General features: G+C 42.2%; 3 protein-coding genes across 3 annotated transcripts; 1 reads left to right on the top strand and 2 right to left on the bottom strand.

The window, feature by feature from the left end:
* The first annotated feature begins 5,890 nt into the window (after positions 1 to 5,890).
* Positions 5,891 to 10,334, top strand: LOC145408522 (sodium/mannose cotransporter SLC5A10-like). Its single transcript, XM_080279254.1, has 3 exons — positions 5,891 to 6,465; positions 8,693 to 9,659; positions 10,272 to 10,334. The coding sequence occupies exons 1-3, from the start codon at positions 5,891 to 5,893 to the stop codon at positions 10,332 to 10,334; spliced, it is 1,605 nt and encodes a 534-aa protein (XP_080135380.1).
* An 8,615-nt stretch (positions 10,335 to 18,949) lies between these two features.
* Positions 18,950 to 34,006, bottom strand: LOC145408521 (uncharacterized). Its single transcript, XM_080279253.1, has 7 exons — positions 33,867 to 34,006; positions 27,500 to 27,635; positions 25,691 to 25,924; positions 24,416 to 24,511; positions 23,436 to 23,575; positions 20,187 to 20,231; positions 18,950 to 19,898 (listed from the first exon to the last, which is right to left on the bottom strand). The coding sequence occupies exons 2-7, from the start codon at positions 27,632 to 27,634 to the stop codon at positions 18,950 to 18,952; spliced, it is 1,599 nt and encodes a 532-aa protein (XP_080135379.1). The 5' UTR covers position 27,635; positions 33,867 to 34,006.
* Positions 34,007 to 70,297: 36,291 nt separating this feature from the next.
* LOC145408369 (uncharacterized) lies at positions 70,298 to 116,111 on the bottom strand. The gene is made up of 12 exons (XM_080279095.1): positions 115,796 to 116,111; positions 115,244 to 115,537; positions 103,900 to 104,352; positions 98,580 to 98,827; positions 92,326 to 92,625; positions 85,685 to 86,028; positions 84,292 to 84,550; positions 80,659 to 80,829; positions 79,188 to 79,343; positions 78,774 to 78,911; positions 74,480 to 74,566; positions 70,298 to 71,390 (listed from the first exon to the last, which is right to left on the bottom strand). The coding sequence occupies exons 1-11, from the start codon at positions 116,109 to 116,111 to the stop codon at positions 74,525 to 74,527; spliced, it is 2,721 nt and encodes a 906-aa protein (XP_080135221.1). The 3' UTR covers positions 70,298 to 71,390; positions 74,480 to 74,524.
* Positions 116,112 to 144,179: the final 28,068 nt, after the last annotated feature.

Raw genomic sequence — 144,179 nt, 5'->3', positions numbered from 1 at the left:
GTTGCCCGGAGTGGTGGTGGCTGGTGGCGGCTACCCCGTGGGGTCCGTGTGGGGGTGTCGGCGCATCTGCGGGCATACTAAGCTGTTTTTGGCTTGCCCTGTCGTCGGGGGTACTATGGTATTCTTCGGGGGCACTGTTTTTCAAGCCACGCATTTTACATATAACGAAATTATGGCACCTGGTGGTTTAGTGGGTGATTAAGGCGCTCCAATCGGATTGAGCATGTGCAGGTTTATATCCAAGGGGTGGTTGATGTTTATTGCTCACGTAATGCCACTCAGGGATGAGTGAGGCTGGTCACTCTCATCTTCAATGTCAGGACCAACTTGCCTAGCCCCGGGCTCCTACGCTTCTCATGGGACAAGGTAAGATTGAATGATGGATGGATTATTAGTATTAGTAGTAGTAGTAGTAGTATTGTTATTATTATTAGTAGTAGTAGAAGTAGTACAGGGTCAAACTATTTAACATCGGAAATGGCAACTCACAGAACAATTTAGTCAAAAATATCAAGCCATGATTACATTATCTTCGCAATAAATATATAAATAAACAAATAACTTTAAATAGTCCGTCCTCGGTTTAAATTCCTGAACAATGAAACACAGCAGATAAAACGGCAAGCAGCTGTGGTTAGATTAATTCGTGTTTTTTACTACACATCACGATCCTTGCGCAACCAAGCATTGTGTGCTCAAATAACCAATGACCCTGAAGCCGCAAAGACGACAACAACCATAACAACTGTAATGTTTGGCTGTTATTTCACTAAGCAAGCAACGTTGGGTCTGGTTAGTACTTGGATGAGTGACCGCCTGGGAACACCAGATGCTGTTGGCATCCCTACGTGTCAAGTGGGGTTGGTGGAGGATTAGTGCCCCTTCCTGTAAAACAATTAACTCTAAGCCCTTGGCCACCCCGTTTGGGATACATGGCGTCTGGCAATGAATGAATGAATGAACTGCAATGAATCTCAACTGAGCACATGAAATCGATAATTAATGTTATGTGTAGACTTTGTTATACGTAGGTTTTGTGGATAATGTTCTCCGTCTGCCTTCTCTAGTTCCTCTCACCTCCCAACCAAAATGATGATGATGATGACGATGATACTTTGCCCGCAGTATTTGTGCATTCAAATCAGTAAAAACTGTATCATCACTCCCATACTACCCACTTGCGATGCGTAGGGTTCCAAGGCTAGGTTTACGTACTCCACAACCGTGCAATTGTAGAATGACTGACCTACGCTCCAGTTGGCATTGAATAAGGGGAAAAAATCGCCAGCGGGACTGGAACCGTTGCCCATGACACGACTTTCACTTCGACTATGCTCTGTTTATTTGTGATTCGTTCGTTTTATCTTGGCGGAGATTTTCGTCCTTTTGCCACTATTTCCCGAAACTCAGAGGCAGAATAAGTTAATACTACGGCTATACATCCATTCCACAAAACTTCTTCATAAGTAGCACCATACTGTAGTTGCTAATATCTCGTTACAATTCAAAATTCAAGATGGAAAGACGGTAATTTTATGCCTACTTAAAATGAACGGAGTATAGGCGAAAATTTGTCGTCTTTCCATCTTCAATGCTGAGCTGTAACAAAGAGGTTAACACTAGAAATGCCAGTCACGAATAAGTGGTATAGGATGGATGTAGTGTACAGCCATAGTATTGTCTTCATCAACTTTAGCAGTCGATTAACACTAGAATATGATGATATCCACGGAGAAGTGCAATGGGAAGTTTGCAGAGGTGAAATGCTGTTTAATTGTCACTGATCTTTGAGAAATAGCCTGCAAAAGGACGAAAATTTCCACCAAGCTAAAGTGAACGAATGAATGTGGCGGAGATTACCAGGTATGAAAAGAAATTTAATATAATCTCAATGAGGCTAGAGAGAGAGAGAGAGAGAGAGAGAGAGAGAGAGAGAGAGAGTAGTTACGCTTTTTCTACTGGTTGTCCCGCAAAATGTGAGAAACTTCCAGGGTTCACTCGTGGGCAGACATCGTGTAAATTATGTTCCAACATTGGTCCAATTTTCAGCTGTTTTGGAGCTACAATTGCTAATGACCATGGGTGAAGTATGGCACCAAATAGCTCACAAGGTCACCAGTAATTGTAGCAACGTGATGGTTGACAAATGGATCTATGCTGATATGAATTGTTACCGAATCAGCCCAGCTAACCAGAATTTCCTTGTACATTTTTAACTACAGTGGCATGGGCACAGAAGAGGAGGAGGAGGAGGTGGGGACACACAACCTCACCCTTTTCCAAGATAATAAGCCGAACGGAAAGGCAGTCGTTGTTATAAAAATGAAAATCAATTCATGTAGGCAGGCATTTATAATACACTCATTCAGATTTATGTTTTCTGCACAGTTTCCTTCACTGCCTGACAACAAATACAGTTCTTACTAATCTGAATATGACGGCTCTCCATGCTGCTTTATCTCTGGCAGCTTCCCCATTCAGTCCCTTATCCCTGTAGTCGCACTCAGTGACCTCATTCCAGGTCTTTTTCGGTCTACATCTCGCAGCCCTAAACATAACATTTACACTTCTCACTTACTGCACCCAGTTATCATCTCCCATCCTCTCTACATGCACAAACCATCTCACTCTATACCTCTCGTCATCACAACACCAATACACTCCATTCCCCTCCTACCCCTTAACTTTTCCATTGTAAACCTAGTCCCCCCAGGCCTCACACTCACGGACGCACTGCACATCCACCTAATCATTGTTATTTCTGTATGTATGAGGCTGTGAATGTCCTTTTCTTTTACTACCCAAGTCTCACTACCATACAGCATTACACTGCTAATACATGCTGCATACAAAGATCCCTTAGCAAGGAGGGGGAGCCCTCTCAATGTCAGGAGAGGTAACAGCTCCCTGAACTTCTTCCAACCACACCTCACTCTAGCCACAGAGCTAGAGATATTAAATTATGTGAATGGGAGTTTAAGTGTGAATGAACTGTGAAGTGTTGAGCCATCTGCATACGAGTGAATGGGATTATGGATGACAGATATCATTAATATGAATTAGGAACTGGATTGGAGCCAAAACCGATGCTTGTGGTACATCGGCATTAATCGAGTGGAAATTGGAATCTACATCATCTATTTCTACCCTTATCTTTCTGTCATTAAGGTGTGAGGAAATCAGAGGAACAAAAGATGATAGGCCATAGTATGGGAGTTTGGATAGCAGGGAATGCTGCCACACTCTGTCAAAAGCTTTAGAAATATCAGGGGCTACTGCCTGGGTTTCTCCATGTCGGTCAACTGACATGGATGGTATAAGTCAGGAGACTGAATACATCAACAGCGGATCTTTCGAGGCGAAAACCATACTGTCTATCGCTAAGTTGTTGGATTCAATATGTTTAACAATGTGCTTATTAATTACAGTCTCAAACACTTTACCAAGAGAAAATGTAACAGCTAGTGGTCTGTAATCAGAGGGGTCAAAGGAACATCCTTTCTTTGGAACTGGGTGGATATTGGCTTCTTTCCATGAACTGGGGAATGAAGAAGTACGTATGCATAGTCTGAATAATTTAGCTAGAAGTGCAGCAAGTTCTGGGTAATGCTTTTTCAAAACAACTGGACAAATTCCATCTGGACCTAGAGCTTTGTTGGTTGGTAAACTGTCCCAAATGCCTTTTACGTATCCACAGTAGTCTGTATCCTAAGTGGAACTATTTCTGGAGGTCAAGTTCTTGTACTGGGATGTTCTGGCTGACTTCCTCTAAGGTAGAATTTCTGGTAAATGTACTGGCTAGGATGTTCGCCTTACCACGCGGGTCATTTATAATGTTACCATCAGAAGATTTTAGTGGGGGAACGGGTGATGACTTGTTAATGTAATTACTGAAAGAACTGAGAGTTGACCAGAATATTCTATTGTCATTAGGATTATTTAATAGTCTGGACGATTGGTTGTGAAGAAAGTTTGATTTAGCGAGATTAATTACTGCTTTTGCATGGTTTCTAGCAATTTTAAAATGATTCAGTCGATTTTTGTTTTAAACAAAAATTATATGCTAAGGACTTTTGGGTCGTAGCTCTGGCACAGTTGCTGTCAAACCATTTTGGGGAGTCCAGTCTTTTAGTGAACTGTCGACTGGTTATGAATACTTCCATACCAGCTTGTATTAAATCATTAATGTGTGACTGGGTAGAACTGATGTCCGTGGAGAAGAAATCATCTGGCACCACCTGATTAAACCACCTACGACGCGATTATGAGAGCGTTAACGCGGCACCACACAGTGCACTGCTTGCAGTTTTATTTATTTATTACAGTTATTCATATTATTGTATTTTATTGTCTTTTCTTTTTTTGTATATGAACATATGGCCAGAACAAAAATTACAAATAATACAAATAAAACGAAATAATTAGTGATAAAATATGATATAAAGACTCCACTGTGCTGAAGAGGTTTAAAGCAATTATAGGCTGTCAAAGTATGTATCTAAAACCAGTTGCCTTAATCCCGGTGGAGGTGGCTACGAAATTGCCTCCATGCCACCCGATCCTCCACCATCATGTTCGCCTCCCGTCAGTTCATATTAACCCCAGCCATATACTCTTAATCCCATCCCTTCACCTCCTCCTCATTGACATACAGTCTCCTATTCAGACATTATCCATTCTCTTCACATGGCCATACCATCTCATGGTAATTTTCCTAACACTTCCCAATACATCCACATCAACACCGCAAAGCTTCTCAATTTCCTTATTTATCTGTCTGCCTCGCCACATAACTCCTTGTGCTTTTTTCAAGTAACTTATTTCGGTGGTACAGTTGGTGGTGGCGACCATCATCCACTCACTTGATGTACTGCTGCCTACTTCTTCAACTTCATTCTTTTTCTGTGTTTGCCCCTCTCTCTTCCAGTTCTCCCACCTTCCCTGTCATTTTTTTAATTTACTGTTCTTTCCTTTTCAGGTGGCTTCACACTGAGTGACAAGCCTAACTGTTTCCTGTAAGCCAGGAAACCATTTACTACACTAGGTGGTAAGCATATAACCAACCCATATGAGTTCCTTGAATGTCAGCAAGTGCACTGGTGGAGAGTTGATGCCCCTTCCCAGAACACAAATAACTCAAAGAGCCACCCCTCATAGGATTGTGGCATCTGGATATAAATACACAGATCATTTCCACTGTTGTCGCTCTTGACTTGTGTCATTCTAACAAAGTCCAAGTTTCATTTTCATACAGTAAAGTGGGAATCACAATATTCTTTGCAAAGAGTCTTTACTTTCACGCTCACTTCCGTGTTCCTTATCACAGCCGTAAATATGCTGCAACCTTTCTTCCCTCCTGTACTCTTTCTTGTACTTCATTTTCTAGTGCAATAAAATGAAAATTACAATATATTAAAATGGTTCCAGGGAAAACGACTCAATAAGGAATAAATGAGGCAAATGGTGGACAAGATGGTCAGTGCCTAGAGAGGTGGATCAGCAGTGGACAAGATGAAGCTTGGTGAACTTAGACTGGTGGCAAAGCAGTGAACATGAAAAGTGCCAACTTCAGTGATCCAGTTCTGGAGAGGTGTCGAAGTTATGAACAAGATAAACACTGCCAGTATCATTGACTCTAGACTGGAAGCTGAACAGTGAAGTCTGAACAACAGCAAATTTTAACACATTAAAAGGAAAATCATAGTGGAAGCCCAGTATGAATGAAAGGCAAACAGTAAAAGCCAAACAACTGCCTATCAATGGCAACTGTACACCGGCAACAGCACAACAGTAGGGAAAGCCATACGCTAAAAACTATACAGAGAGAATCAACCAGTGAATGCTATACAGAGAAAGCCTAACAACAGTGAATACAGTGAACCCAATAAACATGGCAAATCTCAGTTACCCTCAAGTGATGGCTGAGTTACTGATACCAGAAGAAACTGCCAGTGATGCAGGTGTGGGTGACAATGTAACATATAGTGAACCATCCAGCTTTCCTTACAATGTGTCAGATGGAAAACCAGTGGACTTTCCTTACCACATGTCATATAACGAACCAGGACTTTCTTCCAATGAGACTCTTATTAATGTCCTTTATGGTGAATCAAGTCACGAGTGGAAGCTAAGTACCCTGGACATTGCAATAGTCGTCGTGTACTTGGTCTTCTCCCTGGGGCTGGGGCTGTGGTATGGGTGCCGACGACAAACAGGCACTGAGGAATACTTCTTAGCAGGGAGGTCCTCATCGTGGCCACTGGTAGGACTATCCATCTTCGCCTCTAACATCTCCAGTTCCACCCTGGTCGGGCTGGCTGGAGATGCGTACGCCCATGGCATCGCTGTGTACAGCTACGAGTGGATGGCTGCCGTGGTGCTGGTGGTAGTAGCCGTCGTTCTCTTGCCAGGGATGATCAAAGCTCAAGTGTTCACTATACCAGAGCTCCTTCACTGCATGTACAAGTCAGTAATTTTATTCTATAGTACAGCTGTTAATGGTTGTAGATGGTGGTGACCATCATCCACTCACTTGATGTAGTGCTGCCTACTTCTTCCTTCACCTTTTTCATAGTTTTCTATGTCTGCCCTCTTCTCTTCCCATTTCTCCCATCTTTCCTGTCACTTTTTATTACACTTCCTTCCTTTTCAGGTGATTTGAGTGACAAGCCTAACGGTTTCCTGTAAGTCAGGAAACCATTTACAGTGCTGGCCGGTAACGATGTATCCAACCCCTACGTGTTCCCTACGTGTCAACAGGTGGGATGGTGGAGGATTAGTGCCCCTCCCAATAAAACAACTAACTCGAAGACAAATGGCCACCCCATATGGGATTACGGCTTCTGGCTATAGATATACAGATACAGAGACAGCCATTAAGCAACCCAGTAATCATGTACCTGTACTGTGGAGACAGGTCAGCCAGCTTCACCAGTGTCAACCCAGCATCATTTTCTGCTTCACATAATCCATTATGTGTTTAGAATGTCAGCTCTTTTTAACATCCTTTGATTATATGGCTGATTACTAATTTCATACAACAACCTAATTGTTTTTGCTCCTTCCAAAAGCAGTGCAAGCCATTCAGGAAAATGATTCCCTCATTCTTGCCTGACTCCTACACCTTCCCCTAAGTTTGGTTCAGATCAGATCAAAACTGTCTCAGTTGACCTTGTCCTGCGATCTTGACGTCTGGCATTTTCTTCTCAAAACTAATAGGTTTATGTCGCGGCTGGTCCTCAAAACTTCCATCAAGTTTGGTCAAAATTGGATTAAAAATTAGTTATTATGTTACTAAACACATACATGAGCCAAACTTGGACCTTGTTCGTGACCTTGACCTCTGACTGTTCTCAAAACTGGAAAACTTTTTCATGCCTTACCAACAACCCAAACCCCAAATTTAGTCTAAATTGGACAGCTGATTAAGCTGATTTTGCCAGGTGAAACGTTGCCTAGCTCAGTGACCCCAACCTACTCACTGGCTGGCCATCAACCCTTCTACATAGGATATAAATTGCTTGAGTAATTTTGCTAACTACACACACACACACACACACACACACTAATAAAACACAACACTCACTCTCGCTTTGCAAGAGTGGGGGTAATTAATAGACAATGCAATTCTCAGGTACAGTATTGCAGGGATGGCTCAGTCAGCTTTACTGGTGTCCACCCTGCATCATTTCATATAATCTTCTGTGTGCGCAAAATGTCCCCTTTTATATATCCTTTGATGGAACAGCTGATTACCAATTCGATGCAGCAACCAATATGTTCTCGCTCTTCACACAAGAAGGCTGAGCTGTCCCCACAATACACAAAATTACTGTAGAAAGTGCAATATACAGATAACCCTGTATTTCAGTAACACAAAGTCTGAATTACTAAATGATCTGGTCAACTGAAGGTCTGAAATCTTACTCAGTGCATGACCATGAACATTTTTCTTGTGTTACAATAATCTAATCTCCCCAAGTGTTAATAGCGCTTCCATCTCGTAACGATAGCAGTACTACAGTGCCACGACACATAATCACCTGATTAAACAAGTAGTCTGTATTAAAGCACATTTATAACACGATACCAAAACTTCCAACAGGCAAGTATCTGGCTTTCATTTATTTTCATATGACTGTTATCTTACTGTAGATCAAAATCATCCTTTCAGACACTGCAAAAATAATTCAACGTTCCACTGACGCAGATGAGATAGCTTCTACCTTAGCATGGAGAATGATGTGATCTCATTTACAGTCAACTAAATTGGCACTATCATCAAAATCTGCCATGATGCTGATTGTATATTGTGGTTTGGCTTGTGATTCTGAGGGTTATATTCTCATCAACTGAAGAGGCTTTGTAACCTCTTTCTTTAACTATCTTATTATATAACACATTATTCTGTTATATGTTATTTATATCTCTTTTATATCTTCACAAACTCCGTAAATACTTTAAAAGGAAACATAACATCCCATATGCAAAAATAAACTGATGAAAAAGAGGTGTTACTAAGCTTCCTTAAACAACGAGAATACAGGCCTGAGCTAACAAAAACTGACTGAAGTAAGATTATACTGGAATTCGTAACATATAAAAAATAATACAGATATACAGACTGAAATAGGCCATACAGCACAATACAGATCAGCTATTACTAATGTTTGTATGGTGGGTGTGTTTTCAGTCCCTGTGCACGGTACTACTACTCAGCGCTGACGTTGCTGTTAAATGTGATGGCTGAGAATGCCAGCACACTCTATGCTGGTGCACTGCTGCTGCAGATCCTGGTGCCAGGGTGGGAGCTGTGGCACATCATGGCGGCACTGGCAGGTTTGGCGGGACTCTACACCGTGACGGGGGGCCTGGGTGCTGTTATGGTCACTGATGCCATACAGGCTGTGCTGCTGCTGGGGGGATCCATCATCATCACTGTGGCTGCAGTGAACCGGGCAGGAGGATGGCACGTCATGATGGCTGCACAACCTCAAGGCTCTATGTCGATCGTCAGACCCCTTAGTGATCACATCATGCCCTGGCCTGGTTTACTGGGAGTCTTCATACTTGGCCTCTTCTTCTTTGCTACAAACCAGTTCATGGCACAGCGTATGCTCAGTGCCGGGAGTGTGAGGGAGGGTCAGTGGGGTGCGCTGTTTGCTGGAGCACTAAAGTTACCTGTTTTGTTTGTCATGGTGGTCCCCGGTCTGGCTGCACGACTATTATACCCTGACCTGGCCCATCCTGACCTGGTCTATCCTACACTCATGTTTGACCTTCTGCCACCTGGTCTCCTTGGATTAGTATTGGCTGGGTTCCTAGCAGCCCTCATGTCTGCTCTGGACTCCACTCTCAATGCAGCAGCCACATTAGTCACCATGGACTGGGTTCGACGAATGAGGCCAAACCTCAGCTCAGCACAACTCAAGTTGGTGGGTCAAGGAGTCACAGTGGTAACTATGGTGCTGGCTGTGGCATGGGCTCCTCAAATACAACGCTTTCCTTCACTCTTTCAATACTTCCAGAAAGTTTTCTCGTACACGGTGCCGCCAGTCCTGGCTTGCTATATTACTGGGTTCCTCTGGCCTGGTGCCAAGCCACATGCTGCTTTACTTGGTCTACTTCTTGGGACACTGACAGGGGCTGCTCTTTTCCTGGTAAATGAGATCTTCCACTCTATCCACATCCATTTTCTCTACATACCACCAATCCTCGTAGGTTTCACTACCCTGGTCTTAATAGTAGGGAGTCTTGTAGTGCCAGGAGGTGCACGGGAAGACAGGATAATATTATGGTCACTGGAGCAATACAGGGCAGAGACAAAGATACTAAGGAGCAACCCCCTCTGGCAAAACTACCGTCTCCATTCTGTCCTTCTGCTTATTGCCACTGCCACTATTGTTGGTATCTTCTGGTGAGGAGCAACAAACTATACATTACTGTTATTCTTTTCTTCATCTGTGGACATTCTTTCGCAAAACACTCTTGGATTTCCTCACCATCACCATGCTTTCTGGACTTGTATTTGACACCCAAAGGCAAATGGTACTGAATTTTGGTGGGAAGAGGCAGACACAAGTATCACAAAACTTTTAAAGTTGCATAAAAAAAAAACTGGCCATGATAAAAACCAATCATCGTTTATTCTGAAAGGAAGAGAATCATGGAAATCCAGTAAGCTAACCCAGATGACATACCTGTTCAGTACCTACTCATATACTGAGGATCTACTAATTCAGCTTATATTTTTATATTGCCCAAATTCGCAGAGACTATTTGTTAGCATCACACACTCCCTGGCAGATGATGTCAACCAGCATTCACGCAATTGATGTTATGCTGACTACCGTACTTCTTCCTACGGTGACTCGACAGTGAGTGACAAGCCTAATAGTTACCCGTAACCCAGTAAATAATTTACAGCACTGGGTGGTAACCATAAAACCATATACAGGAGCCTACTGTGGTGCTCCTGTTAACTGGGTGGAGAGATGCACATATGGCATCCATTCAGGAACCATACCTCCACACTCTTCCCAACCCCTTGCTTTGGTGAGGCACTGTCCACTGCAAGGAAACAGGTTCCTTGTAATGGATGGCCCTGCCGTTGATAAGACTGTTCAGCCATACAGACCAAGGTTACTCTACTACAATTACACCCTTTCTGATGCCATCTTCATTCAAGGAAGGTAGAGTAAGGTAGTTCTCTCTATCTGTAGCAATATATTTCAGGTTCATTTCAGGTTCTAGATCTCTCCACTGAGGTAGGGGGGGAACCAGAACTAATCTTTCTTCATGCTGGCCAGTATGAATCAGAAAGGGCTGATTGTAGTGAGTGCACTGCTCTGTTAAATTTTAAAAGCTGGTGCTGCAAAGGCTATGTCTAGGTTTTAAAAGCTGTCACTATGTCATCAGTAGAAATAACCTGGTACAAACTTCTGCTCCCACGTGAAAGACTGTATTGTACTGCCTGAACCTAAATTAAATGGTTATATACTGTTGTGGACATAAATATCCATTCATAAAAATAACAAGACAGTGAACACTAATTTTTCAATACCGGCACCTACCAGTGAAGTCTTTGGAAACCAGCAAACTTTACAGAATATTAAGGAAGAGAAAAAATGGAATGATACTGGTGTCTGCAATTCTACAAATGATTATCAGTGATGGCGTTTGCAATGCCATCTAATATTGATCAACCCAGCGACTTGAAATACATATACATAAAGCATTACAAGGCAGTATCTTTAGGGGCATTTGTATCACCCTCAACTTGTTGGTATTAAAGCTGTCATTTCCACATTATTGATGGTGGATTATAATGGGAGTGACAACTACAATAATTATTACATATATAACTATGCATATATATACATGTGTGTGGTGTGTCGGGGAGAGCAGGTGGAGATTGTCAGGTGTGAAAGGACTGAAGTTGCTGGAGAGTCTCTTGAGTGTGTGAAAGCGTTTTGTTATCTGGGAGACATGTTTGTGCTGGAGGTGGGACTGGAGCTAGCTCTGTGGCTAGCGTGAGGAGTGGTTGGAAGAAGTTCAGACAGTTGTTGCCTCTCCTGACATTGAGAGGGCTCTCCCTTTGTGCTAAGCGATCTTTGTATGCAGCATGTGTTAGAAGTGTAATGCTGTATGGTAGTCGGACTTGGGCAGTAAAGGAAGAGGATATTTGCAGGCTCAAACGTACAGAAATGACAATAGTTAGGTGGATGTGCAGTGTGTCCCTGGGTGTGAGGCCTGGGAGGTCTAGGTTTTCGATGGAAGAGTTGAGGGGTAGGATGGGACTGGAGGGTACTGGTGCTGTGATGAGGAGAGGTAGATTGAGATGGTTTGGGCATGTGGAGAGGATAGGGAATGATAACCGGCCGCAGAAAGTGAGAAGTGCTATTGTTAGGGGTAGGGTTGCAAGAGGTAGACCGAAAAAGACCTTGGACGAGGTCACTGAGTGTGACTCAGGGATAAGGGACTGAATAGGGAAGCTGTCAGATCGCGCAGCATGGAAAGCCGCCATTAGGTGAACAAGGCCGACGCATGCAAGCATGTTGGAGACTTCAAAAACGAACAAAATTAACGATATACTGGTTCAGTGAATAGATTTTGGTGTGGTTGGTGGAGGCACCCACAATCCACTCACTCAGTGTAGAACTACCTTCAGATGACTGCACTAAGTAACAAGCCAAGTGGTTTCTTCTTACAGTTCAGATACAGTAATTCAGTACGTAGGGTTGTAGCCTCATAACTACTGGTAAGTACTCGTAGACACTTAAGCAGGTCATGCATGCTTCTCTTCATCACCCCGTATAGCTCACAGTAACAATGTACTTGAGTCTCTACACCTTATTTCACCTTGTTGCTGCTTGTTGGGTTCAGGCCTCAGTCTACCAAAGTCAAATGTCCCGCTAATCTTGGATATGAACTCCAGAGGTTTTGAGTGTGAAAGCGTGCTTAGCTCCACGCTCCTTCTCCTGCACTTGCCTGGTCCACCACTGCTGCCTCTCCGGATTGATCAGGGCCATCAGTGTTGAGCTCCCCAGAATGTCATACGACAAAGACTGGTGTTAAATAATGCGATTCGTATAAGTGAATTTTCAGATGCTGGTCATTTGGATAAAAGATAACCCGCATTTTGTTTCTTATAACTGTAGCGCTAAAAAATCAGGCATATTCTGTTCATATAACTATAGCATCCATAAGATAAGGTATTTTTGCTTCCTGTAAATGTTGCCCTCACAAAGTCAGGTACAGTACTGCATCTTGTTTCTTAAGACTGTAAAGCACTCATAAAATGTATTTTTGTTTCCTATACCTGTATCAGTAATTAAATAAACTGCACCATGCACAGCCACATCAGATAATTCTGTTCCCTAATACTGTATTATCATGTAATCAAGTAAACTTCAGTTCACATGCCATTCATCCACATTTTTTTAAATGTAACCCATTAGAAGACACGCCTTTCACGCAGGTATTATATTCTGGTTGCCATTACATTGTTTTAGACAGTTAAGGCAAACCTCTGCCTTCTCATTTAGGTCAGTGTGCTTCACAAACACCAGAAGAATATTCACATAAATACCTCCTGTAATATTACCTATACACTACACAAAATGGAAACTACAGTATATACACAACTCTATGGCAAAAATAATGTTGGTAAGATACAAGTATTCTTTCAGAAACCATATACAGTACTGTAATAAAGCTCGTAACTCATTTAAGGGTGTGAGTTATTCACAATAAATTACTACAGCTTATTGTATCACTACTTGAAATGCAAACCACAGACAGAACATGATTCCAAGACAAAAATAACTAACAAAGCAAGTGGTACACACAGCTTACAAAATTGCTTGCTCATAGAAGACCATAGGATGTTCAAAAATAAAATACTTAATAAATTACCACAACAAAATGCAATATTATACTAACAGGTCTCCATACCTGCGAGGCCACGATAGCACTGATATCAGAAGTACAGCAGTATTCTTATATGTACTTACAGTTTACTGGGAAAAATGTGTTATGGACTTTTAAAGATCCTAAAAGCCATTCCAATATTACCCATTTCAAAATGTAGGGGCGTGAGTCTAGGCTATGGTATTTTTGCTCAGTTACAGGTAAGGTACCAACCTAAACCTTTGGACTCTGCTGGCATACAAAAAAATAAACAAACAAATGAATAAAACTGGTGAATCCTAGGCTATTTGGAAAACTGCATGTAAGGCGAGGCAATCAGTCCCACTAGTGTACTCTACCACTTGATTAGGTGCGTCTGATGATTACGTGGTTAGAACACAAGAGGTCCAACATAAACACAGCTCTAGGGTTGGACTTGGGGCAGTGGAAGGTGTGAGGTGTAGGAAGCAACACAGCCACCACAGTTATCCAACACCTCGAGGGAAACAACCTCCTTCATGAAACACAGACATCCATCCCTTAAAAACTACCCTACACAGAATGACATGAGTATATCTAACCAGATTATGATGCAGTCATCACCATTCCACATTTTGGTACTAACACAAAATACAACTGCCAAACAATCCACTATGCCCATACTGCAATGCAACCTCCCACACCACAACACACTCACTCACCTCATGCACCTCACAATCACAACACAGGCAATCCTTCAACATAACCTCAATTAAAAATCTCTGGGAGTACCTGGGTGAAGTGGCTACTTTCCTATCATCCAATGGGTACATGTCCAGATCATCCTTGGGTTGCAACAACAAAAACAACACGAGCAATAACCCTTTAGCTACAGAATACTTACTTAGCATTTGATTCCGAATAATATCAGATGACTTTACTATGCCTGAGACATCAAGGGCACTAAACATGTTAAAGTTACTACAATAATTAATGTTTGGCTGTTAATAGAGAACTGTGTATCTTATTCTAGTTTTTGATGGCCAAGTTTATCACTGCAACCACGGGGTTAATTCCTCAACAGTGATGCACAGGTTCATCTGAATGGAAACCTAGTGGACCGCAGGCTGAAGCTGCCCCACTCCTGCAGCCCATATCCTCCTTCAGGGGGAGAGGGAAGGAGTTGAGGGACATTTGCAGGACCAGAAAGTTCCACCACCTGACTATACTGGTGCCACCACGTGAAAGCATACCTCTCCACCACAAATCCTCAGTAAATTAAAGAAACACTGTCAAATGAAGTTTCACTGATGCTATGTAGCTGACCGGCCAGTTCCCTCAACTGACTCTACCAACTGTATGGAAAAAAGTTGTCATACTGTGCATTACTGGACTGTAGGAGATAATAAACAGGTGCAAACATTTTACAATGATAAATAACCTGACAGCGACCATTGAATCTCGAAACCCAGTGATGTGATGTTCAGGGCCCCAACTAACATTTTAGGTTACATAAAAACTGTATAAATGACTGAAAAGAAAGTGGAAAGGTATTCTTGTCCATAAGGTGCAGCATTGAAGTTAATTTCTCTACCCCAGCCCACAAAATATATGGTACAGTAAATTCGTGTAATAAGTTGCTTTTTTGACATTCCCTTTGCTATCAACCCCTTCAACCCGGAGACATCACCTTCAACCGTACTTGTGCTCTTTGAGGCAATTCTGTTAAGCTTGGGAGAGACCATTTGCAATGATGGGGTTAGGAACAACCTCCAATTACCCGTACACAACATCATCTAAAGGTATCATGAAAACAATGCTGCTGTTGCCTCAGGCATATGTGAAATGTGAACCCTTTGGAATGCGGTCTTAAGCTGCCCTTCTCGCGCAATCTTGCATCGTTCTTCCTTTTGCGGGATAGAAAAGTTGCTGAGGGACATCTGTGTAACCAAACAGTGGAGTCATCTAAGTACAGTGCTCTCATAATGTACAGGAAAACAGTAAATGTACCGTACTGTACATTAGAAGACTGGATGTAGTAAGACTACTGTACTTCATATAAAAGACTTTTCTGTTTTACTGCTGCTTGCTGCTACATCCTGCGAGGGATTTTTTAAAAAATCATCGCGAATACCATTCTGATCATACATTAAGTCCTCAGTGCTGTGTAAGATACTGTTTTAATGTTCAGTTTGTCAAGAAATACACACAGACCCACTCGCAAACACAACCACTCCAAAATTATTTCATAGGCACTTTAGGTGGGAGCACCCACCATCCACTCACTCGATGTAATGCTGCTCTCGGATGACTGACTTTTCTTCTCTTCCATCCTTCTTTCCCCTTCTGTCTTTCCATCTTTCTTTCCTCTTCCTTCTGTCTACGGGTGACTCTGCACTGAGTGACATGCCAAATGGTTTCCTGTACACCAGGAGACCATTTACTACACTGTGTGGTAACCATATAACCAAACTATGGCGCCTGGTGGTTTAGTGGATAATTAAGGCGCTCCAGTCGGATTGAGCCTGTGTAGTTTTCTATCCAAGGGATGGTTGGGGTTTACTGTTCACGTAATGCCACTCAGGGATGAGTGAGGCTGGTCAATCTCATTTTAAACGTCAGGACCAACCTGCCTAACCCCTAGCTCCAGCATTCCTCATGGGGCAACACAGAATTAGATGACGATGATGATGCCCTCCTCACTCTACAGTCCACAATTCTTCCACACCTACACCCATGCATGAAGCAATGGATGGGGGTAAGTTGCTTCTGTGATAGAAAGCAGTGTTCCTCAGCTTTACAAATCTGTTTCCCTACAAAACTTGTAATAAGAGTCTGGAATATATACAGTCCAGGAAAGTTACCCACCAATGTCACATGTATATAAGCTGGCTGCTTCAGTAATATATACACCTATTCCACAGTAAATAACAGAATGACTGCCTATTAAACTTGCTATGGTACCCACACATCTGATTTGTCAATTGCCCCAAATTCACATTAGCTACCAAGCGTTTGGGAAAAGTTATTATAATGTACAGTACTACAGCTTGGAATATATCCCCAGCTTATAACATGGAGTTATGATAGGGTCACTTCACAATTTTTCATGGTTTCATCACTTTTCCGTCTTTCACAATACTGTTTTAGGGATGAAAGTTATGAAGCAACAATATAGGCACTTACCTCAGCCTTCTGCCCTGGGATTGTTATTTGCTGTAGACCTTGAAAACTTGCTTCTCAATGTTTTAGTTTCTGCTACTCTAGCTACTGCAAGAAAATATACAGAAATACTTGTAACTGGTATGTATAAAAAAAAACTATAAATGTATGCATATACAGTACTGTTTATATATATATATATATATATATAGTTACGAGATGGGAGTAGGCAACACAAGATAACAATCTGACTGCGTAAAAACTGAGAAAACCAAAGTAAAAGGGAACTAAACAGTTAAGTGATGAAAAAAAATAATAATAATAATAACTCCAATCTCGCAACGCAGGTCCGAAAGTAGATAAAATCTACTGACGTTAGCTAGAGCAAAATAAACACAATGAAAAATATACCAAATATAGCTAATAATATTTACAATTATTTACAATGATATAATGAAAAACACAAAAGAATGAGAAAAAAGTAACCTGATAATACCCTGAATAATCACACTAAAGTCTGGGAACAAACATGCCAAACAAAAGACAGAAAATCATACAAAAAGATAACTAAACTGCATTCATTTGCCACAAATAATAATAATAACACAGTAATACTTGCGACTGGATGCTAATACGAAGTGAAAAAGATGTTCAGAAATATATACAATACACAAAACACTGCTACTCCTCCCTCTCTGGTCCCCACTCAAAACCCTCTCCCGATGCCAACCCACAAAAAACTATCACCATCCAAAATCCTCCAGCTTATATATCCCGGCGGTGGTGTGCATACACCAACAGGCTGCTAGGTCAGACAAGAAACATACAAAAAAGCGTTAAGCAGTTTAGTCTCTCCCCTGCACTGCGAACGTTATAAATATCGCTGGTGAATACAAATCTTTGTCACCAGATTAAGCTCCACAGCAAGTCACTGATATTAAAAACGATTTTAGTCACACCCGCATCGAGAGAGCAAACAAAATTAACTAAGCCTTTATGAATGTGTTAAGTAATGAACAAGCAAGAACACAAGCGAGTGCATGTGCGTGGATGTGGCATACATGGCATCGACGTACATACACACACACCCAGCGACACCCACACACCATACATAATAAACACACACACACACAAAATATATATATATATATATATATATATATATATATATATATATATATATATTCTCACACATGTAGAAACATATATATATATATATATATATATATATATATACAGTAATCCCTCCAAGATCCGACGTAATAGAGCCAATGGCATGTCTGGGACTTGGGTCTTGCCCGGAACTTGGCAAAAATGCCCCTGGACGTCTGAGGAAGTACGCGCCAAAACGCTGTTCATCACCGCCTGACAAATTCAAAGTAGGGTTGAAAACATTTTTTTTTTTTTTGTCCAAGGACCTGAGCCCAAAATGTCCGGGACTTGGGGTGTCCAGGACTTGGGCGTCCGGGTCTTACAGGGATATATATATATATATATATATATATATATATATATATATATATATATATATATATGTATATACAGGTATATACATACAGTAACCGCTCTTAGACCTGGACATCCAAGACCTGGTCACCCCAAGTCCTGGACATTTTGGGCTTGGGTTGTTGACTTTGCTAAACTGATAAACAACCATAAGCATTCCATACTATCAAAAAAAAAAGAAAAAAAAAAATCCTCGCCGTTAAATCCTACCAGCCCGATGACGTATTCCATATTTCGTTCTTGCTCTCTCCAGACGAGTATATTCACCTTGGCACAGACTTTTTAAACGTGGGGGGTTATAATTACATAGGCTTCAGTGACTCTCTCACTGAGCCGTTTTTAATTCATTCACTCTACCCTCAGTTTTACTCAACTTGGGAGAGATGTCCCGAGCTTAAGTGGATGGATTAGACTTTAACCTATTCGCAAATATCCTTCCTAGGTTGTGCAGAATCCTCTGTGGACAACGAGAATGAAATCTTAAAATACGCCATCGAAGTAAAGAGGATAATTCTTAAATCTTTCCATTATGCAAGATGTGTTTCCTATGCTAAATAATATCGTTCACTAGTATAAAATAAATTATAGAAAGCATACGTTCTCGGAGTGGGGAGAAAGTTTAAGTAGGCTATATGAATGTTCTTCTGTTGGTTGAACATACATACAACCACCACCGTTCTCATTCTACCCTAACTTGGCCTAAAACTGCGATCTTCTCGACTTTAAGCAGTAGGTTAGCACTCGTGTGTGATGCTAGTCACGAAGAAGGGCTATGGAATGAATGTAGTGCTGTAGTAACATCTTTTTCTGTCAATGAGATACGTGAAATAAGCAACAAAAACAAGAAAATCTGAGCCAACTTAAGGTGAAAAGAGTCTACATAGTACGAGTATTAGTTCAGTTGTGGCCGCCAGAACTCAAGGAAGACTGGTGTGTAAGCTAAAGCCTTTCCACAGAAGAGAACTTCATTGAGGCTTTTATAAGAGTCACAACCACAACCCTCACATGATCCGTACGCCTTGCTGACCACCATCTTGTAACACTCCTGACATTCCAGTCTGACGGGAGAATCGAACCTGCACCCGACTCCCCGCCATGTTCCCCTACCGACCAATCCCCCAGACTCATCTTTAACACAGAAATCAGCGTCGTCTAGGGCCACTACCCCCGGAGCTGTTACTTGAGTCAGGAACACGGTATGAGACACTCTAAAGTCACGAAGAATCTCTTGGTCTTGAGGCGTGGAGTGAATCTGGCAGTGAACTAAACTAACAGACTGCACTTCCATCCTTGGTTTCCTCTGTTTGGACGTGACAGACTGGGGTAGCGCGAAGTTTGGAATGTTTTTGATGTTCATGAGGATTGCCATGGCCTCTTCGCTTGTAAATACACCCACAGGCATCACGTGCTCCACAAATTGCTCTGACGTCATGCTCAGAAAGCGAACATGAGGTAGGAATTCGCTGAGCACCTCCCGTAAAGGTTTATTAAAAGGTAGGTCAGCTTGGGAATTCTTCAGAGTACGAGGTTCCCCAGCAGCCTGATGCCTGGTGGACTGTTTCTCTCTGCCAAAGTCTTCATCCCTCTTGTCAACAAACCAGACGGCAGCCACGGTATCCTGGACATGTTGCAGGCAGTCTACTTGTTTTTGATCCACGTAAATATCTTCTGTGGCTTTGTTCCTGCCACTCTTCTTCTGAATTTCGCTGTGTCTTGGCTGAATGTCCCCTGCTCCTCCCGCTATTGCTGCCGATACCGCTGCCACCTCCTGCCTGACACACCCCTCCTCGTGGATGCTGCCCGAACCAATATCTTTCTTTTCTGCCAGTCGCTGTTCACCCCTGCAATGTTGGCACCAAGTTACCAAAAAAAAAAAAAAAAAAAAAATCTGTTCTTATGGTGTATAAACAGAAAAAGTAATATGACTCCCCAGTATTAATTTTATTTCGGCTAAATTTGGAGTTTAGTGACACACACACACACACACACACACACACACACACACACACACACACACACACACACACACACACACACAGTTACAGAACAATTATAGAGGTGAGGAAAATGACATTGACCTGCATACTGTGGAGAAGATTTTGATGTGTTCGTGTCAAGGAGAGCAGGGCCTTGATGCGTTAGTTTGAGCGGCGTTGACTGGATGGCGATATTCCCTGTGGTGATGACAGTCCCATGAACCTTATTTATCCTTGGCCACCAGTGCAAGATGAATGAAACTGTATAATGAATTCCCAGCACCAGGCATCTAAGACCATATGACACTAATTCAAGGCAAAGATATACAGTATGACGAGTAATGGATTAGCAAATGAGGGAAGAGATTATGTGGCTTTGGCATAGTGGTTTTGACGCAGTGATTTTGGCGTTGAAGTGGTTTTGGTGTTGAGGTGGTTTTGGCGTTGAGGTGGCCTTGATGTTGAAGTGGTCCTGGTGTTGCAGTGGTCTTGATGTTGGTCTTGGCGTTGAAGTGATCTTGGTGTTGAAGTGGTCTTGGTGTTGAAGTGGTCTTGGTGTTGAAGTGGTCTTGGTGTTGAAGTGGTCTTGAAGTGGTCTTGGTGTTGAAGTGGTCTTGGTGTTGAAGTAGTCTTGGTGTTAAAGTGGTCTTGGCGTTGAAGTGGTCTTGATGTTGATGTGGTTTTGGCGTTGAAGTGGTCTTGATGTTAAAGTGGTCTTGGCGTTGAAGTGGTCTTGATGTTGAAGTGGTCTTGGCGTTAAAATGGCTTGGTGTTAAAGTAGTTTGAATGGTCAGCTGACTAAAAGGCTTGTTTCAGGAAGGGAGGATGGGTCGACATCAGTGTGGAGCCTTACATTAAACTATTCATGCCATTAACTCAACATGTCTAACCTGATAGGAGAAGAGGGAAAATAAAGGGCAAAAGAAAAATGAAAATATCAAGAAAAGAGGTGGGACACAAGCGAAGAGGACAGTAAGTAAAAAAAAAAAAATCTGAGACAAAAAGACTCCTTTTAGTCGCCTCTTACGAAAAGCAGGGATACTGAGGAAGCATTCTTTCGCCCCCCGCCTCCCCAAGGGGTCCAATACAAAATGAGGAAGCGGAAATGACTGTATGTTGAGGTGGTGGGTGTTATGGGGCGGGGAGGCTGTGCTGATGGCACTTGACATGCTGTTTCAAGGGTTGCACGATGAATCAGAAAAAGACAGCAAGCCTAATATGACCAGTGGATGCCCTGACGTCCAATGACTGAATAAGACGAACCATACTGTGACTTCAAATGAATCACAAGAGTGTATTCTGCCCGTGTGGAGCCTCACGGACTAGTGGAGAAAGATTCTGGGGGTCTGAATGGAACGGGCTAACAGCTTAGACCTCAAAGTGCGAAAAGCTGAGAGAAGCATTCGTCTTTCATTGGACTGGCCTAGGCTAACGGTGACGATGACGAAGGACTTCTCTGAGATGAGCTTGACTAAGGTGGATGGGAAAAACGATTTCCATTCATCTGAAGTCCTAAGGTGAATGTCAGTTACTCGGCCAATCATTCGTGATTTTTTATACACGCTTCTCCTGTATGCCCCACCAACGCCGTGCCGTTTCCTTGGGCTACAAACTTGGCCCGGTCATGGTTACTTTATCAGTCTTGACCCATTTTGACCTTCACGATAATTTGATTGTTGTTGTTTACCGTATGAATAAGGTTTAAGATGGCAAACCGATTATAACAAGTTTGTTTGTTAGGGTTTTACTTATTATTCATATTCTGACGGCATCCTGTGTGGATTCACTTTCCATCATCCAGTGGTGAGACAAGGAAAGAAGGAGGGGGTGAGCAGTATCTAGGTAGTGGAGAGATACCTCCCGTAGGAAAACTGATTCACCAATGTTCATACGTATGTGTTTGTACGTGGATATGATTTAAAGCAGTTCTGTAATAATTTTACATACCTTCTGAAACACTGTTATGTTTATTTAAGCGTTAAGGTTAGATATCTTATTATATTTCAAAAAAAAAAAAAAAAAAAGCGTGTTCAGTTAAATTCACAAGGGAAGAGTTGTATAAAGCTACATTGTAATAAAAACTATTATATTTTGTAATTAAAAGTGCCGATTCCGGAAATTCGTGCGCCGATCGTCTGGAGGCAGCACAAATATAATACACCGCTCCTGATGTCCTCGGGATGAAGGGGTTATGGCATCACACGCTCTAGTTTCAGCTGGGCCTCAAAGATCTGGGACCCGGATTCATAAACAAATATCCGATCAATTCAGTCTTTTAACTCACATTCGTTTTTGCGGGAGAGATAAGAAGTGAAATGTACAGAACCTTCCCATGTCTCTAGTTCTTCCTTCAGAAATGAGTCTAAGGGTCGTATCCTTAAACCTTAAATCACAAAGTGGAATTCAAGTCCCCATATAATTTTGACGGTGATTTAGGGAACGCCTGTGGTTATTAGGTACGGTTAACCTGCATCCCACAATACAAGATGCGGTCAGCAAGTATATAGGAAGACCAGATATGTTCAATTTTCCTCAAGTGCATAGAAAATTATGGTAAAAATTGGGGTTTGCATTGCCCTTTGCTACAATATATGGGGTTCCAGCTTACAACCCCAAACTCCTAAAAAGCACTGACTGTGGAAATGTTTACGTCGCCTGTGCACTGTAAACACACGAATGGTTGGAATATAAAGACAACTGTATCGAAAGCTGCCCATTAATCTTGCCTTCATCTCGACTGTTCGTTTCATCAGAGAATTACTTTGCACAATGTACCTTAATATCCGCTCTGTTGCTGATATAGACTAAATCGATGTTCAAGAGACGTCAAGTACGATACAAAACATTATGGTGTGATAAGTAAAATAAATCGCCAAGGAAGATGTACTAAGAAAGCCTCCCGTGACACTAGGGATACCGCTCAGTGTCCTACTAGGTTAGTGGCTTTGGACATTCGTAACATCTTTATTTAGCAATTTATTCTGCACAATGCACCTCTCGTAACACCATTTCCTTGGCTGTTTATTCTACACATGTTATCTAAATATACTCTTGCATGTTATTAATGTATGCTGCGTTATTATTAAATCATGAATAACACAAGAAATCGTCATGGGGAATTATGCAAACTAAGTCGATAAGGAAGAGGTGCTACGGCATCAATAACATACAAGAAAACGTCAAGGTACAATAAGCAAGGTAATTCGATAAGGAAGATATATTACAAGAAAACGTTATATGGCAATAAGCAAAAGAAATCGATAAGGAAGAGGTGTTACGACATTTAAAAACACGAGAAAATGTTAAAGTGCAATAGGCAAAATAAATCGGTTGGGAAAAGGTGTTACGAAATCTACAAAATGGTTTAAATTACAACCCTCATTATCAGTGGAAGTAGCTCACCATTTCAGCAGGGCGCGGAAGATGACGACCTCGGAGGATGGGACGAGGGGGAGGTGAGTGAGGAGGTGCAGCAGGGTGGAGGCGCCGAGGCTGGGAAAATATGGTGACAACAACACTTCGTCTGAGCACGTCTCCAGGGTCTGCAGAAGAGAAGGACAGTCTCAGCCTCTTTACTAGGCGAGAAATCTATATTATCTTGGTCATAAAAAGCATGGTGACAACAGTCTTTCGTGACGTCTCTAGGATCTGCTGTGGGGAAGGGCAGTTCAACCTCTTTGCCATGCGAGAAATCCATTATCTTTGTCGCAGAAAACATGGAAGAAAGGGTAGTTCTCGTCTGAGCACGTCTCTGGGATCTGCTGGGTTGGAAGGGTAATATCTTAGCCTCTTTGCTGTGGGAATGTTTTGCCTGTGTCGAAAGTAAAGCTTAGTGATGACAAAACCATCTGAGCACGTCAGGAAGAACTGTCTTCGTGTCATCGTTGTGAGAAAGTGTTTTATCTATGTTGTAAAAATCTGGTGAACACAACACTTATTCTGAGTGCGTCTCTACGATTTGATGGGGGGGGGGAGGACAGTCAGTCTCTTCACTCCGAGGACGTCTTTTCACTATAATCATATAAATATATATATATATATATATATATATATATATATATATATATATATATATATATATTTCATTCATTCATTCATTGCCAGACGCCATGTATCCCAAACGGGGTGGCCAAGGGCTTAGAGTTAATTGTTTCACAGGGAGGGGCACTAATCCTCCACCAACCCCACTTGACACGTAGGGAGAACGTTATGCCAACAGCATCTGGTGTTCCCAGGCGGTCACCCATCCAAGTACTAACCAGACCCAACGTTGCTTATATATATATATATATATATATATATATATATATATATATATATATATATATATATATATATATATATATATATATATATATATATGTATGTATCCTGTGCCTCACCTGAACCACCTGAGCCAGGAGTTCATCATCCTGCAGCATCAGGGCCACCTCACACACCACTGCAGCTGTGTCCGCATTCACATGCTGCCTCAGGAACTGCCACAGAAAAGAAGATATAAATTAATGTCTACAGCCTTAACACGTTAATAATACTCTCATTTGTCTTTTGGGCCAAACACTATTTATTTATTTAACTATTTATAGTTCGTAAAGGTTTAATACATAATTAGGAGGTAGATGTGATACGATGTCACCAAGAAAACAGAGATGAACAATAGTATCTGATGAGAGTGGTGTTTTGAAAAGAAACAAAACTTCATTCAATTGTACACCTCAGATTTTATGAAGGAAGCGCTGGGTTAGGGACGAACTTTAATCGCCTGTGTCATACGCAATCCATCCATCATTCCTGGGGTGGAACCAGAAACAGAACAAGTATAAAAGTATTGGATGCTGGAGCTTCAGGGTCCATATGTTAATGTCCTTGGTGCGGTGTACTTATTTACTGAGGGTATTGATTTCTGGCTTAAAAAAAAAAATGGTGCTTATGTCAGCGGCAAAATGCTAATTCATGCATTTTACAGTTTGCTATATAAACAGGTGGTGTAAAGTATTTGTGCAATTACCTTTTACTAAGTTAAATTAGGTTTAATTATGCTTTATGAATGAGTTCTGAGGTTTTTCGAGTCTGGACATATTATAATACCGTCTGGGGTTAGGCCTTATTATGAAATGTCTGACATACTTTAGCCTGTAACATTGTATATATGTTATAGTGTTACCTTTGACTGGTGATGAGGCAGGGTATACACATCTGGTACTTTACTACTTTATTTAGGGTTGCTTTTTGAAAGAGACGCCTTCACGTGGTGGCACCAATATAGCCGGGCAGCGGAAGTACCCAGTTACACCCCATCCCTGCTTGTCCCCCGAATGGGATGGTGGGCCGCAGGAAAAAGGCAGTTTCAACCTGCAGTCCACTGGGTTGATGTCCAGACGAGTCTAAGACCACAAGAACAATAGTAACACTTGTATAGTTAAAGGGACGCCAGTGGGAGTGATGTCATCCATAAAATGCACAGGAAAACTGTTACAGACTAGTATATCAACAGCAATGAGTATCCTCGTATATTCCCTCTGATCAGCGTCGAAAGAGTGTGTCCATCTGGTACTTTGCCACTAAAGGGCATCGGTAAGAGTACTGCCCTACATAAATTGCTAAGGAAAAAGTGTTACGAAGGCTCATGTTATCGAGAATGCAGGTGTGTGTGTCACCTTAGAGCAGTGTCGAGAGAGTGTATCCATCTGGTACTTTGTCGCCAGGTAGTACACTTGTATGGCTAAGGGTACATTGGTAAGAGTGGCGTCGTCCCGGTACATGTAATCCAGGAGCCAGGTGAAGGCGGCAGGGGGGTCCTCAGGCAGGCTCAGTGTGTCGCCCTCAGCCAGTGGACCGTACAGCATCGCCTCGAACACCGGTGAGCTCATGGCCAGGATCAGACGGTGGGCCTGACAGGTGACAGACGACGATCAGTACAGCAATCAGTCAAATGCCTAAGTCACAAGGAAAGAGCAAAGTTCAAGAACAACTCACTATTGATCTCATTTGAACCAAGCTTGGTGGAAGGATTAAGGGTTAGGCAAGACCGAAGAAATTTAATACTGAGAACAATGAGTCAAAGGCCAAGGTTGCCGACACATTTGTATGTGTGAACAAAATGCAGTTCTTATCTAATTTGAATCAAACTTGGTAGATGAGCCGAGGATCACTCTACGGGTTGTCCTACTGTTTTTAAGAACTATTGGTTAAAGGTCAAAGTCAAATTAATCAGTGTGCATCCGAAGTAAATTAAGTTTTATAGGAGGGTTCAGGTGAAAACAAAGGTAGATAGATTAGCTTTCGTGAGCGACTAGTTAAGGATCGAGGTAGCAGGAAAATGTCAATGGTCAAGGTCGCAGGGCAGTCAAGTCAAGCAGTTTAAATCTTTGAATTAAACTTGGGGGTAATGTTAAGGTTAGGTAGTAATAGAGTAATTCGATTTTGAGGGTAATCTGTCTAAGGTCCAGGTCACAAAGCAAAGTCAGTTATTCGGCCCTTGGACCTGTTGTTGCTCTTTCTTCCTTTTCTATCCTTGTCTGTAACTCAATTTTTGTTTGTTAGGTATAATCTGCCCTCAACACAGCCTCGAAAGGACTAATAGGTACGTTGATTTTCTTCGTACTCCTTTTATAATAACAATAATATTTCCGTTATAATAATTATCATCATCATGATCATAATAATGATGATGATAATAATAATAATGATAATAATAATAATAATAATAATAATAATAATAATAATAATAATAATAATAATAATGACTAGAAAGCACTCAGAGAGCGCATGCTTCCACCACTGCTGGATCCGGATCCGGATCCAGCCCAAAATTTAATTATTCTTTCTTGGCCCACGGACCACCCGTCCACAAAATTTCCTTGATAGCCTAAAGCCTATGTCCCAGTGCCAGGAACTTTCCCACGACACGCCACGATCTTCCTGTCTTCGTGTGTTGCGGCATGTCATCATGAGGAATGAGGCGTGACTTAGGTGTGTCCTAGCATTAACGTGACTGTGTCGTGAAACAACGTAGCGCTGAGGTGGAGAACTTGGTTATTCTTCGCGGTTCTTGGCGCGCTGCGACAATTTTTGGAATGTTCAAAAATTGTCAGTGTGGGCGCCGACAGGAGAAAGTGACATGTCGTGACGGTAACGTCATTTGTCTTAGCTGTGACTTAGCGTGTCTTAGCATGTCTTAGCTTGTTGTAGGTTGTCGTAGGTGTGTCTTAGCATTACAGTGACTGTGTCGTGAAATGGCCGTTTAGACCTACCGTTTGAGGTATGATCATGGCATTTCACCAAGCTCATATCTTGAGGGTAAGATCGTGGTGATTGGGGCCGTTCTCGAAGATGAATATGGGACACGGGCTTCATCATCGAGAACTTTTGGAGATATTGTGTGGACAAACAAACAGACTAACATAGTTGAATACATAGCCTCCTCCAACTTGGTTGGCGGAGGTAATAACAATAAGACAGCGTACCTTAATAACTTGCGGGTGTGCAGGGAAGGTGATGGTGATGTCTGAGAGCGGACCAGCATTCCTGAGGTAGGCTATGCGATCCTTGGTTGACGGCAGGAAACTTTGCCACCTAGACTCATCCTTTTTGTGACTCATCCTGGACGGGGAAGGAATGGCGGTATTCTTAAAAGTGATTGGGAAAAGGTGCCTACATCCCTCCCTCGTCCCATTCTATCCTTCCTTAACAGCACAGGGCACCAGGGCAGGATTATTTAGAACGAACAGTTAAGTCAAAGTAGCTCTGCCTTTTTACTCTAACTTGGTCTAATATTCCCATCTCTCCATCATGAACGCGGAGTTGGCGCAATAGATTTACACTAGAATAGGATGCTAGTCATGAGGAAGTGCAATGGAAAGGATGTAAAGCAGTATACTCTGTTCATTCTGACTTGGTGTTAAATTGCCATCTCTGCATCATGAAAGCCAGAGTGTAACAAGAGATTAATATTAGAATAGGATGCTAGTCACGAAGAAGCGCAATGGGAAGGATGCAGAGCCGTACCACTGTCTTGTCTGCCACTGAACGACCTGCAATAAGCTGCATTAGGACAAAAAATCTGCGCCAAGTTAATGTGAAAGAATTACAGTCACTCGCCAATGAACGACAATTTGTGAGCGATAAAGTCTTCTCTTGAACCCTTATTCTTATCATTTAAAGAGGTGCCCTAGCAACTTTTCTTTACCACTTTATTTTTGCATATAGCTCGTTATTAATTCCTTATGTGTTATTTTTTACTTCCAGATTGGTGTTAGAAAGACGTAGACAATATACAAGAAGGCAGCGAAGTGTGATATGGAAAATAAATCCCTAAGGAAAAGGTGTTAGGGAGCTTCCTTAACTGTAAAGAATACGTGCCTTGTACTTGAACCCTTATGTGCATGACCAGGTTAGGTATGAGCACAGGGCGTCCATTACCTGGTTACATTGTCACTACGAAATGAGGTATATTATGTCGTGGGGAGAGTCTGGCATGCATCTCAGTGTAGAGTCACCTGTAAATAGCACCAAGTGAGTGGATAGTTCACCCCTCCACCTGTCTGTTTGCTGTTTATCTATCAATCTATTGCCAGACGCCTTAATCCCGTAAGGGGTGGCCACAAACAAATCGCCTCCATGTCGCCCCGTCCCCAGCCATTTCACTGCCCTGCTCCCAGCTCACACACCCCTCTCTCATATACCTCTCCACTCCATCCCTCCATCTCATCCTTGGCCCTTGTCTGTAGGCAAGTTCCCTAATTCTGACTGCAGTATGACTCATTTTCATGGATATATTTAGCCTGCATACCACCTTACGGATGGCATTACACGGGTGAGGGAGGGGGGGATGCATGCTTCACTCTCACACTGGTTTTTACAAATGACTGTCAGCGTTTAGGTCTTGTACAGCAAAAAATACACAAATAAATAAATAAATAACTTCCCAATTCCGTCTGAAGAAAATTTACAACTGGCGAAAAACAGAGAAAAACACTACATGTATTAGTGTGTTTCAGGTGGTTCAATTTTCCCGCTGTGTATTCGTCAGGCTTTGGAAAGATACGTGTGTCTCTGTACCTACATTTGTGACTTGTGATAAAAGAATGCTGCAGTGCCCTTGGCCTGTAGACTCCCTGGCCGTATTCTTGTCGGTAAAGGAAGCTCCCTAACACCTCTCCCTTTGCGATTCATTTTTGGATATAGCTGGTTTATATACTAATTTGTACGTTGTTTATGAGGATGATGGCTATGTTACGAAGATTCACATAACACGGGATAGGACAGAGTGGTGCATTAAGGAAAATAAATCGCCTAGGAATAGGTGTTAGGGAGCTTCCTTACCCGACGAGAATACAGGACCCTGACTGCCCTCCCTGGCCAATTTATTTCTAACAATGGCATAGTAACCCCTTCAGTCCGATGACATGCTTTCTTATTCTCAAGTTAATATCAAACAAATGTGTTCAGTTTAAAAGACCTTATAGAAGTGGAGGGGTTAATAAAGTCTGTAAATATTCCCCCCTGTTTGACAAATATATTCAGTCTATTTATTTATCTATAATCAGACGCCTTAATCCCGTAAGAGGTGGCCATAAACAAATCGCCTTCATGTTTCCCTGTCCCCTGGCATTTCATTGCCCTACCGCCGACTTACACCCATCTCTCTCATAGACCTCTCCACCCCAGCTCTCCATCTCCTCCACGGTCTCCTCCTCCCTCTTCCCTCCTCAACCTCACTCATATATTCTCCTCGTTAGTCTCACACTCACCACCCTCTCCACATGGCCAAACCACTCAATCAACTCTAGAGAAAATAATACGAATAAAGCACAAACAAAAATACGAGACACGTTATCGAATTAAAGGCGCCAATGTCCTCTTGAATGAGATTAGGTAAGATATAGACAAATAAAACAGACACAAATTAAATGGGAATATTATCTTGATGTAATGTAATCAAATTGCCCCTGTAGTCCGTTTATTCTCGCCTGACAAAGATCCCTAACCTCTTTCAGCTCAGTTAATGGTCAAACGTTGTCAGATTGGAGGATAAATTTGACTAGTAACCAAGGAGACTCTTTCCTACCTCATACCTAAGACTCATCAAATTTCACCCAACCATGACTAAGTACACAAGGAGAAACCGACTATACTGCTTTTGCTTTAACTTGGCCCAGATTTTCGTCCTTTTGAAGCGTAGTTCATGTGGCTCCGTGTCAGAAGAAGGCGTTACGGTTATACATTCTTCCCATTGCGCTTCTTCGTGACTAGCATAATGTTATAAGGTTAATTTTTTGTTGCAACCCAGCATTCAAGATGGAGAGAGGCCTATTTTAGGCCAAGACAGAGTAAAAAGGGCTTGAGAGTATGTGTGGCAGAGAGGGAAACAGGAAGAGGGACGTCCGTATTGTACTTCTGAGATTGAGGACTGGAATGGAGACGTAGGGTATGAATGAGGTGAGAGTGAGTTGGAGAAATGACAGCCTGATGGCGGAGGAAAGGATGACATGAAGGCGATTCGTGAGTGCCTAACCTCTTACAGGATTATGGCATCTAGCTATAAACAGATGGACAGAAATTACAAACGCTAAAATTGCCGTGTACTGTAATTATGAAAACTTAATCGCAAAGGAAAAGGTGTTTGGGAGTGTCCAGAACTCACAAGAAAACAGAGCCTGAATTAACAAGCAAATTTACAATCAACTTCTCTTAGCTTTTTTTTTTTTTTAATGCAGGAAGAGAAAAGACACTGGAAATTTCTTCGTTCTTATAACTATGTCTTTAGGGTGGTAGTCCGTACGGTTAGGAAGCTTGCTAACACCTCTTCCTTACCGATTTATTTCTAATTCTGCTCCATTGCTATATTCTTGTGTGTTATTCACGTAATTTAGGTCGATACTGAAAGGACATACGAAGCAAACCAGGGGATATTAATGAGCAGTTTGGAAAATAAGTCGCTTAAGGAGGAGGTGTTAGGGAGCCTTCTTACCCGACGAGAATACAGGCCTTGTTCTCCCTGCAATAAAAAATAGCAGCTCTTCATGGTTCTCTGGTAACTAAGATTATACGTAGACCCAGAGACCTTCCCTGCAAAACAAATCTAAGTTACAGCGGAGAATCAGTCACAAAATTGGTTGTAAATCCATACCAGGAAAACTCAGACCCGTATTCTTAGGCATTTTGACTCGTATTCCCCCTAACACCTCTTCCTCAGCGATTTATTTTTTGGATATGGCTGGTTAATACCCTTAGCACGATATTCATGCAATGTATATGGCTATATTATAATGATTTATGTAACACGGAGAAGAGCAGTAAGATCTAATACTCAAAATAAGTCACTTAGGAAAAGGTGTTAGGGAACTTCCTTAACCGACGAGAGTAAGAGCACAGAAGTCACAGAAGGATTCGTATCACCTTCACCTTAGCGACGTATTTTGCATATTACACCTTCACATTCTACCGTATGATATTTTTACAGATTTAACATGGAGGTAATTGGTGTCCATAACATACAAGAGGACATGGAAGTGTAGTGTATAAAATAAATCGCAAGGAAATATCTGTTACGAAACCTCTAGAGCCACTGAGAATGAGACACTTTACTGATGAAGGCTGTGATGTGAGAGGGACCACCACGGCACCGCTACTGACACAGCACTTGGCATCTATTCCTAGCCTGGCACCCCAATCTCCGCCCCCTCCTTCCCCCTCCCACTCTATTCACCTCCCCCTCCTTCCCCCTCTCACTCTATTTACCCCCCTCCTCCAATCCCACTCTCCTAATTTCCCCCTCCAACTCATTCATCTCCCCCTCCTTCCCCCTCCCATTTTACTTACCCCCCTCCTCCAATTCCACTCTCCGAACTTCCCCCTCCCACTCTACGTACTCCCTCCTTCTCCTTCCCACTCTGTTCACCTCCCCTTTCCCCTTCACACTTGCTCTCCCTCCCTCTCACTTGCACTCTCCTTACTTCCCCACTCCCGCTCAAATCACCTGCCCCTCCTACACTACTCATTACCCCCCTGCTCTACTTCTTACCCCCCTACTCTGCTCATTACCCCCTCCCACTCGACTCACCTTCCCCCCCCCTCACTCTACTTAGTCCCCCTCCCATTCACCTCCCCCCCCTCCCCGTCCCACCCTACCAGTCACCTAGCACCACCTCCTCACCACAAAAGCTGGTTTGACATTCTCTTGCATTTCATTGGTACAAATTGTTTCGATATTTATGTCATAGTTGCAGCCCTAGACTCATTTCAATGTGAACCCGGTGGACTGGTGGCTGAAGTTGCCCCTTCCACCACCAGGCCACCATCTTCCTTCGAGGGGAATAGGAAGAGACCTGAGGAACGTTTCTGTGGGAAGTGAATCTCCTTCAGTTCTATCAGTGCCACCACAAGAAGGAGCCCCTTCCCAGCACTGTTTCTGCATTATAAAAGATGTAAATAAAATACTCAGTACAATCGTATTTTCTTTACCTGAAATTTAATTTCAATTTTTTTAAAGTAAATAACAGAACGGAGGAAGGAAAAACAAATGAGTTAAAAAAAAATAATCCATACACCAGATTACTGGTGTCCTCTGTTCATAAAATATCTGTAACAGTTAGACTTGAACAGTTGTGGGTTGAAATTTGGAGGGAAACAACTCTGGGGAAGCGAGTTCCAGAGAGATGCAGTTCGGGGAATGAAAGAAATCTGATAGGCAGAAGTTCTGCAATATGGCTGAGTGACATTCCAGTCATGAGCGCTACCAGATGCCCGTGTAGCACGAGGGAAGGCATGGAGAGGCGGCACCATGGACGCAACTTCGTCTGAGCATTTCCCAAAAAAATATCTGTAAAATAATGCAAGGGAGGCAACATTCCTTCTTACTTGCAGGGGAGGTAGTTTATTTGTAATGGCAGGGTTGTTAATGATTCTAACAGCTTTGTTCTGAATTTTGTCTAGTTGTTTTAATGCAACCTCTCCACAACCATTCCACAAGGGTGAACAATATTCAAGCTGAGAGCGCACATGACTTATAAATTATAGCTAATTGCTCATCGGCGAAGAAGTTACGGACTCTGTACAATAATCCAAGTTTCTTTGAGGCGGTTTTAGCAAGTGATCTGACATGAGAGGTCCAGCTGAGGGCACTGTTAGGTGAGACGCCAAGAATTTCAATACTTTTGGAGATGGGAATATTAGTAGCACTGAAGGTAATGTACGAATCTGGCAGTATCTGTCTATTAGTAAACTGTATATATTTAGTTTAACTAGCATTGAGACAAGGTTGTTTTGTCCCCATTCACTGATTGTACATAGACAGATCCATACCCAGCCATGTAAAACCTGTATCATTTTCAAATCCGATGGTGAAGCTCAACCTATTGTGGCGTATTATTATTTACTCCCAACGCTACAACTTCCACAAGACGACTTCCTTCTGTTTTGGGGACACTTTAAACTGGAAAAGTTAAATATAGCCTCAGTTTACCTCCGCAGTACTAAGGTATTATCCTAACATTTAAAAAATAAAGGCTGGATATATAAAAAAAAAAACAAAGAACCAGAAAAAACATTTTATCGAATTCAAAGTGCCAAGTATGGGTTAGAGTGGAGGATGAGTCAAAACTCAGTACACGGTAATACGATTCATGCCATATTATATATTTATATATATATATATATATATATATATATATATATATATATATATATATATATATATATATATATATAGCCAAATTTCCTCCTCAGTTATTATATGCCCATTTATCTCCTCTCTACCATGACCTGCTGGCTTGGTTTGTTCTAGTTTTTCCTTACAATGACCTGCTAGCTTTGTTTATTGCTGCTACTTACAGTCACTCCTTACCACACCCGGCCACCAGGCAGCAGTGTGACCTACGCCCCTTGCTGCTGCGGCGGTTACTGTCGCTCTGGCTTTGGTCGTACTAGTGGAAGCAGACACGCCCGATGGAGTTGGGGTCCGGCCACGTCAGCGATCTGGGGAAGAGAAGAACCTGACGAGGAAAACACCCAACAAATATAATCCCAGATTTAAGAGGGATTACAAGGAAAATACTCAAATATTTCCCCAGACCAATGAACAATAACAAGGAAAACACTCAAATATTCTCCAAGACCGAAGCAGTAACAAAGGAAACACTCAACCCAGACCAAACAGCAATTCGTCAGTCTGGGGAAACGAAAGTGGTACTATTGTGGACAGGAGAATCATTATAATTCCTAGCATAACAGTTCTGTCGCTCTTAACACAGTATTGTGAAAAGTGTGTTGGCTTCCTAACATCGCATCACTGGGTTTCAAAAGTTATTGGTCACTGTTCTTTATTTATCGTAAGGAAGTGGATCGGTTTGAATGTCCGCAATAGTACCTGGCATGGAGAGCAGTAAAAAAATATTCCCCAAGACCGTACAACAGTTTATCAGTCTGAGAAAACGAATAATGAGAAAGGAAAGGAAAGCAATGGCCAGGTATTCCTCCAGACCAAAGAGTAATTCGTCACCTAAGAAAGAGTAACTGACAAGGAAAGCACTCAATACACCCCCCCACCAGACCGAAGCGCAATTCATAGATCACAGAATGAGTGTTAGTGTGATCCTGTGTGTTTGGAGTCTTGGCATCACATATTATTTCTGTTTATTCTGCACGTTACACCTCCATATCTCCTCATATATTACTGATGCATATCGGTATCAAAACGTTATAAATAACAAGTGAGTACGAGTGTGTAATATGTATAATAACTCCCTAAGAAAAAGGTGCTACGAAGCCTCCCATGTCACTTACAATACAGCAAAGCAATCAACAAAGACTGCATTCCCCTAAGCCGAAGAAGTTGGTTGGGGCACTTCAGCAGCAATCTGAGGAAAGGACATTAACCGTCGAAGGAAACCACCCAACAAACATTCTCCCAGACCGAATGAGCTGTGGTCTGGGTAACTGCAATCATATGAAAAAGAGCAGACCGTAACTGACAGGCAAATCACCCAACACTGTCCCAGACCAAAGGGCATTTCACCGATCTGGGAAAGGAAAAGTTTAGCTGACAATGATAACAAAAACATTTCCCCACTGCAGTGCGATGGACTCAGGGCAAGGCAACGACCTAAGAGAAATATTAACTGTTACAGGAAGGAATATATACTGTAGTGTTCTGGCTATGGATCTTTCTTTTACTAATAAGGGAAACTAAGCATGGCATGGAGGGATGGAGTGGAGAGATATGTGAGAGAGAGGACTGTGAGCCGGAGGTACGGCAGCCAAATGGCAGAGGACAGGGCTATTGGAGGCGATTTGCGTGTGGCCATCCCTTGACGGATTAAGGCATCTGGGTGCAGGTAGATAGAAATTTGGGTATTTCTGAAGTAAAATCCAAACACCAAGTAATTTCGTTACTAACAGACGAAATATATCCAAGTCACCTAGGTACCCTTGTAATATATGCTATAGTTGCGCTCAGGTTAGCTGTGAGTTGAAGCTTACAAAAGTTTCATTTATAAACTAGTTGCGCTCAGGTAAGTAATTTATCTGTTTAAGTTTACAAATTCAATTTAGCTAATTCATCTCTGACTGGAATAGTGAGAAGAGTAGGCTGATAGTCTGTTGATTAACTAGACTATTTTTACAATAATGTGGTCCAGATTTCATATTTCTGTAGCTTATTTCGCGTAGGTCAGTAGCTGAAAAAGACAATACCATGTCTCTGCATCCATTCCATAAAACTTCTTCGTGACTAACATATTCCAGTCTTAAAATATAGTTACAACACAGCATTCAAGACGAAGACAGCATTTTTAGGCCATGAGAATAAAGAATATAGTTCACTACGATCCCGTACTTTGTATTCTCTTATTGCCATCACCAGAGAGATTTTTCGAACTGGAGGAGTTAGAAATGATGCTCATACACCCTTTCACAGCTGAGACCTTTCATAAAGCTATATAACCACTGAAAATAGGCTTGATAAGGTCATTTTTCTCTTGCCATGTTGCATCTCTCAAAGCCAGTCCGTCGGCATTCCTTTTAGCAAGTGCTGAAGGCAACACGAACTTTTTAAATCTCTGTCTATATAATTTGAAGCCCAGAGTGATCGATGGTTAAAACGGTAATATTCCTACAACATGTGGTTAAGGAGACAGCAAGTGGTCGAGTAAGTCATATCCAACCTCTCCCTCTTGGTTGAACAAGGGCGGGTCCAAACTCCCCCTCCTAGTAAGAAAACATCGTGAAGTGATTGACCCCATACCGTCAGATTCACTACTAAACCTACCATTACCAGAGTGGGAGTCACATTACAGAAACCCTCTTGCAAATGATATGGGTTTCGTCTTCCAGTTACAAAATACGTTCTGAACCAGAGATCAGTGGGTTGTAAAAAGAATTAGGAAATCAGAGGGCTTGCTGTGAGAAACGGGCCAGCATAGCAAATCAGAGAGAAGTAAGGAGGTGTCTCGTCCAAGTCATCTGGCGGTCTGACCAGAAGCTACTCACTGATACAACAACGCATGTGCTAACTGCTGCTTCACACTTGGCTCCGTTCAATCCTCCTCCTCGCGAACAAACCCCTTACGGAACACCTTTAGCACAATCACTAACACTTCAGTTTGGTAATGTATTTTTTGTTTTATGGCTGCTGTATTCAGATCTACTAAGGAGAGATTTTTCGAATATATGAGGGTTAAATTTAGAAAATGAGAGGTCTTTCCTAAGCTGAATAAAACAGTCTTAATAAACATCACAATTAGGTCACCGTAGGGATGGGATTCTTAACCAAGGATTTGAAATGGCATTTAAGATATATCCTTCATAAAGCCATTCAGTACAAGACATCTCTCACTAAGATCTTCAGGATTAAAAAAGAAAAGAACGACGTAGTACACCCCCACAACGTGTCGCGCCACTTTAAGTACTTAGCATTTTGAAACGTACACGAATACAGTGATAGATCAAATGTTTTTTCCTTTATATTTATTTGTACCCTAAGCGTTCATAAAGCAACACAATGCAGGATGTTATATAGGCAGAGATACAGCCATAAGCAAAACTTGACCTATTTTTCTATAACACAAGTACCATATGACGCGAACCATAAAAGACTGCGAAAAGAAAATAGTCTCTGTCGCCTGGGAAGGAAGGAGAAAATAATAATGACGACAGTACACACTGCTGGTAAAGGATCACTGGCAAACTTTTGCTCATGGCTGTAGCGACGTATTTGATCCAGTTGAAGGAATGTCTTCACCTCCATAACCATCCATCCCCAGTGGCGCGTTTTTTTTTTCTTTGTCGTGGGGTTTAGAGTATCTCTCTCTCTCTCTCTCTCTCTCTCTCTCTCTCTCTCTGTTAATTCCCCTCTCGTCGGTCGTAGGCAAATCCAAAGTCCTGGGCGTTACTGCGGATATGTATTTACACAAGTACAGCACAGGGCTGGTGTATTGGTAGTAGTGGGAGTGTTTTTACTTGTCGGTGGGACTTACGGTAGATCTGTCAAGTATGTTTTAACAAATATCAATTAACTAAACTGTTCCCTGCCTCAGCCGGGAATCGAAGTCGCGGTCACCAGGACAGCTGACCACCACCGACGGAGTTAATATCAACACAGTCTACATAAACAAACATACAAGATAATATTACACCCCTGAATCAGATGGCATAGTGTACCGATTTATTCTTGCTCTCCAGATGATTTTATTCAACTTTGGATACACTTTTCGACCTGAGGGAATAGATTAAATCCTTCATTGCCCCTTCCAGTGCGAGGTGTGTTTCTCAGGCTGAATAAAATCGTCTGAAGGTAGCAAGAATAATGTGGAAAATGCTGTAAGTGGCCTCGGTGAAGGAGTCAAGGTGTGTCATAAACGGAAAATGCACTAGTAAGAAAGAACTGTTTGGAAATCTTTTGGAGTTACGAGAACAAAAGCCTGGGTGTATCATTGCCACCTCCCCCTGCCACTTCCCTTCTCCTTTCCTCCCCCTTCCCTTTTCTCCCTCTGTATCATGCCCCCTTCCCTCTTCCACTCTCTCCATCTTCCTCCTCAACCCTTTCTCCTGTTTCCCTGTTTTTAACTTCCCCTAAGCTCCCCATCCCTTTCCTTCCTCCTCTGCTTCCTCTTCCCCCCCTTCCCACTGTTTTCCTCTCCCTACCCCTTTATCCCACTCTTCCCTCCCCTTCCCACTCCATCCACAACTCTCCCTTCCCCTTCCCCCTCTGTCTATTTATCCCCTTCATTATTTTTACTTCCCCTTCCCTCACTTACCCTCGAGGCCACTTCCACCCCACCTTTACAAATCCCCCTCTGTCACTCCCTATACATCCTAGTTTCCTCTCCCTCCCTCCCTCACTTTACAGTTCTAGGCCTCCACTTCCCTCCCTCCCCTCATCTCCATCCTCTCGAAGCGGGAATTCTTATAACTTTTCTTACTCCTATCCACCCCCCCCCTCTCTCTCGAAAAGGGTGCCAAATCTCTGGTTATGCGCCTCTCCGCACAAAATTCATCCAGCCAGCTCTGTCTCTTGTCAGTCACTCAGCCTCACCAACTTCCATACCTCCCTTCCTCACACACTCATCCACCATATCCCTCCACCTTCTTCTTGGCCTACCTCGCCTCTTCCCTCCTTCAAATTCACTCAGAAATACCCTTTTCACTGCTCTATTGTCATCCATTCTCTCCGCATGACCAAACCATCTCAGTACACTCTCTCTCGTTCTGATGTCCACTGTCTTCCTCACTCCGCGTCTTTCACGAATCACATTATTCCGTATCCTATCCACTCCCTGTACTCCACATACATTCCTCAGCAGTCCCATCTCCACTGCCCTTACTCTTGACTTTTCATTTTCATGCCACACCATAGTCTCACATCCGTATGTTAAAGATGGCACTAACACTCCTTCATGTAAGTCTCGCGTATATCTCGCATGACTAGAGAGGAAACCACAATATTCTGTACAAAAGTCGAGGCCTCGCCGTACGAAAGAATGCGAAACACACAGCCTTTCGCTCAACGGTTGCAAGGTTTAAATGAGGATAAAATTCCGTACTGCTTGTTGAACAATAATGAGGGAAGAATATCGCATAAAATAAAGTCTTCAGTTAAAAGTAATGTCCAAATCATGAGTGTCATTAAATCGCAAAAATAAACATCTAAAAGTACATTTTTCTCCACATACAAAATACGGTCTGAGTGAAGTGTACAACCAGTAGGAGTGAGGAGTACAACCAGTAGGAGTGAGGAGTACAAATGGTAGGAGTGAGGAGTACAACCTGTATAAGTAAAGAGTACAACTGGTAGGAATGAGGAGTATAACTGTTAAGAGTGAAAAGTACAACCGGTACCAATGGGAAGTACAACCGGTATAAGTAAGGAGTACAATGGGTAGGCGTGAGGAGTCCAATGGCTAGGAGTGAGGCGTACAAGGGGTAGGTGTGAGGAGTACAACAGGAAGGAGTGAGGAGTACAACTGGAGGGACGTATTTCAAATTTAGCCAGTAATTAACAAGACATGAAACAAGAAGGAGAAATTTAAATCCACCAATTAACTGTTTTCGTTTGGTAACTGTGATGATGAGAGAAAATGGTAGGGAAATACAGTACAGTGCGAAAGTTGCGAAACATGGCACCGAACCAGGTATGGAATTATCCCAGAAGCAGTTTACAAGTTTACGGGTCAGGTGATGCAGGTCCTCAGCGACACTGGTGCTGTGGCTATTGTTCAAGGTGATGTGAAAAGCTGTTTAAAAACATTAATACGACAAAAACTCAGCAAAGTGAATTAGAGAACAAACAGTGTGCAATGTGGAAAGAAAATGCAAGGAAAGAGAATTCAGACGAACTAGGTTTAACAAGAGACGAAGTATTCTTGAGGCACAGATTATAGAAACAAGTTCAGCCGTGTGGTCCAGGTGTACAGAGTCAGGAAAAAGCCAGCGAGACGTCAAAAGTGTAACAGCATAAGGAACATAGTTACCAGGGAATTGTCAGTAGAAAAAAAAAATCTGAGCATACGTCCGATCTAAAACAAAAACAGGCCATAACTAATCTGACAACTGAAGAAGGAAGGAGACGGCATAAGCCATGAACAAATCCTTCAACAGTGTATTTATTAGTGAGGACAATACTCAGCCAACCACTGTCCAGGGAGCACACACAAGAACAGTAAATGTTAAGAGACATTGTGATGAAAAGACTAGAGGAGCTCGTAACAAACCAGGCACCTGGACCAGATGGAGTATCCCCAGTACCAGTAGTTCTTATAACATGTTCAGGTATGCCATGTGATCCGCTACTGGACATATTTCGCTCTTCCATAGCGATAAGTAAACATCCCAGTCACTGAGAGACTGTCGACTACCAACCACTACTTGATGCAGTGCTGCCAACTTCTTCACCACCATCATACTTTTCTGCATGTGCCGTCTTCTCTTGTTTTTTCTCCATCCTTCCTGGCAGTTTCTATTTACTTTCTCCACTTCCGATGGTTTTACACTGTGATGAGCCTAATTATTTCCTGTAACCCAGGAAACCATATTCAACATGACCAGATGACCAGATAACGAGATGATGTGCGGCCTAGTATGGTGCCCCTGTTAACTGGGTGGAGAGATGCTGGCGTTCATCCGGGAACGAAACTTCCACAGTTCCCCGTGCCTAGCTGTGGCGAGGCACTGTCTCAATAATGAAAGAGTTATGGTGATAAAATTAAATCTCACAGACTGCTACATTTCATCTTGATTGAATAACATGGTCTGCGGTTAGCTGGAATACAATGCTAGAGCTGCCCCGACCATGAGTGGGTTTATGCTGACAGCACTAATGCCCTCAGGCTAATCCTTACTTCTTTTTTCTGTCACTGTTTCAATGGTCACTGCTCCTCTGAACTGTCTGCTTGCATCCCTCCACCTCTACGACGGGCACGTAACACCCGTCTAGCAACAAACTCTCATTCCTTTACTGTCCTTCATTTATGCAATAGGTCAACTCTGGTACTGTCTCCTTTTGTCTGCATTTCCTACTTTCTATGGTCTACAGTCTTTCAAACGCCGCAGTGTGTCCACGCATCTCGAAATGAACGGATTTTGAATTTGGCTCTTTTTTTTTTTTTTTTTTTTTTTTTTAAGGAACGGTTTGCGGGCTCGTTGCCTTTGGTTCCTTCTTCCTTGCTTAAAAAAAAAAAAAAAAAAAAAAAAAAAGGAATATACTCGCGCTCTACTGGATGAAATCTTGCGCTGTTCCAACTATGACAGAACCCTCAGTGGGAAACAAATGCACAATATGCCACGAAGGTTGGTGAGTCCCACTTAGTATTACGCTCCTAAAGCTAGTATTGTTGCCACAAATTACTGAGTAAAACTGACCACGCTAGTTCAAATTCAAAGTGGCTACGGAACAGAAAATAGGCAAAATACTACGCACTCTTACAACAGTCCGAGATTATCAACTTATGCTGATCCAATGTTATCCCATAGGGTTTGTTGACACGTAGAGCACGACGCACTGACAAGCCAAAATGTTAATCAAAGGCAGCTCAACACTGCAGGGTTTTTTCCTTCCAGGGAAGGTACTGTACACCAGCAACACGTATTCACTCACTGTCCTCTCACTGACTTGCTCACAACTGACTGAGCTGACTTGAAGGCGAGACGGCCCTTTTAAATACTCCTCGACATTGCCATCAGCACAGTACAGAATATTCTAAAGCCTAGGAGAGAATTCACATTTTCCCGTGCAATAATGCACCTAAACAATACACAGCAATAATGACAAGAACTGATTCCTATGGTAAGAAATAGAGAAAAGCAGGTATGTCGAACTTTCTGTACTGTTCCTCACATCTCCAGACGCAATGCACTAACCCAATCCCACCGGCATAACAATAAGGACTGGTTTCGCAGCACGTATAATGAAATACATACCATAACACTACCCTTGCTCAACAGTTCTGATAACCACGAACAAATGCACAAAACATTGGTCATAATAATGGTAATAATAGCCGGGATACCCATTGTTTATCTTGATGCTGTAATATACAATGGTTTGGTGGCCATGTAAAGCGAAACTATACACTAACCACAACGCCATCCGTACTCAATAAATGCAGCAACCATACGAATCCCAAAATTATGTTATATTGCTTATCCCGATATATTATTAGATAAGGAATGGCATTCTCGTCTAAACTAACCCCATTCCACAAGACTTACCTTCCCCAACAAAACAAATGACGTGGGAACAAAAACCAAAGACGTCATGAAGTCTTAAAATAGCCCCCTCTTGGCACCTCCCCACGTTGATAACAATGTAAGGAATCTCTAGGGTACACAGGTGAGAAAACTAAACACTTGCCACAACCGCCGCCTCCCTCATCACACTCGATATGACTGGGCACTAAACGCACAAAATACTACGCACTCTTAAAATACTCAGTCTTGGCATCTTCTTCCCAGCTGGCTCATTTATACCCTGAGACTTGGCGGTGAGACGTTACTCTGTTTTGCCTCCGTCATCTTCCATTATCTTCTTTCCCGCCTTCGTCCTCAGCGTCATTCCTGCTATCTTGGGAAGGTAAGGGAAGAATAATGACGTGATTGTATGACGTTCGTTCCGCCAGCTAGTCTATTTCTGGCGCCACTTACGAAATGTTTGGCTCCCACTCGCCCCATCGCATAAACACCATTCCTTTCGCCTTACCTCTTAGCACAGTGGCATATTTTTCTTACCCACATATGTTGGTGATCGGAGAGACAAGAGTTTCTGTTCTCTGGACCATAGAACAGGTTATGCGCACTCTTATTTTTTTTCTCCTAACCAAATGGACGTGTGATGCAGCTTAGGGGAGGCCGCTTGTAACATCGAATCCCTCCAGCTCAAGTCTCTCGCAAGTTGAGTGAAATGGTCTAGTAACCAAAAATTGACTATAAAGGACGTCATAGCGGTGAAATGGTTAAGTTAGGGTGGTAAAGGAGTGGGCGTCGGCCATCGCCTGAGTGTTACGGGACCGTGTTGTAACCAACGAGTGTTCCCGCCAATTTCACGGGAGTTCATTCACTATTTGCGATCAGTATTCCCGTCTCTTATCCTACCCGCAAAAGTGAATCATAATTACGACTTAGGAGGAAAGTTATCGATCGTTGTATTATTTTCTGTATATCAGCCGTGAATTCTGTTTGCATTTTGTTTTCAAGAACACTGAGAACGGACATTATTATAAGAGTGAATATTGCAGAGAATGTTGAATGTAGAACGGTGAATAAGTGATTCGGAGAGAAGAATGAGGGCACGAAGAATGAGACCTGAAGCCTACTCAAGCCTTTACTGAAGTAACTACAGACGTTTTTCCCCCTACTTTTTGTTTACTTTGTTTTTGCCTCTGAATTTCCCGTAAAACTCGTGGCCTGTGTTTTTAGTGTACTGATATCGAAGTTTTTATAATCCCTCCCCCCTTCTAGTTTCTTTACATCACAATAATTATATGCTACCAGCTTCCTATTTCTGTGGAGATGATTTTCACAGCACTTCGGCATTACCTTTATCATCATTCGCCTCTCTGCGCAGCCAACAAATGAAGCCTAGTTGGCAACACATTCTGGATAAACTCCAAGCCGTATTTTCTTCCTATGTTTTGTGGTGACTTACGCCTATTATAGATCACCAACACTTTTGAGCTCGAATGACGGCCAGGTAGATTGGAAGATCGGTCTGAGAAGTAACCAAGGAGACACATTACTGCCTCAGCCGACGCTTATCAAACCACATGCATCCACAACACAGAATTTTGCCGTGGGGGTGGCCTAGTTACGTCAGATGAAAACAGACAGGCTATAGAATATTGTATGGAACTGTTGAAAGTAGGACAGTGTTCTTGAGTCCGTACTCTCGTCGGGTGAGGAAGCTCCCTAACACCTTTTCCTAGGCGATTTATTTTGCTTATTACACCTTCCTATTATCCTCTTCAGTCTTACATGAAGGCTTCCAATATCGCCACATTCTGCATACACAACGTACAAAAGCCATATCTGAAAATAAATCGCTATGGAAGAGGTATTAGGGAACTTCCTTAACCGATAAGAACATTAGGCTAGGTGGCATAGAAGGTTTCGTAGCAACTCGTTACTAGCGATTTATTCCGCACACTGCAACTCATTATCTTCGGGCGTTATACATGCAAACTAAGCCGATACTGAAGCGATATAAATAGCGAAAGTTGGGGTGTATTGTGCATAATGAATCGCTGAGGAAGAGGCGCTACGAAGCCTTCTATGCCACTGTATGCAACCCCAGAAGCATACTAAGTTTTTAATGGTTTGTTTTAGAGGGATAAAGAGCTTTAGAGGAATTAGGAACTTCTTTTTCGCTGTTAGAAGTGTAGGTGGTGGCTTTATTTCACCCAACTGTTCATCAAAGTATGTGTCAGTACAGTAATTAAAAAAAAAAAAAAAAAGACTAGCCTACAGAGCACATATAATAAAAAGTGAACATGTAGTAAGTTCTCGTGGCAGGTTCAGTGACCAAATCAATCGTGCATTTGTACCGGTTGTGTTGCCGAATTAATTTTGGTGACAAGCCCTGCATAAATTAGTTTCCTATAAGCTGATATACAGTACTAACATTATTATCTCTGTATTTCTGTCGTTGAATGGAAGAGCACTGTTCCCCCCAAACTCTGAAGTAAACTGTATGATAAATTGCGTAAAGTACGGGTTCATAATAGATGCTGGAAACAGGATCAAGGAAATGAAACTGTAGGCACGTGCCCTCCGTGGAACGTCTGCAAAGTTTGAAAAGGTGCAGGATAGTGAACGAGCCAGTTCTTGTGAAAGGACAAGAAAGAGTGTCCCAGAGGGTTCCCCATGTCAATACTGTCTACCTGCTGGTATCTGAAAAATGAATCATGATAACTAAAGACAACATTCCAAGAAAAAGTTGTTTTGCAAAACCATGACCGTGTGAAGTATCCTCAAACATCTCGTCACTGTCAGGCGCTACTGTTTGCCTCACCGAAAACGTTCATTTTGAGACTTTTTTACATTTCGTTTCCTGCCACACCCTCTTAACCCTCCTTTCATGGTCCTACCCACCCTCTGCACAAATCATTAGTGTGCGACACTGCATGGCGTTAGAAAGTAGTCCGCATGAATGCACTTCATATCTTAATATTTTAAAATTACAATACGCATTTTACATGTATGAATGCCCCGAATGGGCTTTTTTTTTTTCTTTTTTTTTTCTTTTTTTTTTACACCCGTAAATTTCGTATAAAAGCCTGAGACAGTCAATTGTCTCATGAGAGTGTATGCTAATAAAAAGGAAAGCAGAATAGGGTAAATGAACCTGGCTGAAACTGTTACACGCATTCTGGTTTTAGTAGATCAGTGACAAATGCATAAAGACATGGTGCTGAATGCGTCACTTTCTCCGCCAGTCTTGTAGTTTGTGGTACTCACGATGAACACAAGTGAAGAACAGACATGCTGGGCATGGAGGAGGAAGCGATATTGTGAAAGACTCGACTACATCACTTACTTCGTTGTTCTTGCAGAATGGGATGGACAGCCGAAGAGATGTTTTCTGTGCAGGAGGCGGTGGAGTATTACTTCAATGATCCTACTGTATATTGTAACTCGTTATCTTGCCTACATCACCGCCATCCGTACTCTTGCAGGTTGCGTCAGACACGTATGGTGAGAGCAAGTGGAGATGATGCTGGGTGTGTAAAGCAGGCAGCGAGTGGTAATCTGTGAGAGATTCAACTACTGTATATCTCTTCCTTCGCTGGTCTTGCAGGCTGAGGCACACAAATGGAGAGGAGTTCAGTACGCAACAGATGGTGGGATATTACATGAGTGAGCCTGCGTTTAACTGTCTTGACTGCCTTCGTTACTCTTGCAGGTTGCGGCAGACACGTATGGAGACAGCAAGTGGAGATGATGATGGGTGTGCAGGAGGTGGTGGGACATTACCTCGGTGAGACCGTGTTGGTGTGTTGCCCTATCACCACCACCAGCATCACCAACACCTACCCCACCACCACCACCACCACCCTGGCCGCCATTACAGGCTATGGTGGCACCGCTGTTGTACCGCCGGGGGAAAGGTTCATGATATACTGGTGTCTGTTGGTTCTCTCTGCTCAGCTCCATGTGATATTTGTCCTTGTCCACACCCTCGCCAATAATACCGATTAATGTACAGCAGAGTACGAAGGCAGAGTTCTAAACACTTAACGTTCTCTGGAAGTGCATAGTTCCCCAGCCGCACTTCCTATACGCTGCTCATTTAACTTGACTTGCAAAAAAAGTAGGTAATTCTGACCATTTTAGACCACGACCTTTCACGAGTTCTCACTATCCACATCCCCTGACACTCGATAAGACCGGTAACACTGCACCCACACCCCGGCAAGTACGCGGATTCTCTATGGATTAAGTGGCTTTCAAACGTATCCTTAGCGATTTATTCTCCATGTTAAACCTTGGTACCTTACTATACTCATGTCTGTGGTTTGCAGCTCTTAATATCGAAATGGTTTATATAACACTGATGAGAATACTGACGATTTATGTGCAAAATAGTGTGATAAGCAAGAGGGGAAATACAGGTCTGGGAACAAGGGAAGCCAAGAAGTCATTTGGTTAACACCTTATGTTAGCGCGAGGGGAAAAAGAGTCGGAGGGGGAGAGCTTTGGACAGTATTTTTACAGTATATTACGATTGCTATCTTACTCAGGAATTAAATCAGTTCTCCCCTCGTCTTCTATTGGAATTTCACACACACACACACACACACACACACACACACACACACACACACACACTAAGCTAGGCAGCCACCTTGAAGTACACATGCGTGTAGATGCCACAATTAAGGGAGAAAATACTTAAAACACTGCTTATCCATGGACTTAAACTGAGGTCCTTTTATTTCCTTACCTGCTGCTCCACTTGGGTCCGTGTGGCTGACAAAGTGTGTGAGAAACTGTCTTCCGGTAAAGCCTCCATCCGGAACCCACAAAACTTTCCCTCATGCAGTTGACGGAGAAATTTAACTTCTCTTCTTCTCTCAGTTATTCTCTTGTCCTTGTTCAAGCAGCAATGCAGTTGGTGACCTTGATGTATGCCAACTAATGCGGGTCTTGGTGTGGCGGGTGACTGCTGCTTGGCAAAATTAATACTGTCTGCCTTGACCCTTTGTGCCACTTGGTCATGTATACAGAATGGTGACGGGCATTTTTAAGTTAACTCAGGGGGAAATTTAAAGTTTTGAGCCTACGAGTTTAGTGACTATGAACCACTGAGCTCTACAGTATGGAAAGGTTATCTCTGCCGGGAGCGTATGATTCTGGCCGTTTATAATACAAAAACATGTATGGATTGTGACTTTTTGTTCTTCGGCCTAGTTCAACGATTTATTTGGGGTACATTTAGCCAATGAGTATAACACAACGCCATAGGTTGCTGCAGTGCAGAATTTACCCTTTACGGCACTAAGGCAGAGAAAGGCAATGGCAGAAAGGGAAAAGATGGTGTGGTATTAGCACCGAAATGATAGTATGATAGTGATGTTGAAGCTGTTGTACGTCGAAATAATGGTGTTGAAATGGTGTGGGAAGTCCTTAGACTATCCATGTCATGAAACCAAATGTCCAGATTAGGCCGGAAGAAACATGGAATATCGACAAGAGAGTGTGAACAGAAAAGAAGAGGACATAGAAAGACTGGAGATAAATGGGCCCCTTTTACTGTCCTCATTCATGCAGGGAATCGGGAAGAATCTTCCCGCCCCTTCCCAGGGAGAAGTAATGTTACAGAATAAGCAACAAGACATATATCTTACTTGTGAAATGTAATGTCATCTCTCTTCGATGAATGTCTGTGCCCATTTTTGTTTCCGTAAGCTGCACAGGGGACCATGGCACTATATTTTCCGGAATCATCAGCTGCTTTCAAAAACCCACAAAGCAGCTCAGTACAAAAACGCGGGCATCAGGCGTAGTGTAACATGGCTGCCGCTACACCAGCGCCGACCTGGCGGCGGCTACATAAATTACGCAGTGCTACCCTATCCGTAGGCGAAGCGTAGTATGCTAAGTACTGTCCGGGCAACATACCATTTCCCTCGAGCAATCCATAGACGTCAATATACTCGTATGCCTTCTTTTTCTTACCTCAGAGAAATTGCATGAACTGAACCAGAAAGCACTGTGTGTGTGTGTGTGTGTGTGTGTGTGTGTGTGTACGAGAAAGGGTACAAGACCACCGGTGGTCTCGACAAGACAGGGTGGATTTGTACAGTAAGTTTTCACGGTACAACTAGGCTAATTCATTTAAGTCGATGACCATTTTGTATGTTTGTTTTTTTCACCAAAACAATTACACTTAGCTTTGGAGAGACCCCTTAGAGTGAAGGTGCTAACAGAGAGGGTGTGTAAATCACATGGTCGTGGTGGCGAGACGACTGTGCTATTAACCCTTCAGTGCCATGACGCTTTTTTATATTCTCGCTACTACCAGCTTATTTCAGCTGTGTTTATTTATTTAGTTATCTATTCTTACCGGAAGGGTTAGATGCAGCCTCCATTAACCATTTCACAACCACACGTCTACCATGAACTTAAAAAAAGTGGTTATAAATAGCAACCAATGGGAAAATAGGTCATCGAAATGAAGGCGTGAAGTTCACTATTTAGCTACTGTCAGATGCCTAATCAAAGAGTTCAGTGACCCTTCAATGTACTGTACCTGTATTTTATCTGATATCTCCAGACGATTTTATACAGCTTTGGATAGACTTTTCGAGCTGGGAGCTTTCGATACAGCCTTCATTAACTATTTTACTGCTAGGGTACTCCGCTTTGCTGAATAAAATCGTCTGGATATAGCATGAATATAATAAATACTGTACGTTATCGGAATGAAGGGAGCAGCCTCTTCACAGAAACTAGGGTGCTCTACAATGTTTAACAGACTGGTGAAAGCAGAAATAAGATAAAAACACATCATCGGATAAAAGGAACTGAGTAATGTGAAACTTTTAACCAGATTTCATTATATATTTTTTGTGTCAGATGATTGTCGTTTTAGTTTTGCTGGGTCAGGAAATGTTATATACTTTTCCTCAATAAATTATATTATATATGTTTGTACTCACTGTTTACCCATCAATGGATATTATAACTACGGTCGATCATTCCAATTGCTAGGGGTGGGGTAATAGATGTGATATACTTGGACTATGCCAAATTCTTTGATGTCCCCCACCGTCGCCTGCTGTCTAAGCTTGAGAGTTACGGCATTTGAGGGAGGGTTCTTACCTGGATCAATATTTTTCTAACCGCAAGGCACCAATCAGTCACTGTCAATGGTGTAAGGTCATCCAGAGCTCCTGTTCCGAGTGGATTTCCCAGGGGAGTGTCCTGGGACACACCTTCTCAATTATATACCGGCACTGTATATATCAATGACCTCCCTGAGGCTATAAAATTCAACTCGTACATGTCTGCGGATGATAAAAAAATTTTCCGACAAATCACCAGCCGTCAGGACTCTTATGAGCTGAATGTGACCTCAAGATGCAAAGTTGGTCCATGAAGTCGCTGCTAAATTTTAACCCATCCTAATGTAGCCTATAGTACTTTCCCCTGGGAGCTTTTGAGAATATTATATATGCCCAACGTTACACAATCTGTGGATATGAGCTGGAGCATGTGGAATCAGAAAAAGACTTTGGTGTAACTGTGGACTCAGCCTTGAAATTTGAAGTGCACATTCTAGGAAAGATTAAGCTGGCCAACTCAGTGATGGATCTTATTCGAGAGGTATTCTCCCACCTCGGTCCTAGCATGGTCAGACCTCTATACACAGCCTTTGTTCGAAGCCACCTGGAATATGCACAAGCCGTTTGGTCACCCATCAGCAAGAGCCTAGAAAACAAGATAGAACATGTACAAATAAGGGCTACCAAGTTGGTGGATGGACTTGAACATCTTGACTATCCAGAAAGACTCAAGTACCTAAATTTACCAACACTGAGATATAGAAGGCATCTGTGAAAGAGAAATACTCCCAGCATCCTTCAAGCCTCTGAACAGACCAAGCCGTCAGCACAACAGGCAGTTAAATCAGCATCGTCCTATTGATGAGGTATTCGGTGTACAACGCAATGGCTTCTACTATCGGACAGTCAGTGTGTGGAATGGACTCCCATCAGAAGCTGCCGAAGCTGGGTCGGTCAGCTTGTTCAAGACCCGTCTGTATGACCACTGGGAGAATGCAGGATTTAAGTCTGACCCATCCGCACCACCGACACGGCCATTATTATACAGTAGTCTATTATCTTAGAGCGCAGCATAGAGTCGTTATCTCGACTGGTCTGCGAAATGTACGTGAGTTTTTGTGGAGATTCACGATTCTGGTATTTCTTTGCGTTCTAAATAACTCATTTTCTCGCCACTCAAGCCTAGAAAAACAAACCTAACCTACTCTCGAGATCACATCTTTTGGCTCTGACCAGAACATCTTTACTGAAGTGGTTTGAATTCCATGAGATATACAGACACCACTCAAGCGAAAATTGCTGTCACTCGTGCCTGATCGTATAATAATACTTCGCGAACGACAGACGCCATAGAAGTGACGACCATGCAGGGCCCCGTGTACTGTATATCTACTAAAACATGCCTAAGCACAGCGGGTTTCCGTACCTGTACTCTTAGCACTGAACAGTACGAGAAACGCCACAAAGGAGTATATTATATATTTACTGGATCTATTGGCTGGCAAGAACAAAATACTAAACAATCAAGGCAAGGTATAAGTCACCAGCGGGTCACTACTAAAGTAACACTGACCTGTAGGCTACAGCAAGCGTTCCCACTTTCACCGCGCGGACTGCATTGAAGGCAACGACCGCCCGTACCCGTAGCAAGAAGCTGCAGGACTGAGGTGTACGCTTTCCAAACTCGAGTTGTGGTCGTAGCAGGGCACAAACACATGTGGTTTACATCAAGTTTACGTAAAGGTTAACAAGGAATGGACTGTTATGCTTTTCATCCACTTTAAAAGTACTTTATCTTATGCATGTAATAAATAATTGTGTTAGTCTTCGCATATTAAATTGTAATTGTAAATTTTTCATCTTCAAAGGAATGTGGCATCTTCAAATTTGTATAAGCGTATGAATGAAATGGATGAATTGTAACCATATTTTGCAGTAAATTTGTGAGTTTCATGAACTTAATATCACGCTTTTGCCAGTATAATACGTTTGTAAAGTTGACAGAGCCCGCATTATATGGCTCCTGAACTCAAGCCCATTTCCCGCCGCGAACATTGCATTACCTTCACAACACTCCAAAACTGAACAAACAGCGGACCAGCTCAACAGTACCTATACTCACTAGCACCCTGGCTTAGACAAAATAGTGGTCTCCTTACCTAGACAAATCAACCACCATCCTCTTCACTCCAGACAGACACGACTCTCAAACACACCCTCAACTCCAACTGAAAAAGACTCCCATATTCTAGAACTGTGGATTCACACGTCCTTTACGCAACGTACAAGTAACATATTGTTTACATGATGCACTGAAAACACTCACAGACACTACCTTCTGACAGTAAATGAATCTCTGATCCCCAGTCTACATACTGCTCCAAGCTGGACCACTCGCCCCACGCATACACATAACAAAACGCTAATGATAACAGGTTGCACATTGACCAAAAATATATATCACTTGCTTTAAGACAAAATTCTCTTAGAAACGATCATATCAGTTTTATCTGTCTATCTACAGCCAGACGCCAAAATCCCGTTTAGAGCTGGCAGCTTGACATTGAGTTAGTTGTTTTTCCAGAGGGGAACTATAGGCTAACCCTCTGCCAACCCACTTGCTGACACGTAGGGAACACGTGTGGGTTGGTTATATGGTTACCAGCAAGCGTTGTAAATGGTTTCTTGGCTTACAGAAAACCGCTGGGCTTGTCATTCATGTAAAGCCACCTGAAAAGGAAAGAAGGGTAAGAAAATGTGACAGGAAAGATGAAAGAAGGAATAGAGGAGGGCAGACAGAGGACAAGAATGATAAAGGTAAAGGAAAAAGTAGGCAGCACTACATCAAGTGAGTGGTCTCAACCACCTAACGATGAACATTGCTTCAACACAAGATCCGTCCCATCCATTTCCCATACACCACTCCCACAACAAAGATTCAATAAACACAGCCTCCCAACACTACACAAAATGCCTCAACAAGCTCATTTGTCGACACGTGACATGTTTTACATCATCAAACTGTCCTATGATAGTAAAGAAATGAGCGTGGCGAGCAAGGATATCGATGTGATGGTTTGGAATGCTGCTGGTGAGTGGGGCTGGAACAAGAAAGAATACCCTGTGAATGTGACTGTTGTAGGATTAGTAGGCTAGTTTGAATGCAGTGAAGGTCTATTCTAAAATATATTCTGTTAAAGAAGTACTAGGAATAACAGCAATTGACGGTATGAGCTGGAACTGTGGTGGGGAGTGGGTAAGGGCCACGAGAACAGTGCCTGTGAAAAATGGGTGTTGTAGTATTAATAGTTAGAGTGCTATTTGTATTTTTTTTTTTTCAACAAAATAAGCTCGGCACTCTATATCCCAGGTTTGTGACGCAGAAAATAACATATCTCCTTCTCCTCCACCCAACAAGTGCATTTCTCAGGCACATACATAAACACCCAGCCATCACACTATCCAATACCTCAGCTTTCATGAACCACCTCCAGGCATCCATCCCCAAGAAACTACCCCGACCAGAGACACGGGCGCACTTATCTACTCTGTGATTCCTCGATTCAATACCAATAGAAAATGCAACTCACTGACAATCCGCTATGCCCACACTACAATGCAGTCCCCAAAGCACAATACACTTACTTCCATCATACACCGCACTGTCACAACGCAGACAATCCTTCAATATAACTTCAGCAGAGATCTGTGTGAGTGCCCAGCTGAAATGAATAGTTTCCTGTAAACTTGGGATTACAGCAAAAACAACCTTGTATTTTTTTTTTAGTGTCCAATTGGCGGACACAAGCTTAACAGCCCATTCCCCAAGGCTGAAAGTGCTCTTACATACTACACACCTCAAGTCACCACTTCAGCCCTAATGCCCTACATATATAATAAACACTGAATATGCAAGGTCTGTCTTATTCAGGAATAGCATAATGGTAATAGTGGGTGCATTTTTATGACATGTCAGTGTGCCTAGTAATGGAAGATCAGTAAATTCTATTTTAGCCAGATTCATTTCATCAGACTGTTCCGTCTCAGCATGGTATTAAACTTGTGTCATTTGTCAGAAACTCTCTTAATTTGGTGTTCGATGGTTGTGACCAACCTCCCCTCACTTAATGTAGTGCTGTGTACTTCTCCGCTCACTTTTATCATTCTTTTCCTGTGCCTGCCCTCCTCTCTCCTAATTTCTCCCATTCCTCCTTTCACTTTTTATTATTGTTCTTTCCAGTCCAAGTGGCTCTGCACTGAGTGACAAGCCTAATGGTTTCTTGTAACCCAGGAAACCATTTACAATGCCGGGTGTAACCATATAACCAAATAATGGAGTTATATGGAGCCTACTATGGTGCCCCTGTTAACTGGGTGGGAAGATGCAAATGTGGCATGCATCAGGAAACCAAACCTCCACACTCCTCCCTGTGCCTCACTATGGTGAAGTGCTGTCCTCCGTAAGGATGCATTAGCTCACTGCACCAGATGACCCTGCAGGGGTGGTTGCTCGTCTACAGTTGATGGGTCTGCTCGGCCTGACAGATCAGGGTTAACAACAACAATTGTTCAAATAATGGCAGCTATATAACTGGGCAGCTTTGTTGCCCGGTTATACAAACATTACTCAATTCCCTCCCTTACTCCTAAAAGGAGAGTGGGATAATTTGGCCTGAGGCCTACTGGGTTTGCATCCAGAGGAGCCTGGGATCACAAAAACCGAATCAAATACAAGTACAGTATCTGCATCATTTGAATATGCAAAATACAAGAGAATATTAACATTCTCTTGAATGGGGTTATGTTGGTAGTCTGTTCCAGTTAATAAAAAATGTGATTTAGCTAGTGAACCATAGGAGCCATTAATTTCTCATGGTCAGAACTCTAGTACAGTACAGTATTCTATTTTTACTAATTCCAGACAATTTACCATAATTCTGTTGAGTCGTTGGAGCTTGGGTTAATGTGTAATAGGCAAAATATATCACTGTCGATGAGATAACATGAAAAGCTCCAAACTCAACAAGAATCCGGTCAGAAAGGTGCTGGTACCAACGACAACAGCTGGGCACTAAGAGCTGTTTGTACTGAAAATGCCATGGATACACACAGTTAAATTGGTAACAGCCAATCCCACTTTACCTCCTCTGGGTTGTAGGGGAGCGCAGTAACTCAGCTGTAGGTTGTCGGGCTCGAGACTGAGGTCGAGAGTTTGCACCCCACCCTGGTGGCTGCCGTGCTGGGAGGGGTAGCGCTCTTCCATCACCCCAACAGGGCTATGTGATCTAATAAGGTCTAGCTTGGGGGATTGTTCCTCTTCCTCTTCCTCTGGATTGTAAGTGTCCAAGGCAAAACTACCGTAGATGGCCAGCCTCCTTCCCCTGGTGGCATTATGTGATTCAAAAACTTTAGGTCACCTTACAGTAGGTTGTCAGTCATACTGGTGCAGTAACCTAGACCACCAAGCACCATGAAAATGTACACAGGGTCCATAGTCTCATTTGCTCAGGAGACTTACCAGCATTTCTTTCTTGGTGATTTATCTTGAATACCACAGCTCTATTTTCTTTTTTATGCTGTTAATACAGTTTGATTTCTTAAATACAAAGTACTTGAGTCCAAAGGCTTTATGGAAATAGAATATTTTAGAAACAAAATTATAATGATAACAATGCAAACAGCAGTAAAAAATTACCCTGCAGTATCATGCAATGACGCACTGTGCCTTGAATTAATAATATACAGTATCATCTCTTGTTATTCTTGTACATAAATAAACTTTGTCTTCAAATATGCACTGATTGTGTGAGGACACATGAAATCAACACTCCTATTGCATTTTTCAAATATTTTGGAAAGTGGAGGTTTTTGGAAACTGGATTTTTGGATTAGGAAGGTTGTACTGTATCTTATAAATGCCATCATGGATTGCATTAATAAAGTATGCTATATGAGAGGGAGCCTGCTTAACTGACAAAAATATGGTCTGAGCAACATTACTCCTACTTGCTGATTACCCCCAGCAACCAGCAGATACCATCTCTGGTGCTGTAATTACAGTCCTGTATATTTAAGTTTTTTACAATTACTGCAGTATTTTTCACATCAGTTAATACCAGTAATGTATTATCGGTACTGCACATAGGAGGTAACAATAGGTTTCATCCTAATACACTGTATGTACATAGTTTATACTGAACAGCCAGTCTTACACTGTATAGCCTACACCAGTGTTAAAAGGAAGCAGACTATAATATATATTCATTCTCTTAATAGTGTCTATGGTTCTGTACAAACCTGTAAGGCTGTCAAATATATAACTGTCATATATGGATACTTCTTTGTCCGATACATACTAAATTACAACAGCCTTTTAACGCTGATAATGCCGATTTTAACATCAGATACTTTTAACAGGAAAATGTAATTCAAGATGACAGAGCATATGCAAATATTCTGTACAATACACTACTGGAGAAATCAGAATATCTATTAACACTATTCCATTAATATTTATAGACATACACACACACACACACACACACACACACACACACACACATTAATTCTGAGTGAGCACTGTAGGGACTAAAAGAAAAGGTAAATGGGTTTCACCATATTTATTAAAAATGGGTTTGGTTGAATATAAACAGCTAATATTAATAGTAATGATAAAAAAAAAAAAAAAAACAACCAGGCACACACACTTTTATAAGCAGGGGGTGGGGGTAAATTAAGAGCCATTTGGGGACATTATGTAAAAATATGTAAAAAAAAAAAAAAATCAGAAGTCATAAACACCTATGGAATGAAAGAAAGTTGTAGGAAGGAAAGAAAGAAGAAGAAAAAAAAGGATATCTTTGATTTACATGGTAACATAACTAGTATTAAAAGCATTTTTGATTCTGAATGTACCATAAGGAACAATACAGAGTGCAAGGTTAGCATTACAATTTGGACAGAGAGTTTATACAGTAATGGAAACTTCAAAAAATGCAAGGGACAGCTTATAATTAAGTCCTCATTCTGGCAATCTCACACATACCATCTGGAAAACGCTGACTATCCGAGAGAAGAAAATGAGAAATCGCATTAGTAAGACTCATTGCTATCCTACCAAAACACTTCCTATTTGGGATAAAAATAACTTACACATTGGGGGAGGGGGGAAAAACTGCTAGCAAACGGCATGATGGACAAAGAAAAAATTAATACTTGTTTGAACATAGATACATCAGTGGCTCCTTATGCACACAAAAAACAGACATAAAAACATCAAATGCTTACTTACTCCATACGTTTAGTTTGTTTTTAAACTCTGCAGTACATATCTCAGGATCTCAAGCCCACTTCCCACGGTTGGAGACGAAAGGCCAGATTTTTTATTTTGTTTACTACTTCGTGGCAGTGACAGCTGGTTATGACGGGTCAGATCTGGGTCTGCGCCGCGCAATTAAACTTTATTTTTTTTTTTTAGATTTTTTAACGTACTCTTCGGGTAAGAAATTTTTTATAACAAACCTTAGATAAATCTCCAGGTACTCAGTTTCCCGTTCTAAACCTATCACAATGGGTGTGGCCAAGGAAGGAAATGGATAGGGACAGATAGCTTGATTGAATACCACAGTAGGTTTGATTCACACTTTCTATGATGCCTCCAAATATCTGCAACAAATCACAGCATTTCTTACAACAGATTTATTCTACCAATTTTAATAATGACTTGACTTTCCTAAGGACATTTATGAACTACTAAGCAAAAGTAAATGACTGTGCTAAACAAGCTAACACAATTTCCATACTGCTGACATCACAGAGAGTGGGATCTATCGCGATAACATTTGGAATAAAGTACACGAAGTCCAATTTTTCATAGAGTTGAAGAAATATTTATACAGTATCTTAACTGACTCTGTAGAGGTACAAAGTGACAATAACCCTTGTATACATTTTGCACTACAGAAATTTAGATAAAGGCAAAACCCTTATGATATCTTAATATCCCATCTGAACTGAAACTGAATACTGTAGAACCAAATACTGTACAAACATGATTCTTACTTTTTCATAAAGATAAAAAAAAAAAAAAAAAAAAAAGGTCTTTATAACAAAAATGAACAATACTATTTGTGTCTGAAACCCTGATTCGATTAGAGAGTATTTGTCACATGCCCTTCATACAGATTTTAAATTATTGAACAATGTCATCACCTTAATAAATACATCATTGTAGAAAGTCTATCATATTTTCCTTCCTTGGTCATCAGATAAATAAATGCTACCCAGTTTGGTCACCAACTCACATGATAATGTTACATTCAGCAAGAAATTTTGCCAAGGACTTACATGTTGGCTACCTTCATTAACAGTTCATATGATTTTGTCACCCACTCACTGGGTCCAACAAATACCATGACAAATTTTATCCTACTACGTACGCTGCAAGAGACCGATGACCAACTGAACAACATCCTCCAATTGCAATGCAGCTAACAATTTTGTTCTTCATAATTTTCACTGGGATTGATTTTCCATTCTTTCCAAATAACGAAGAAAACAAATCTCAATGATAATCATCTAAAGAAATTAAAATTGTTTGTCACATTACACATCGTGAAATGTACATCTCATGGCAAAAGCCAATACAGTTCAACAGGTTGCACATATGACTGTCTAAATCATTCTCATGCAGGACACAGCACACACTGCTCATATGTGCACTATCCTGATGAGTTATGATTTAAACAAACTTCCATGTCAACCTAAAACATTGTTCCTTATACTGTGAGAAAAAAAATAAAACACTAAGACAATGTTCCTCTGAGTTCGGTATTGTTATTTTCTGTACGTCTGACTGATTGCGTTGGTTTTTATTGGAGTCTCCGTTTTCACAACTGTACACTGTCAATCCAGTTGAAGCTCGGCGCTCAATCTCCCTTTCTATATGGTCAAAGAATATGTACAACTTAAAGGTTATACCTGAAGCCTTATTCATACAGGCTTGATTTCCTCTTTAACCCTTTGACGAGCGGATCACATAAGAAATCAAATGCAGCTGACGGTGATCATTCACTAACATACATAATACAGTCCTGTAGCTGCTTGAGGCATAAAATTATCAAATTAGTTAAACAACCAATACATTTCATTCAAAGCCTGGACTGAACACAAAATGCAAACTTAGAGAACAGTTTACCAGAAATATTTGCAACATATCAGGAAATACATTCACATTTAGAAATATTATATAGTGTTCATATGACATCATAAGAATATTTTTAGCATGTTAAGGAGAACCATGCAGTTTTACAGCCATGTCGTCAAAGGGCTAAAGTTTCATTGAGGGCTTAAAATGGCTTGAACCCCTATTTAAACTCAATCAGTCATACGCTGGTACTCAAAACTTGCACCGGCACCGAATATTCTCTTTAAAAAAAAAAATGGCATTGGGTGCAGTGGTTTACGGCGGAAAGGTTTATCGGAAAGCGGTGAACTTCTCACTAAATACATGTACAGTACAGAAATATATATATATCATTCAGGGAGAAAGCTGCATTCACTCCAGATATACATATATATTTTCCACTTTGATTCTGCCGTTGCTAAAGAGGCTAATGGGCCAAGAGATGAAAATGTAAACAGTAATATATTTATTATTCCTGAGGCTTTGTTATATTTTGAACAAAATATTTTTCAAATATTCTTTGCTTGGGGATTAATGTCAACAGTCACTGCTTGAAACAAAACTATAATTTTCTGCTAATGAATGCCATACTGTATCTATATACATCTAACAATCAGCAGGTTACATATTGTGGTGGTGAAAGTATTGTACAATTGCAAGTTGAGCATTAAGCTTCAATTCCTATTGTATTTTTTTTTTTTTTTACATAGTATAGCATGTACAGTATATATATACTTTTTATCAACTATACTCCTTGGACACTAAGCGACCCTAGCAAGGGTGTAATTAAACTTACATACAGTATATTAACATTACAATAAATAACTTCCTCCATGCACTTCTTATCAAATATAGGTACAAATCAGGGCTGAGATTATTTGCCCAGTCACTAACCATGACACCATTCAGAAAGCCATTGTTATGAACTGTTGTGTATTACATTCCGATATGTTATATTAGGCTGGTGACTACAGGCTGAGCTGCTGTGAATCAATCACGTAATATACCTGGTGCCCTATTCTCTCTACCCCTTTAAATCAGTGATGTCATCTGACTGTTTATTCCTGCTACTGCCAGACAATTTTACTCAGTGTAGAATACCCCCTAATAGAGACGTAAGTAATGAAGGCTACATCTAATCCCTCCCATCCCCAGCTCTTACGGTGAATAAAACTGCATATAGCAAAAATAATAATAATAATAATAATAACAACTGAATGTAAAGGGTTAACTGCTTCAGTACAATGACATTTTTTACATTATATACTTCCTACCATCAGGAAACTTTATTCATTTCACACCTTCAATCCAATGACCTTTAGGCAATTTTTCTTCAGCTTAGAAGAGACTTTATCAACTGCAGGTTCTAGCTATAGTCTTCACTTACCCTTTCACTGCAAAAGGTCTCCTCAAATCTGAATGAGGCAATCTGGAGGTAACACAAGCAAATTACTATATGCATCAACGGATTCAAGGGGTTAGGGAAACATCTCTAGTCGTCATGGAGCAGAAATGCACTCTATTAATTCTTTCAATATCTGGATGTCCTTTCTATCTTTCTGCTGCTAATGCTGGATGGTTTTATTCACCTCAGCAATCACCTCATGTCAGGAATGGGTTGAGGAAGATGCAGGCAGTCACAGTCCTCATTATGTCTGGGATGCATTGAAAACTATCAAAAACTTTCCCATACATATAGCATTTTAAATTGGGAGAATTTGGAAATCAGCTTTTGAAGTGATAATGGAACTTCAATGTGCATTCTTTCTGTAATTTACTGTGGAGTTAATTGCAATACAGGACATGAATGTAAGGTTGTCTGATGGTAATAAGAACAGTTTGAAACTGTCATTGGTTTAAACTGGCTAATAATCTTTTGTAATATAAAACTATAAGGTGCAGTATCCACCTTACTGGATTTAGAATTTATTGCAGAAATAAAAGTTACCTGTACTGCCATAAATAAGCAAATGACAATAAATAAATAAAATACTGCAAGATAATTAAAATGATACTGAGTGTTGAAGTCATAAACTGACGACACAGCCCAGTACGGGCAATCCTCATTAAAAGCCTGGGATGTGTCCTATATTATCTCAACTCCCTTAATATTATTAGCACAGTACTGGGAAGTGGGGGGACTCTGGCATATCAGTTAAGGTGTATAACTAGCAATGTAACTTTACTAGCAAATTTTTATGTAATTTACTGAGGACTTATGGAAAAAAAAAAAAAAAAGTAATTTACAGCAAGAACTTTTGCACATATACTTAACCACTTCACTGTGATATTAATTTAACGAAGTTTTCCTACCTGCAGACAATTTTATCCAATTTATGAAATATTTCTCATAATGAACAGGCTAAGGAATGCTGCATGTAAGCCATCCAGCTTCAAAAGTCTCTCCTAAACTGAATAAAAGTGTCAGTATATAGCAGGAGTAAAATGCAAAATACTGTACAGGTACAGTATGTCATCTGAGTGAAGGGGGCAAAAACTTAATGGGCATACAACGTCTAATTTTTTCTGGATATTTATGGAATGCCCATGGTATAAAGTTTCATCAGCCTGCATCCCTTACTACAAACTTCAACCCCTCCATGGCCAACTGCGTGGAATTCATAGGGTCCCATTTTTCGAAGTTTTTTTTTTTTTTTGCCATATTGAAGAGGAAGTTCCGACGAACCTGGCAGTGCAAATTTCAGCATCCTAGGCCAATCCTGTGGCATGCAATCGAATGCAGAAGTTGCGTAAATTTAGGTAGCTGGTACCGGTCACACGTAGGTATACCAGTAATGCAATGTCGCATTTTTTTTTTAACATAAAACATTGTTAATGGTGCTGAAATGATGTGAAACAACTAGATATGTGTATTTTGAAGTTTTTCAGTACATAATATGCAAGGTTTGAATTTAAATATATATATATATACAGTATATATATATATATATATACAGTATATATATATATAAATATAATGAATTTATTTTGCATTTTTCGGTGTTCACTGTGTTTATGGTAGTATCGACTTACTGTATTTTGTAGTCTGGGTGGAGGAGTTTGTTGGAAAAGGGAGGCAAGACTTTCTATTTTCCGACCTAAATGAGATAAACATCATCCCTTGAGTGTACAAGCTGGACAGTGAGGACTGAAATGTGAGACGACCTGCCTTTTGCACCTCGCACGAACTGATAAGTGGGAAAAGAAAGGCGGCCTTTCCACACACGAAAACATCACATGAACACAGAAAAATTTCCTGTTATGCTTGTGAAAGGCAAAGAATATATAAAATGATCCAAAACAGTACAACAAACCTGAGCAAATAGGTAAAGATACCAAACAAAAATGTATTTTCTTTTACTTTCATGTCATTTTCGTTTTATGCCTGTATTTATTTATAATCATTAACAGAGTGGTTGTGTGTGTTTCACACGGAAGAAGGTGATATTTTCTGTCTGGGTTGAGATAATGGGTGTAACTGTGTGTGTGTATGCATGGCCACGAACGAAAAAATCGTACAACCACTCATCACGGCAGCAGGTGGTGAACCGACAAATGAGGTGTGAGAGCGTGAAGTGAAGGTCAGTCTCATGTCCAAGATGTTTGTTCACTTCTCCAAAGTTTTCACAGTTTTCTACAAGTCGCACTGCATCGACTGATCCAAACCAGTACAACAAACCTGAGCAAATAGGTAAAGATACCAAGACAAAAATGTATTTTTCTTTTATTACAGTATCAACCAAACCATACGTGCTCCCTACGTGTCAACAAGTGGGTTGGTGGAGGCTTAGTACCCCTCCCCGTAAAACAAATAACTCAAAGTCAAATGGCCACCCCTTACGGGATTGTGGCGTCTGGCAATAGATAGATAGATGTCTTTTTGAATATGCCTGTATTTATTCGTAATCATAAACATGGTGGATGTGTGTGTTTTGCAAGGGAGGAGAAACATATTTTCATCCGGGTCGAGATAATGGGTGTACTTGGGCGTGTTTAGGCATAGCCACAAACAAAAAAATAAAAAATCCACTCATCATAGCAGTAGGCTCTGAACTGATTGATGAGGTGTATGGGCGTGTAATGCAGGTCAGTCTCAAGACGTTTAAAATGTTTGTTCACGTCCCAAAAATTTTCGCCATTTTCTATAAGTCGCGCTCGAATGATGCCGGTGGCCACACTACAGTAAAAAGTCATTTGACACCAGCGGCCTCTGAGGGGTTAAGCAGCAGCAGCAGTAGGTAGAGGCAAAGCACACTGTGGTACATATTCTCATCAGGCATGAAGGTTCCCCAGCACCTCTTCCTTAGTTATTAATCTTTAGATATAGCTCATTAATAGCCTTTAGTATTTGTGGTAGGTGGTGGCGACCATCATTCACTCACTTGATGTAGTGCTGCCTACTTCTTCCTTAGCCTTTATCATTCTTTTTCTGTGCCTGTCCTCCTCTCTTCTTATTTCTCCCATCTTTCATGTCACTTCTTATTGCTTTTCTTTCCTTTACAGGTGGCTTTACATTGAGTGACAAGCCTAATGGTTTCCTGTAAGCCAAGAAACCATTTACAACGCTGGGTGGTAACCATATAACCAAACCATACGGGCTCTCTACGTGTCAACAATTGGGTTGGTGGAGGGTTAGTGCCCCTCCCCGTAAAACAACTAACTCAAAGACAAATGGCCACCCCTTACGGGATTATGGCATCTGGCAGTAGATAGATAGATATATGTTATTCACGTAGAGTATGGAAACATTAGAGAGATTTATGTAACACAATACTGTAGTTAGAATAATTTATATAACACAGAACAGAACATATGGTGTAATTAACAAGATAAATTGACTGAGAAAAGGTGTTAGGGAGCTTCCTTAACCAATGGGAATAGGGGGGGTGTATCTTCTACCAATACAATAAAAATCTGTGGGTCTGCCTTCCTCTTCCCTTCATTCTGGGGATCTCTCTTTTATTTTTGCTATATTCTGATGTTAATATTCAGCCTAGCAGAGACCTTTTTTGAACTGGAGGAGTTAGATATTACCTTCATTAACCCTTTCAGTATGAGCAGCCTTTCCCATGCTCAATCAAATCATCAGGAAGTAGCACAAATAAACTAAAAAAGAATGCACTGGACTGAAATGAAGTTTTAAGCACATAGCCATTACTGTACTGCATCAGCCAATCAGCAGCCTTCATGGGAATACACTGAGGCTCCAGGGCAGTATTAATAAAGGATCTTAGCCTATATCTCACTTTGTTTAGTATTACTTTTCACCTTACTAATAACTGAAGTTCAGCTGTGAAGTGTTTGGTAGCCATATGAGTGGAGAAAGAAACATAAACAGTCTTAACCACATCTTAAACTCAAGAATGTTTATGTATAAAGCCCTAGATACCTAAGCTCATTGAATACAGCATACTATACAGACATTAACAATATAGTATACTGCATTGTCTAGTCATAAATAACTTACAAACACATAATCTCAAGATAAATAGTTTCACAAGAGATTACACCGAAGGGCATTTACTTTGAAAAGCAAAAGGTATAAATACTGAAAATAAATATGTTAGCCATGATAACCTTTGTCATAACATTTCAAAATAATCCTATACAGGCATTATATGACAGCAAAAAAATTAGGATCAGTATAAAAGAACTACAATTCACTGATCATCAATTCAACAGATGACTAGATAATATGTACTGCCTTCAATACTGTGGTAGATGATATAAATCATACAGCCTACCACCGCTATTAGAGGGAATACAGTATCCATTTTTTTCATTCATACTCTTGAAGCAGAAAGATTCAACACTCTTCACTGCACATTTGTTATCACCCTGAAAGATTTACCTACACCTCACCATTGAAATTATTGAGAACTTCTTTGTACAGCTGTGAATCACCATTTCTACCCACCCTCTAAGCCAAACCCTGGCTGGAGAGAGATGCCTTCAAGTGGTGGCACTGATATGACCAGGTGGTGGAGCTGCCCAGTTATACAAACATCCTTGAGTCCCCTATCTCTCAGTAGGAGAATGGTGGACTGCAGAACAAGGGCACCTTTGGCCTGCAGTCCACTGGGTGCATATTCAGATAAGCCTCAGGTTGCTGATACCTGTACTACTGCAACATCTACTACCACCCATGGCTGGAGGAAAGTTGTACCCTAGTCGGGGTTTCAAACCAAACAAAGATCTTTTATCCACTGTAGGAGATAGTTCAAAGCCTTGTTAAACTGCATGAAGAACAAGTTTATGCTAACACCTGTGAAGTCTAGAAAAGCTTCCATCTGTCAGCAATATGACTTTGGTCAGTAAAAACCCCTGGCTACAATTGTCTGTCAGCTTGGGGTAAGGGTAGAGGGTGAGGAGACATTCTGTGACTCTGGCTCACGACTGTACATCAATCAGCTACTGTGTCAACCCATATAAGTCAGCTGAGGGGCTTGGGATTATATTGTACAAACCATCAGATGATTTTACTCAGCAGACAGATCCACCCAGCCCCTTAACCCCTTCACTGCCATTGGTTCATTTGGGTATATTCATGTTTGCACATACAGGTTTTGTTCAACCAAGAAATCCTAGCAGTCAAGGGTTTCAAAAATTATCTTGTCACCTTTTCTTTGATGCTGGTACAATAACACTTTAGATCATTTTCTTTAGTTAAGAGAAATCCTGGCTATCAAAGGTCTGAAGTTACAAAGGAATGTAGAGTACAAAATATGACTAACCAGCATGATATGGATAAAGTGTCTCATCTTGTGGCCATCATTTAAAAACTGAATTTATAATTACCTAAACTGTCTGGTTGATAATAATGCAAAACTGAATTACAAACCTTGTTTCTATAAAACAGTTCCCTTAATACAATTTGCTATCAAAATTAAATCAACAAAATACATTATCTGCTTTAAGGAGTTACAAGAAATGAATCTCATTGACCTTGTGGTCCATACCATGGAGATACTTCATATTTGCTTGAGAATGCATATCCAATATGCACTCATTTAAGTGTGAGTAACATCCCATTGAGGTTTCTTTTAAACTGCTCTACTACAGTGCTACTAACAATATCCATGGGGAGTCTGATCCAGGTGGAGCAGTCCTGTATGTGAAAAAGTTTTCACATATGGGCTACTGGTGTTAAATCCATTCAGTTCCAGCTTCCAATCGTGGTTGTGTGTTTAGACTAAACAACTTTCGATGGACGAGATGGTCAAGTCCATTCAATTATTTTAAACACTTCAATGGGCTGACCTCATAGTCTAGGAGTTTCTGATGAAAAGTCCCAAAGCCCTCAAGCGATCCTGATAACTTGGCCTCCTGATGAGTGAAATAAGTTCTGCAGCTCAAGTATGAACTCTTTCAAGTCAAACTATGTCTTCCCTAAGTGTAGGTGACCAGAGCTGCAAAGTGTACTCCAGAGGTGCCCATATTAAGAAGTTAACGTGTAGAAGCAATCTCTATTCCTATAAAAAAAACTGCCTCTGAATGTAGCCTAGCAATTTCTGGCCATTTTTTTCTACTTTGATGAACTGTTTGGAAAATTTTACATCACTAATGATCAGTATACCTAATTCCTTTTCCAAATCAGTCATCCACAGGGTTTTCTCCAAAAGTGATTAGTCTGACTTGGGATTTTTGCACCACCCAGCATTTCTCCAAGTTATATAGCATTTTCCATGTCTCAGACCATTCCCCTACCCTACACATATGTGCCTGGAGTTTTTCAGTCCCTTTAAGACTGCTCACATAAGCTCCAAGTTTGATGTCATCAGTAAACTTTGAGGATCACACTTAACAGACCAACATCTATGTCACTGATATAAATGATGGACAGATGTGAACCAAGGATTGACCATTCTGGAACTCCAGAGGTGACTGAAGCCTTATCAGAAGAAATTCTGTTAATCACTACTTGTTTCTTATCCATTAGCTCGTTTTCCATCCACGGTATAACCTCCCTATTAAGTGTTCGCACCTTTGACATCAGTCTAAGGTATGGCACCTTGTCAATATTTTGTTGAAAAATTTGAGAAAGTCGGTTGCAGGAAGTCCACAGTCAGGCTGTGATTTTCCAGGTGTTCGACAATCCTGTCTACAATTATTCCTCCTACTAGTATGACTATGATAGAGGTCAGGCTAATTGGAAAATAATTTTCAGGACCTTCTTGATCCCCTCACTTAAAGTCACAACTGCTAGATTCCAATCTTCTGGCATTTCTGCTTCCAGTGACTTGTAGATTTCTGTAAGTAAAAGAGCTACCTGGTCATGTACCTCTTGAAGAATTCTTGGAAAGATTTTATCTGGATCATGAGACTTGTAAATATTCAGCTTGTCACTTCTTCTTGCCACCTCCTCAGGTGTACAAGTGAGAATGAATGAATCTTCACTCTCATGGGTCAGTACTGGTCCTGCCATGTCACGACTACCTTCTAACACAAAGACCAAAGCAGTCATTCTAATAGCGGAGATAAAATTATATCAACAGTACTGGAGTTGGAATTTCACTTACCATGAGCTCTACATATCTAATAATCACTTTAACCCTTGCACTGGGGTTGGTGCACTTGGCTATGTTACTTAAGCCAACACCAGCAGATTTATTCAACAGAGAAATCCTAGCAGATGGGAAGAACACACCTCAAGCAACCCTGCCTCTGCTGTTGGTGCACTTGGCTATTTTACTTAGGCTAACATTGGTTTTGTTCAGCTGAGAAAAATCCCAGCAGTTTAAGAGTTAACCCAACAGGATCTTACGGCAATGGCACTTGCACGCAACAGCAGCTAAGACTATCTGAATTTCTTGTGCAATATCATCATCATCATCATCATCCGGACCTCCTTTCCCACCTCAGGGCAGGGTGAGGCGTTGCAATGTCCAGACAGCCCAAATTTGCCCAATCCAATGGGCCACGCTTCCATTCGCTCACTGTTCAAGCCCCTGGAATCCTGGCTCAATCTGATAAGCCAAAAACATTCACCACGTTCTGCAGCTTCACATAAACGTATCCGACAGAGTCAATCTGGACACCATCACATTAAATGGGGTACCAAATCCCTGATCCTGTGCTTCTCCTATGCAAAATAAGGTGAATAATTGTATACATGTCATGATACACAGTCCTGCAGTAATGTGCAGTCTCTCAATTACAACTGCATCCAGTAAGTTTAGAACTACTGTATGTTGTACACTGAAAAAGGTCTACCAAATTTCACATCAACTGCTTAGCCACAAATATCAACAACACTCACAAATTGAAGAAATGAGTTTAGTGATACAGAGACTGCATTATAAGGCATGATCAAAATGTTTCTATATTAGATGGCAAATTTAGCTACTGAATATTAGATACATACTTCTGTTATTCCCTCACAAAACTTCCCTCCTGCATCCACATACTTGGTCCAATATTCCAGTCAATGATAAAAGCATTAGCAACTGCAATTCTTTCTTGCTGGTCTTCAGGACGTTCATAATTTCAGACTGTCTTCCTTGTGGCGAAACAATGTCCTTCTATCACATGCTTCAGTCTGGGAAACAACCAGGGGATGCATGGTACGAAGTCATGTGAATATGGTGGATTTGAGGGTAATGGAATACCGTACTTTCATGGCTAAAAACTGGTAGGTAACAAGTGGCCCCTGCCATCTTACACATCATTAGTATCTCAGCCTGAGGCGGAGGTTTCAAAACTTCCAGGTACAAACCTGCATTAGCAGTACGACTGTACATCTACAGAATATTTCTTTGGATACAATTCTTTCCATGTCAAAAATTAAGAGATGCATAACCTCTGCTTGCAATCCTGACTGATGAACTTTTGAGGATCTTGTTGACACTGTTCTCCCACTGGGATCTCTGTGTGTTGGTTTTAGATCATATCTGTTAACTCAGATTTCATCTCATTATGACCTTACATAGATTGTGATGCACAACTAAGAGGGAGGAAGAAATTACACAATATTGTAATCCTTGCAGTCATCTGCAAAAATGCACTCTTCCCAAATACTGCAAAAAATCAACAGTAGGTGGTTCACATAATGCTACTCTTGTCCCTACTATGGTGCAGTGACCTGTGTTATCAAGCTGTCTGATGATATATGGCAACTTAAAGTGGCTGATGTACGACAAGCATTAACCACCCCTTAGAAAACAGTGAAACCATAATCAAAACTTTTTGATCATGTCTCCTAAATACATGCAGACTTTACTAGATAAGCACATGAAATAGGGCAAGTGTGATCAGCTGCTGCAATTACTTGACTAAGGGAATGATAAAAGAATTCATACTTTTCAAAAAACCATTACAGTATTAATGCTACTGCAGTGAAAACTGTATCCATAACAAAATACTGTGATTACTCCAATGGCATTAACTTTTGCTTTCATATGCACAAGACATTCACTGGTATTGTTGATGTCTATCCACTGAGGTCTGGACTGTTTTTAAAAATCTGGAGAGGAAATTCATTTACAGAAATATTCAGTACAACTGAAAAAAATTTATATCAGGAACTTCTAAAGTTGCAGTTAGTTACCTTCATTCTAATTTAAGCTCAACAGTATTAGTATATGGTGCATACCATACACATATTCAGTACCATCTACCGTAGTAATACACTAGCGTAGCATACAAATGGCTTCCAAAAATTATACTAAATTTTGATTACTCCTCCCAAAACAGTCCCCTGAAATTTGGCTTAGTGACTGAGCAACAAACTGTGGTAAAAAATATACTATCAGCCACTGACACTATGGGTGGTATTCTCATCGGTTGAGGACGTTCTCTACTACATCTTCCTTACTTTTTATTTCTGCATATACTGTATTAACAATATCTTGTATGTTATTTATGCAATCTATATTAGTATAAAAAAAAATACAAAGACAACATACAAGAGAGTAGTAAGGTGTAATTATGCTGAATAAATTGATAAGGAGGAGGTGTTAGAAAGTCTCCTAGGGTGACAAGAATACAACACTATATACTACCCCATACCAGTCAACTAGGGAACATTTGTGGGCATTTCTGTGCATGTTTACGTAATGGCTAGGGTTCTATCATGTACACAATATTGGGAAAAATATAATCTTGAGGTCTGGATGACCTCTTTGGACTGAGAATGCTGTTTCTATTTATTCTTGCTGCTACCAGACATTTTACTCGAGCCCCCTGGGAGAGAAGTAAATGAAGACTACACCCTCTACAAAACACCTTGATCCCATCACTCCTCTGAGACCTAAGAAAAATACAACTTAAGGTAGGCTTAACTCCAAGCATCTCCCAGGTTAATTCGGCTGTTAATGTACATCTGGCAACACCCGGGACACTCCCAGATTCACTGATGCGTGAAATTTGCCAGTGCTCACCAAGGTCTCATCAGGGGAGGATGTATGCTGTTGATGCTCTTGCTGCATAAATTCTCAGCTTCTTCCCTACGCCTTACTAGTGTTATATTTTCACCTGACATATTCCAAGATGCCTGTAAAGTCCTTGAGTGATGTAGAAAAGTCAAAAGTATTAACTCTGATAGGCAAAAATGTCACTTTAAAGTGACATTTTTGCCTATCAGAGTTATGTTGAAGTATTCAAGCTAAATATATGAGAGTATCAAGGTTTTTGTGGTGGGTGTACATTCAACCCCTCCAGTTTATATAACTTTGGCCTAAACGGAATAAAATCACCTGGAAACGGCAAGAATAGAATAGGAAATACATCATGTAACTGAAGAGGCCACTGTCTACAAGGTTTTAAATATAAATGACACATGGTGACTTGATTTCATTTTCTTATGGGTAATGACAAAAACATACAATATAGGTATGCTCTCAATGGTCACATTTCAACTGAAAACTTGTAGGTCTGGGTAGGGCTGGGAAAAAAATTGAAAAAAAAAAAAATAAATAAAGACTGAAAACTACCTAGTATGGGCACAGCCTGAATGATCCTTATAAAAAAATTCGCTCTCAGGCGCTCTATTAGGTTTCATTTTTCCCCCGGGTATACAAAAAATGCACTTAAATATCACAGTATCATTATCGAGTGAATCCACAACTTGTTTAGCCCCACACTTAAATGTAATTGCCACAAGGGTCCTTATTTTTTTTTTTTTTTTTTTTTTTTTTTTTTTACACTTACTCATATTATCAACAGAGACCATATCAAACACAGTTGAGAAAATCCATCTGACAGGAAGCTTCATGATACAAGAAACTTCCCAGTTCCCTCAAACCAAGGTTACGTACAGTCACAGTAAAATAGTTCCTTTGCACACATTTAGGTTTTGAACTGCCAATGTGACGAGTGACCCCAAAGCTAGACCATACGCCGTGGGGAAGACAGTGGGCCACCTCCACAGTGGAATTATTTCCATCTCAACAAAAAGAATCTGCAACATGGCAAGCTTCACTGAGGAGGTATGGAGCTCACTGGAGATTCCATGGTAACTGTTTCCTAATCTGCATGTTATGGGCTCATGTACTCATTGACATCACCACCAACGATGACTGTAGAAGTAGAAACAGAAAAGAAAGGGTTTAACTGGTTACCATCCTAAACAAAAAAGCAGCAATTGTGGAAGTGGCCCAGTACTTCATTCTAGGTTCCAATGGTTTAAAAAAAAATAATATTAACAAAGTAAAACGTAAAACACTGACAGCCAATTCATTAGCTCCTTTATGTCTAGACCTCCAAACTGTTCAGCCAAGGCTGTGAAATACGTAAGCCGTGTAGTGGGCTGTGGTGATATAGTCAGATGTGTTGAAGTTTTGCTGTCCACAGAGGAACTGTTTCCTGTGACTATACAACTGAAGTCAAAGATCTGCTCATGAGAAGATGTCCACTTAAGTATGAAGTTGCCTGGATTGTGTTTTGTCCCCCACTCTGCTTTGCCTGCAGAAAAGAAAGCATTACAAGCTCAGGGGGAAAAAAAAGGTACTACTTTTGGGATTACTAAATTTATAGCATCAATCAATTTGTTGTCAACTGATGGAATTGGGCTACTCCCGTAACTGATTATAATAATGTCTCATGAAATTATATAAACCATAGTTATGAGATAGGAATGAGTCTCCTTGGTTACTTGTAAAATCCACCCTTCAGTCTGACTACATGTTACCATGAACTAAGCTGAGAAGGGTTAAGAATCTTTAGTTAAAAGAACACACCACAGCAAGCAATATTTAAGAATTAGTTTAATACTGTACATGTGACTTTACACTCCCTCTTCTGTCCTTCTTTCCTTCATTCTTTCCTCTTCCTTCTGCCTGTGGGTGACTCTACACTGAGTGACAGGCCAAATGGTTTCCGGTACACCAGGAAGCCATTTAATATGCTGGGTGGTAACCATAGAACCAAATTTTGGTGCCTGGTGGCTTAGTGAGTTATTATGGTGCTCCAATCGGATTGAGCCGGTGAAGGTTTATATCCATGGGATGGTTGGGGTTTACTGTTCACATAATGCCACTCAGGGATGAGGGAGGCTGGTCACTCTCATCTTAAATGTCAGGGCCAACTTGCCTAGCACCGGGCTCCTACGGTCCTCATGAAGCAACAATGAATCAGATGATGAATGAATGAAAATGTACAGTACAACATTCGTGCTCAGTCCCTGAAAGCTTAATGGTAAATGAAAAGGTAAAGAAAAAACAAGAACTGGTTTTATATGCTACAACGAAGTACTTTTGATTCCAAACATTTGAACACAAGGAAAAGGTAATGCATAGCCTACTTATGAACATTACCACCACACTACATTTGTTTTATGATAAACCTACACCACGTATAGTTATCCCTTCTTTAATGTTGTTTCATTATCAATGGCCACCACTTCTTCACTTAAAGTTTCTTGTGATTTATTATAAAACTATTATGAAGTCTACTTTTGTGTGTGTGTGTGTGTGTGTGTGTGTGTGTGTGTGTGTGTGTGTGTGTGTGTGTGTGTGTGTGTGTGTGTGTGTGTGTGTGTGTGTGTGTGTGTGTGTGTGTGTGTGTGTGTGTGTGTGTGTGTGTGTGTGTGTGTGTGTGTGTGTGTGTGTGTGTGTGTGTGTGTGTGTGTGTGTGTGTGTGTGTGTGTGTGTGTGTGTGTGTGTGTGTGTGTGTGTGTGTGTGTGTGTGTGTGTGTGTGTGTGTGTGTGTGTGTGTGTGTGTGTGTGTGTGTGTGTGTGTGTGTGTGTGTGTGTGTGTGTGTGTGTGTGTGTGTGTGTGTGTGTGTGTGTGTGTGTGTGTGTGTGTGTGTGTGTGTGTGTGTGTGTGTGTGTGTGTGTGTGTGTGTGTGTGTGTGTGTGTGTGTGTGTGTGTGTGTGTGTGTGTGTGTGTGTGTGTGTGTGTGTGTGTGTGTGTGTGTGTGTGTGTGTGTGTGTGTGTGTGTGTGTGTGTGTGTGTGTGTGTGTGTGTGTGTGTGTGTGTGTGTGTGTGTGTGTGTGTGTGTGTGTGTGTGTGTGTGTGTGTGTGTGTGTGTGTGTGTGTGTGCTTGTAAACCTAAAACATGAAAAAAGCATTCCTTACCTTCACTTAAGGTAGCTCTTCATTGCTACACATACTAATACATTACAACTCATTTTGCTGCTGATGATAGAATATTACGTTCCAAACACAACAAAGAATTTTAAATTCTTACTTGTATGTTTCTAAGGGGGGAGGATATAGAACAAGGGCTTTGACATTTTTCAAGACCCAAACCAGTGAAAAAATTCCAATTCTGCCTCCTGCTAGTATTGTACTGTACAAACTACATGGTTCCTCAAGTAAGTGGTGACTGGTTGCCACATCCCTATGACAATACAGAAGGCAGACAGCCCTTCACCCTTCATCCCTCTTAGTCAACATCCATGATACACCCAAGTCATGCACTGGTGCCTTGTAACCCCATCCCAGCCTCTGATGGCTTCTTTATGTACCTTTCTTTTGCACTGATGTCTCAAGTCAGGTGAATGTGGTCAATATACCTCTTATCAGAATATGACCTTGTGGCTCTGTAATATAAAGATACAGTAAAACCCTTCTATTTCAGACTTGTTTATCTGGAAACCCACTTAATACAGACTGCCTAACCACTCAAGACTAAACCTGCTTTATTTGGACTTGGTTTGAATGAAAAAACTAGAGTCCAGATGCAGCTCAGCTCACCCATGTTTTTGCAGACTTATAGGATTTGGAAATCACAAACCTGAAACCAAATACTGTATTGAATATCAGTTTTCATGCACGTAACTGACATTCACAAGTCACAAGGCAAACACAGCATAGTCAAGGAAGCACACACACACACACACACACACACACACACACACACACACACAAGGAAAAGGTAATGCAATTGATCAATGGAATGCACTACCGGATGAAATAGTGTGTGCCAGAACAATTCACAAATTTAAGGATATGTACGATAAATATGGTTTAAGACACGGGACAGTACGAGCTTGACTCATTCCCGTAAAGATACAATTAGGTAAGAACACACACACACACACACACACACACACACACACACACACACACACACACACACACACACACACACACACACACATTAGCCAGGCAACTGTAAGACACAAGGGGGTCTAGTAAATAATGGCTTGAGGTAGAGCAGACACTCTACAGTAGAGTGCTTTATACTGCGTACTTAACTCATGTCTGTGCATTTACTGTTAAGTACAAAATACAAGACAGACAGTCTTAATACTGTAGTAACTGGATTTACAATACAAACAGTGGAGTAAATATCAAAACAGCAAGAAGATACACATCACAAATACCATATGAAAGGCCTGGGAAGGGAAGTTGGGTGGGTAATCTGGGACTCTACTTGCTTAATCCAAAGTAACCTGGACTGACAGAGAATTTTATTGGGCTTCCTCCATAAAACTGGTTAATATGGACTGGCTTTCCCCCAGTTAGCCTTAATTAAATTAAATGTACTGTATACAGAAGCAGTGCAGATTTAAATGGAATTAAATATGCGTTAAGTTACCACTCACCTGGAAGTTTGGTTCAGTTCACATACACACAATGCTACTGCTGCCTCAGTTGTTGCAATGTTCCGAGTGTTCCTCCCAGGCCGCTACCTGCAACACAAACTCAAGCGTAACTGACAAGGATACCACCCTACAAACATTTCCCCACAATACTGTATGATATGCAACCATCAAGTTTACTAGGCCAGTTCCCTGTTTTAGTTACAGCTGCAACCAGACCTGGGTTTTACTAACATGCCCACACAAGTTCCAACTTGGCCTGACATAGCTGAATTTCACTGGTCAAATGACTTTAATCAGCTTAGGACAGACACTTCAATGTACAAGGATTAGATACTGCCTTCATTAACCCCTTCACAACAATACCACCCTCCTGCACTACATAAAACTGACATGTAGTAGCAGAAATACTGTAGACTCTTGCTATGACAGACTAATTTGGGGGAAGACTGATCTGATAAAAGCCAATAGCCTGTTATATCCAATGGGTCCTCCCATGAGGTGAGATTTCAAGCACGTTTGAAAATACGTGAGTACAATAGAATATTCTAGTGCTAAAAATGAAAACTATACCCACTTTACACCAACTTGGCCCATAATTCCTCCCACTGCAGCTTATTTAATATTCTTGTCATGGCACTTCTTCATGACTAGTATAGTACTGTATTACCAGTCTGTTATTAAACTCAGCAATTATGATGGGGAGGGAGCAATTTCAGGCCAGGCTGGAGTAAAAATGGTAGGAAACACATGTACTGCGACCCACTGCATCCCATTTAACAGACACTGTTCGTTATAGCCGAAGGAAGTTTGATGGCCTTCATCGTGTCCAGTAAATCTGATATCTGCTCTATTGAGATCTGTTAAAGCAAGGGTCTACTGTAGATTACAAAAAATACAGTAATATGTTGAACGGTATAACCTCTGTAGGATTACAAACTGATGCTTTGGACCTGATGGACTAAGGATATCTGGTCACATCAGCAGGATATTCCCATTCATCTTCTGTAGAAGTTGCGACGAACGATTATCTTGTTAGTGAGAATGAGTGAATAAGTCAGCATATTGCCTGGGCTGTGGTGCACAAAGCAGCATGACAGTGAAAGCTAAGTGAGGTATGTAGTGCCAAACATGTTCTCCAACATAAGATCATACTGGATCAGTTTTTCACAATTAGAAAACAGATAATTATACTGTATATCAGAAAAACATGAGACTAAGCACAAGTACCATAAGTACACTACATACTCTTTATAGATGACAGTGGGTTATGTAACCAAATGCAAGTCACAAACTAGGTACTGTAACAATAATGATGCCTTTTGACTTTCCAGGTGTCATTACCATATAATATTCTCAGTTTTACACTGAATCTTAGGCCATCATCATTTCTGATGCCTTAAATTCTTTCTAAGGTTGGCCATAACAGAAACACCTCTAGGCTGCTTTGTCCTCAAACATCTCTGTCCCTTTCTAAAATATTCTTCTGCCTCTTCCTTCTCTCTCATCAATTTCCTGCATAATTCTCTTCTGCCATACCACATGTATGCCTCTTACCACACTACCCTCAGCCTTCACTGAATATGTCCATACCATTTCAGTGTATCATGTTTGATCCATTCAGCAATTACACACCTCAATTCTACTGCTCTTTTTTCTATTCTATTTACTCATAAATTGTATACTAAGTACAATATCCTCACCACCTTTGAGTATAGTAGTGGCAGGATGTAAATGACTGGCTTTCTTTCCAGAGAAACTGCCATGATCTTGTGACATGTAAAAAAAAATGGCTTTTTGGTTTGACAAAACCCTTAGACTTTATCATCATTCTCATTTAATCCTGTGTTGCCCCATGAGGAGCGTAGGAGCCCGGTGCTGGGCAAGTTGGTCCCGATATGCAAAATACAGGTAGTTGTGATGCTATTTATCCTAAAATTAACATGCTCCTATAGTACTGTATTTTGCTAAGATTAGGTATAGGTATCGTACTGCATGATGGTAGGTTACCGTATTTGCCAGTGTTCAAGACAACTCTTGAACCTCATGAAAAAAAATGCCCAAAATTGGGGGTTGTCCTAAACACCGGGTATAAAATCCTAACGTCTACATCCTGTGGTTATGGGATCCATAGGCGTGACGGGGAACATTGCCAAACACTTGCCTTAACTCTTGTTTAATTGAATATAGTATATATACTTTCAAAAACCATTGAAATTAGTAACATTATCAACAAACACAACTTGTTTTCTATATGAAGGCAAATTTTTATAACAATATCTCCATGGATACAGCCATGAAGACAGAGGAAATATGAGTAACCTGTTCAGCGCACACCATGAACACCGGCGTGTGTACTGCTCGCTCTGAGAGTGACTGGCTGGGCTGTTTGCCAACGAGTGGAGGGTTACCATACCAGATCTGAAGCAGAGTTCATTACCGAGTTCCTCAGTTTCATTACCGAGCTGATTTTTTCCTTTCTAGCTGTCACTAATTTATAAGCAGTAGCACTCCCTCTGGGTTAACATATTATTTCCATCAACCACAAACCTTATCATGGCTCCATGTGATAAACAAAAAAAATATGAGGCTTGTTTTAAGTTAAAAGTGTTAGAATATACCAAATCATCCAATAATTGTGCTGTTGCGTGAGACTGTGGTGTGACAGAGAAGATGGTACGAACATGATGATTGACAGAACACTTACTATGGGATATGCCAAGGCATAAATGTACAATGAGGAAAAAAGGTGCACAGCAGCCAATTTTGGAGAAGCAGGTAGCAACATGGTCTGCAAACAGCACCAAAATGGGTACATTGTCCCAAGAAACAAAATTTGTTTTGGGACACTCAAGTGGACCAGAGAAAACAAGGAGCATAGCAAAGCTTTCAAAGCAACGGTTTCATGGTGTTCTTGTTTCATGAAAAGACATGATCTAGTACTGAGACAGAAAACAAAACTAGCACAACAATTATCAAAAGATCTTGAATGCAAGATTACCAATTTCCAACAGTACATCACAGGCCTATGCAAGAAGCATGGATATCCATTATGCATGGATGAAACTTCAATGAATTTCAATGTGGTTGGAAATCAAACTGTTGAGGAGAAAGATGCAAAAACAGTGTTAGTGAAAACAACAGGACACGAGGAGACACGCTTTACAGCAGCATTTTGTGTATGGCACACGGAACCAAGATGAGCCCAATTATTACTTTCAAGAGAAAACGATGCCAAAAATAAAGTTCTCAGCTGGAATTTTTGTTCATGTCAATGAGAATGGGTCACTGGATGAACATGGAATGAAAGTGTGGACTGAGCATGTGTGGTGTAGGTGGCCTGGTGGCTTGCTAAAAACAACATAGCCTGACAATATGCGACATGTTCAACAGTCATTTAACAGAGGGAACAAAAACCTACATGGCAAGACACAACAGTGGCAATGCTGTTATTCCTGGTGGATTAACTTCAGTCCTACAATCACTTGATGTCTGTCTGAATAAGCCATTCAAAGACCGCATCCATGAGCAATGGAACGAGCAGATGATCGGCAGTAAAAAGTCGTATACAATGGGTGGGAATGTGAGTTCTCCAGGTCTGGATGCGGTGTGTGATTTTATGATCAAGGCATAGAATGATATTTTTGTGGAAACAGTCACCAACTCTTTTAACAAATGTGGAACATCCAATTCAATGGATGGAATGGAAGATGACATTTTGTGGGCAGATGAGGAGGAGGAAGCCGATGCTACACCTTTGAATTCAGAGAACTGCAAACTTTAACCCAGCATGAAGCTGATGAACTGATAATGTCAGATGTGGATCAGACTGATCCTGAAGGTTCTTAATCACAGACAGTTGATGTGGTGACTTCAATAAAATGTAACTTTCTTTTAACCTATTGTATAAAATTCATGGTAACATGATTTTAAGTTCTTAATACAGTACAGTATGAGCTAGTATTGGAGTAATAAATGTATAACCCATCTGGATACCGAAGGTGGCACATGCAGCCTAGATAGCCTGTAAAAATCACAGAAGCTGGTTTAAGGTAAAACCTAATAAAAGGCTGTGTTACTTAGCAAAGTGTTTATAGTATCACTTCAGTGGTCAGTGGGAAAAGTGATAATGGACTGGGGTTACTAGGGTAGGAAGCTCCCAGTGTCTAAGGAGCTGGGGCCTGTCTTATGCATAGAGTATACTTCTCAACCCACATTTTGTATGGAAATATTGGGGGTAGTCTTATACACAGGTCAGCCTTATGCACTGGCAAGTACGGTATATTGTTATCCTCACCTGACACTCTCTGGAGCAATACCACTGGTTGCCACATCCTGCACACACAAACTGTGCTCGTTGTTTGTGGCAGCCCTGGCACTTGGGGTTGCCACTGCCTGCCTCTTCCCCACCCACCTTCTTGCCCCGACCATCAAGCTATGAAGAAAGCAGCAGGAGTAATGAGTATGAACAATACATATAAACATGTATGAGTACAATAAAGCCAGTTCTTGTTATCAGACAGGGGTGTATTCCGATACATCACAATATTCTCCAAGCAACTGATACTATGTATCAAAGGAAACTGGCAAAGCAACGTTGGAGTTCCACTGCCACATAACACGGTATGAATGCAAACAGTGGCTCTGCCTACCCTTGTCAGGCATGTGCAGGATGTCCACTACGTACTGTACTCCTTTTACCTAGACTTACCTGAGAGTGAGGGTTCTTATCCTTGACAGTGGTGGTGGATGAGCCTGAGAGCAGTGCTGAGAGTGTGAGGTACTGAGAGTTGCCTGGCACTGTTGGCTCCCCAACTGCCTTCCCTAGCGCACCGCCTGACACGCTAGCCCGCGATTCAAGCAGTAGCTGAGAGGGGGAGGTGTTGGTCAAGTGATTAAACAAGTTGGCTACTCTCCGAAAGGACGCATGTTTGATCCCAGGCAGTGGCACGGAACAGTTTGATGACTGAATTTTGCTAGAATGGACTCTACTAATCTTCCACATGGGCCACCAGCATGTCATAAAAGCATCCACACTAATACCACTGAGCTTCTCCCATGAATTTCAAAATCGACAGTGGTCATTAACATTGAAACGATGACATGGGAAGATGTGGCATGTAGGAGGGCTAATAATAATAACAATAATAATAATAATAACAATAATAATAATAATAATAATAATAACAATAACAACATCAACACTGTGGTAGGTGGGGGCACTCACCATCCACTCACTCGATGTAGTGCTGCTCTTGGGTGTCTGCTCTTTCCTCTCCTCCCTCCATTTCTTCCTTTCTCTTCTGTCTTTCTTTATTTCATTCTTTCCTCGTCCTTCTGCCTACGGGTGACTTTACACTCCCTCCTTTGTCTTTCTTTCCATCATTCTTTCCTCTCCCTTCTGCCTATGGGTGACTACAATGAGTGACAAGCCGAATGGTTTCCTGTACACCAGGAAACCATTTACTATGCTGGGCAGTAACCATATAACCAAATGATGGCACCTGGTGGTTTAGTGGGTAATTACGGTGCTCCAATCGGATTGAGCCGGTGAAGGTTTATATCCAAGGAATGGTTGGTGTTACTGCTCATGTAATGCCACTCTGGGATGAGTGAGGCTGGTCAACTTGCCTAGCCCCGGGCTCCTACGCTCCTCATGGGGCAATGTAGGATTGGATGATGGATGGATGGATGGATGAACAACAACAACAACAATAATAGTAATAATATCTGGAGAGTTATCTTTCATTTCCAAGTGCTGATGACTTAATACTGCCAATTTCTTTACAGCTGGATATAAATATTTTGATTCAGAGAATATCTAATTACTTGAGAAATCTTTTCCTTATCTTGACAACATAAAATACACAGTACAGTATTACAAGTACAAGTGAAACAGATATGCTGGTACACATTCAGTCCCACAAACGTCTTGAAACAAACTTTTCTCTAATCTCAAGTACATCAACTATACTTTGTTCACTTGAAGTAGGCCTAAAATTGCCAACCCTCAATTTGGAATACTGAGTTGCAACAACAGATTAATACCGGAATATGCTTGTCATGAAGTGGAAATGGTGTAGAGCAACAGTACTCTCCTATGCAACAATGAGATATATAAATTAAGATGCAAATGGACAAAAATACCTGCCAAGTTAAGGTGAATGAATGATACTACTTACCTTGGCCAGGGCAGAGGGAGCAGACTCCATGCCTGGTTTGGACACAGGGGGTGCAGGTGAGGGGTGGGAAGGGGGAGTCTGATCCCTCACTATACTTGGGGTGCTTTCTCGACTACCCTCACCACCTCTCTTGCTAATACCCTCACTGCTGCCCACTGGGAATATTGAGATCTGAAAATGGTAATGCTTAGACAGACTTGTTTCCACAAAACATCAATTTACTGTTGCTCAACCATCATCATCATCATCATCATCATCATCATCATCATCACCACCACCACCACCACCACCACCACCACCACCACCAACACCACCACCACTATCATCATCATAAACCTTTTTTCTCAAACATGGATAGGGATGAGGTAGGTTCTAGAATACACAGAGGAGGCTCCAGGAAAAGGCTCCAGGATTTGGGCCAGTTACGCACTAACACAACATTCAAACCCCAACAATCCTGGCTCCACCTCATAAGCCTAACATCTACAAACATCATTCATTCATTCATTGCCAGATGCCATGTATCCCAATCGGGGTGGCCAAGGGCTTAGAGTTAATTGTTTTACAGGGAGGGGCACTAATCCTCCACCAACCCCACTTGACACGTAGGGATGCCAACAGCATCTGGTGTTCCCAGGCCGTCACCCATCCAAGTACTAACCAGAAACATGTTTTCAATATATTTGTATTCTGACTTGCATCACATTACCTGACAGACGGAGTCAATCCATCACCTGTCAGAATAAAACAGGGAAAACAAAGTCTTGCCATGTGTTCCCCATGCATATTTCATCCAACCAGCTCACCCCCCTGTCAGTCCACAAGCCTCATCATCTTCCATACCTAGCATCCTTACGAACGCACTTGCCGTTTCCATCCACTTTCTTTGTGGCCTACTGTCTCTTTCCACCTTGGAATTCATTCACTAATACCCTTTTCACCAACATATTTGTACCAGTTCCTTTTTTGGTAAGTAGGGCTGCTCACCATCCAGTCACCCGATGTGGTGCTACATGCTAGTGATTACACTTCAGTGACAAGCCAAATGACTCCTTGCAGACCAGAAAACCACTTACTACACTTGGTGAAAACAACACAGCTAAATGGATGCCTGGTGGTCCAATGAGTCAAGGTGCTCCAACTGGCAGTAGCCCATACGTGTTTACATCCAAAGGGGTGGTTGCATTTTTCATACATAGCCTAATGCTGGTCAGGGGAAAGCAACTGGCCTCTCCAGCCCTGAATGTCTGAGCTAAGTACCCTTGCCAGGGTTCCCTATGTACCTGATCGTGCTATATAGGACTGAATGATAAACAGACACCCTCTCTTTAAGATCATACTATAAAACACACTCTCTTTAACCCTGACACCAACACACTTCCACACTCAACACCTTTCACAAAGCACATTATATTTTAACATATACATTTCATGCACTAAAAACACATTCCTCAATAATCCTGCTTGTCCTGCTCCTACTCTTTAGTTGTCACTCTCATGCAATAATGACACACCATAATAACAACAACAACAACAACAACAATAATAATAATAATATCCAAGGGGTGGTTAGGGTTTATTGCTCACATAATGCCACTCAGGGATGAGTGAGGCTGGTCACTCTCATCTTCAATGTCAGGACCACTTTGCCTAGCCCGGGGTTCCTACATTCCTCATGGGACAACACAGAATTGGATGATGGATGGATGGATAACAATAATCCATCATCCAATCCTATGCCACCCCATGATGAGTGTAGGAGTCTGGGGCTGGGCAAGTTGGTCCTGACATTTAAGATGAGAGTGACTAGCCTCACTCATCCCTCAGTGACATTACATGAGCAATAAACCCAAACCATCTCTTGGATATAAACCTACATAGAATCAATCCAATTGGAGTGTCTTAATTACCCACTAAACCACCAGGTGCCATAATTTGGTTATATGGTTACCACACAGCATGGTAAATGGTTTCCTGCTGTACAGGAAACCATTTGGCTTGTCACACAGTATAGAGTCACCCATTCACAGAAGGAAGAAAAATGAAGGAAAGAAACAAAAAAGAGGAAGGATGAAAGAGGGGAAAGGGCAGAAACCCAAAGCAGCACTACATTAAGTGAGTGGATGGTGAGTTTCCCCACCTACCACTCATAATAATAATAACAATAATAATAATCATATTAATAATAATAATAATAATAATAATAATAACTGACTCAGACAGGTTTATGTGAAGCTACAGAACATGGTGAATGTTTGTGGCGTATCCGACAGAGCTATGATTCCGGAGGCTTGATTGATGAGTGAATGGAAGCGTGGCCCATTGGACTGGGCAAATTTGGGCTGTCTAGTCACTGCTACTCCTCACCCTGCCCTTGAGTGAGAAAGGAGGTTTGGAAGATGATGATGATGATGATGATGATAAAATTACAGTAAGTAACAGAAAACCAAAAAAGCTTATTTGCCGTCTCACTACAGAGGGTTTCTTCGACTTTTGATAAATCTGCCAGAAGGTAGTCAGAAAATGAATAAACTCTAAATGAACACTTTCATAAGGACTATCAAATCCATTCACTTCAGTTTTTCTTCTATGCAGAACATATTCTTCTGGCTGCAGAAAGTGTCACTCTACTGATGGGGTTGATCCTTTCACTGCTACATCTTAATAAGGACTTTTTGAATAAAATGCCCATATCAAGACATAGCATATTAAGATGTGTTATGTCCACGTAGTGTAATTCTGCTTAGGCACGCTGTAGCAGCCCAAAGGTTAATCGAGACAATTAAGCGCGTTCATCATCACCATCTACACTTCTTGTCCCACCAAACGACAGACTGAGACGGTGTCCAATGAGCAAGGAAAAAAGCTGACTGAGACAGACTAACCAAATTCTGTCCAAGTGAATGGGCCACAGACATACATATCCAGTCTTCAGTGCTTCATACCACCTGTCAGCTAGAGTCACTCCTAGATATCACTTCACTGGGAAAGAACACGGGTGTCAAACCCTTGTCATACACTCTTCCATATAAAATTCATCCAACCAGCTTGATCTGCTGTAAGTTTCAGAGCCTCACCATCCTCTATTCCTCACTTTCTCACACACTCATTTACCATCCACCTTCTTGGCCTACCATGCCTCCTCCCACCTTCAAACTCACTCAGATACACCCAGTTCATCAATCTGTTGACACCCATTCTCTCCAAATGACCAGACCATCCTGGTATACTTTTTTTAACTTTGATGTCCACAGACTTCCTTTCCCACATCATTTATGAACCTACTAACTACTAAAATTCTCCTCAGTTGAGCAAAATCATCTTGTGGTAGCCTAGGTAAATAACTTACTGCATCTACTGAATTAACAAGAGTTAATGCATGAAACACACTTACACAGATCCAGGCTGCTTTTAACTGAGCAATACATAAACACTGTCAATGTACCTGGGATGTATTTTCATTCAGCTTTGGAGAGACCTTTTGATATGCAGATGTTGGATACGTCTTTCAGTAACCCCTTTTCAACTAAAGTGCTTTCCAAGGCTGAGTATAACAGTGGTCTGATGGCATCATGAATTAAATTTTAAAATCTGTCACTAAACTGAAGGGGTTCTGGTACAAACCACACATACCTGAGGGGATCCAGGCTGTTTTTCAATTTGTGTGAGCTCAGCAAAACGAAGCAGGACATCTTTATAGGACACAGAGGGGTCATTCATGGGCAAGAAGCCTTTGGCGCCATGACCACTGGGTATGGATCGGGTCTCGGCCTCGGAACTGCTGCTGGAGACACTAGGGGGCCGCTCTTGCTCTCTTCCAGTCCTCTTGTCACCGTCATACCGGTTACGCCAGGCTCCTCGTGTGGCTCTCCTAGAGGTTTGGGATTTACCACTAAGGTTCAGTTTTAACACTTCTGTCCTCAAAATGTTGCAAAGCTTAAAACTCAGTGTTTGGTGATGACAGTCACAGTTCAGTACAAACATACTGGAGTGTAATCATTATGAAGTATCTCAATATTATACAGCACTCAAACCTTGCATCACATGTTTTTGACAACTGGATGATTCATGTACATTACTATTTCATGCATTTATCTGCAATAAATTCTAAACCTCATTAGCTGCAGCCAAAACCACATTCCATTTTGCTCAGGGCAGGTTAAATCAGATAACTGAAAAACAATAACCTCTGTCACATTACTATACAGTTAGGTAAGTTCCTGTGATTTCCATTTTCACTGAAGGCAAAATCACACAACTGAAATCATCACAATGGGTTACTTTGCGATGTATTCTGAGTCACTATTAAAAGCCTTTCAATACAGATGAACTGGACAAAGTCACATATGACAGTCTGTTCTTAACAATCTCATCTGCAACTTTCTGATGAAAAAGTAGCAAGAATTATCAGAGATGGAAGATTCGGTATGATGGCTTTTCAGGTAGTGTCCAATACTAAAATGTCACACTGTGCCTTTATGCAACACATCATAATAACTACAAACAGCAGATATTTATCAACTGCATCCATTGGTTTGCAGCTTTGTGCTAAAACTATGGTATATAATGGCAATAATTATTCATGAAAAGACAATTAGGCTACATGATGTAATCTGGCCCACATAAAACAATGCTAATCACTTAATACTGCAACGCTGTATCTTTTTTATATTACCTTCTTGCCATCTACAGATTACTTTATTCAGTTTGTAAAATTCTTCAAACTTGATAGAATAAATACTCTTTCCTAAATTTTTCACTGCTACAGGGTTTTTCTAAGATGAATAAAATCATGTCGGTAGCATTAATTAAACATATGGTGACCAATGTTCTATGCAAAACATGTTTCAAAATATCATACATTTTTTGAAATATCTGTTGTTGTAAACTGAGGGAAGTAGCTTTGCTGGAATCAATGAAACTTTTAAGCAAGCCAGAATCTCACAAAGGGTAATACAGCACAGTACTTTCTGTAAATGGTGTCTTGGTAATGGAGGAGTTAAAAGCAAACCTATTATCCAGTTACCTGATGGGGGGAGTGTTTGGGTTCTCCTTGCGGTAGTTGGCGATCAAATGCTGGACATTAACAGTAGGTCCCTGTGGCCCTTGACCAGTGAAGGATATAGAAGTTGGCAGACCAGGTACTCCCCCAGCTGATCCTGTGGGTTTTGGTAGAATGGGCTTCATACTCGCCATGCCGGACGTCAACTGTTTGCTCAGTTTGCTCTGTGCCTCAGATGTCAAGGAAACTTTTGGATGCTCACCGCCAGGCTTATTGGTGGTGGTGTGAATGTCAATGACGCTGATGTTACTGTTGCTCCCCATCCCACCGTCACCACTACTACTGTCTTTCGTCACCACTTGCGGCATCTGTAACAATAATAATCATGGGTCATGATACTGACGCTGAAATATCCGACAGAGTACAGAATTGCAGTATTACAAAACAGTAACATCATTTCTTGGAAGGTACATCTCTTGAGAGGTACAGGCCCCTGACTACAACTCTAAAACATTTAAATTTATGGGGTCTCTCCTGACCTGAATAAAAATATATGGTACTTGCCAGAGTGAAATATAATCTGCAGGTAATGGAAATTACTGCATGAATAGTTAAATGGCCCATGCCCCTGATGGCAATGCATTATGAAAAAATCTCCCAATTGCCACCTGGGCATTTGAACCTCAGTGTCCAATTGGGGACAAAAATTTGCCTTATCATGCTGAGAAAAGTTTGGTATATTTTCCTACACATAGGTGATGATTTTGGCTTCATATATCAGAGAGGAAAGTGATATAAATGGCCAAGTGTGAAGGAGGAGATAAAGTGGAATAACCCCTTAACTGCAAATTTCCTTCTGAAACGACCTATCAACAGACTGCAGCGTTCCTTTTAAAATCCACAATTCTCTTTCCAAAGTTGCACCTTGTATTCTAACCAGTGAACTTTGTGTATTCATCTGCTCACACTAGGGGTTGCTAGCTCATCATTTTAGCTTCCCACAACAACAACAGAAGTAGGAAAAAGAAGGCAGATTTTGTGCCTTGTCTGCATGAACACTAGCAGGTGTGAACAAGTATGATGGAAAGTGATAACATGGTGCCCAGAGAGTCAGGCTGGCTAATGTCTCAGAGACTGCTACTGTGACTTTCAAAAATTCGTCAACTTCTAGAAAAGTGACTCATAAAATGTAAATAAGTGAAAGAAACTAACTGTGTGTGTAAGTGAATAAAACACTTGGGAAATTAAGATGTCTGATGTAAGCTATGTAAACATAGTTTGCTGAGTTTAGCATTATTCACTGTAGCTGACTAGTTTTTCACTGTTTCATTTAATACTATTTTATTTAATGATGCCTGTAAAATACTAATATTCAAGTGCTAAGTGACATACACCACAGTGCAAAGTTAAGTGATGCATACAGTGGTGAATGGTGGTGAAGTGAAGGATGCTGGGCGATGGTGGGCGTGGTTGAGGACAACGGACAGCTACAGCGACACACTATCTCTATCTATCTATTGCCAGACGCCTCAATCCCGTTTGGGGTGGCCACAAACAAATTGCCTCCAAGTCGCCCTGTCCCCCACCATTTCACTCCCCTGCTCCCAACTCACACACCCCTCTCTCATATACCTCTCTACCCCATCCCTCCATCTCATCCTCGGCCTCCCCCTCCCTCTTCCTCCCTCCACCTCACTCACATACACTCTCTTCGTCAGTCTTTCACCCTCCATCCTCTCCACATGGCCAAACCACCTCAGTGTGTTCCTCATAACGCTTGCTATCACATCCACATCAACACCACAACGCTCCTTTATATCCTCATTCGTCAGCCTGTTTCTCCATGTGACTCCACAGGCTCCTCTTAAATAACTCATTTCCACTGCTCTCACTCTTGACTTGTGTTCTTCCAACAACGTCCAAGCTTCACTTCCGTACGTTGGAGTTGGTATCACAATACTGTCATGTAGTAACTTTTTCACTTCCATGCTCACTTCTCTGTTTCTTATCACTGCTTTCAAAGAACCAGCAACCTTTCTTCCCTGATGTACCCTTTCAAGCACTTCAACCTCCAAACCTCCATCCTTACTCATCACACTACCCAAGTACTTAAACGTACTCACATTTTCCAATTCCTCACCATCCAACCTCGCTGTACATTCACTGACTTCACCTCTCTCAAAGACCATCCCTTTACTCTTCCCTACATTCACCTTTAGATTCCATTTCTTACACACTCTCCCAAACTCATCCACCAAGCCTTGCAGCTCCCCTTAGTCTTCATTCAACAACACAGTATCATCTGCACACAACAGTACAGGGAGTTTCCAAACACTACCCTCTCTCACCAGGGCCACTCCACATCCACTACCCTACCTTGTACCTCTTTTATTACCCCATCCATGTACAGATTGAACAACCATGAAGACATGACACATCCCTGTTTCAACCCAACACACAAAAACACCAAAAATGACGTTGCTTCCACTAAACTCTATGGTAACACTGGAGCATCTAGACATCTAATGAAGTGCTCAGAGGCAAACAGAAAGGTTTAGCTTTCTTACACGTGTATTAATATTATTTTTTTTTTATCCTGTACTCATATATTAAAATGAAAATTACTGAATTGAAAATGGGTAACTTTTGGGTGGATTGTTGCACCAGAGACCTCACTTTCACCACCTTAGCTGCAGTCATGGGGCGAACAGGTCAATTTTTCTCCATGAATGTATCATGTGACAATCATTTAAACTGGCGCTCTTAGACCAATGCAATATATCACTGAGTGTTTACATACACTCAGTCCTTACTTAAAGTTTAGGAATGGGTTGTCCAACCTTTATTTGACTGTGCACCCCCTAACCACATGCTTCCCAGCCAATGCACCCCATCTCATACAATTTTTGATAGAAAAGAAATGACCTGATTACCATCCAAATCATACTACAGTCTATTCATTTTTTAGGATACTTCTCCTCCATCCTTCTTGCTTTCCAGTCTCTTCTGTCTTTCTTTATTTCATTCTTTCCTCATCCTTCTGCCTATGAGTGACTTCACACTCCTTCGTCTGTCTTTCTTTCCTTCATTCTTTCCTCTTCCTTCTGCCTGTGGGTGACTCTACACTGAGTGACAAGCCAAATGGTTTCCTGTACACCAGGAAACCATTTACTATGCTGGGAGGTAACCATATAACCAAATTTTTGGCGCCTGTTGGTTTAGTGGGTAATTATGGTGCTCCAATCGGATTGAGCCAGTGCAGGTTTACATCTAAGGGGTGGTTGGGGTTGATTGCTCATGTAATGCCACTCAGGGATGAGTGAGGCTGGTCACTCTCATCTTAAATATCAGGACCAACTTGCCTAGCCACGGGCTCCTACGCTCCTCATGGGGCAATGTAGGATTGGATGATGGATGGAAGGATGGATATTCATTTTTGCATACTGTATTATTAGAACCAAACACAAGTACAGATGCTTCTTAGAAAGCAATTCTGTACAGTCTGAGAAACGTGCTTTGCTTAGGGTCAAGAGCATGACAAATTATCGTCCCGTCTCTAACCTGTCTTTCTTATCCAAGATTATTGAGTGGGCCATATTTGATCAACTCTTACTACTACTGGAACATAACAGAGTTATTCCTATTGTTCAATCAGCATACAAAAAATACCATTCAACTGAAACTGCACTAACAAGGATTCATAGTGACTTGGTGGCTACCTGTAGTGGGATGTCCTCTCTCCTAATTCTGTTGGCTTTGTCTGCAGTTTTTGATACAGCAGATCATAAACTATTGTTGGATGATCTGTATTTCTATGGCATTCGTAATAGTGCTCTTTTGCTTCTTAAGTTAGACCTGTTGGACAGATCTCAGAGGGTGGTTGTTGATTATGCTATGGTCCTTTCGCAGCAAGAAGTCCGTTCAGGGTGTGGCAGAAGTTGGACTTTCCCCGACTGCGACGTTGCCAATCTGACCACCAATTATCGGATTATCACTCTGTCTCCCTACCTACCCCCATGCCACCTGTTTCTCTCTCTCTCTCTCTCTCTCTCTCTCTCTCTCTCTATATATATATATATATATATATATATATATTGTATATATTTATTATTTATTTTCAACTTTTTTCCACACCACCTATTAGGTAAAAGTCTAGGCACGTTTTATTTTTAAGAGGTTTCCCCTGTAGGCCTAATCCTCTCTCTGACCCTGGGTCCCTTGCCGACCTCGGCATGGCAACATGGGAAAAAAAGCCCTGCCACGTGTCATAGAATTCATCCAAATCGTTGTTATAATTCTAAAAAGTGATACTCAATGTACTATATAGCTTCCTTTACTATATACAGAATATAAAAAACAATTTCAAATAGCACAGATGGGAAATAAGAGAGAGAGAGGGATGTACTACGGTTGATTTGGCACATCGCTAGAGGTGATTCACCAGGTGGGCCCCACCCTGAACGGACTTCTTGCTGTGAAAGGACCATAGCTCTGATTCTGCTCCCCTTCTGTTCGGAGTCCCTCAAGGATCAGTTTAGGGTCTAATTCTATTTACTATCTACATGAGTAGTTTATCATCTTTACTTGATGCTCACAATGAGTCCTATCATTTTTATGCTGATGACAACGAGCTCTATGTTAAGATGTCGGATACTGATGATACCAAGACTAAGCTTGAATCTCTAATGTCTGATATTAAGATCTCAATGGCTAGGAGGAAATTTAAGCTGAATGATGGTAAAACTGAGATCATCATCATCAGGGGAAACAGAAGGGGTGAAGACACTTATATGCCCTGGTCTTGAACACTGGCGTGTCACAGCTTCATCCTGTCAGTTTTGTTCAATATCTGGGTGTTTATTTTAATCCATACATCCATCTATCCATCATCCAATCCTATGTTGCTCCATAAGCAGTGTAAGAGCCTGAGGCTAGGCAAATTGGTCCTGACATTTAAGATGAGGGTGACCAGTCTCACTCATCTCTGAGTGGCATTATGTAAGCAATAAACCCCAACCACCCCTTGGATATAAACCTACACAGGCTCAATCCGACTGGGGTGCCTTAATTACCCACTAAACCACTAGGCGCCATAATTTGGTTGTATGGTTACCAACCAGCATAGTAAATGGTTTCCTGGTGTACAGGAAACCATTTGGCTTGTCACTCAGTGTAGGTTCAAAGCTAAATTACAAAGAACATATTAATCAAGTTGTAAGAGGGTGCAACTTGCATTTCAGAAATCTGTACTCTGTGAGAAAATTCCTGAATAGATGTTGCCTCTTAACACTGGTCCACGCAGTGGTCTTGTCTCGTGTCAATTCACTGTGGATTGGTCTTCCAATAGTATACTGTATTAATAAAAGTTCAGTCTGTGTTGAACAGGGCAGCACGGCTTATCTCTGGTCTCCCCCTGAGAACCTCTATTACCCCGTTCCTAACTGAGCTGCATTGCTTACCAGTAAAGGCTAGAAATGAATTTAAACTGTGTCTTATTACACTCAAGGTTCTTAAGTTTGGCGAACCGAAGTATCTTGCTGAATTGTTAAAACTCCAATTGGCATGCCAAAGTGTGATGTTACGTAGAGATGATGATTCCTTACATCTTGACAAGCCTGGAGCCGTTTACCAGTCATCTTTCTCCAATTGTTCTTTTGTGTATAGAGCCCCTAGATTGTATAATAGATAGCCACTGTCCATGAGACAACTCTCTTCTGCTGAATCCTTTAAGAGACAGCTGAAAGCCTTTCTTTTTTCAAAATGCTACGACCTGGAGAGAGGTACTATGATGGATGATTATAGGGTTTAATTATCACCACTTTCATATTTTCTTTTTTACTGATGATGTTTGTATTGTATGTGAGAGATGTCATATTTCTAGTAATTGTAAAAATAATGTATATGTGTGTCGGGTGCTAGTGAATCCCCAATGGAAGAACTGGCGCTTTTGAGAAACAAAAAACCAGATTATTGTTATTATTCTATTATTATTATTATTATTAGATACTCCATTTAACAAACTAATTCAGCCAAACCCCATTTCATTATCTCAAATTTTCCGCAAAATCGAGTTCTTTAACCAAGGCTCAATATAATGGAATTTTTTCCGGAACTTCGAGCTATTTTCAACTAAATCCTTGAAGACAACCCAAAATTAGCAAACTAAGCTAACTCTCAATGCTATACACAGCAGTCTGAACCCATAATTAATACCCCCTGAAATGCATCACTGTGTATGGAATTTCCTTAACAGAATTATGTTCGATTTAATGGAAATTTTCCATTAAATAGGGCAAAAATACCAGAAAAAAATAAAAACAAGATAACAGACAGCCAAATTCAAGATCCGTTACTGAAGGTCTCCCATAATTTTTATCAAGATGTCTGGTGATCCTGTGGTCTGGGAAAGGGTTGTTAACTGTGGTGACTGGTTCAAATCTCCAAGAGGTGGCTGGAGGTTTCTGAAGAATGTAGCCTAATTTCACCATGGGTCACCTACCCTTAAATGTTCCAGACTATAAGCAGCATGGCCCATGCATAACAGACTATGCCCCACAATGCATAATATAGAACTTCTCTCCTGTTTTATTTCAACTATGGTACTGGATGGAACATTTAGAGCATAAAAAATGAGTTTTACTGTAAGCTATATCAGTGGTACTGACCTGTAGGGACTGAGGTGAGGCTGACCCAGCAATAAGTTGACTCATCATCATGAGAGGAAGCTGTGGCCCAGCCAGAGTGGAGTATCCCCCTTGTGGCAGGAACAGGAGGTTACTACTGCTGCCACCCTCCCCACCCTCCTCCTCCCCCTCCTTGCTCCCTTCTGACCCCTCTCCTCCTCCCCGCATCAGCAGCACTTGGCGTCTTCTGGCCAGTCTCACATAAAGTTCTTCTTTGCGTTTCTGCAACCGTAGTAGCGTGTTCCACTCTTCCTCCTTCTGCTTGATTAGGAACTCCACTGCCTGTTGATAATGGAAGTTGTAAATAATACTATAGAGGATATACACGACAGTGCACAGTATCTCAGGGGGAGAAGTATAAAATTGATACCATCACTCATAAGCATGCATTTGTGTACACACACAAATAGTAAGAATGCTAGATCTTGAAAATAACATAGCAGAGGTGACAGGGGTGGAAATACAAGATCAGGGTAGAAAACTGCACATAGATGCAATGTACATGCCTCGTCAAACAAGGGCGTGAAGATAGGAATATCAACATGTAATAAAAGAGTTCCTAAATGTGTTAGCAAAGTTAATTAGAAGTAACAATAGATTGATATTCATTAAAGATTTTAACTGCAAGGACATAAATTGGGAAGGAATGGATGCAGGGACAAATGAAAAGTCTTGGGGATACAAAGTAATGGACCTGATGGTGAAAAATATGTTAACTCAATGTCAAGAAAAATACAAGAATTACAGGAGACAATAAAACCTCAATATCAAACCTGAAATTTACAAAAGATCCCAATGATGTGCTTAATTTAAGATACCAATGCCCCCTGGGGAAAAGTGACCATTCAGCCAATGAAATGCAGGCGTTGATGAGAGAGATGGGAGAGAGACAAGAAACCTATAAACAGGACAGACGAAACTATGGAAAAGCAAACTTTGACCCTTGGAAATGAAGACTGGACCGGAATGACAATGACAGAAAATATTCATGAGAAAGATGGAATTATGACAAACATACAGTGATCCCTTGGTTATAGCAGTTTTTGCTATCAAAGTGAGGTGAAAATCTACACTTCTGACATTGTAACACACTTATTGGGCTCAAAAACATTGTTACTGCGCACCTGACCTGGTTTCTGACAACAATGATGATGCAGTGTCTGTGGTTTCTGATGGCTTTCAGTGATTCATAGAAGAGGCCCTACTCCAGGAGTTAATCCCTGGTAATGGAGACCACTAACTCTCCATCCCTAGCCTTGGAACCCCTCACCTTAAGCCCATTTCAGGTCTCTCTGTGTTTCTTCCTTACTATGCCCTTTTCATTACTTTCTATTAACCTAACCATGCCTGTGTGTGTTTCTGATACTTACCATAAGAGTAGGTATGTATTTAGTGAGTCTAAATTGTCATACAAGGGGAAAATTAGGCTAATACTTGGGATGCCTTTAACCAATCTGGATAAATCCCGTACATTCTGTGCTTTTGGTATTGCACAATTCCATTATCATGTGCCAAGTTTGGTACCAATTATGTGCAAAAACCAGGGGATAACTATATATGAAGAGAGACTCAGTATGTATGTCCTAAAATTTGCTACCAAATGAAAAAGAAAATGGAATGGTTTAATTACAGATGTTGGAAGGCACAGGAAAAAAGAAATAGCTACAGCATAGAATAGGTGACAAAGAAGACACAATGAAAGGGCAAGGAATAAATACAGAAATAACTATTTAATGGTACAAAGGGAAGAAATGAAATTCAATATGAGAGTGATACAGTGACCAAAAGTACCAAGGAACCAAAATTATTCTAACATTTCTAAATGGCAAAATGAAAGTACGGGACAGCATAGTGTGAGTGAGAGATGGGGAAGTGATATATGATAAGGATGAGGATGAGTGAGGTAATGAGCAACAGGCTAAATTTAGCATTTGTAAATGAAGGAGAATTTATGGAATAAGTGAGGGCTCAGCAGTAAGCTGAGCTATTTGTTGACAGAAATGAAATTTTACAACTGATGAGGGAATTACCAATATATGTGATAATGGCCACAGGAATAGATAAGACTGCTGGATGAATATTAAATGAATGAACAGATCAACTGGTGCAGCCAATTCATGATATTATTAATGGAGAGCTACCAATACATCAGAAAAGGCAAATTTGGTGCCAATTTATAAAGGTGACAGAGAAAACCCACTTAATTGATGACCAGAGTTGTTTGCAAACTGTGCAAAAATAATTATCAGAATAAGGTGGATTAAGTTCCATGAAGAAAATACGGTAATAGCAGCAAAACAGTTTCGATTCAGGGAAGGCTCATCATGTGTCACATGCCTGCTAATTTTTACAGCAGAATGGTGGATATCATAAAGGAAAATGATGGTTGAATACACTGCATCTACCTGGATTTGAAGAAGGCATTTTACAGGGTGCCACAAAAAACTGCTATGGATATTAAAAACTACTGGAGGAAAGAATGCAAAATCACTAAGATGGATGGAAAATTATTTAGTAGAATGACAAATGAGAACAGTTAAAAGAGACAAATATTCTCAATGAAAGAGTATGACTAGTCAAGTGCCACAAAGCTCAGTTTTGGCTCCTGTTATGGTTTTGTAAATTATATGCCAGATGGCTTAAGCAGTTATATGAACAAGTTTGCAGATTATGCAAAAATTATGAAGTGAATCCAGAATGGTGACAGTTGTGAGGAGGGACAAAATGATTTGGATAAGCTGTACGGTTGGAGCCAAACTTGGAAACTGGAGCTTAATTAAAAAAGAAAAAAAAAAAAAGTGCCATGTCCTAGAATGTGACAGAAGACCTATTTCCAAGTACAAAATGGGAAGAGGGAGGATCAGCAAAGCATGGGAAGAGAAAGATCACGAAGTGACCATAAAGGATAATCCATCACCAGAGAAGAAAATACTTAAGATCACTGGACGGGCATATGCTCGTATGGCCAATATGAGAGTGGCTTTCAGCTATCTGGATGAGGAAATGTTGATAGATAATTGTGTCCATGACAAGACCGAAATTAAAATATGCAGCAGTGATATGGCCACTGAATTTGAAGAAGAATGCAGGAAAACTGGAAATGGTAGAGAAGATGACAACTACGTTGCAACTAAATTTGAGAAAATTGTGTAATGAGGAGAGACAGAAGAATCTGAAGTTACCAACGGACAATGAGAGAAGAGTGAAAGGAGATTTGTTTATTATGTTTAAATGAATTAGAAAACTGGAAAAAGGAGATAATAAATATATGTCTGTGGAAGATGATGGAATGACAAGAGGACATGACATAATCTGAATGCTTAAATGACGTGAACAAATTGTCTTCTACAGACATTTGGAACAGTCTGGAAGAGGAGTTGGTGTAAGCAAAGAACATCTGTGTTTAAAATGAGATAATTTAAGATATAGAGACATAAGCCTAGCTTGAATCCTGTATACTACAAAAAGGTAAAACACACACACAATGATAATGATACTTCTCAGCTCAGAGGAGACCTCTAGTAATGTGGGGGGTTAACTACTGAACTTCATTCCATCCATCCATCCATCATCTAATCCTGTGTTGCCTTATGCAAAGTGTAGGAGCCCGGGGCTAGGCAAGTTGGTCCTGACATTTAAGATGAGAGTGACCAGCCTCACTCATCCCTGAGTTGCATTACGTGAGTAATAAACCCCAACCACTCCTTGAATATAATCCTTCACCAGCTCAATTCGACTGGGGCGTCTTAATTACCCACTAAACCACCAGGTGCCATAATTTAGTTATAGGGTTACCACCCAGTGTGGTAAATGATTTCCTGGCACACAGGAAACCATTTGGTTTGTCACTCAGTGTACAGTCACCTGTAGACAGAAGGAAGAGGAAAGAATAACAGAAAGACAGAATAGGAAGGAGGGAAAGAAGTAAGGAAGAGAGGAAAGGGCAGCCACCTGAGAGCAGCACTACTTCGAGTGGGTGGATGACAAGCGCCCCCACCTATCCGATAATGCATTTTCCATATAATTTTGCTAGCTTCTGATCATTTTATTCAGCTAAGAGATGTTTCTGTGGTTGACTGAGGCACACATCATCCATTTACTAGATGCAATGATACCTTGAGATGGCTCTACAGTAGGTGATCAATCAAACAGTTTCCTATTGCTATAATCCAGGAAACCATTAGTCAACTGGGTGTTAGCCATATCCTGTAGCCAACAAAGTGACACCAGGGGCAGTATTTTCCTGTAGTTTGGAGGCTTACTGATGTACCGTCCTTACCAATTTAATTCTGATTCATTACTATAACTATTCTTGTGTTATTCAAGCAATCTATGTCAATATTAAAAAGATGTAAATAGCAAAACTGGGGATATTAATGAGTACTTTGGAAAATAAACCATTAAGGAAGAGGTCCAAGGGTGCCTCTTTACCCAATGAGGATACTGTAGTCTCTGGTGGCCATGTGGGTTAAGGCATCCCAGACGGATGTCTCCCATGAGGGCACAAGCACAAGGGATGGTTATGATTTATTGCCTGCAAAATGCCACTGACTCTTGCATTCAATGTCTGGACTGATTTGACCAGCCCCAGGTCCTTATGCTCCTAATAGGGCAGTAAAGCATGGGATGATAGATGGTCGGATATACAAGACTTTTCAGTCAAGAGGGTAAATACAACCTTCATAAATCCATTCACAAGATACTGTATCTCCCTTAGGTTAAACAAAAATGTCAATTGGTGGCCAGATAAAAGTGAAGACTACACCATCTGCTTCAGAGGATTAACAAAGACTATAGCTAATTCCTACACTTTGAAAAGCCTCTTCTAAACTGAATGAAAACCATCAAAGAACAGGAATAAAATAAAAAATTCAGTTCTGGACTTGTCGTTGCTGTTTAGCCCTGGAATGTCTGCCTGAGCAGATCCACTGACCACAATGGGGCTATCCTATGGGCAGCTACTGGTACAGTGCCGTGCATATACTGTGCAGGGAGCCAGCACCCCTTTGTTGCAGACAGCACTTTGTCAGAGATGGGTCAGGGTTCTTCCTAAGGCAAGGTTTAAGGAAATATGTGGGGATTTGGCTCCTGGATGGACACTGCAGCTGCTCCACCCACGGTGACTGGCATCACCATGTGTAGGTTCTTTGTCAGTGCCTCATCACTGAAGTGATGTAGTTAAGTGTCTGTGACTTCAGTAGCCTACCTTCAGGCTCCTGTACAATACCTTTAATCAAATTATATATTTTATTTTCATCTTGTAACTTTCTACTGTCAATTATATTCGGCTTAGGAATGCCCCCTGGTTCTGAAGGATTTAGTGGAGGTTCTTATCTAATCCTTCCAATTTGAAAAGTCTATCCTACACTGAGTAAAACTGTCAGGAGGAAAGAAAGAAAGAAGAAAAAAAAAAACTAGCTAACTGTTGTTGTGGCCCCAGAACCTCCTGACTAAACCTGGTGGAATGCAGGAAACCAGCCACTTACACTCCCAGCTACCTTTTTGTTGAGGTCATGATGAAAGATTGTCTTTCTTTTTTTTTCTTTTTTTTTTTTTTTATGTGTTTGACTCTGGGCAAAGGCTTCAAGGCCTATTTCTCAGGGGCAGTGACCTATCCCAAGGCCCAGTTGTCCTCCTACACCTCCACATGTTACCACTTGGGTGCTAACACCCACCATCCATACTGAATACATGCCAGGGCTGTCTCGTACAGGACTGGTGTACTGGTATTAGCGTGGGTATTTTTACGACATGTCAGTGGGTCATCTGGTAGATCAGGAAAGTCTGCTTTTAGGAAATTCAAATCCTTAAACTGTTCCCTGCCCCAGCCGGGATTCGATCCTGGGTCCATTAGGACCGCAGGCTGCCTCTCTACCGATTCAGCCACCGCCTCCCCCAAAGTCAGGTGCGGTATATGAAGTGAGTGTGCTGTGGTGTGAGGAGTTACCTGTTCAGGACTAGGATGACCTAGGCCAGTAATCTTGCTGGGTTAACAAAGCTCCTTAACACCTTTTCCTATGTGATTTATTTGGCTTATAACAACTTAATGTTCTATTCTGTGTTATATAAATCTTTATGACATTTCCATGTTCTGCTCGAAAATTGTACCTGTACGAAGACATATTAACCAGCCATATCCAAATATAAATCACTAAGAAAGAGGTGCTGGGCAGTCTCCTTACCTGGTGTGAATACAGGCCCTAGATTTTTTTTTTTTTTAATAACCTACTACCCACCTCTAAATCTCTCTTTACTTGAACGAGTGACCCCTCTACTTGTGAAACAGTTGACAGGGAATCCAAACACACCAGCTCCTCCAGTGGCCTCGACCGCTTGCTGGCCTGACCCCCTGCCCCATCCAGCCCTCCAATACTCCCCTCGTCTTCCTCTGCCGGCCGTTTAGGGGTCGGGGAGCGGCTGGACGGAGCAGTGGGTGGAGCTGTAGGCGGCTTCTGAGGTACAGGCTGACTGTCTGGTGGAGTTTCTGTGGGTCCAGATCATACAAGTGAATTGCACATGATAGATTCTACAGCTATAATCTCTGTACAGGCACATTTTACAGTCTTTAATACATTTTAAGATTCTGAAAGCCTATACAAGCTTCTGATGTAGCTAATACAGACTACTGTACATGATATTCTACTGACTCTGCAGATAAATTCTACGTTCAATACAGGTGTATTTTAAACATGGTATGACATTCCACAAATTTTTTTCTGATGCTTAGCTATTATAATAACAAGTGCCTAAAAATTACACATCCTAGATTCATTTCAGAAGCACTGCTAACCCACGGAACTGACTCCCAGTATGAAACCTCACACAACAGGCACTTCTTAACAGCTATACACATCTACCAGTACACTACAAGCACAATGTACTGTATACATGAACATTTCTCTTTAGGATACTGAATATACAGTACTATACATCCTAGAATTTACACATCCGGAAGAATGTACCTCACTTTACAGTATATATCCTGAGCAAAACAACAGGCTAATGATGTATAAGGTTACTAAACAGATCTTCACGGTAGTAAGTGGAGGCTTTGAACTAATTCAGTATTTGCGACTTGACATTCCTTTCATGGGCAACATCCTGCCAGTACCAGTACTTTCGGAACTAATACAGTGCAATAAGCTATCCATCTATCTATCAATCTATATTTATGAAATGTACTGAAAGGGGTTATTGGACTGTATCTAACCCTTTCATTAAGAGGTCTTGCTAGGGGAAAATATAATATGTTGCCAGTATCTCTCTATTTATTCATCTTTTGCTCCAATTCACATACACCCCCACAGGGGATGTAGCCTAACATGACATTTTCCAAGGCTGTTTTGTCCAAACATACCTCATCTGCCTTCATGATGATGATTTCTTTTCACTCCCAATTTTCTCGCCAATAAATTATTCAATTCTTTTCTTTCAAGCAACAAAAGGTTTTCCTCTTCAAACATCACTGATAACATGGAGTTCTCATTATTAAGTTTTCAAACTGCTTCTTGCCATAGCTGGGATCACCTCCACAATTAAGACCACTCCTCTAGCCACCTATTTCATGTACTGTAGCTGACAGTATCAACAACCAGTACAAAAAGCCATCATTATATACCTATACTGTCCTTTTATATGTTCTTTTTCCTGTAATTCTTCAGTAAATTAAAGAAATATTAACACTAAGAGTTTCATTAATACCTACATAACTGAACTAACAGTTCCCCTAATGAAATGTACTGCATCAAACAAATGGAAAAGCTGTGATATTTGGGGGCACATTCCAACACATAATGATCACATGCATCGTACTGTAATATATTTCTTGTCAGCTCCCGTATTCAGAAAGCCAAGCAACCATCCCAGTGAAAACTGCACCCCCATGGGAATATATCTGGGTGCCATGTTTTTTATGACTTTTGGAAGACAATAAAAACAGAACAGTGTACAAGACATCATGAAAAGGTACGTATTATACAAAATTTAAGAAGTGGTACTCTTCTATGCCACCAAAAATATGGCTCTGTATGCTTAGCCTCAGGCAATAAATCATTCAGCAACTGGACACATACCCACAGGAAACAAGTACCGTACAGTACTGTAACTGGTAAGCTGATGCCTAATCCAGACCTACAGACTAGTAAGTTTTACAACATTGCAGTATTTGACATACACAGCATATAAAAAAAATAAGCTACCAGTGTCAATATCAACACAGTATGATATCACACAGCCATAACTTCTTCAAATGAACAACAGTAATTACACCCCATTCTATCAACAAGGTACAGTACTGTAGTTGGCTTACTACAGCTACACTTTGATCATAGTTACAGTGGCTGCATCACCTTCAGATTCTGTTACTAAACTGTATGTGGTTGTACTGAATACATTACACAACTGCAGAAAAATAAAAAACACTACTGGTTGCTTATGTTCCTAATTAGAATACCGGTAAAAAGAAAATACAGCAACGATGATAAATGAAAACAACTGTCAAATTACCATAGATAAAAGTCTGTTAATCTCTTGGTTGTTGAGGTTGAAAGGTGGAGAAATGCTTGATGCACACTTTCAAGCCATAGCTAATTCTGCCCCTGTCTGAAGGAAAGTCACAGCAAGGGTTTCACAATGAATGACAAGTTATCCTGCATTAATCTGGTAGCTCAAAGCTTTGCTACAGTACAAGAGGAACAGTTTGTAATGACACTATTAATCAAACATCAAGAAAAGCTTCCTACTACTGACAACAGGTCTTCATTTGGTGCTAAACTTTGGCTATGACTCCCATCAAGGGATGGGGGTAAAGAGTGAGCAGAAAATATGGCTCATGACTCTACTTGTTTGATTAAGTCAGCTACAATACTAGTTACTGTACAATGAACATGATTATGAGGACTGTTAGGTCTAGTTTTCGTTGCTTAACCCTGATCCATCTGGCTAAGCAGATCTGCCAACTTCTGGTATGCAACTTCAGTGAGGCCATCGTACAGATACACTACAGTTCAGTACGGTACACACCAGTACATCATACAGAGATCCATTGCTCCTTTATGGCAGTGAGTGCCTCGCCAGGGGCAAACCAGGGTATTCCCATGGCAAAGTGCAGCAATATATGGGGAGTTCTGGCTGCTGGATGAATGTCTCAGCTGCCCCACCCATGGTGCACAACACCACTACATGAAGGCTCCTCATCAGATCACTACATCTGGCTGGTTGTACGGTAGTACCTACTAGGCACAAAGCTACTGTGTAGGACTTCCCAGTACCAAAATAAAACTCTGCACAAAAATGTAACAGACTTAGGATACCAATACATTTATGGTATGGTAGCTACCAAACTCTGGTATGACACCATCTGCCTAGCATAACTTTATTTTCTTTAACCTTGTAATAAATCTCCACCACTGTATTTTATTCTTGCTAAGTTCATAAGAAGCACCCTCTCACCATTTACTGGTAGCTTGGAGAAAAAAATAAATAAATAAATAATAATAATAATAATCTTATGATAGTGATGGAAATCATTGAAATTCTATTAGTTACCATTAGATGCTTGGGTGTACCTTCTCACTACGTACAGATTAAGGAAAAATTAAATATCAGATACATCCTCATGATCATCTGGACCTCCTTTCCTACCTTAGGGCAGGATGGGGAGTAACAATGTCCAGACAGCCCAAATTTGCTCAGTCCAATGGGCCACGATTCCATTCACTCACCATTCAAGCCCCTGGAATCCTGGCTCTATCTGATATGCCAGAAACATTCACGGTTCACCACGTTCTGTAGCTTCATATAAACGTTTCCGATAGAGTCGATCAGGCCGCTGTCACATTAAAAAGGGGTGCCACATCCCTGATCATGCACTTCTCCTCACAATAATCATCCAGCTAGCTCAATCTCTTGTCAGTCCCCTAGCCTTACTGACTTCCAAACATCTCTTTCTCACACACTCATCCACCATATCTCTCCACCTTCTCCTTGGCCGAACTTGCCTCCTCCCTCCTTCAAATTCGCTCAGATATGCCTTTTTCACCACTTTATTGCTATCCATTCCCTCCACATGACCATATCATCTCAGTACACTCTCTTCATTTCTGGTGTCCACAGACTTCCTTACTCCACATCACTCACAAATCACATTATTTCGTATCCTATCCATTCTCTGTACTTCACATACCGGTACATTCCTCAGCGGTCCCATCTCCACTGCTCTCACTCCTGACTTTTCATTTTTATGCCACACTATAGTCTCACATCCATATGTTAAAGTTGGCACTAACACTCCTTCATGTAAGCCTCGTGCAGCTGCAACACTCAAGCCTCTGTTTCTTATCGAGGCCTTCATAGCACAAGCTACTTTCCTTCCTTGTGTCACTCTACTTTCCACTACTTTTGCACATTTTCCTCTCTTTTCTATCACTACCCAGGTATTTGAACTCCCTCACCAATTCCATTCTCTCTCCATTCACTGTAACATCACACTGGGAGTCACCTTCTCTCTCGATTACCATCACTTTACTCTATTCTACGTTTACCCTCAAGGCACGACGCTCACAGACATCGGCATAACTCTGTACTAGTCTAACAAGTTCTTGATTGGTACCGTATTTACAAGCAGCATTGCATTATCAGCATACAGCAAATCAGAGATATTCCATCCATCACCATTCATTGTCAATGCCATCCCTCTCTCCATTACTCATGTTTTTACTTCTCTCATCATCCCATCCCTATGTGTCAAGTGGGGTTGGTGAAGGATTAGTGCCCCTCCCTGTAAAACAATTAACTCTCAGCCGTTGGCCACCCCGTTTGGGATACATGGCGTCTGGCAATGAATGAAAAAATGAATCATCCCATCCACGTATACAGTATATTGAACAACCACGGGGACATCACACAACTTTGTCGCACGCCCACACTGATCGTGAACAATTCACTTAGATTCCCATTTGCCTTTACACATGCCTCACTGCCATCATAAAAACTCTTGACAGCACCTAGCAGCTTATCAGGCTGTGTCCCCCAAATTCCCCTACCTAAAAATCAATCATGGCAAACATTTCAGAAAGCCTTGGCAGTATATTAGCACACAAAAATTCCCTGGTTCTGTGGCTGTATGAAAGCAGACAGCAAAATATACTGGTATCAGATTTGTGTCAGTTACATGAGGATTAAATGGCTCTGTTTGTGGGCATAAATACTGGTGTTGTATCTATGACTCATGCACATACTCCCTGAACCTGTACTGTCCATCTGAACCATCTGGTGAAAGCGGGAAAAACCTGGCCCCAAATGAGTGGTGCAGCCAGAGGTGGCAATGGTCACCCCACATTTCTAGGGAATACCCTCAACATCCCCCCCAAGACAGTTCTCCTTGAACTATCCCATAATTAAGCTTGGCCATACAATTTTACAAATCCTAGTAAAGTATCTGTAAATGCATTAAATTTATGAAAAATCGCATAGCTTGCCAGCAGCAACTTCTGACCTTGGGTAAAACTGTCTTTAGACCAAAATTTCATCCATAAAGCTACTAACAAAATCACTTACCGCCTTTAGAGTTTTCGTCCATGGATTCTTCTCCTCCTTTTTCATTCCCTTCACTTATCACTAATTTGTCCTCATCGTCCTCACTCGAGTCTTTTTCATCCTCACTGCCTTCAATATCAACCATGGCCTCCTCACTTTCCTCAACCTCCATTTTCGCTTCACTCTCCTCCTCACCCTCGTCCGTCTTGCTCTCTTTTTCAGCATTTTCCGTTTCCTTATTAGTATCTTTATTTTCCGGCACTTCACCGTTCGTCATAGCACCATCCTCTTGGTTTGATTTCATGGCTTCACTTTCCTCGGAATTATTAGGTTTAGTATGGTTATCGTTAATATCCTGCTCCTCGCCGCATCCCGTTTTCTTCGGTTTCCCATTCTCCTCCAAGCACATATCCGGATCCCTGGCTGCGTCCATGGCTCCGGCCACACAGTCATCCGGGATCATACTGTGATCGCCTGCGGAGAGAAAAAGTCATACATAATAATCCACAACGGCCATCAGACAGTACATTTTTTTCACAATGAGCTAAGATTCAACATTTATAAAACAGAATCAGTATAAACATTACAATGCACGGTACTGGAACTAGTCTCTTGCAAGCGACTGCTCTAAAATTACAATCACACTGTATTAACATCAAATTGCAGAGTATTGCACATATTATGATTCGGGGGGTGATACTACGAGGTATTGCATAAACTGTACACAGGTCACTAAGAAAAAACAAATGGAGAAATATATATACAAGTGCTAGCGTCCCCAGGCTGTCAGCACAGAACACGGCAGCTTGCGTACACACCAGCACCCAACCACAGCACCTTCCACTATTTAATTCCTTCCCCACATGTCAGCACTCGCTCACCACCAAAATAATCTACACAACGGCCGTGTTACCAAGACAAAATGGGTGCAACAGAGGACTTGAGGCAGAGAGAGGTGGAACTAGAGATCCGCTCAACTCGAATCCCCAGCGGAAACTCAGTCCCGGATAATAGTTCAAGGTCAGCAGAGCCTTGGGGTTTTGACTCAGGGAGGAAGGCAGGGCGCGCATTCACAGGCGGCCATTACTAAGCACGCCACGTATTCATAAACTTTCTTAACTCCTTCAGTCTAAAGTGTTGGGTTGGTTTACTTCAAACATTCATAAACTTGCCTGGCCTGAACCATTTCAGTCTGACGCCGTATTAAGATTAATTTAGCTATTTCCAAACGATTTCATTCAAATTAGGAAGAATCTATTGTACTGAGAGTGTCCATGGAGAGATACGTTATACTGAAAGAGTTGTAGACTGCTTATGCTCTTCGTTCAAATTGGTTCCAAGCACTTCACGACTACACGACAGCGAATATTACAGTGAAATAGGGGGAAAAAAAAAATCACTATTATAAAGACTTGCTCATCGTGAAATTAGCTATGATCTTTTATGAATATGTCTTATGTTCAATGGAGCCTTCTGAGAATGGCGTGGGCCTCCCCCGGTATTTCCGGGAAAGATGAGGGTTTTGGGAATGATGCAGGAATACCAGGAAAGCCATTTATTGCTAGACATTTTGCTGGTGTCTGCAGGATAATGTTAGAAATTATTATTTTTTTCTTGCAGGCGTATTTCTGGAGGTGGTATGCATTAAAATACACATATGGAAGCGTATGACGGCGATGTATGCGACATAACTCATCTTGAAATAATCAGTACTGACACTGGTTATATGATTCATTCTGGAAATTTATACTAACATATTTTACAAAGTATAGAAGAAATTTATCAGTTCTGTTCTGCCGTACCTCCACTCAGAGCCTGACAGTTCTCACGTTATGATCAAGAAGACTCCTGTACTTTCTAGGTCTGTAATCAACTTTAATCCAATTAAGCCACTCCGAGTTTGCACACAGCCTGGCCTGCTGGTGAAGACTCGCAAAATTCAGCATGCTTCTGTATATCTGTATTAATATTATCATCCAGTATTTCGCAGTGAACTGATTGGCGCCAACTTGTATTTTTATCTGCCTTTATAGAATTCCATACATGTTAGTTACTTCAAGCATCAGTTGAGGCAACAAAATGGTAAGGAAGGAGTGCCTGTGTGTTTGTAATTCACACTGTTGTTCTTCCAGGAATTAAACATAACAAAATGCTAGGGATGGGACTGCCTGCATGTTTGTCTTTCACGTTGTCCTTCCACGAATTAAAAGACACGTTACTCCATCCGCATTACCCCGACCAACCAGCCTCCCGCGTGACGTCACTTCCGGGATACATGCAGACGATACCAGTGGACCATTACCAGGAGGACCCGTGCATGCCATACCGCTCTTTCACAACATAATATTCTTTTCATAACCAAGCTTTGTTTCGCAGGAAGAACAGACATGATGAGATTCTGTACTTTAACTGCCTTGTCCTTCGTGCTAGAGTATTGTCTTAAATAGGACTTGTTATTTGAAGGAGTGACGAGAAAAGGAGAGTTCCAGAATTTTCCCATGGCTTTTGATGACCGTGGTAATTTTAAACACGCAAAAGACAGTTCTAGTTATCCTGTTAGTACGATGGCCCTGTTGTCTTAATTTTTGGCTCTTTAAGACGACACCCACATCTTGCCTCACCCTCACCCCATCCCACACCCTGCCTCACCCTCACCCCACTCATACCTTGCCTTACCCTCATCCCACCCACACAGCCTCACCCTCACCCACCCCACACCTGCCTCACCCTCACCCACCCCACACCTGCCTCACCCTCATCCCACCCACACCCTGCCTCAACCTCACCCCACCCACACCCTGCCTCACCCTCACCCCACCCACACCCTCCCTCACCCTCACCCCACCCACACCCAGCCTCACCCTCACCCCACCCACACCCTGCCTTAGCCTCACCCCACCCACACCCAGCCTCACCCTCACTCCACCCACACCCTGCCTTAGCCTCACCCCACCCACACTCTGCTCACCCTCACCCTACCAACACCCTGCCTCACCCACACCCTCCCTCACTCTCACCCCACCCACACCCTGCCTCCTCCACGCCCCACACACACTCTGCCTCACTCACCCTACCAACACCCTGCCTCACCCCCACCCACACCCTGCCTCACCCTCACCCTCCCTCACCATCACCCCACACACCCTGCTCACCCTCACCTCACCCACACCCTGCCTCCTCCACACCCCACACACACCCTGCCTCACTCACCCTACCAACACCCTGCCTCACCCCCACCCACACCCTGCCTCACTTTCAACCCACCCACACCCTGCCTCACCCTCACCCTCCCTCACCATCACCCCACACACCCTGCCTCACCCTCACCTCACCCACACCCTGCCTCCTCCACACCCCACACACACCCTGCCTCACTCTCACCCTACCAACACCCTGCCTCACCCCCACCCACACCCTGCCTCACCCTCACCCCACTCGCACCCTGCCTCACCATCACCCACACCCTGCCTCACCCTCACCCCTCCCTGCCTCACCCTCACCCCTCCCTGCCTCACCCTCACCCCTCCCTGCCTCACCCTCACCCAACTTGCACCTTATCTCACCCTATGAACTGATCAGATAAGGATGAACTGCTGGAGCTCTCACGTTTGCCAATATTTTTCCAGGTGAATTAATTTTTCTTTTCCAGTATTATCTGAGGATCGAATGAAACTCGTGAAGCCTAACCAACATCATTCTCGGGTTGGAGCTGGGGACGCCTGCACGTGGTGGCACAGATACACCCAGGCGGCTCACGTGCCTGGTTGTACAGCCGTCCCTCACCTACTTCCCTATTCCCCCCCAGAGAGGGCGGTGGACTGAGGAGGGGTAATGTAAGCCTGTAGTCCACTGGGTTCACACATCAAATAAACCTGGGACTGCAACACCTACTACTACTACTTTTTTATGCGAAGAAGGAACCAAAGGCCACTACTCCTTCGCCTCCTACTACTACTCTTACTCTTACTCCTCCTCCTCCTCCTCCTACTATTACTACTCCTACAACTACTACTACTATTCTCGCTATCTCCAGACGATTTTATTCAGCTTAGAACTGGATGTGTCAGAGGATTTATTAATTCCTTCACCGCTACAGGCCTCCCCTGCAGCTGAATGACATCGTCTGAATGTAGCATGAATAAAACATACAGGGTGAGGGGTGGGTAAGGGTGAGGCAGGGTTAGGGTGAGGTAAGGGTGAGGCAGTGTGTGGTGAGTTAAGGATAAGGCAGTGTGGGGTGAGGTAAGGGTGAGGCAGGGTTAGGGTGAGGTAAGGCTGAGGCAGGGTTAGGGTGAGGTAAGGGTGAGGCAGGGTTAGGGTGAGGTAAGGCTGAGGCAGGGTTAGGGTGAGGTAAGGCTGAGGCAGGGTTAGGGTGAGCTAAGGGTGTGGCAGGGTTAGGGTGAGGTAAAGGTGAGGCAGGGTTAGGGTGAGGTATGGGTGAGGCAGGGTGGGGTGAGAGGGGGCAAGGCTAGGGTGCGTTTGGTGGTGTAGTAGGGTGGGCTGAGGGTTAGGCAGGGTGGGGGGAGGGGGAAAGGGGGGGACAAGGTTATGAGGGTACGGCAGGGTGGGGTGAGGGTGAGAAGGGAGGGGTACGGCAAGGTGAGGGGGGAGGCAGGGTGAGCGGTGGATAGCACAAGACATATACAGCAATCCAGCCTTATACCAAAAGTCTTCAGTGGAACCCAAACATACCCATATTAAAGGTTGCCAGAATTAAAGCTTTTAGACTCACACTCTCTCTCTCTCTCTCTCTCTCTCTCTCTCTCTCTCTCTCTACCATCACACGAAAATTGGGTTTACGAGAGATCGATCTTAGCGAAAAGGCTACAAAAATAATAATAATAAAAAATAAAAAACACGCCATTAACCCCTCCAGTACGAAGCCATCTAAAAATGCAACTGGACAGACGGTTTTATTCAGCTGAGACTCGAAATGAAGGGGTTAACTAGAGAAAAGTGATGATCTTTAGAACGTGGTGTATATGAGGGAGGGTGGCGTGTGGTGGGAGGAGGGGTCGTTACTGAGTAGGGATAAGGCGTAGGTGTGTATGTGACGTATTCTAAGTGGCACTGAAGGATCCGTATCATTAACTCGACTGACGATTGCCATAACTTACAAAAAGACCTCGATACATTGTCCAAATGGTCTAAAACTTGGCAAATGGAATTTAACGTTGAAAAATGTAAAGTACTTAACGTAGGCAAGACCATTGGAGATACTAAATACAGCTCAGATAACAAAGAAATTAGCAAATTGGAATGCGAGAGAGATCTAGGAGTTATGATTAGTAACGACCTTAAACCAAGGCAACAGTGTATTAATGCGAGAAATAAAGCAAATAGGGTCCTAGGATTTATTTCGAGAAGCGTGAGCAATAGATCATCTAAAGTAATACTGAAACTTTATCTAGCATTAGTAAGGCCACATTTAGACTACGCAGTACAATTTTGGTGTCCTTACTATAGATGGATATTAATTCGTTAGAAAATGTACAGAGAAGAATGACAAAAATGATACATGACGTCCGGAACCTGTCATATGAAGACAGACTGAAAAGACTAAGTCTGCATTCGCTAGAGAGGCGTAGAGTAAGGGGAGACTTAATTGAGGTGTTTAAGTGGATGAAGGGTATAAATAAGGGAGATATTAGCAAGGTACTTAAAGTGAGCATACAGGATAGAACTAGAAATGATGGTTTCAAACTAGAAAAATTCCGTTTCAGTAAGGAAATAGGTAGAAATTGGTTTGGTAATAGAGTAGTAGACGAATGGAATAAGCTACCTAGTAAAGTAGTTGCTGCCTCTTCCATTGAGAGTTTCAAGCATTTATAGATAGGCATATGACTAATAAGGGATGGATATAGAAAAAAAGAAAATCTTATAACCAATACTAATTCATAATTTTTCCTTTTCAGGTTACACTATGATAGTCTCTATTCTCCTTTCACACTTTCCTGTAAAATGTCCACGCCAGTTTTTCTATACTGCGTGGTGTTCTTTCTGACTTTTTCCTGCCGGCTTCGGCTGGAGGGTTTGGAGGGCGGGGGAGAGCCTTCTTCTTTGCTATCCTTATCTCATTCTAGTAGTTCAGTTACTCTTCTAGGAGCTGCCTAGCATGGGCCAACCGGCCTACTGCAGTTATCCTCTCTTCTTATGTTCTTATGTTCTATCCTTAACGATTTATCTTACGTATTACACACTATTTTCCTCTTGTGTTTACAGATATTAATACACATTTTGTCGATTTAAATAACATACAAGGAAATACTGAAGTCTAACATGTAAAATAAATCTCTTTCGAAATGGTGTTACTACTTGATGAGGGCGTGTGGTGTGTGGTGGCAGGAAGGGTTGTTACTGAGTAGGGGGAGGAATGCCAGATCACAACTTGTCGAGGTCACCCCTCTCACGATGCAGCGTCAGGCAATCATTGCATAAAACTGCTACTTGATTTGGACAATTATTCTTATAGTCACGATTCTAGAAGCAAACAATTTCCTTTTTCATTTAAACTTTATCCTAAGAAAAACAAAAAATTAATGGCTGAAAAATGACGCGTTCACATCAGTCAGCCCTCTCAAGGTGCGTTTTCTTTAGTGTTTATCCCAGTTTAAACCAGACGATTATTGCTGTTTTTTTATTTTCTGGAGCGACGCCTTCATGTGGTGGCACCCATGTTGAGCGGCCCCACTGCCTGGGTAGATAAATATCCCTGAACTACTTCTCTATCCCCCGTAAGTAGGATGGTGGACAACAAGGGGGAAAACACACCTGAAGACTGGATCCACATTCAAATAGGCCTGTACCAACAACAACTACATCTACTATTACTACTACTACTACTACTACTACTACTAGTGATATATACTGCTTGATATGGTGTTTATAAATCGTATGATAGGGTGGTGTGTATGCAAAGAATGTGTGTATGATGCTTGTGATATAGTGAATAGTCAAGAGCTGAGTTGGGGAGATGAAATTATGCTACAAGGCTAATGAAGTGAGCAAGAGGTATGTGACAGGCTTTCCACGTCTCACTGGTGTTTGTGGAGAAAGTCACTGCGAATTATATGCTTCAGCGATGTACTTATAATGTAAGTGAGGGCCGGGGTACTTATATTTTAAGTGGGGGGGGGTACATGTGGTGGGTGCCGGGTGGTGGTGATCTTCTGTTTAATGCTGATAGCCGTTCTGATAAACTCACTGGTCAGCACCGCCCTATCAACACTCCCTCCACATCACCCCACACCCTCACACAACCCCACACCCTCACACCACCCCACCCACACCCTAACTCCTTCATCCCACCCCAACCACACCCTAACTCCTTCACACCACCCCACCCACACCCTAACTCCACACAACCCCCCACCCACACCTTCACTCCTTCACACAACCCCCCACCCACACCCTCACTCCCTTCACACCACCCCACACCTCACTCCTTCATACAACCCCACACCCACACTCCCTCCACACCACACCACACCCTCATTCCCTCACACCACCCGACCCACACCCCAACTCCTTCACACAACCCCACACCCACACCCTCACTCCCTTCACACAACCCCACATCCTCACTCCCTCACACCACCCCACCCACACCCCAACTCCTTCACACAACCTCCCACCCACACCCTAACTCCTTCACCCCACCCCAACCACACCCTAACTCCTTCACACCACCCCACTCACACCCTAACTCCACACAACCCCCCACCCACACCCTCACTCCCTTCACACAACCCCACACCCTCACTCTTTCACACAACCCCGCACCCACACCCTAACTCCCTTCACACAACCCCCCACCCACACCCTCACTCCCTTACCACCACCCCACACCCTCACTCCTTCACACAACCCCACCCACACCCTAACTCCTTCACACAACCCCACCCACACCCTAACTCCTTCACACAACCCCAACCACACCCTAACTCCTTCACCCCACCCCACCCACACCCTCACTCCCTTCACACAACCCCGCACCCACACCCTCAATCCCTCACACACACCACATTATTTTTTTTTTTCCATTTTCCCGGCTTTTTATCAATAATATTTCAAATCTTTAGTCACAAATCAATCAATGTCCACTTTTTGATGCAGTGGCCTTAAATTTATAAAAACCCACGATCATTCTGACTAAGATTTTGAGATGAAAAAACGAAACGACTACTACTACTACTACTACACTATATTTATTTCTCCTACTGCTACTGCTACTACTATTACTACTACTACTACAAATAAAGGCTGCCTTCATTTTATTCAACGTCAAACTATTTCATTTAACTCAGGAAAGACTTCTCCGTACTATGAGGGTTGCAGGATGGACAAAATCGCAAAGGAACAGAGATCAGGTAACGGGGAGGGGCCGGAGGGGGCGAGGAGGGGAGGGAATGGAGGAAGGGAGGGGACGGAGGGGGGGAGGAGGGGAGGGAATGGAGGAAGGGAGGGGACGGAGGGGTCAAGGGAGGGTCAGGCCGCTGGATAGTGCCGGCAGGGAGGGATGGAGGGGGAGGAGGGGAGTGTGACAAGGTTGGGGGAGGAAGGGGAGAATGAAAGGGGAGAGGAGTGAGTGAGTTAAAGGGACAACGAGAGAGAGAGAGAGAGAGAGAGAGAGAGAGAGAGAGAGAGATAGTACCTCAAGCTTCAACCAAACTCAACCCAGCCGACTAAATTTAAATACCTCTTCTACAGCTTATCACAGAAAACAGGGGATAAGTGACGGGGAATGGATTGGGTGGGAGGATGGAAGGGTAGCCTTAAACAAACCAAAAACCCATATACCTCTTCTAGTACCTCAAACCTCACCAAAATCCAACCCAACAGACTGAAAACTAAACATATAACCTCCCTTGCCGCGCCCTAAGTTGCAGGAAGGCGGGACATGATGGAGTTAACGACGGAAGAGGAACAACGTATCGAAAAATCCTTACTGCCTCTTCCGGTACCTCAAATTTCACCCCAACCCACACGAAGTGACTCAAAACTAAACATAACCCCTCGTGGATCGTTTCGTGGAAGTGTATATAGTAAGGCGGGAACAATGCGGGGGTGAGGTGGACTATGGGGGCGGGGCGTAGGAAGATACAGAACTAATCGAAAATCCGTACACAGCTCCCTCTGGCACCCCAAACCTCATTCAAACCGAACCCAAATGACTTTAAAAAAAAAAAAAAAACTCCCAGTATTCGGTAGATGTGTAGTAGCTATGGAGGGAACTATATGGAGAGGAGGTACAATACATCGAAAAAAAAAAAAAAAAACATACATTACCTCCTCCTGGACCTCAAGCCCGACCCAAAAGACTCAAAATGAAACAAAAAACCTCCCCCAGAGTTTCATAAAAGTGTAGTAAGGCGGGAACAATGCGGAGGGTAGGTATTGAGGGGGTTGGACGGGGTACTAGTTTGGTCGGCGGAGTGTTATTTTGGGGCGTGAACTCAGGCAGGCTAGGCGGGCCCCCGAGTGGAGTCAAGGCAGGGCAGGTGGGTGGTGGTGAGAGGGCGGGGCCGCCTTGTCTAGTGGCTGGGAGAGAGGAAGAACGCCGAAAGGTGGGAGGGAAAAAAGCGAAGGAAGGGAGGAAAGGAAGTAAGGGAAGAGGGTAAGAATGAGGAAGGAGAATGAATGGGAGGGAAGGTAGGTCTGTACATGGCGGAGTAATCTATTATTGTGTACGGGGATGGAGGAGAGGAGGCGGAGAGAGGAAAATGAGAGACGGGAAGGAGGAAATGAAGTAAAGGGGGAGGGAAAAAGAAGAGGGGCTAAGAAAAGAGCGAAAAGGAAGGGGAAACTGCGTGGTCATGCCTGGGGAGGAAGGAAAAGGCAGAAAAGGAGAACACGAAGGAAAAGGAGAAGTAAAGATGGATGGAAGGAAAGGGAGGGGAAGGAAAAGAAGTAAATGAAGAGGGAGAAAGAGGGAGAGATGGAAGGAGGAGGGGGGAAAGGTGAAGGTAGGGAGGGAAAAGGGGATGGGAGGGAGAGGGAGGAGGAAGGAACAAGGGATACTCTGGAAAGAGTGACGTAACGGAGGAAATGAAGGGATGGGGAGAAGAGGCAAAAGGAATGGATCGGCAAGGAAGGAAAAAGTGAGGGATGAGAAAGAAGGAAGAGGGGAAAGAAGACATGGAAAGGATGAAATGGGGACCAGGAAGTAATGGGGGAAAGGAGGAGGATACGAAGGAAACGATGAGGAGGGGAAGAAGAGAAGACGACGAATGAGAGAGAGAGAGAGAGAGAGAGAGAGAGAGAGAGAGAGAGAGAGAGAGTCACGAAGAGGAGGGGAGGGGAGAAAAAATACGATGAATGGAATGATTGGCGAGGAGGAAAGGTATTATCAGAGAGAGAGAGAGAGAGAGAGAGAGAGAGAGAGAGAGAGAGAGAGAGAGAGAGAGAGAGAGAGAGAGAGAGAGAGAGGCACAAAGGAGGACAATGAAGTGAAAGTAGGAGGGAAAGGAGTGAAGGAAGAAGAGCAGAAGGAAAAAAAAAAAAACAGGAAGGAAGGACTGAAGGAAAGTGAAAAAGAAAAGAGGAAGAATGAAGAATAATGGAGAATGAATAAAAAATGAAGAATGAATGAAGGAGATGGAATGAAGGAAATAGGAAATGAATGAATGAAGAATGAAAGAAGGCCAATGAAAGAAGGAGTGGAATATTGAGTGTCTGGTTGGAAAAGTTTTGGTGTCCACATTCCTTGGGTTGAGTTAGCATACCACCCACAGGTCTCCAATTGTCCCCCCTGTATTTCGTTTTCTGTCAGTTTTTTTTTTTTTTTTAACTCTCTCTCTCTCTCTCTCTCTCTCTCTCTCTCTCTCTCTCAAACTACAACTGCCGCTATTTCTACTTCTACATCTGATATATATACTACGGCTATGAAGTCTTATCAACCTTTTCATCCTGAGGTCGTCTTTCAAGGAGATCTGTGGGTTTGAGAAGAGAAATATACCGGTACTTCTTAAAATCCTTGTCATTCTTAATCCTTCAAATCCCGTGACGGTTTTTATTCTATTATTTCTACAAGCAAGGGCGAAATTGATAGGCCGCCGAAATCTCTTATGATACCAAAACAAAGCAGGGAGGATTCTCACAGAAATCATATGCAAGCAGAAAAGTATGCACCATCGGTCTGAAGGGGTTAGTTATTGATGCAGATACTGAAAACATTAATAACCAAACTTCTTTTTTTTATCTGATCGTGAAAACTAACTATTTACATATATTTGATGAAGATGCCAGTAATTGTTCCGTCAGTCCTCACACTCTGTTAAGTCAACGGTTTTGTCCTGCATGTCATTGCTGGTGCTCACCCTCACCCTTACACGTGTCACTCCCGCCCGCCTCCCCCACACCGTACCTGATTTAGCCAGCGAGCCGGCCAGTATTCTCAGCAGGAGTTGACCCGCCGCATCACCTGACTCCACCCCTGCCTCTGACCTGGCGGGGCTGCTGGTGGTCAGGTCAACACTCTCCGACCTGTCTTCGCCATCACGCCATGTCTCTTCCCTCACGGACCTGTCTCCAGCAGGCCATGTCTCTGTCTTCTCGCCATTTTCTCTGTGCTGGGTCCTGGTTAGCAGTTCCTTTCGCATCAGCTCCTGCAGGGTCCAGTCCAGGGTGTGGGTTTCGTCCACTGCTGTTTCGTCATCGTCTTTCCCTTCCTTATCCAGCCTGAGCAGTGACCTGAGAGTCGGGGGGTCGTCACTTTCCTCCCCTGCGTCACCATTTTCGCTCTTGGTGACCTGGAAGATGGTCTTGTACAACGCACTCTTACTCTCAGACCCTTCCTTGCCGTCCCTTTCACCAGACAACTCGATGATCCTCTTGTAGCTCCTGGCTGGATCGTTTTCCTCCTTCGCGTTGCCATTTTCGCTCTTGGTGACGTCGAAAATAGTCTTGTACAAAGCACTCTTGCTCTCAGTGCCCTCCTCCCCCTCCTTCTCACGACTTGAAAGTTCGAAAATCCTCTTGTAGCTCCTGGCATTCCAGGCATAGTACTCCATTAGCCTCCGTACCACTTCATGGGTAGCCGCCAGGGGTGCGAGTTGGGCAATGTGCATGGAGCAAATCCGGGACCATCTCGTCACCTCCCGGACGTTGGCAACCCCGAACACGTCCTGGAGCGTGGCGAATAGGCTGGGGTATTTCCACGGCAGGCGATGGAAGGATGCACCGATTTTGGCCTTCTTCACCGTGCACGTTTTGATCAAGCACGACGAACCCATTGCGAGGGATGACTCGGCAAATTCACTGGCAATTAACCCTCTTCACCGCTGCCGGTGTACTAGGCTAACAAGACGGCTCTGGCTTTCCTCACCGTGCAGGTTTTGATCAAGTAAGACGAATCCATTGTCAGGGGCACTATGGAACTTCACTGCTGTTTGTGCACATCGGTATTCTATTCAGGCAAATACACAGACGATATTGGTCTTCCTTAACGTAAAATTTTTGATCAGGAAGGCAAACTCATCGTAGGAGGGACTGAAATGACTTCTACCTGTATTCTGATGTCACACTGTCACAACACGAAGGATGAGATTCAATGCCTACCAACTACACGAGATTCAATGCCTACCAACTACACGAGAATCACTTAGGCAGACAATTAATTTACACTGTTCCAATCTTCCTCTAGAAAGGGTGAGTATGGCTGTTGCTGTGTTCTTTCCTCTGAGCTGCTTTGTGCGCGACTTAACAGCCCACGACCCGCAGTATCCTGTTTAAACCCAAGTCCACAGTCACAATAAACACACTCTCGGTATGTGGGTATACACGCAATGCTTCCCAGTTCCACAGATCACCATTACAACGCTTTATTTGTCTTCTTCACTAACTTGATCCTATGTTAGCAAGTAGGGCTGTATTATCCAGGATCTGAACCAGCTTTCAGGATAAACATTCACGGAAGTTATTTGTATCAGCACCTTGTCCTTCGCACTTTTTCACTTTCAGATTCATTCAGGTCTGGCTGTAAAGTGCATGACAGCTGTATGAATAAAGACAAAAGAATGAATAAGTACACGGGGTTAAGCTCAGGAAAGTTTCTAAATACAGACCTCGTTTCCTGACCGAATAGCGAATTGTTGTACAGCTTACTAATTCTCATTCATTCCCGCTTGAACTGGTTTGCCCGTCTCGCATTCCTAGTTTATTTATGTTTTTGTTACGGTAAGTCACTCGTCTTCAGAGAACCAGTAAATTGTTGCTACGCTGACACCTGTACGGGCTGTCTTAAATTATGTCTGTCTTTTTTTCTTTTTTTTTCGTATGCTTGTCTGTTTTCATGTTTCTCTGTATGGAGCTTTCGTGTCCCATATATTAATCGAAAAGATGATGATGATGATGATGATGATGACGATGACGGTGGTGGTAATGGTGGTGGTGATGTAACTGATGATGGTGATGATGATGGTTCCCACTGTTCACTAATGTGTTGCTAAGTCTGGCGCCTTTACTCATTATATAATTACACTGTGTACATTTATGATGATGATGATGATGTACTCTCTAATAATGCGAAAATTGGTTTATACTCATGATACCAAACTAGGATATGTATTTTGACGTCTGTATATTCTGGTTCTTGTAAACAGGGGGACGATGATGATGATGATGATGATGATGATGATGATGATGATGGTGGTGGTGGTGTGGTGGTGGTGGCGTTGGACGTTGGTGGTGGTGCGTTCATTCAACTCCAGGGTGTCTGGCGCGTCCACTTGTACCTCTGCCACCGACACCGAATTGAGGTCATTACACTTCATATCCACGTCACATGATTTTTTTTGTTTTTCTGTACCGGCACCTTTATGGCACCGTCACCACCGCACCACCAGCACCACGTTTGCACCAGCACAATATATTCACCAACATCCGCGCACAATCCATCACACAATCGCAAATCACCAAAAAATCACCACGAGTACCCAAAAATCAAAGTGTTGTTGGGTACAGCACAAGAGACTGAGTTTTAAGCAGAGGTGTTAGGCAGCCCGGACCGTCACCCAGCCTGCCTACCTCCCCGCCCATCCACGGTAGACTGACTGGCTAGCTTGGGGTTGGGGTGGAGCGGGGCAGGGGAGGCAGGGGTGGGGAGGTAGGGGAAAGGGAGGGTGGGGGCGGGTTTGGCTGGCTGGCGTCTGGAGGTTTACCCAAGGTCCTGACCCGGCTTGACCCACGCCAATGTCCCGCGCTCTCATTGGTCCGTGCATACAGGTCCAGGCCCCCCATTGGCTGGTGTGGACAGAGGAACAGTGTGCCTGTGGAAGGCGGGGGAGGGGTGGACCGGGAATGAGGAGGAACGAAATGGGTATTGGGGTTATGTGGAAAAGTAAAGGTGGATGGAGAGAGAGAGAGAGAGAGAGAGAGAGAGAGAGAGAGAGAGAGACAGACAGACAGACAGACAGACAGACAGAGAGAGAGAGAGAGAGAGAGAGAGACGTAAAAATAAAGTGGAACAACAGAGAGAGAGAGAGAGAGAGAGAGAGAGAGAGGCCCAGAGGGAATGGAGGCAAGGGCTGCAGGGAAGGGAGAGAGGCGAGGGAGGGGGAGGGAGGGGAGGGGTACTGGAGGAGGAGAGAGGGGAGGGGGTAAACCATGTGGACGCCAGCCGCCCTCCTCACTGCCCACCTGCACTCGCCTCTACCACCACTCCTACTACCACCACCACTACCACTACTACCACCACTACCACTACTACCACCACTGCCACCACCACCACCACTACTACCACCACTGCCACCACTACTACCACCACTGCCACCACCATCACCACTACTGCCATTACAACAACCACTACTATCGCCACTTCCACCACCATCACCACGACTACAACTATCACTACCACCAATACCAACATCACCACAACTACAACCATCACTACTACTACCATCAATACTACTAAACCTTTTCTACTATTCCCACTACCACCATCACCACAACTACCATCACAATACTTCAATTTCATCACCACCACCACCACCACCATATTCGTCACAATCACCACCACAGCCATCATCACTACCACCATCATCACCACTGCCATCATCATCACTACCATTTTCTTTCACCAAGTTTGGGGAGTAACTCATTACGATTTTACCTCCTGAGAGAGAGAGAGAGAGAGTGACCAGGTGTAATACAAGCAATCCAATTCCCCTCCCCTTCTCTCTCTCTCTCTCTCTCACCCACGCCTGACCTCCCATTACTCCACCCTCACTCACACACCATCACCCATACCCTCACTCACTCACTCTCTGGCATTATTTTCTTTATCTTCGTCTCATACAAAAGATACCATAGTCATTGTCTTCCCAGCAACAAATAGCCTCCACAAAACCATCAGATTTGTTGTTGTTTGTTTTGTTTTGTATTTGTATCTGCACCTACACAACACACACCCTTATTCTTCGATCACACTCTCTCTTACTTCACACCCACATTCTCTCTCTCTCTCTCTCTCTCTCTCTCTCTCTCTCTCTCTCTCTCTCTCTCACACACACACACTCGTACCATCATCCATACACCCTGGCTCCCACCCGTACCCTCACGCACACTCTCATATCCCCCACTCACACGCACACCCACACTTCACCCACACATACCGATACACCCTCACTCTTGCTCCACCCACTCCCTCGCTCACACTCACTCACACCCACATCCTCACCTTACCTTCACCCCTTCACCACTTTCTTTTCTTTTTTACACTTTAATTCCCCATATGCTTATCACATTCAACCTTTTCCTATAAACTCTCCCATCAACTCTTTTCATTTTCACCATATACACTTCTCTTATCTCCTGTTATTCATTTCTCTTGCGTATACACTTCTCTCCTTTCCTTACTTCTCGTCATTCATTCCCCTTCACCTCCCTCCCCCCAAGCACACCCTCCAACTACTCCTTAATCTTGTCTCCACTCTTCCCTTCTCTTTATATTTCTCCATCTTGCTCTCCTCGCCACTATGTTCGTCCACACTCACCTACGCACACCTATAATTGTCTTCCACCTCATTATTGTTGTTCTTTTTTTAGCCTCTTACATGTCCCCTTCCTCCTCCTTCTCGATTCTTTTTTCCTCAACCCTTTACTTCTTCCTCACCTCTTCGTTCTTCTCGTTATTCATTTTCCTTCATCTCCCTCTCACCCACACACCCTCTCTCCCCCTTGTTTCATCTCTTTTCTTCTTTAACCTCTTACCTTTCTCTTCCGTTCTTCTCTGCCTTTCGCCTCTTACATTTTCTTCTTGCGCATCTCCTCAGTCATTCCCCTCCTCCCCTTCCCGCCTACACAGCCTTATGGTATCTTTCATTCGTCTCAGCTTTTCATCTTTTGCATTTTCCTCACCTCCTTGCGCATCCCGTCATTCATTTCCTTCCACCCTTATTACTACCTCCTTTACCCCAAGTCGTTGCTACGCTTCTTTAAATTATTGCATTTCTTCTCGACTGTTCTCTGTAACTTCTTGTATTTTCCTCAACTTGCGCATCTTGTCCTTCATTCCCCTTCACATCCCGCCCGCGCCCCCCGACACGCCCACACACCCACTTCCAACTAACAACAACAGACCCATCAATCTGGACAAACTGTGTCAGGCGGGAGTGACGTCAGTATTATCATGCACATCCTTGACGGGTTCCCAGAAGTGTGCTGATTGGCTGCCGCTTGGGAAGGCCACCTTATCTCCACCAATCGTAAAAAACCACCAGAAAAAAACGGTTAGTCCTTTAAAATATTCCGTTAAAATCAGCTATATTCACACCGAGGGCTTTTATTCGTATCTTCCACTGATAAAAACTGTGATGGAATTAGCGATGATCGAAAGACACGCCAAAATATGCTGATAGTTCAAAGAGGAAGACCTTGGCGTGGGTGCTTCAGTACGATGACGCTCTCGTGACGTCACCAGGCCATGACGTCAGGGCCACCATTTTCTCATGACTCACGAGAATTGGTGAGGGGAAACGTACCAGGATCCATGTACGTGGGGCCTTACATAACGTACTTACTTCCCACACACATTTCCCCGGTTTTTATGACAACGAAAACCGATTAACCCTCTCTCAATCGGGATAGCTCTAGTCATGTGATTCCGTTAGAGCCGAAAGACTATTCAACTGACTGAGCAACAAGAGACTGAATGGTAATACTGGCACGATTAACCCTCTAATGGTCAAGACAAGTGTAGTACCGGTATTCTCCAACTCTGGCCATTTTTGTGAGATGAGGTATACAGTAATCAGGAGCGTGAATGTTAAATAATAAACAACTGTCTTGATTTACAAACTGATTGGTAACGTGAGCTTGTCTCCGGCCACACCCCTTGGAAATCAACCCTTCCCCCCTCACGCACCTGTCTTCCCGGTACACCTGTTTCAACCTGCACCAGTTTCTCCTGTGGACATAGTTTTGTTCGGGGACCTACATTACCTATGGACGTACTTCGTATTTCCTCCTTGGATATTTGTACCTGCAGCGATGGCCAGTTGGTCAACGAGTGGCCAACGTTCTTTTTCTTCTGCTTCTGGCGGATTTGTTAAAGGAAGTCATTTGAAGACATATAAGTGGTACTATATGAGGTAATTTAAAATGGAGAATCTAAATTTGCTGTCAGCTGACCCTTGTGGTGGCGCCAAATAGCAGCAACTTTAGTCAAACTTCTTCATTTAAGCCCACTGCGACAGAAAAGTGGTCTCATAGAAGGTTATTTGACGTGGCTAGTTACTTTTTACAGCAAACTGTTTGAAACTGGAGCCTCGCCGCAGGTTCCAGAGCAATTCTACTCTTGTTCTCCCATAACCCTGCTCCCCCATGGACTAAGTTTCTTCCCATGGGGTGGCACCGATCCCTCACATGGAAGTGCTTTCTCCAATACATCTATTTCCACATGGACCTACTTTTACCCAGTGGTTCCATCATCCAACTCAGGCTCATTTTTCCTTTGACCTACTCCTAGACTGCCCTAGGGTCATACTACCACCCTGGACTTACCTTCCTCTCACATGGGGTCTGCCTACTGCCTTACGTACCTATTTCACACCTATGAGATGGTCTGCCTATTCCCCCAAGGGCCTATCTCCAGACCGACTTAAGCACTTCTTCGATTTTCCCCACACACCCACTCAGTGCAGGTGTGTCGCGCAGCAGCAGGATGACTCAACAAGTTCCCCCAGATAGAGAGAGAAAGAGAGAGGAGATTTAATAGTACAAACTGTGTATTTATCTTTAGCGCCCATTCACAATTCTTACACAGACGTATGTAACATGTCAGTACAGACCTATAAAGATGCAGAAAATACATAAAATACCATAAAACATACAAAAGGACGAAAAGTAACATATGCTTGATAAAAATGGGAGTTATGTAATGTTTTGAATCACTGTAATGCAGGACTGATATGGCTGACAAAAAAATCAGCGAAGATTTAAATTCAAAGAAGGTTTTTTGTTTATTTAAGACGTATCATGTATCACCACTCATTTATTATTATTATTATTATTATTATTATAGAAAGATTTTGATACAAGGCAAGTTTTTTGGTTATATAATGCATCGTGTACCACGACTCATTATTATTATTATTATTATTATTATTATTAGATAGCTGCGAAAATGATGTGAAAAGGAGAGGGAGTGAACAGTAAATATGCAGATGGCGCTAGCGTATACAGGCTAAGCTTTAAAGATTTTGCGCACATCATTACGTCATTTGTCAATTGTTTTCCCACAGTACAAAATTATTTAAAAAAAAGACATAATAACAATACAAATAATAAAGCTAAGCAAAATGGTATATGACTTAAAACACAAGTTAAGATAAATACATACATCAATAAGGAAAGATGAAATTACATGGACGAGAAACGCACTGATTCGAACGTAACATTTTCCCGCCAACACAGCCTCTCCCACCTCACCTCTTCCTTCGTCTTTTAACCTTCACCTAAGAGGGTAAAGGTGACCCCAACTGGCCTCACGTCGCCTCCCACACACGCACCTGCACGCAAGCACACCCACGCACTCACACGCACAAACAGACATCGACGACATGGCATTTTAACACGGAGACCTTGTTGCCGAGTTGACATTTCGCGCGGGAATCGGGGGGCAAAAAATCTTTCGGCTCTGATGTTTCGTCTCCCGGTGAATGTGCGGTGTTACATAGTTTTATAATATTCTCCTGCATACTATATATACGGTATAATTTTAACATGTTTTTCAATATGTAAAGACTCTGAGCGACGTTTAGAGAGACCGCTAAACTGATAGCGTCCTTCAAAAAAAATAAATACGAAAAAAGGCTACAAATGCGAAAAATATCTATCAAACTTGGTGAAAATAACTAAAAAGCTGTAGATAAAATAATAATAATAATAATAATAATAATAATAATAATAAATCAAATCTAGTTATAAAATCAATATATTTTACCCCTACCCACGACTGGTGTGTGATTTTGCGGTCCATTTCACGGGACCTGCTACTTATAACACAAACTTTCAAATTAAATCTTTCCTTTATTTTTGGATCATACCTAAAAACTCATATTTAGGTGAGAAAAAGGTTAAGATAATATTGGTGGGAATAACATCCATCCATCTATCTCTACCTCTAAGTATCTGTATCTATCTACGTACCTATCAGTTTATCTATCTACATATCTATCTACCTACCCATCAGTATCTATCTATCTATCTAGCTTTCATTTTTATTACACATTTCAAGGCTATTATTATTATCATTACTATTATTCTGCCTGCGGGTGACTTTACACTCCCTCTTCTGACTTTCTTTCCTTCATTCTTTCCTCTTCCTTCTGCCTGTGGGTGACTCTACACGGAGTGACAAGCCAAATGATTTCCTGTACACCAGGAATCCATTTACTACGCTGGGTGGTAACCATATAACCAAATTTTGGCACCTGGTGGTTTAGTGGGTAATTATTGCGCTCCAGTCGGAGTGAGCGGGTGAATGTTTATATCCAAGGGGTAGTAATGGTTGATTGCTCATGTAATGCCACTCAGGGATGAGTGAGGCTGGTCACTCTCATCTTAAATGTCGGGACCAAATGCCTAGCCCCGGGTTCCTATGCTCCTCATGGGGCAATGTAGGATTGGATGATGGATGGATGGATTATTATTATTATTATTATTATTATTATTATTATTATTACTACTACTACTACTACTAATAATAATAATAATAATAATAATAATATTCACAGAGGAGCAATGTCACTGAAGGCCAAGCAGGATAGGCAAATATGGCATGGAAATAAATGGCAGATACAGAGACGGAAAAAAAATGAATGAGGCAGCACAGGAATGAAACAGGGACAAATGCGATCACTGGGAGAGAGAGAGAGAGAGAGAGAGAGAGAGAGAGAGAGAGAGGATGAAGTTACCGAGAAAGAACGTGAGAGAAAAGGCTAACTCCGGTAAAACGCAAGGCAGCTCATGTAAGAGTGACTGGGCTACGGGAATGACGTCAGGGTAAACAGTGAAGCATCTAATCCTCTCTCACGGTGGGGACAACTCTAGCACTTAAATCCCGCTGACGCCAGACGATTTTGAGGGGTATTCTAGGTTTCATTTCGAGGGATATTCTAGGTTTCATTTCGAGGGATATTCTAGGTTTCATTTCGAGGGATATTATAGGTTTCATTTTGAGAGGTATTCTAGGTTTCATTTTGAGGGGTAAAGGTTTCATTTTGAGGGGTATCGTAGGTTTCATTTTGAGGGGTATTCTAGGTTTCATTTTGAGGGGTATTCTAGGTTTCATTTTGAGGGGTATTCTAGGTTTCATTTTGAGGGGTATTCTAGGTTTCATTTTGAGGGGTAAAGGTTTCATTTTGAGGGGTATCCTAGGTTTCATTTTGAGGGGTATTCTAGGTTTCATTTTGAGGGGTATTAAAGGTTTCATTTTGAGGGGAGGGAGGCGTGATTCCTATAGAAAGTGTATGTGTGAATTCATGCTAACTTACTTCACTAAAATTCATCACCAAATTCCTCTTTTCACATTAATAATATGCAAGATATCTACTACGTTGGGTCTGGTTAGTACTTGGATGGGTGACCGCCTGGGAACACCAGATGCTGTTGGCATCCCTACGTGTCAAGTGGGGTTGGTGGAAGATTAGTGCCCCTCCCTGTAAAACAATTAACTCTAAGCCCTTGGCCACCCCGTCTGGGATACATGGCGTCTGGCAATGAATGAATGAAATATCTACTGTATGTCTATCTATCTATCTATTGCCAGACGCCATAATCTCGTAAGGGGTGGCCATTCGACTTTATTTGTTTTACGGGGAGAGGCACTAACCCTCCACCAACCCACTTGTTGACACGTATATAGCATCCTTTTTATTATTATTATTGTTATTATTATTATTATTATTACTGGTCTTTCGAATATATTGTGGGGGCGTACATCTCCCCAATCTGTGTTTGTGGTGACGGGAATGAGAAAAATCTGAGTTTACGATAATTTACCATTCTCTATCACGCCCCACTATCCATTTTCTATACTGCACTTTTTTTTTATATATACAGCACTCTTCACCTATGACTTGTAATTTTGAGTTCTTTCACCAAAATTCAATCGGGTTTTATTTCTGCATGTTTTTATCCAGTCTTTCCTGCTATTCAGGCTTTTTCTCTTTTTTTACAGGTGATCTTATCTCTCTTGCTTTCACTTTCTTTGTCTCGTCTTATCAGTTTACCGCCAAGTGCTGCTCTCTGGTCTCTCTCTCTCTCTCTCTCTCCTTTTGCCAATCTCTTTTTCTCCTTTCTCATCTTTCTCCTACCCATTTTTCCTTCCTCTCTTCCTTTCCTACTTTTCGTCTCTACCTTTTACCTCCTTCCGCTCTCTCCTCCCCCCCTCCCCTTCTCTCTTCCCTTTCCTTCCTCTCTGTCCTCCCTTTCTCCTATTCCCATGTCCTCTCCTTCTAGGCTTACTCTTTACTGCACTGTGATATTCTTTCTATGCCTCACCTCCACCTCTCTTTAGTTCCAATTACCAGCATACCTCTCTCTCTCTCTCTCTCTCTCTCTCTCTCTCTCTCTCTCTCTCTCTCCAGTACAAATATTCAGGATACCTCAGTTCTTCCCAATCTCTCTCTCTCTCTCTCTCTCTCTCTCTCTCTCTCTCTCTCTTCAGCACAAATATTCATCATAACTCTCTCTCTCTCTCTCTCTCTCTCTCTCTCTCTCTCTCTCCAGTACGGACATTCAGCATACCTTTCTCCATTCTCCCCCCCCTCTCTCTCTCTCTCTCTCTCTCTCTCTCTTCAGTACAAATATTCATCATACCTCTCTCTCTCTCTCTCTCTCTCTCTCCAGTACGGACATTCAGCATACCTCTTTCTCCATTTTCTCTCTCTCTCTCTCTCTCTCTCTCTCTCTCTCTCTCTCTCTCTCTCTCTGCCAGGGTACAGTCAGCAGTAAGGAGCACCGGAGCCTGACAGCAGTGTGTGGTTCCTGCATCTACATCCTATTATGAGATATTTCGGCCCCGATACCACTTCGGTCCACTGAAAATATCGGCCACACTTCTCGGCTCTGGGAACTTTCGACTCGGTTCTTAGCCTGCCAATAATAATAATAATAATAATGATGATAACAACAATACGGATGTAGGAGTTACGCTATGTACAATTTATATTCCTACAATTCCTGCTATTCACCTACAATAATAATAATAATAATAATAATCGTAATAGTAATAATAATAATAATAGTAATAATGCCTGTTATTCATTCCTTTCTAGAAATATGGACTGCCTTAAAATTCGCTTACATACTTCCATATCGACTCTTGTGTTAGCGGTGACTGCTGGATATTATAACTTTCCACGCATGTACGGAGGATACTCAGAAGCGACGGAAAGTGACAGGACAAGGTGATATGGGATGAGTCTGCATTTCCCCTGCCATGTCCTTCGTATATACCACATCTTAGTAACGACAGGAAAAGAATCGTAAGTTTGTTTGTAAGTGCCCTGGTTTGAAATTCACGTACATATTAACCATCAATTCTCTCCTAACTCAGATTTTGTTTACTAGGAAGAACAATATTGATATTTGATTTGAGTTTTTCATTCCTTGTTGCTTCATGGAGGAAAAAAAAAAACTACTGATAATTTTCCTCATAAAAATGATTTGTTTTAGAATAATGAACAAGAGAAGGAGAAGATTTGAATTTCCACCCTCCTTGTCCTACCTACCAAACCATATCTAAGTAACGCTTAGGACTCGTGTATTCTTTATCATTTAGAATATTTACATACACACACACACAAATCTTCAAATATTTACAGGTAATCCAGATGGCGTCAGATATGGGTAGTACAGTCAGCAGCAGAAACTCATTTCAAATTTCCCCCTTTCATATGAGCCTGCAACTGCGCAACATGCAAAAAATGTATTCAAAGAGTCAGTGAGAATAATTACATGTCAGGTCTCTTCTAATCCTCAATATCCCAGATTAATTTAGATGCAGTTCCGAAGAGTTGTATATCTTTAGTTATACAGTTAGGCCAATTATAACTGTTACTTTTACCTACTCAAAATAGTTACGAATTACTGAAGATTATGAGGAGGAACGAAATTTTGGCAGACAACTGTACACATGAAGCGAATTTCTGCTGACGACTGTGCATGCGTTGCGGAAGATAATTCGCCTCAGACTATTTCTCCTCTCCAACTGAAACTGATATTGGATGGTGAGTGGGAGAGCGAGAGGCCTTATTTTCTGCATGAGTGCCTTTGTGTGTGTGTGTGTGTGTGTGTGTGTGTGTGTGTGTGTGTGTGTGTGTGTGTGTGTGTGTGTGTGTATTACCTAACTGCGTGTTAACAGTGATGAGTCACGCTGCTAATATCCCATCTTACTCCCTCAATAATTAATATCTGAATACATGAACGGTTCCGGCGCACGCAACCTTCTCGGGTAAATGACTTCAGGTGGCTTGAGAAGTGATCTGCTGTTTAGAAGGACATGAGTTCGATTCCAGGCTAGGACATGGAATACCTTCATGATTTTACTGATTTTCCACAAGACCCAGAGTTACGTCATACAAACATTACATCACACCATCACACCAGATCTACGTGAGACCCCCTAGCAGGTATCCAGTATAGAAAACGGGAAGGGGTGCTAATGCCAAAGTGGTGACATGTAATGGTGTACCGTAGGGCTGCTGGACCTCAGGCATCGGACTCTAAATGACCCAGACTTAAACACAAACATAACAGGGGAATAATACTTCTCGAATATTACCTCGTCTCAATTTCTGACAGGAACATATTGGTGTTGTGATCAGGAGTGGTAGACTGAGGTGGTTTGGGCACGTAGAGAGGATGGGGGATGGGAACTGGGAGCGGAGAGAGAGGTGTTGACGTCGGGGATCGGACTGTGAGAGGCAGACCGAAAAGGAGCGAGGACGAGATCAGAGAGTGTGACCTCAGGGATAAGGGACTGAATAGTGAGGCTGCCAGAGATCGAGCAGCATGGAGAGCCGCCATTACGTGACCAAGGCCGACATATGCAAGCATGTTGGCGCCTTTATAAACGAAATGAACCTTGTCACCTTGTCTGCAGGTGTGTGGTAATTACTGTAGGTTAATTTTTCTTGTTGCTCATTTCTAAGTTACCTCTACCTTGCTATGAGAGAGAGAGAGAGAGAGAGAGAGAGAGAGAGAATCTAATTATTTGCCTAGCTGATAACTGAGCTTAGAAATAACACAAGACCTGTTTACTGAAGTGTGTGTGTGTGTGTGTGTGTGTGTGTGTGTGTGTGTGTGTGTGTGTGTGTGTGTGTGTGTGTGTGTGTGTGCAGGGTCACCGAATTATGGGTTAGCATGTGTGTGTATGTGTGTGTGGGCAGTCTCACCGAATTATGGGTTAGCATGTGTGTGTGTGTGTGTGTGTGTGTGTGTGTGTGTGTGTGTGTGTGTGTGTGTGTGTGTGTGTGTGTGTGTGTGCAGTCACCGAATTATGGGTTAGCATGTGTGTGTGTGTGTGTGTGTGTGTGTGTGTGTGTGTGTGTGTGTGTGTGTGTAGTCTCACCGAGTTATGGGTTAGCATGTGTGTGTGTGTGTGTGTGTGTGTGTGTGTGTGTGTGTGTGTGTGTGTGTGTACGCATGAAAAGCACCCTCAAACTCCCTCACTGTCATGCAACCATCACCATACGATCAAGGTCCCAATTTTCGGTCCAGGTGTACGATAAGATGAAGAACATGTGCAAAAATTAGCTTGTTTTCATCTGACGGAACTGGTCCACTCCCACGACTAGGCTATATGAGGTAGGAATGAGTCTCCTTGGTTACTAGGCAAATCAGCCCTCCGATCTGACTACACCTGGCCACCAACTGAACTGAAAGGGGTTACGGAAATTTTTTATAAGTAAACGCGCTATAAGTAAATGAATAAGTGGAAAATGCGCTGTTGTTAAGTGTGAGTGACAAGGATAGCACCCACACAAGAGGAACACGAATTTTGTCTTACAGTCTGACCGGCATTAAGATCGAACTGGAGGTCTTTTGAGTGTGTGTTGGATTTGTTACCACTGCACCACCGACCCTTAAGCGACTGTATGTGTCACCGTGAATTAGGGTGAGTGGTGGCTGAGTGGAAGAGAGGCGGACTGATAAAGATTGTGGTAGTTGTGGTAGTGGTGGCTGGTGGTAGTTGTGGTAATGGTAGTTGTGGTAATGGTGGTTGGTGGTAATGGTGGTTAGTGGTGGTTGACGGCAGTTGTGGTAGTGGTGGTTGACGGCAGTTGTGGTAGTGGTGGTTGACGGCAGTTGTGGTAGTGATGGTTGGTTGTTGTGGTAGTGGTGGTTGGAGGTAGTTGTGATAGTGGTGGCTGGTAGTAGTTGTGTTTTTTAAGCAAGGAAGAAGGAATCAAAGGCTGGAAACCCACAAACTGTTCCCTCCAAGAAAAACTAAAAACAAGATAACAGAGAACGAGTACCAGATGTTGCGGGAAACGTGCTACGGATGTGTACCTCGCTCAAACAGGCTCGATCCCTGGCCTCCATAAGGTACACCACACGCCATCAGCAAATTTAACCTCCAAAATGGACTTTTTAAAATTACTGATACCACTACACTTTAGTTTTCTTGTTTTCTTTTTTCTTCTCTTTCTACTTCTTTGTCTTCTTCTTCTTCATCATCATCATCATCATCACCATCATCATCATCATCTTCTTTATCATCATCATCATCATCTTCTTCATCATCATCATCATCATCATCATCATCTCCTTTTTCCGCTTCTTCTTTTCCTTCTTCTTCTCCTCTTCCTCCTCCTCCATCTCCTCCTCCTCCTCCTCCTCCTCCTTCTTCTTCTTCTTCACCTCCTCCTCCTCCTCCTGCTTCCTCTTACTAGCAGGGTTGGATAAAAGCCCCACCAACCCCTTCCCTAAACACTATGTCCAGCAGCAGAACGAAGGCGTCAGGTGGTAACAAGAATATGCAAATCCGTCATCGTACTGAAGGGGTTAAGGACACGTGTTCGGCCAAAACGGGTTCACTTCCTGTCCTCCGTAAGGCGCATGAACAAGCCATTAACCCCTTCAGCCCGAGGAGTTATCATTTATCCTCCTATTGTCGCATTATTCATTCAGTTAACGAAATTTACCGAAGCAGTAGAGGAATTAATGAAGGCGATTTGTTTGTGGCCACCCCTTACGGGATTAAGGCGTCTGGCAATAGACAGATAGATAGATAAATTTCACTCCTTCCTCTTTATTACGTCTCACCCATACTGGACAAGCACATCCGTTGACCGTGTGGCCTGCGTCGTGCCAAGACCCAGCCATAGGGAGGTAAACCAATAGACGTGGCGTGCAAAGGAGTGGGAGGGATGGGCTGGGATTCTAGGTGGCGGTAAGGGTGGGCTGGGGGAGTATACCCTGTGAAAACGGGTGTTGTGGGATTAGTGGTGTGAGGGTAGTGAAGATTTAAAGTATCTCCCGAGAATGAAGAGTCGGGGGTTAAGAAATGGGCGTGAGACAAAGAAATGGGCGTGGGTGACAAAGAAATGGGTGTGGGGGACAAAGAAATGGGTGTGGGGGCAAAGAAATGGGTGTGGGGGACAAAGAAATGGGTGTGGGGGACAAAAAAATGGGCGGAATGAGCTGGGTTTTTGGTAATGGATGGGGCAGGAAAGTGTAAGTATACCCTGTGAAGATGAGCCTTGTAGGATTAGTGGTTGGAATGTTATTTTAAATTATTCTCCCCGAACAACAACAACAACAAGACATCCTCGCCTTCCTTTCACCAGCCAGACGATTTTAAGCTCGTGCACACACACACACACACACACACACACACACACACACACACACCTGGGAACATTTTTGCAAGCTCATTGCTCGTGAGAGAAAATGAAAGTGTCTGTGAATGAATGCCGTGTGTGTGTGTGTGTGTGTGTGTGTGTGTGTGTGTGTGTGTGTAAAACCAAAACTGCGTGCTTGGAGGGCAAAAATAATAATAATAATAATAAATGAATATCCAAAATCTGCCGAAGTCTAAAATTTCCAAATATAATTGAGTTACAGAAGGATTTATTTCATTAATTAATTTATTTATTTATTTACCTGTGGTGGGTATGAAGGAAAGTAGCTTGAAGTGGTGATGAGGTGTGATGAAGAGGCTTGGAGTGGTGATAGACTTGGAGTGGTGTTAGAGAGGTTTGGAATGGTGATACAGTCTTGGCGTGGTGACAGAGGCTTGGAGTGGTGATAGAGAAGCTTGGAGTGGTGATACAGAGGCTTAGAGTGGTGATACAGAGGCTTGGAGTGGTTAATTAAGACACGAAAAGGATACAAATGTTTGGAACCATTTTCTGTCGATACAAATCAGGACAAACTATGATATTGTGCGTCTGGCGATGAAAATGAAGGCTGTGAAGAAAAGACAGCATGAAAATAGATTCTTTAAGGGTGAGACTGAAGCGTGAATGAGTGAGCGTATTCGAAACTCACCTGCAAGTCACTCTTCTTGCCTAATTCACTGCAGTCACCCCACGCACACCCTTCACTGCCACAAGCCTTACGTAACTCACATATGACCGTCTAGAGGGAGAAAGAATGATGCATAGTTTGTAACGCCTTTTTGAATTTACAGCGCACACACACACACACACACACACACACACACACTTCATTGTCACTCCTCTCTCTATCTATCTAGACTATCTTTATTTTTATATATATTTCTTCGGCAGCACCAAATTTAAAAAAAAAAGTGGTACTGAAGAGAATGGTAACCCTTTCAATGCGATGACTTTTGTGTGTGTGTGTGTGTGTGTGTGTGTGTGTGTGTGTGTCAGATAAGCAGGCTCCCTAACACCTCTTCCTTAGCGACTTATTCTGGATACAGCTGGTTAGTATAATTCTGCACGTCATTTATGCTGAGTAAGGCGATACCAGAATGACCTAAGGAAAAAATAAATAAATAAATAAAGAACAGGGGAGTGGTATCATAAGCAAAATAAATCGCTTAGCAAGGGGTGTTTGGGAGCTTCCGTATGTAGGGGCCTTTTCGTGTTATGTTTTTCTGCTGTTTGTGTGTTTGTCTGTTTATTTCATGTGCTCCGTGTTCTGTGTTTGTAATAATAATAAAGTTAATAATGTCAGGAAAATCAGTCTCTCCTTTCGTATCGTTTATAAAGTCTCCAACATCCTTTATGCCGCGGCCTTGGTCACCTCATGGCGGCTCTCTCCACGCTGCTCGATCTCTGGCAGCCTCGCTATTCCTTCCCTTTACTACTATATAAAATCCCTTGAATATTGTGTGTGGTGGTAGGTGGTGGCGACCATCATCCACTTACTTGATGTAGTGCTGCCTACTTCTTCCTTAGGTTTTATCATTCTTTTTCTGTGCCTGCCCTCCTCTCTTCCTATTTCTCCCATCTTTCCTGTCACTTCTTATTGCTTTTCTTTCCTTTACAGGTGGCTTTACATTGAGTGACAAGCAAAATGGTTTCCTGTAAGCCAAACCATTTACAACGCTGGGTGGTAACCATATAACCAAACCATACGTGCTCCCTACGTGTTAACAAGTGGGTTGGTGGAGGGTTAGTGCCCCTCCCCGTAAAACAAATAACTCAAAAGTCAAATGGCCACCCCTTACGGGATTATGGCGTCTGGCAATAGACAGACAGATAGATAGATTGTGTTTGGTGGAATCAAACGCAATATGAGGCATCTGACTGAAGAGGTTAATTCTGCAACTCGCTCTTAGACAGACTACAGGTGACAGTGGAAATATGAGTCTGTATCCGTAACACCTCTTCCTAAGCGATTTATTCTGCTTGTTACCGGTACTCATTACTATCCTCTTCTCTATAAGTTAAATACCACTATATTCTGCATAAAACATAATATTATTATTACCAGCCATATCCAAAAATAAATCGCTAAGGCAGAGGTGTTAGGGAACTTCTTTAGCACATATTTTACCACATAAATCATTAGATAAATTGCGCAGGAATGTGACCCGGATTTATAATTAGCTTCCTGGACTTGCAAACGCCTCTCTCTCTCTCTCTCTATCTATCTATCTATCTATCTATCTCTATCAGAAGGCTATCTAGAGTTAATTCTTTTTCGAATGTTTCTCTCTCTCTCTCTCATACAAAATAGTCTCGATGCAGTAATAATACAAAATGACGTCACCAGGGTGAAGATGTAAGCAAGATGAGGAGAAAGGAAGATGGAAATAAGAGTACAGGAAGAAGGAAATAAGAGAGGAAGAAGGAATTAAGAGTACAGGAAGAAGGAAATAAGAGAGGAAGAAAGAAATAAGAGTACAGGAAGAAGGAAATAAGAGAGGAAGAAAGAAATAAGAGTACAGGAAGAAGGAAATAAGAGAGGAAGAAAGAAATAAGAGTACAGGAAGAAGGAAATCAGAGTACAGGAAGAAGGAAATAACAGTACAGGAAGAAGGAAATAAGAGTACAGGAAGAAGGAAATAAGAGTACAGGAGCTCCATTATCTCTTGTCCGTCCACCATAAACAAGGCTTAGATGTTATGGGAAAAAAACTGAACTACGAGAAGAAAATTGCAATAAATGATTTTGCACTTCTCATCTCGGGCCATCCTTGTTGCGTGCGCTCCCGTGTGCGTGCAAGAACCTCATCTCACTGCCTTTGAGTGCGTGTGTGTCAATGTGTGGGTGTGTGTGCTTTTTTTTTTACCAGTATTTTGTGTTTTATGATGCAGTGGGTCAGGTGCTTAACCCAGTGCGGGAGAGGGACGCCTTCACGTGGGGGCACAGCTATAACCCAGGTGCTCCACTGCCCGGCTATATAACCTATGCAGCATGTCAACACTGGATCTGTCTTCCTCTGTCTGTATTTCTTTCTGTTTATTACCTCCTGTCTTTTCAACGTAGTGTGTCCAGGTGTCTCGAAATGAACGACTCTCTCTCTCTCTCTCTCTCTCTCTCTCTCTCTCTCTTGGAAAACTCGCTCCCTGTCCCGCCAGAGGATGAAGGTTGCAGGAAGACGTCACCTTCAGCCTGCAGTCCACTGGGTTCACGTATAAAATGAACCTGGAACTACAACCACTACTGCAACCACTACTATAACAACTACCACTACCACTACTACAACTACTACTACAACTACTACTACAACCACTACTATAACTACTACTGCAACTACTACTACAATCACTACTACAACTACTACTACAACCACTACAACTACCTGACAAAGATCCCTAACCCCTTCCAGCCCAGGTGATGGCCAGGTGTATTTAGATTGGAGTGCTGATTTGACTAGTAACCAAGGAGACTCACACCAGCCTTAAAACTAAAACTCATCGAATTTTATGTAATCAAGTCAAAGTATTTAAGTTATGGGAGTGGCCCAGTTCCGCCAAATGAAGACAGACAGACTATAGAAATTAATAAAGCAAATACATAAATAACCCAGGGAGTCTCTTATATGCGAACGCTCCCTAACACCTTTTCCTAAGCGATTTATTTCGCACACTGCACCTTACCAGTGTCGTGTGTGTTAGGCCGTTTGAACATGGATATAGTTTGCATTAATACTACAGAACAAATCGCTTAGGAAGAGTTGTTAAGAAATACTGAAAGCCTCATACAGTACAACACGACTTTAAGGTCCACATTCCCGTCGCCTGAAGAAAGCCCCCTAACACCTCTTCCTTGGCGGTTTATTTCTGCACATAGTTTTAGTGTTATGTGTGTAATCTATCTCGGAGTAAAATAAAAAGATAAAGATTATACAAGAGTAGCAAGGTGTAGTAAAAATAAATCTCTAAGGAAAAGGAGTTAGGGAGCTTCCTTAACCAAATACAGTATAAAAGAGCAGCAGGTTGTAATAAGCAAAAATAAATCGCTAAGGAAAAGGTGTTAGGGAGCTTCCTTAACCAAAAACAGTATGCAAGAGTAGTAAGATGTAGTAGCAATAAATCGCTAAGGAAAAGATGTTAGGGAGCTTCTTTAACCAAAAACAGCATACAGCAGTGGCAAGGTGTAGTAAAAATAAATCGCTAAGGAAAAGGTGGTTACGGAGCTTTCTCATCAGACGAGAATACAAACCTACGATAATTTTTGGGTCTACGAGAATAAGGGTCAAATCGCTAAGGAACAGATGTCAGGGAGCCTCCTTGGTCTACGAATACGGGTCAAATCGCTAAGGAACAGGTGTCAAGGAGCCTCCTTGGTCTACGAGAATACGGGTCAAATCGCTAAGGAACAGATGTCAGGGAGCCTCCTCAGCCTACGAGAATACGGGCCAAATCGCTAAGGAAGAGGTGTTAGGGAGCCTCCTCAGCCTACGAGAATACGGGTCAAATCGCCAAGGAAGAAATGTTAGGAAGCCTCTTCAGCCTACAAGAATACGGGTCAAATCGCTAAGGAACAGGTGTTAAGGGGGTAGCCTAGGAACGTTTGTATACCCGGGTAGACTAGGAACGTTTGTACACCAGGTAGCCTTGGAACGTTTGTATACCAGAGCAGCCTAGGAACGTTTGTATACCCCGGCAGCCTAGGAACGTTTGTATACCCCGGCAGCCTAGGAACGTTTGTATACCCCGGCAGCCTAGGAACGTTTGTATACCCGGGCAGACTAGGAACGTTTGTACACCAGGTAGCCTAGGAACGTTTGTATACCCGGGTAGCCTAGGAACGTTTGTATACCCGGGTAGCCTAGGAACGTTTGTATACCAAGGAACGTTTGTATACCCGGGTAGACTAGGAACCTTTGTACACCAGGTAGCCTAGGAACGTTTGTATACCCGGGCAGCCTAGGAACGTTTGCATACCCAGGAACGTTTGTACATCCGGGTAGACTAGGAACGTTTGTACTGACAGAAGGATTATCAAGCAAAATAAATACCCTAAAAAGAGGCGTTGAGGGATAATAAGCAGCGACATGGGAGAGTATTTCATGGGGATGATGGAGTGTAAACTAAATCGCTGAGGAAAAGGTGTTAAGGAGACGAATTTCCCCACGAGAATGTGGTTAACTGTCTGCAACTGTGTGTGTGTGTGTGTGTGTGTGTGTGTGTGTGTGTGTGTGTGTGTGTGTGTGTGTGTGTGTGTGTGTGTGTGTGTGTGTGTGCATTACAATGGGGTCCATCTCAGTGCACGTGTGGACCCATGTGTGCGTGTAACCTGTGTGCGTGTTGATGATCACGTGCACACCCCCCTCCCAAGCAGGCATCACCCCTCCACTCACTGGCCAGCCTCTCTGCCACCCCATAACCCCTCCCCCTTGCCACCCCCCTACGATACCCCTCCTGCGATAATTACAACTCCCAATACGATAATTACGATAACCCCTATACGATTACGATAACCCCTAATTACGATAACTCCCTATACGATAATTACGATAACCCCTATACGATTACGATAACTCCTGTACGATAATTACGATAACCCCTATACGATAATTACGATAACCCCTATACGATTACGATAACCCCCTATACGATAATTACAATAACTCCCTATACGATAATTACGATAACTCCCTATGCGATAATTACAATAACTCCCTATGCGATAATTACGATAACTCCGATACGATAATTACGATAACCCCCTATACGATAATTACAATAACTCCCTATACGATAATTACGATAACTCCCTATGCGATAATTACAATAACTCCCTATGCGATAATTACGATAACTCCGATACGATAATTACGATAACCCCCTATACGATAATTACAATAACTCCCTATGCGATAATTACGATAACTCCGATACGATAATTCTCATGGGCTGACGATAACACACCAACGATAATTCTGAAGCAGGGATGACTTTTGGAGGATCTCAGTGCATGGGTCCACCCTTTTGGAAATAGATAAATAGATAAACATAGAGATAGCTGACAGATAGACAGGCATACATAATGACTGATAGATACAAAGATGGTACACAGGAATAAAGATGGATGAATAGGCATAGAGACAGATAGATAGATAAGAGAAATATATCGTACTTATTAGAGAGAGAGAGAGAGAGAGAGAGAGAGAGGAAGGCAGAAATGGAAAGTGACCCAACACGTGCTTGCCCTGTCACCTTTCCTGCCCTCATCTTACCTGCTTCGCTCCCTTGCCACATCTTCACCCCACAGACCTCTTTCCTAAAATTACATTAAGCCTTTCCACTGCACGAACACCATTTAAACGATTTGCTCTCACATGCTATTCGTAACTCCTGTGGTTCAGTAATTCATCCGTGTTGAATATTCATCACTCAGGGATAAGTGAGGCCGGTCACTCTCAACTTAAATGTCAGGACCAACTTGCCTGGCCCCGGGCTTCTACGCTCCTCATGAGGCAACACAGGATTGGATGATGGATGGATGGAAGGATAAAATCTACAGTAGTGGAGAACCTCGGGTCCGTATAACCCCAGAGAGTGACTGACGGACAGGGTCACTCTTAGATACGTCCTTACATCTAAAAAAAAACGTCAGACTAGGCTTCTAATAAAAGATGTTATTGTAGGTTAAGCTGAGGCGACTTCCCAGCCCCGCGTCTCTACCTAGCGACGTCAGGGGCAAAGGTGCAGAGGTGCCAAAGCAAACTAAAAGTCCCTAGATCGGTCTGTAAAGTCGTTAAATTATTAATGACTACAACACAGGTACCAATGAAAACACTGTAAATGACCCACACTGGCTGAATGCAAAATTATCAAAATAAAGATGTAAGGAAAATGCGATGTAACATGAATTCCTACTTTGAAGGTGATCTATAAGTCGGCTCACAGTCTGGTTCCTCTTCCTCGATGGCAAGGCTACAGGTTGAAGGATCTTGTGAGCTACTACCCGGCTTTATCTTACAAGCCTCCACCGTACCAATGTTCTTAATGACCTCCTTGGGCATCTCGTAGTTCAGGCAGCACTTTCCTTGCCTTCTCAGTCCATTCTTTATGGCTAAGAATGCTTTCATACACTTCACACTCATTCTATTCTTGTGCGTTGACTTCGCACTGTTCATCTAGCTAAACACACGCTTCACATCAGCAACAGCATGTGGTAATGAGAGTACTGGTAGAGCTAAGTCAGAATAATCACTGTACGGATTATTTCCCACTGGCATCTTTGTAATCTGCTACTTCTGCCCAAAGCTGAATAATGTCAGAAGCTTGTTTCCACGCTGTGCACTGCAATTTCCTCCACTGTAGGTCTATGCGGGTGAAAGTACTTTCATCACCAATAAACATCTTAGCCAAGTCCAGAATCCCTGGTTTAATTGATTGCAGACCTTCCCTTGCACTTAACGATGACACTGACTGCAAGACACGAAAGTTATCACGCAAGCAATTACACAGTTACTTTACAACTTCAATAACTAACTGGATACACCTTTTACGAATATCTGCCTCATTAGGAAACTTGGTCTCTCATTTCCCTCCCAAACACACAATCCAAACAAGGGTGCAGATCCAGGAAACTTTCTGCCGAGTCACTTTGTTAATTTTTTCCCTGGGATGATGATCTTAGGGCAAAGGGAGTCAATCAGGTGAAGCAAATCATTCAGTTATTTTGTTGGATTACCTCTGCTTCAAACTTTTTGCTGACATACTGAAGTTCTTCAAGAATATTCATTTAAAACACCATAAATACAAAACTTTTATCATTAAGCATTGGATAAAGGAGTTCAGGGGTATAACATCGATCTTCTCTCCGTGCAAGTTCAAAATGGGCTTTGAGCTCAATCCACTGGTTCACGATTCTCACTAATGCAGTCTGACTTACTGCAGTAGTTTCAACGGGGTGTGTCCTTCAATAATCAAGCCATAAAGCTCCCTGTACCTTATTTTGTCTACAGACGAGTGTGCAAACCAGTTGAAAGTCTCTTTGATGACAAAATGGAGGTGCAGCGGAAGATGATCCCTTGCAGCATAAGAGACTGCAAGTTGCAATGAACGACGCACACATCTGATCAGCAGCAATCGTGAGACTTCCGCCTTACACCGGTCATCACTGAAGCACTGTCAATCTCAACTGCTAAAAGTTTCTGCATGTCTACTCCATTATTTCTTGAGAACAGTTTTATGACATCACATACTGCATCAGCACTGCACTCGCTGAGTTGAATCATATCCAAAAATGTCACTTCAATGTTCTTCGTTTTATCAGAATAATTAATGTGGCAAAACCTATTAATATCTAATGGCAATACATAACAACTTTGTCACAGAAATGTCATTACTTTCATCAGTCACTAGGCTGAACTTTCACCTATGTCAGCACTCAGCTCGTTGATGGAGGTCCAATCAAATAACAGAGCACTGCATTACACTTAGATCTTGTAATTTTCAGATCTTTACATCCTCTGCTGTCACTGTAGCACACTTTGTACACCTCTGACGTGTGGTCTGCTGCTCGTAATGCACAATATTTTGCTATGAACGGAGATACTCGGCCCTCTTATTTTCTGGTGTAATTATTTTTTCATATGGAATAACTGTTTGCCTCTTAGAACTTAAAATGTGCTTCCCTATGTTTGGCGGTGTTCCAGTGTTTATTATTGTCAGTTTTGCATTCGAGGGACACTTGCAGTATTTACAATAACTCTAGTGTCGTCTCCACTTATTATACTGGGCCAGGGAGCTCGAAAACGCTGGCTGTACTTCCTGCGCACTGTTTCTTAAGACACGTGACGGCCCCTCGACATTCAGGATAACGTTCCTCACGAAAGGCAAGCTGCTGTCTGTCAATGAGAGAGGACGACGGCGGTGTGATTCAACTGAGAACTCTGACAGGTACCGGACAGGATGGTGATGGTCAGTGGTGCAATAAAGGTAGGTCCAAAACACAAACGATTGCCATGAATGACGTGTGCCCACTTTACCGATATTAACTTTTTTCTTTACCTGATGTTCTTAGCTTATTTGTTCTTTTATTGGTTTGGTCAAAATATTGCCAAAAATGTCGCCAAACAATACAGAAAGTAGCTAAAATGTAGCGAAGTCACTAGACGGCAGAACCCTGAATGACTTGTCGCCAAATCTAGCGAGAGTCACCAAGTTGGCAACTCTACAATGGTGAGTGCGTTTTCTTATCATGCGTGGGCGGACCGGCTCTGTCTATATCTCCCTTCGTTTTTCTGCAAATGGTACGATAACACTTGGTCTGATAATTAGCAAACTCGATATTGATATGAAATAAAAGATAAAAAAAAAAATACTGAGATTAAGAAAATAAATCGCCAAGACATAACGCTAGAGACCCTCCCACACTGGCGAGAATGAGAACCCACATACAGAACCATTATCTTACATGGGGCTGCCGGGCGTACGACACTGGTGTAGATTCATCAGTTCAATTTAGGTCTTTGTAATGCAGTGCGTGAGACACAGACAAATTAGAGCCCTCATAGTTTAAATAAGACAGTATCGCAGCAGCAAGAATAAATTATGTGTGAAATCCGTAGGTTGAAAGGGTAAGACAGGACAAAAAAAGGATCATAGAAAAGAAACGTTTGTCTCACATGTACGACATTTTTCCGATGTTTATCCATTTTAGCAATATGTCAATTAAAGTCTTGAAATCCTATGAGTGAAATATCTACAAATTAAAAACAGAAAGAGAATAGGATAGATAAATGGAAGGAAAACAGGTAAATTTAAGCAATCACCACGACACGTACTGTACGAGAGTTTGTCCATTTGATAACATCCTGGGAGACGTACGATACTCTTTGTTTACAATACAATACTGCTCTGGATTTCAATATATATCGCTAAACTGTGCCACACTGAAGAATGGAGTTTAGAATGGAGAGAAAACAATGGAAAAATTCAATAAGGAGAGATAGAGAGAGAGAGAGAGAGAGAGAGAGAGAGAGAGAGAGAGAGGCAAACGAAAAAGTACTGACAACAGCTGTACAAATAAACCAACTACAACAACAACAACAAAAATAATAATAATAATAAAAGGTTACGTAATCCTAAACATACCAGAATGAGGCATGAAACAAGAATTGAGGCCAGACAGCGGAGGGAGGGAGGGGGAAGTGGCGTGGAATTATGAGGGAGGAGGGGAGGGGAGAGAGAGGTCAGTGACTGTGTGAGAGGAGAGGAGGGTACGGAAAGGGGGGAGGAGGAGGAAAGGGTGAGATGAGAGAGAGAGAGAGAGAGAGAGAGAGAGAGAGAGAAAGAGAGAGAATGCAAATAGATAGATATATGAATAGATAGATAAAGCATAAGAAAGAGAATGACAGAAGCACAAAATACAGTAAGTTGGACAGGCAGACAGACAGATAGACTGACAGACACAGAGGGAGAGGATGGGGGGAAGGAAGGAAAGGAGGGAGGGACGGAGGAGGGGCAGGAAGGAAGGGAGGAAAGAAGGACGGAAGGGAGGGAGGGAGGGGGAGGGTGTCTGGGCCAGTGTGAGGTCAGGCAGGTGAATGACCCCACGTGAACAAGGGAGGGGGGAGGGGGAAAGGGAAGGAAGAGGAAGAGGGCTGCAGGAACGTACAGTAGGTGAGGGGAATGAAGAGAAAGAGACGAAAAAGCTATGGAGGTGGAGGTGGCAGTGAGGAAAAGTATTGAGATGGAAGAGGGGTGATAAGGATAAGAGGGAGGAGAGAGGGTGGTGAGTGGGGAGGAGAGGGGGTAGAGGGGAGGTCATGGCGGGAGGAGGCAGGGTACAGAATGGTTATGAAACACTCTTACATATTTCCAGGTAATTTGTACTGCTGGGTTCTCACTAGTCACGCCTCTCTTGTGCTTTAAATATTGATGATGATGATGATGATGATGATGATGATGATAACAACAATGGTGAAAACAAAAACATTCCGGTGCCGACTGCTAATCGTCCGCCAATGTGAATGCAATAGTGACCCTTTCTGTATTGGAGCGATTATTGAAGGTTTGTTGATAATTCGACTATATTCGAGTTGTGATGGAATAATTACTGCGTTGACCAAGTTTGATGACTCTAGGCCTTTGAAATATCGCAGTTTCAAAATAAGTTGTAATAATACTAATACTGACAAGAATAATACAGCTTGACACTAATACCAATACAACATACCATCAGGTGGGTTATACACGTCTAAGAGTAAGGCCTGACAATCACCTCAGCGCCGCGGTGTAAGGTGTGACAGGACCACGTACGGTCATGTTTCCTTACAGATTCCCTCACCCCGACCCACTGCACTGGCGGCGACAGTAGATTGACGGGTAAGTTAACAAGGCCACGAGGGTTGACAAATGTATGTAGAATGAGTTTGCAATACACCATCAGGTCGATTAACACCTCTAAGAACGAGGCATCGCTCTTGGAGGTGTTTCACTGGTCTGATGGTATATTGCAAACTGATGATGATGATGATGATAATAATAATAATAATAATAATAATAACAACAGCTTTACTCAGTTACTGTCTCACTATATGATGTTGGTAAGTGCAGTGTTGGCATTCCGCCTTCCTTTACCCTCACCAGCTGTGTGGGTAAGGGTTGGCCCCACACCTCATACATAAGGCTTCTCTCCTAGGCACTCCCTTCAAAATGCAAGCTACGTATCACTACTTTGTTGACATTAATTGGATCTTGGCTCTAAAAACGCTAATCCACTTCTTTTTCACCCCGTTTTATTGGAAATCCGTGAAAAGTTATATTTGTGTTTATAACTAGAAAAGCTGCCATACCCTGCACAGTAATTAGGCACTGTGTCACTTTATCGCTGCATTATTCCTGTTTCTCTACTATCACGTGTCCTTTAGGCCTGGAGTGAGGACCGTAAGGCAAGACAGTCCTATGTGAGTCACAGGGGGGCGTGGCGGGCAGAGCGGGGCACGTGACGTCATGTGCGGGAGAGGGGTGATCGCGCCCCCGTGTGGGTGGACCTCTCCTCTACCCCAGGCCTTGGTTGTTGGTTTAAAGTTTGAGATGGGCTAGTTCCGCGAGATCCACCTCTCTTCCTTGTTAAATAATAATAATAATAATAATAATAATAATAATAATAATGACAGTGGTAATGATGATGATGATAATAATAATAATACCAACACCAAAAGCTGAGTTCCAAGTTTTCCAAAAATTACAGTACTAATTGCATTGAAAATACTCATACAGAATACTTCCCTGATTTTCATATTTACGACTGCCTACAATAATAATAATAATAATAATAATAATAATAATAATAATAACTCAAACCTGATAGCATAGTTACCAAAATCTAGAGGTATGGAGAGAAAATGGCAACACATGAACATTGAGCCACCGTCTTCATTTATTTGTTCAGTCATTTATTTATGTTAATCAGCAACCAATCAGCCCATCAGAAAGTAGATTTGCCTGATTTACGGTCCTTATTAAGCAACTGCACCGCACTAAGAATCCCTCAGTTTTTGTGATGTTTTAGTTGTGCGTAAATACACAACAGTATGCCTGACCATCTGCCTTGACAGCAGACCTTCCTGGGATTTATAATGCTGACATGCTCTCTCTCTCTCTCTCTCTCTCTCTCTCTCTCTCTCTCTCTCTCCCCGCAAGTGCTAACCAGCCACACCTGCCGAACAAAAGCAGAAAAAAGTGCAATCAATTTATCTAGGCAAGTGTGTGGGACAGGTGTGTGAGGCAGGTGTGTGGGACAGATGTGTGGGCAGGTATGTGGGACAGGTGTCTCAGACAGGTGTGTGGGGGACAGGTGTGCTGGGCAGGTGTTGGACAGGTGTGTGGGACAAGTGTGCTGGGCAAGTGTGTGGGGCAGGTGTGTTGGACAGGTGTGTGGGACACGTGTGCTGGGCAAGTGTGTGGG

This window comes from Coenobita brevimanus, chromosome 77, assembly GCF_032717465.1.
Source record: "Coenobita brevimanus isolate Jiangsu-jjx chromosome 77, ASM3271746v2, whole genome shotgun sequence".
NCBI lineage: Eukaryota > Metazoa > Arthropoda > Malacostraca > Decapoda > Coenobitidae > Coenobita > Coenobita brevimanus.
This window is presented reverse-complemented; position numbering and strand designations above follow the sequence as displayed.

What these genes read in the sequence shown, in the direction of transcription:
- LOC145408522 (XM_080279254.1), top strand. Translation starts at nt 5,891, where the DNA reads ATGGCAAATCTCAGTTACCCTCAAGTGATGGCTGAGTTACTGATACCA. An exon ending in CTCCTTCACTGCATGTACAA is followed by an intron (nt 6,466 to 8,692) that starts GTCAGTAATTTT and finishes GTGTGTTTTCAG; the next exon opens with TCCCTGTGCACGGTACTACT. An exon ending in CAGGGGCTGCTCTTTTCCTG is followed by an intron (nt 9,660 to 10,271) that starts GTAAATGAGATC and finishes CCAAATTCGCAG; the next exon opens with AGACTATTTGTTAGCATCAC.
- LOC145408521 (XM_080279253.1), bottom strand. Translation starts at nt 27,634, where the DNA reads ATGAGTCACAAAAAGGATGAGTCTAGGTGGCAAAGTTTCCTGCCGTCA. An exon ending in TCTCTCGACACTGCTCTAAG is followed by an intron (nt 24,512 to 25,690) that starts GTGACACACACA and finishes TTTCTGTGGCAG; the next exon opens with TTCCTGAGGCAGCATGTGAA. An exon ending in TCCTGGCTCAGGTGGTTCAG is followed by an intron (nt 23,576 to 24,415) that starts GTGAGGCACAGG and finishes TCTCTTCTGCAG; the next exon opens with ACCCTGGAGACGTGCTCAGA.
- LOC145408369 (XM_080279095.1), bottom strand. Translation starts at nt 116,111, where the DNA reads ATGGGTTCGTCGTGCTTGATCAAAACGTGCACGGTGAAGAAGGCCAAA. An exon ending in AACAGCCTGGATCCCCTCAG is followed by an intron (nt 80,830 to 84,291) that starts GTATGTGTGGTT and finishes TACCATTTTCAG; the next exon opens with ATCTCAATATTCCCAGTGGG. An exon ending in ATAAGAACCCTCACTCTCAG is followed by an intron (nt 78,912 to 79,187) that starts GTAAGTCTAGGT and finishes CTTTCTTCATAG; the next exon opens with CTTGATGGTCGGGGCAAGAA.